This window comes from Juglans regia, chromosome 3, assembly GCF_001411555.2.
Source record: "Juglans regia cultivar Chandler chromosome 3, Walnut 2.0, whole genome shotgun sequence".
Taxonomy (NCBI): domain Eukaryota; kingdom Viridiplantae; phylum Streptophyta; class Magnoliopsida; order Fagales; family Juglandaceae; genus Juglans; species Juglans regia.
Genome location: NC_049903.1, coordinates 3,105,996 through 3,234,085, shown reverse-complemented (window position 1 = coordinate 3,234,085; position 128,090 = coordinate 3,105,996). Strand labels below are relative to the sequence as shown.

Here is a 128,090-nt window from a genome sequence, read left to right as displayed (position 1 = left end):
GTCGAAAAAAATCTACATCACACAACGGCATCAGCATCAGCATCGACATCAAATGTTGACATGAAAGACATAATTAAGCTTGATGATCTTGCTGGTTTTCTTAAATCATTACAGCCAATGACGGTACATTTCTAACTTTATCTTAAGACTACATATTATTTACAACCATTAAAAATATATATCTGTTGCAAAATTAATGCAGAAAGCAAAATTTTGGATTAAAGCAACTATTTGTGTGGTTGATCTCCATCAAATATTCTTCTACATGTTCTGCATTGGATGTAAAAAGGGGACTGGATATGAGCAAAATGAAAAATTTCAATGTTATCATTGCAAATACATGAGTAATGCACAACCACGGTATACATCTTATATTCATATTTTACGTCGTAAATGTTCCTTTAATCAATTTTATATTATATTTAAATTATTGCTTAATCATTCAGACTAAAAAATATAGTTTGTTTATATAGCTGTCGAGCTTACATCGAAGTTGACGATGGTAATGGACGACTAGGAGCTGTCATGTTCGGTAAAATCGCAGAAGAAGCTCTAGGTTGCACAGCAATCGAACTAATGGAACATACAGGAGAGGTAACCAACTTATTCAAATTCCAATTTATATTTTAAAAACATTTAATTTTAGATATTCAAATAGGAAGTTATTAAAAATATATTTTACATTAAATTTATTCACCATACAGGAACATTTACCGTATATCCAAAATATTGCAAAATTATGTTCAACAAAAAAATGGATCATACAATTGGGTGCAAATTTAGATCAACTCCAAAAACAACGTCACAAAAACTTCAACGTTCTCTCCATAAATGCTGCGAATGAGGAGAACAATGCTGTGAATGAGGAGAACACACCACTTTGAATCCATTATGTAATATTCAGTTGTTTCAGACTTTACTTTTAGTACCAAAAGAAACAATTATGTAATATTTAGTCGTTTCAGACTTTACTTTATGTAATATTTAGTTGTTTCAGACTTTACTTTTAGTACCAAAAAAACAATTATGTAATATTCACTTTCCTGACTTGCTTAAACATATAGTCTATCTAAATCTATTATCAGAGACTTTAAACAATTATAATTTGCTTAAACAATTAATTATGTTATCTTCATAGACCTTATCATTAATTTCTCTTCTTCTACACTAGATGTTTATATTTTAGAATAATCTAACACAGGGCAAACGTGCATCGCACGTAGATCCACTGCTAGTATACATATATATATATGTATTAATTATGAAGTATTAATCATGCATAGTCCTCCTGGATCGACTGGAAGGTCAGAAAGAAAGTTACAGAAAAATATAAGACGAAGAGCAGTACTCTACAAAAATTATAATAATAATAATTAATTAGACGTTGGAATGGTTCCTAGCTTTGTAAGATCATGATTTTAATTAATAATTGACTCAGTCTGTACACAAGATGGAGGTCCCACACGCCTATCTAGAACGCAATTAAAGATGTTCGACAAGGCGGACGATATTTTCAATTCATAATATATATTTAACGCATGCAGCTAGCTAGTATTTCTTAAAATTACAGATATCATCAGTTGAAAACACAGGTATTTTCTTCCAATTAAAATGTTGGATCTTTGTGAGTCATTTGTAATTTAAACGATCGAGGTACTCATGCATCAATTAATTGCCCATATATACAAAACTTTATATATATATGAGATCAATATGTTGGCATCGATCGATGTCTTTATCGTGTCTTGACTGGCACCTTCCAACATTTTACGCAATCCCAATTGGATTATTGTTTCCCAGCACTGCTCTTGACTTTTGAGCTTCTTCCACATGTCTCGGACTCTCGAGGACTTAATGATCTAGAAGAGGCTTAATATCCCCCCAGGACCTATCGAGCGACCCACAGGCCTGAACTACAGCTCAGTCTAATAACCTAATCCAATCGATCGAGAGCTGTACATCTCAAATACCATTGGTTTATTTGGGTAAGAGAAGCTATGGGTTTATTCGTAACAGATGAGATAGTTATCTACTGACAACAAAAACATCATGGACTCTAATATTTATATCATCAAAGTATGACAATGGAACCCATCTAATTCATTAGCTAGAAATAGATAGATTCTTAATTTGTTGTTATCACTGACTTAGACATTGTGGCTTTCCCTCAAATTCCCAAGCCACACACCTCTTTGATTGCAGATGATCATGTGTGAAAAGTTATGAAACGCAATCTTAACATGATCCTAGCCGGACCTTGTAATGCTTGCCCACTCTAAGCATGAGCTCTTTTTTACATTTTAGTTCTCGAAAGACTAGATTCTAATTGATCGTAAATTTATGAGTGAACCCAATATGTAAAATATTTAATTAAATATAATAAAATATAAAATTGGAATTCGAACTCATAATCTCTACTTTAATAATATGTAAAATCACCAATTATCTCATAATTAATAAAATGGAAAGTGCAAGCAAATGATGATCTGCGCGACTTAATACTATATTAAGGGAGATTTTTAGGATGCAAAGAAAAGAGAACATCAAGATATATAAATATATATATATATATATATATATTTATATATGGTGGGGTTCTTCAAGGACGCTAGCTAGGACAGCAGATCATCCGGTGGCCGGGTATTCTACGTACGTATATTGTTTTCTTCGCAAGCTTAGGATTTTTGCATCTTTGAATTCTTAACGGAACGACTGATGATTGCGCATCAACCAGCTCATCCAGCTTGACCAGTAATTTACTCGATGCATGCAGTCTAATTCCAGGCTATAATCCAACGGGGCACGTATCAAGAATCCCTGAAGAATGAGAAAAATATATGGATTATAATTAAATGCAATAAGAATTTATTTAAAAATAAATCTTTATTAACTCATGGTACTATGATTAAAAATGATAAGTTCAGAACAACAAAAAAAATCCTCTTAAAAACTAATTTTTAGTAATTCAGGATAGGTGGTAGTATTCAATTTCTAGATATAAAATTTAATTATATAATTTTATGCAGATAATATAAATTATAAACATATATCATATATGTCTCTTTTACTATATATATATATATATTTGAAAAATAACAAAAAAATAATTCGCTTCCAGTTCAAACTTCAATCTAATCCACGGAATCTACCAATTACTCAATTAGTGGGTCTTTCAATCGACCAAGATGGCCAGGCCCACTCCGAGGTTAATGTCGGGTCAAAAACACATTGGGCCAGGTCCACTCCGAGGTTAATGTCTATATGGGTATTGCATGCGGGCCATAGGTTTTATTTTACTCGTGCTAAGTTCCCCGGTGTCCTTTGCGTTATTAAGGCCTCGGTTATATATAGAAGGTAGATTTGAGTTAAATAAAATATTATTATAATATAATTTTTATTTTAAAATTTTAAAAAATTAAATTATTTTTTATATTTTATTTAAAAATTTAAGAAAATTGTAATGATTATTAATCTAGAAAAAAAACAAATGGGTCTCATTTTTTGTTGATAGTTGTGTATACATATATGTGAGATAGAGACCAATATATAGTATATACTTATGAGTTCTATTATATATAGTCATTTTTATGTATTTTTTACGTACTCTACCGATATGATTGATCAAATCTGTTATTTTATATTAAAATAAAATTATGCAGCCAATCACACATTAATAAAGTGCGAAAGAAATATGCAAAAGTAAATGCATATAAAGTTTTTGTATAGTTATAGGTAGTAGGTACAATAGATTTCTAACGAAAAAAAAAACACACACACACAAATATAAATCGTACTTCACGTCGTCCATTAATTTACAGTAAAATTAGAACTAATGAGAATTAGCACCCGCGGTTTTGTCCCATAATTCTCTGCGATGATTTTGGTGGCAAATAATCAACGTGGAACAATTGAGATCAAACAAGCAATATTATTGCTTTTCCCTTGCAACGCTTTGGTGAGTGATCATGTAATGTTATCATCAAAAGGGAAACAAAGAAAATAGCGAATTAGATAGTCATGTCGTCTACTCACACACACACACACACACACATATATATATATATATATATATATATATTAATAGATGGCATGCTAAAATAAAAATAAACTTTCATCTTCCCGTCCATGTGAAATTAAGTGGTAGATTACTCCCCCACAAAGTAATTAATAACGCTACTGATCAAAGTGACGTTAATTTGGTTGAAGTTGAAAATAGGAGTTGAGAGAGACAGAGATCGATCAGAGAATGCAACAACCCTAAAAGGGAAAAAAGAAAACGAAGAGAGACAAAAAAGAGAGAGAAAAAGAAAACGAAAAAGAAGAAATATAAAGTTTAATTAACAGCGACATATATATATATATATATATATATATATGAGGAAGAGTCTTGATTCATAATTAATTAATTTGCTTCGACAAAAAAATAGATAGCAGGTATATATATATATATAGATAGATAGCTAGGCGTACGGGGGATATCTTTGAATATCTTGTTTCTTGGCCTTACCCTTTCACCACTTTAATTAAGACATTGAAACCTAATTTGTAGCATTAATGGGACACATGCATCATTAATATTATATATTCATCATGTGTCCCATGCATGCATGCATGCATTAATGGGACACAACTACTAAACCTAGAGTCCATCGAGTCACGTCGACTGTCCGTCCTTCCAATATTATATATATTTTTCTTTCCTGGAATATATAAAAGGTGCATGTGAAAGTAGCTAGTCATGACTCATGATTTATATATATGCATCTAATTACTGTGTTTTTATACGAGACTTTTGGTTTTCTTCGGCTATTTTGTCAAACGGGTGAAAACAAAATGCATGCATGCTTCCCGCGATCGACCTTTTTTTTAAAAAAAAAAAAAAAATTGATAAGTAATTAGGTAGCTAGACACTTTTGATGGCAAGCTTTCGGCGATTTATTTTGTCTTTATTTGAAGCATTATGGATCATATATTATATCTTAATTTCCATCATTCCATGTCAATATTGGCATATTTAATTCCAGGCCAGACTCATTGATGCCCACTTCCTGAAATATTTTATATATATATATATATATATATGAGTGAAGTTATTTATCATTATTTTTTTATTATCTTCTCATCATCTCATAATCATGTGTCATTAGATAATTATAGATTAATTGTGAACCTCTCATTAATAATATTATTCATTATTCTTTTTTTATTATCCTCTCATTATCTCATAATATGATATTAGATGATGAATAGATTTTTTGTGTATATATATTGAATTTAATTTCAGACACATGTAACAAGAAAATTATTCATTTATGATCAGATATTTTCTATCAAAATGAATCTATTTTTATTATAAATAATCATTATCGTCATAAATAATTCGTCATAATTTTTTTTTTCCTTGTAGGGAGAGTTGGTGATCACTGCAATACTTTGGATTTGAAATAATATAATATAGTAATAAAAATCTCGATCAGGTGATGAAAAGCAAGATTTTGATTCCGCCATTATTTACGGAATGCATTAAGGAATTTTTTTATTAAACATTATTCCTATCCACTACAAAATGATGCATGCATTCGGCCTGCTTAAAGAATATGTTCCTAACTTTCTCGGTCCGATTGTTAAAAGTGATTTCACTTCATTTCAAATCAATAATTATTGATAGGATCGGACTTATTATTATTTTAACTTTTTATAAAAAAAATTAAATTTATTTTAATTAAATTTATTTTATATATTCAAACATATATATATTAACTTATTTATATTTAAATATATCTTAATAAAATTTATAAAATATTATTATTTACAAATTAATTCAAATCATTTGATAGCACCTCAATATCTAAACAAAGTCTCATATAACTACCATGCTAATTACATCCACTTATAATATAAGTTTAACCACGAATAAAGACACACTTACAATTTTAACTTTTTAAAATATCTATACGCGCATTATATAACTTTTTAAAAACTCGGGTACGTAAGAATATATAGCAACTCCGACGACGGAAACACATGCGATTCCTCGTTGCCGTATGTGCTTAGCAAACATACGTACAGGCCAGGATTGGAAAACATATGAACAAATATATAATATATATATATATATATATAAGTACGTAGCAAAAGACCATTCAGAATTTCAGACTGTAGTGGATGTATCATAGATGCAAACCGGAAAGTTCTTGGGCTCAGAGTCTTATAAGAGACATATCTATCATATATGAAAAATACTATTCTTATTATTTATTTCTACCGCTCTATTCTATCACTATAATTTTTTATTTTTTATTTTTACTTAGTGATTAAAAAAATATTTTTTAATAATATTATGATTTTTTTATTTTTTTTAAAAATATTTAAAAGTGTTAAAAAATACATATAAACAAAAAATAGCGAAGCGGTAGCTCCCAGCAGGAGCTGGGAGCGGTGGACGTAGCAGCTCTCATCATATATATATATATATATACTAGCAGTGGATTTACGTGCGATGCACGTTTGCCCTGTATTAGATTATTTTAAAATATAAACATCTAGTGTAGAAGAAGAGAATTTAATGATAAGGTCTATGAAGATAATATAACTAATTATTTAAGCAAACTATAATTGTTTAAGGTTTCTAATAATAGATTTAAACAAACTATACATTTAAGTAAGTCTGGAAAGTGAATATTACATAATTGTTTTTTTCGTTACTGAAAGTAAAGTCTAAAACGACTAAATATTACATAATTGTTTCTTTCGTTACTGAAAGTAAAGTCTGAAAGAACTAAATATTACATAAGTGTTTCTTTTGTTACTGAAAGTAAAGTGTCCGGGTTATGGATTCAAAGTGATGTGTTCTCCTCATTCACAGCATTTATGGAGAGAACATTGAATAGATCCAAACTATGCGGCCAGTTGTGTTATCAAGCTATGTTATTGTCGGTTCCAATATAGACAAAGTAAAATGTTGGGCAGTCCATATGTTATCTGTTGGGCTTATAAATCACCGTCTCCAGCATTTCTATTACTACATGGCTATCACGGGCTTAGGTCAAAACAGGTGTGGAAGGATGGGGACTGACTGTGGCTCAGAAGATTTGGTATTGTGTCGCCCCCGTTGGTGGTCAATACGTTTGGGCACGTTGGATGGTGATACAACGTATAGAAGGATTATACAAAGCTGCCTCATTTGGCAACCTGCTCATATTTCTTTTTACCGGAAGGTATGCTTTAAATTGAATCTTACCGTTTTATTAATTTTACCTATAAAAAAAAAAAAATTGAATCAAGTATACAGAAAGTGTTGAAAATTTTGGAATGGTATTATGTAGTTGAAGTAAAATAACTGTACAGGGCAAATGAAATCATTGAGTGGAACATGTTATGCAATAAGAATAAATTATGAGGTTTTTAATTTAAATATAAATAAGAAAAGAAAAAAAAAATTATTTAGTAGTAAAATAGTAGTAAAAAAGGTATAATTACTGAATTATAATTTAAAAATATTTTAATTTTATAATATTTTTTATTCAACTGTTATGTCTTATTTTTTAAAATTTAATAATTATTTAATCCAAAATTACATTTCTATTATTTACAAACTTTCTTATTAATATTCACAAAATTTTTATTTCATTTTATTTTTCAAGCATCTTTTAGAGTATAAGTTTATATATAATATTATTTTTATTGATTATGTACTCTATTTTATCAAATTATTTAATTCAATTTTCAATTTTTAAAATTTTCAATATTTCAATAAATGATTACGTATAATTATATAACTAAACTGTAAATATTGATGTAGTTTTTCAAATGGTAAATGTATTTTGTTTATTTTGGAATTATAAAAGAAACAAACTTATAATTTAGAGTGAATTAAGACAGGTGGAATTAATTAAATAAAATATTGTTAGTGAATGTTTTAAGCAATTTTATTTTATTAAATAAAATATAGTATTATTTTTATATGATTTATCTTAGAATATGTTTAGATGTAAATGTGAGATGAGATAATTTTTTTTTTTAAAGATAAATGTAGTAGATTCTCTTTTATATAAAAGTTGCTATATTTCTAAAAGACTTTAAATAATCTACAGTGCAAGATTTCAGGAAAAGTCTTCTTAAAATGTAGTATTATTTTTAAATTAATTCGAAATTATAAATTAAAACAGCTCAAAGTTCATGCAAAATAATTATTGAATAAATGACTTAAAAGGTGCTAAAATCAGAGAAGCAAAAAATATTATTTGAGTTATTAATTCACAATATAGAACTAAAAAGTTAAAAAATTCATACTTTCAACACTTTTATACGTAGCTAGTTGTTGGAATATCTTGTTTCGACTTTCAACTTCACGGAGCTCAACCTATGTAAAAAATTCATCAATGTAATATTCTAGTAAAGATAAAAGCAAAGCTGTAAAAAAAAAAAAAAAGAATTTACTAATATTTAATTTTTTTCAGATCAGAAATTGTAAATTACAGGAACATATATATATATTTTTAAGTAAATTTGTAGGAAAAAAATATTTTTTGCTAATTTTTCTCTCTCTTCTAGCCGATTCTCCCGCACGGCCATTTCCCCTCCAGCGCAGCCCGGCGCCGCCGAGCCCCGGCCATGATCACCGCCACCACCGGCGTGTTCCCCTTACGCCGACGAGCATCGCTGCCACCTCCATCGTTCCCCACGCGCAGCCATGGTTCTCCCCCGCGGAAAGAGAACCGAAATGGGTTTCTCCCATTTATGTAATCTCGCGCCGCCGTGCGCGGCCACGGAAGCTCACGACCGCCATCGAGGAGTCCCCCTGAAGGCGGCGACCAACCCAGCCACCGTTGAAGTCCCCCACGCGCAGCCCTCCCTCTCCCCTACGGAAATGGAACCGAAATGGGTTTCGACCCATTTGTGCCATCTTACGCCGCCGTACGTGGCCACCGAAGCTCACGACCGCCACCGAGGAGTCCCCCTCAAGGCGGCGACCAACCCAGCCGCCGTGGAAGTCCCCCACGCGCAGCCCTTCCTCTCCCCCACGGAAAATGAACCGAAATAGGTTTCATCCATTTGTTTCACCGAATCTGCGGCCGTAGGCAGCCACCGCAGCTCCACCAGTTGACACCAACGACAACCTCTAGGAGACCCAGCCACCACGAGGTTTCGTTTCCCTCTCCGTCGCACACTGATTTCCACCCAGAAACCCATTTGAGGTGTACAAAGAAAAAAAACATGCGAGAAACAGGAAAAAAAAAAAGATGCAGAAGGTAGAGATGAGTTTGTAAATCTGAAGAGAATTGCGTACCAACGGCGAGAACAAATCTGAAGAGCACGGGAAATTTTTTTTCTTCCTTGAGTTGAGTTTGTAAATTGTTCTGTAAATGTGAATCTGGAAATGATGAAATCCATCTGTTGTATGTAAAGGTGAGATATTTTATGTGTTGAACGAGGAAATGCTAACTAAACGGAGAAGTGTAAAAATTGAATTGAGAATAAAGGAATTTCACAGAAGGCAACGAGAAGAAGCAAGGAGAAGAAAAGAAAGTGCTGGACGGTACTATTCACTACTGTTCATCTTATACACGCTTTTAAGTATTAGGAAGATATATATAATATGGCAATTAATAAGCACCAACTATCAATATATAGCTGCCATGAAAAACAAGCAACATTACTGTACATGCAAGCTGACCCATAAGGGTTTTTCACCTCCATCACTAACAAGCCCTTCCCAGAATTCTTACACCATCTCGAAACACTCAAAAAAACAAATTGAGGAAATTAAAACACCCAAGATCAGTTTATGTATCTTTTCTTGTCGGTGCCACACCAGTACTGCCTCATCTCATATACACATATATAAGCTAGGGTACCCTAGTTCGAAAGGCAAAGGGGCCCTAATAATTGTACGTGAAGTAATATTTATCGTGTCGATGCACATATATAAAAATATTCCTTCTTCCTTTTTTTTTTTCCTTGATCAATTTTTTGGTTTGTTCGGATATATAGGGAAGGGCATGCTCTGTAGGGCTCAGAAGAAGGACCGTTTAACAGGAGCTCTTCCAACAGCTCTCATTAAGTTGGCTACTTCAAGAACCCTGGCCACTTTTGTTCCTCTCCTAGCCTCAGCCGATGCCCTTCTCTCTTCTGCTTTTCTGCGCGCTTTCGCCACAGCATTCTGCATCTTTTCCAGAGCTCTTGCTCTTTTTTCCTCTAGTTTCCTCTGCACAATGTGAAGATTATTGTTGATAACGTAAAGAAATTGAAGTTATGCATTGCTGCTTTAAAAAGGAAAAATGATCAACTCATCATGGTTCCAGCTAGCTAGCTAGCTTGTGGGCACGCGGGATCTTGTTATATACATAACGTAAGAAGTCGATCGACCGACTTGAAAATGATACAAACAACAACTAAGTTCAATTATTAGATCAGGAAACAAATTCTTGAATCCCTGTAAGAAAGTGATCCATTAATTAATGCTATAAAGCTACTTGGCGATTGGAACTTGGAAGTGCCGAATATGCTCATCGATCGAAATTTTTTGGCTTCCAACAATAAGAAATATAAATGTTCTTCTTTTCTGTAGTGCATGCTTTAAGGCATACAGAAATATTTGACGAAGTCAAGAGGAAGCTGAGCCAACAACTTTAGAGTATGCTTTATGAGGCCATGAAACCAAGGCCGGTGAGCCGGAAGAACTCAAGGCCGGTTATCGGATATATTTCAAAAAATTTCTCAAGACGCATTTTTTTAAAACAGTTTGCTTTTGGGGGAACAAAACTATATAAGCATTCGGCTTCAAAGAGTAGGTAGCCAAAAAAAAAAAATCAATCTTATAATCTTATTAAAATTCCTGCGACAAACTGACTTTATTATTAGTCATGCGGACCATCTGGCAGAGATCGGTCACTTTTGGTATAAAGTTATTGCGAGGTGAAAAATATTTCAACCCAATGCTCAATGATCAGGCCGACTTGAAGATGCATGAAATTAACATGGACGATCTTTTCATCTAGTCCTAGAACGTACGCATCATGATCATCTGAAAACACTTTCATTGGGGAAAAAAAGAACAGTTTGACGAGGAAAATAAGCGTCTGCTATTAAACCCAAAAAAGGGCATGATTTTAGTGAACAAATCAACGTGCACAAGAGTGATATTTTACGTACGTACCTCAACTTTCTTCATCCACGATGATGCTTTTGAAACCTGCTCACCTTCCCACCCGTTAATAATCGCATCCTCCCTCTTAAACCTATTATTAATCTTTGCAACCTTTCCGTTCTGCCATGCCAATATCTTCGACTCCACCTCCTCTCTCTTCACTCTCAGCACTGAAACCTCACTCTGACCACCACTAGTAGCTACTGTAGATGCGCCAGGATGAGGCTGATCTCTTCTAGGAGACGGAACCGGGTCAAATGGGTTATTATCTGCAACAATAGCCAATGGATTCGTCTCCTCCTCCAGCCTCTGATCTTCCTCTCCAATCCTAGCCAAATTGTTGTTCCCATTAATAGTGTTTGTGCCTTCATTAATATCGTAATTGCTATTGTTATCAATAGACGACCCTGCAAGCACCAAGGCACTGAATTCCCTACTCATGCTTGTGAAGTTTTGATCAGTACTTAAATTAGCACCTTCACTTGCCATATTGGACAAAGACAATGATCTATCTTCCCAAGCCTCTCTTTGACGGCCACGGTTTCCCGGCGGCGGAGGGTGAGGTGGAGTCAGAGCGTGGATGTCCCGGATTTGTTCGTCTTCCCGATTGACTTGATCTCCATGGCTGGTGATCATATGATCCCTCAGAGCATTCATCATAGCAAAATCTTTTAGTAGTAGTACTGTATATGGTTACTTGTGTTCGAGATTATTGGAATATGACGGCGCGGAAGCTGAATTGGTGGAAGAGAAGTACTAAAGAGCTTGAGCATATATAGTATATATGGCAATTTCTGGCCTCAAGAGTTGAAGTAAAGTCCTAAAACGTAAAGTTCATGGAAAAAAATCATGATGGTCATAAGCAATGAGATCAAAATGATTTTTTTATTTTTTGAGCATATCATGAAAAGAATAAACTTTAGATTTTCATTATCTTCTAATTTCTAAAAGATTGTACAAGTGTCGGCCAAGAGATTTTGGGGATAGCCCGCTGATATTAATGAGGTAGTGGAGGCGGACCAGCGGCCACTTCATCAGTTCACACGCATTGTACCGTAGCAATCAACATCCAGTCGATGAACAACACGTGGCATAAATCTGCCCGCTAATGGCCCCATCAGGAAAGCTAATGGATGTTGCTTCCAGGTAAGTGCTGACATATTATCATGGCCACGTGTACAGTGTCCGAATTAAGACATCTATCATCTCTAACTACAAATATTTTGCTAGGTTTTCGAGATGTCTAGCTACGACGTCTCACGCGATATCATGTTAATATAATAATATGCACCATAATAATCTACTATTATCTCTTTATGATCAGAGACATTTAGGAAAATATTAAATAAATGGTAATTACGTACTGTGATGTTCTGTACTGGCTTTTAATTAATAGCCCAAAGTAGCTTTTTATAATTTAATTTAATTTAATTTCTTGATGGGGTTTTGAAGTCCAATCAAACAGTGGCATTTGCAGTGTTGCTTATCTGGAGCTATTTTTAATGATGTAATAGAGTTAAGTACTGTGAGGTGGATGTGAAGGTGGAACATGTTAAGTGGCACCAACTTTAAGTGACAAAGTCGGAACAGGCGTGTGCGAAATCGGAACTTGGTTGGGTGATGATGACTTGTTGATGGGTTTGGTTGGAGATGATATAACATTAATCACAATGACATCTTAATTGGTTTCTTTCAGTAATATATATTCATTCAATCAGCCACATGAGCTTGCTGTAGACAAAACAAAGAATCAACATGCATGAGAACAGTACTGTTGACCACTAGGTCATAATGTATTATTATAAGATGGATTCAGCTTCCCTCTTATTTCATACTAGATTAGAAAGTTTTGTTATTCATCATTCTATATATTACATATATCTTTTTTTGTTAAATTAATTAAATTCTTCTACTGATCATTCATACATTATATATTTAGTAAATAAAAAAATCATAAGAAATAAAAAAAAAAAAATCATATGTGATGTGTAGTGTAGGGATGATGAGTAGATTTTTTCTATTTGAAAATTAAGAGTAATTAATTATGAATTGTGTTACACAGAAACTTCACACTCTGCACACCACTTAAAAAATATATGATTTTACTTTTTTAAGTGGTGTGAGGAATGTGTAACTTATGTTTAGAATTTTTCATTAATTATATCAGTAGCCTTTTACGGGGTTACACACGAAAAAGGTCAAAAATTTTGTTGTTCATTACACTGTTTAAATTAATTAGTATCTTTTGTATTTGTTCATGGGACACACATCCCTCGTCTAATAGGTCCAATTCCAATAAGAATATAACCCAAGCATTACCTCTACATATTCCAAACCCTTCAAAGTTTTAGCTCATGAGTATGTTGAGTTACTGAGTACATACACATAATAAACAAATATGTGCCTTATATCAATTGGTATAACATAATTAGGCCATGAATATATATTTTTAGTTCTAGATCAATCATTTTGGTTGGTCGATCCCACAATTCAAAGTTAAAAAAAAAGAGAAATATTTTAGTCATTAAAAAATCACACAAAAATAAATTCATAAACTTATATGACTTGATATAATACGTTAGATTATAAAATTATTTTTATTATAAAATAAATCTAACGTATCATATCAAATCAATGCAATTTATAGATTTATTTTTATGTGATCTTTTTATAGATGTAATACTTCTCTTAAAAAAATATGCGTGGCGTGTATATATATATATATGCGCATGTAAAGATGATTGATAAATTCATGAATGATATGGTTGCTTTTCTTTTTATAATTCAACGTACAATCGTTAGATTGTAGCACTATTGTTGCAACATTGGAACTTTCCATTCAACGAGAGACCATGTACTTTTGACTGGTCATGACAACGAATTCGAAACACAAATGCTGCATATAGCATATATATTGGATCAGATAGCTAATCGTTGTTGGATAAAGAAAGCGTAGTGATGTCAGAGTAAAACCCAATATATTGTAAGCCCGAAGATGGGCCTTTCTTTTGGAATGATTTAGGAGTCCAAACTGTAGTCGGGCTTACTTGCACTCGTGTTGAAATATGATCTGTACTACTCATAACTGAGCCCAATGGGCTGCTCGTCGTGACTCGTGAGAATATGAGCGAGAGATTTGCTCAACCTCAAACCCCCTACATCAATCAAGATCTTCTCTAACCAAAACTATCATTAAATGTATTTGTTGTTTATGAATTCATTTGTTTTTGATTCCTAAGTGACCCATGCATGTGCAAGAAAGCTCCCATTTTTTCTCAGAATTTTCATATATTATTTGTCGAATCTACCAATTTCTTAATAATATATTCAAGTTCGTTAATAACAAAAAAATTAAATTTGTTGACTTATTTTATTTCTTTCTTTCCTTTAAGCAAAACTTTTTATTATATGCCTGTTTGGATAAAGAAACGGTTTCATTTTATCTAATCTCATCATTATAATTTTTTCAACTTTTTACAAAAAATATAATAAATAATTTAATTTTTTAAAATCTCAAAATAATAATAATATTAAAAAATAACATTATAATAATATTACAAAAGTTGTAACAATTTAAAGGGAGGAAAATGGCCTTTTTGGGCTGAAATTTAATACTAATCAGCAATATTTGGTGCCTTTTGCATTGTTTTGTTTCTAAAGTTATGTAATTTAGTAAGAAGGCATGGATGATGGACCCTCTCAGTTGGGGTGTGCACGGCACTCATAGTCAAAGTTGATCCAAAAGTGCAAGATGTGGCCTATCCTTCAAGCAAGTGGCCTTATGTCCTATTCTATTTATATATTAAAATGAGATGAGATAAATTAATTTTAAATAAAAATTAAATAAAATATTATTTTAAATATTATTATTATTTTAAAATTTTAACAAAATTAAATTATTTATTATATTTTATATAAAAATTTTAAAAAATTATAATGATGATATGAGTTTAGATAATATGAAATGAAATATTTTTACTATCTAAACAGAATCAAATAAAGTTCGGTCAAAAATTGTGGGAATTTAGTGTAATGCATTCAAGTTTGTCTAATTAAATTAGCAATGTCACCATCATTAATAAGACAACAATAAATAAAATATTACGAATTAAAGTGCATTTGGTATCTTCTCATCGAATCGACAAAACCTCTCATAGATCTTAATCCAATTGCGATCTACTTTTAATACATGTTTTTATTTTTAATTCAGTCTTATTCAAGTCACAGTTAATAACGTGCAAATTGTCAAAGAAAGTTCGGTCTAATAATATTTGCTTATTTGACACAATAGAATATTCTTTAATCAAGTCTACGTATTCCTTACGCTTGTCCATAGATTCAAATAAAAACAAAGAAGTGATATTTGTAATTTTAGAATACGTAAATTTTGTATATTTTTTTTTAAAGAAAATATTAATTTGTAATCTATATTAAAAAATTATTATTTTTTATAATAGACTTTATTTTTTTTAAAGACAGTACATTAAATCCAATATATAAAACGACTTGCACAAGAAAGTGTCATTCATTTGCCGACACATGGAGTGTGCAATGGGTTTGGGAATGCCATTTTCTCAGGGACAAGATTTATACATTACATGTGAGATTCGATTCTATAAAAGTCAAAAAGGCAAAAGCCAGGGAAGAAAATATTTATGTGCCTAGATTCTCTGCTAAGCATAGCCAAGTAAATTTAGGACATATTATTGTGTGTTATTATATTATTTGAGTAGTTAGAGTACTCGATGATTCTTAAAAGATATTTTATAAAATAAATTTATAAATTGATTTATGTGATACATTATAATATAAATCTATTTTTATTATAAAGTATTTAATATTTTATATAAAATTATATTAATTTATGAATTTATTTATGACTACAGTACTTTTCCATGAATTCCGTAGGTTTAGGCAATTCTTCCTTTGTCGACATCTTAAACACAGTTTGAATTTGTGAAAGAGTAATTTTATGCATCAGCTTACATTCTTCACATACTATGCATTTAATTTTTTTTTCTTTTTTTTAACTCAATACACTAAATGTGTTGAGTGTGTGATAAATAATAGACTGATACAAATATTTTTTCTTTGTGAAATCATGGCCTCAAGAGTACATACCCCCCGACAAGGAATATTCCAAGGTATCTTACCATATAAAAAGTAATCAACTATATAATCAAGTCTGACCATGGGCTGGTTTGTATAGATGAGATAATAAAATTTTAAATGACAAATACAAGTTGAGAAAAAATATTATTTTTTAATATTATTATTGTTTTAGATTTTAAAAAATTAAATTATTTATTTTATTTTGTATAAAAATTAGAAAAAAATATAATGATAAGATGAAATATTTTTTAAATCTGAGTAGGTCCAAATCTTCCGTTCTTATAAAATTCATACATTTTATAAATAGTTTTATTATAAAATAAAATTGACGTATTATACATAATTATATTATTTTGTAAACTTATTTTTAATGATTTTTTTAAGAATTAAAATATTTTATAATAAATAATTATTGAAGCACTAACTTAATTATAAATTACAAAACTTATTAAAGTATTATCTCGTTTGTTTTTAGAGATTAGATGAGATAAGTTAAAATTAAAGTTAAAAAATTAAATAAAATTTTTTTAAAATGTATTTTTTAATATTATACTTATTTTTGAGATTTAAAAAAAATTAATTATTTATTTTATTTTGTATATAAATTTAAAAAAATTATAATAATACAATAAAAAATTTTTAAAAGAAATTTTAATCTTAAAACCAACCAGGCCGAGTCGGGCAGCTTCCATTGCATTTCGAGAGTTGATTAAGTCATAGGTAGTGTGAATGCTTGAAAGTCAAAATCCACGGAGAGACTTGGTCAATCGGATGAACTTTGGGACACGAGAGGCCCACCAACACAACCCCACAAATATTATATTTGAATTATGCTAATTGCTACCAATAAAACAATCAGGTTGTACCTTAAATTGACTAATATTAAAGGGTGGATTTTGTAAATATCATATAATTTTTTTTGAAAAAGAATTAAATTTATTATTAAAAGGTTTTTTTTTTTTTTTATGGATCTTATATTTAATTATTTTTATCAATGTTTTGAATATCGTATTCGATATTATACCGGTCAAGGTACTGAAATGAAATATTTCAATAGCAGTATCATTTCGTGTACCGTTTCGGAATATATAAATAAATTATATATATAAATTATATTTCAAAATATTAGTTTATATATGAATAAATTATATAAAGATATATATAAATTATAAATAGTAGAATCTGAATTGAGAGTCGCTAAATGAGCTTGTAGTTTAAAAAAATGAAAAAAATTAAAGGCCAAAATATCGACTGGTACGGCCTAAAATACAGGCCGATACAAGTCGAAATATAGGTCGATACGGCCGGTATTTGAGTCGGTATGAAATATATACAATACCTGTACTAGACCAGTGGCCGGTATGGTAAATACCGACTGTACTGACCGATATGGTACAACATTTGAAACACTGATTTTTATGTCGTATTTATCTATTCTATAATTGTAAATATTTCATCAAACTTAAAATGGTTTTGAAATCACTCTTTTGTAACAAAAACTAAAATTAAGCGGTCTCTATTTTTTGGTTAGATGTTCCAAATCTAGCCAAGTTCCCTTCTATATATAGAATCCTAGCCTCTAGGATCTACCTCCACCCAATGAAAAAATAAAAGGAAAAAAAGTAAAAACCCTTTTATTTTTACGTTTTGGGACGGGCAAAGGGCTGATGAACTTTTCATCAGACGTGTCAGCTCCCTATCATGCTTGAACACACGTGTAGTTCTTCCACGAAATTTTCGTAATTCTAATTTACCAATTTAATTGATTTAGGATAACCAATATTGGGTTAAGCCTAAAGAAAAAGCAAAAGAAAAAGAAGAATTTGTAGAGCCCAAGTTGAATAGGGGGAAAGAAATCGGATAGTAACCAGTCTGGTTGAATTTGATTTTGGACATATTTTAAAATTGAATCAATATATATATATATATTTTAAGATTTAAAAAATTGACATCGATTTTACTTTTAAATCGGTATTTTCAATTTTATCAATTTTGATTTGATTAGGTCTAATTTTTTCGATATATTATATAGTATATAATAATATAATAATAATATATATTATAATTTGTATTATAGATTATAGTAATATATTATAATATATAATATAGTAATATATTATAGTATATTATAATATATAGTGATATAATATTAATATAACTACTAATACAATAAACTATAGTGGTAATATATAATTATTTATATAGGATTTTAAAATTTATTATTATATTAATAAATAATTTATCATATAATATAAAATTATTTTATATATAATTATATATAATATAAAAAAAATTTAAAATATATGAATAGGTCTGATCCTGTATTAGAAAAAAGAAAATTAAAATCAGATCAATTTTAAGTGATTTTGAAAAAAATAAAACTGATATCGGACCAAACTCACCTATTAGGTCCGATCCGATTTACTGATTCCCTAGTTGTTTTTTACTTCGAAATAAAAATAAAAATAAAAATAAAAGGAAGAAACTTCGTAAGAACCTTACACGAAAACGAAAGCAGGTCCTCTGTCTTCGTGAATTGAATGCAACCAAAGAGCCACCTCCTCTGTCTTTTTTTGTTTTTTTATCCTCGCTGGACTCTCTCTCCCCTACAAATAGGGGAATGCCTTCACTACTTTTCTTGCGACTTCCTTAACCGCTCTTTTATTTTTTTCCTTCTCAAAGTTGGTTCTGATTTGATTTTTTTAAACCTCAGAGAAACTTGAGGTTGAAAAAGCGCACACACGGACATAGAAAAGGTCGGCTTTCATTGATCCTTTCTCATACAGCTCAAGAGAGAAAAACCTTCGATCTTTTGCCAGAAAGCTTTCTGCTTATTCAGAGGTAAATGAGTCTCAATCTGACTTATTTCAGTTTATTTTTCCCCAGTGCATTATTCACTGCGTTTGGCTACAATCAATTGTTTGATTTATATATTTTTGCTAGATTGATCTCTCTCTCCGCAATTGTCTTTTATTTCAGATAAAACTAACATGGGTGTATTTCAATGGTATTGGACTTTTGTAAATTTTTGTATTTTTGAATTTTGCATTCGAAAGATTAATGGGAATCCAGGTTTTGATTTCTTGAGTATTTTTCGGTGTTATGCGCTTCAAGTTTGGATTTTTCACCAGCCCATTGCAGACGTCTCAAGTCTTTTGACTTGGTGTCAAGTGGACCTCCCGAATACTCTCTTCTCAGAAATGATTTTTCCTATAAAAAAAAAGAGTTTGGATTTTTTGCTTTTATTTTGTTGACATGTCTCATGCTGTTTGATTGCTTCAATGGAGTTTCTGCCCTTATATGCACCTTCAAGCTAGAATTTTACATATGTTGCTAGATCGAGAAAGATTGGTGTATTCTTATATCTTTCCGCGTATATTGATCAGGGGGAATCTAGAATTGGAGGCATAGAGTTCTCCATGGTGAGCTTTTAATAATATTTTTGAGCTCTCTTATTTTGGATTAAATTTTAGTGAAAATATGCGTACTTTCTCTCGGAATGCAATTAGACAATGATGTCAATTGTGGATCAAAGAGATTGATTTCTCGTAGTTTTGATCTGTATTTTCTTCTGGTCACCAGGGTGAAGCGCCAGCTTTCATTATTGATGATCTGCAGACGGGATTTCTAAATGGGTTTGATTTAAAATCCCAGGGCTGTGCAACAGCCACTGTCATCGGCAATAAAGCAGTATGATGATCCAATTCTTATATGATATCCCTATGCTTCGTGCTTTAGTGATTCTTCAGATGTAGCATCTTCCCAATTGATTTTTTTTAACAGTATCTGATTGGTGGAGTCAACGATGAACCAACATTATCACTTGGAGTTCATATTTTTGACCAAACAAGAGGCGAATTGTGAGTTTGTAGTTTGTAGTTTTATCCTTAAGGTTGCTTCATTCAGTCGTGGTTACTAATTTCTGGAAGGATTTGCAGGGTGAGTCCTCTTGTGCTGGGAACAAAACCCACACCATGCAAAGGCCATTCAGCTGTGCTTTTAAATGAGGACCGAATATTGATGATTAAGAGAGGTTCTGTCCCAGATGATTGCATATGGTTTCTTGAGGTTGGTATCCTGCATATTTGGGTTTATATAGGAGCAAATTTGGAGACCATAAAATTGAAGTCATTTTGTCTGGCTTTCTCATAGCACTGAAGTCACGGACCATATGGTAAAGTTGAGATGGCATATGAGATAACAGGGTCAGCACCAAGATGATCATTAAAATCCAGAAAGGTTTCTTAAAAAAAAAATTTAAATAGACTCATTTCTGATGTCACTGAAAACAAAATGAAGTTGTTCAAATACTATGGAAACTGAAATGGAAGCATTCATTTTCTTATTCTATTTAAACCAACACCCCTCTCCCAAAAGAAAACCCCTAAACGGGACGTTGTAAACATCATCTAATTGCCTAATAAGTTCTGTACTGTACCTCAGAGTTCAATTTTTTTGAATACTTGGTAGGTGGACACCCAATTTGTTAGGGAACAGAGAAAAATATTGGGGACTGAAGTTGTTGCTTGGAGTAAGGGTGTGAGGGGCAACGCTGACAAGCCAGTTGTTATTAGTGGTCCTTCTGGAGTAGGTAAGGGTACGCTGATATCTATGCTCATGAAGGAATTCCCATCTATGTTTGGATTCTCTGTGAGCCACACAACCCGGGCTCCAAGGGGCATGGAGAAGGATGGAGTTCATTACCATTTCACTGAACGAAGTGCTATGGAGAGAGAGATAGAAGATGGCAAGTTTCTTGAGTTTGCTGCTGTTCATGGGAATCTCTATGGAACTAGTGTTGAAGCTGTTGAAGTGGTAGCAGATGCAGGAAAGGTACATATCTGACTATTTTTGTTTTCTTAAAGCTGGGTTTTAGATTTGATTTTTCATGTAAATAATAATTTCCCTTTTTGTTGGTTATAAATGGGAGTTTACATATAAATTTATGACTTGGAAGTTAAAGAAATGCCTTTAACTTATAGTTTGTTGATCTGTTATCTGGAAGAAACCATTAACCATTCTGGTACTTAATAATGATTATTTTAACCAAGTTGATATATTGATTGCAACAAACACAAAAGTTGAGATCTCTCTTTTTCAATATGTTATTTCTATTGGCAATAGCTATTGTTTTTAATTGGCTTGATTTTCATGATTTCCTTGTATCTATTTCTTCTTCCTCACTAGGTGTTTCCTCTTGTATACATCCTATGAACTTTGGCTATGCCTACTCTTCTATTAGCATTAATAAAACTTTTTACTCAAAAAAAGAAGTTGATTTCTTGAAATTTCTATATATTAGATGTTATTCATTTAAGTAATATCAATTCTGAGAGGGCTTGTCCTAGTTGAAATCAGATGCAAGATCGTCTGATTTGGCCTTGCCATGGGATGATGTTAATATTTGATTTTTTGTATTGGATGATTGTAGGAACCTTGTAGATTGCACTCTCAAGCGACCTTCACTTTCCCTAGTTAAATTAAAATGAGTTTCTCTCTACAAACTTGAAATGTTTTTGTCTGGTTTCAATGTAGAGATGCATTCTTGACATTGATGTTCAAGGGGCAAGGTCTGTGAAGGCTAGTTCTCTTGATGCTATGTTCATCTTTGTCTGTCCACCATCGATGGAGGAACTTGAGAAGCGCCTCCGTGCAAGGTGAGTCAGAGTTGTCCATTTTGGTATTTTTCCTTGAATCCCATCATCTTGATTCTGATTTGATTACTGAAAACAGGGGAACTGAGACAGAGGAACAGGTCCAGAAGCGACTCAGAAATGCTCAGACAGAGATTGAGCAAGGGAAATCATCAGGCATCTTTGATCATATCTTGTATAATGATAATCTTGAAGAGTGTTATGAGAGTCTTAAGGTAATTGTCTGATAATCTGCTGTGCACCCACGTTTTTCTGGATGCCATGTTTATACTTTTGTTCGTCTGTGGCCAGTGAATAATTTCTCTTCGACTTACTTGTTCTGACAACAACTTTCATCTGGTGTAGAAACTCTTGGGACTTGATGGAAATATCACCACTTCCCCAAAAGCATGTAAGAAGTCTCCCAATTACATCACATAAAACTGGTGTTCCATTTCTTCTTGTACATTCTATATTCCATTGAAATTAAATTTGATTGTGTAAAATGTCAATCCAGCACCCAAAGGAGTTGAGTTTCCTATGGACCTAGCAATATCAAAAATTGATCAGAAAATCATCATCAAGTGTGGAAGTCCGGACCTAAAAACAACTTCAAACTTGTAAGTTTCTTGCTCATTGTTTTTAGATTTGGTGAGTTTTAAAATTTATTTGCATCGTATATGTGGGCTTCAGCAGGATTGTGTTGGATTTATCCTCACTCAAAGGAGGTGCACCTGGACGGACAAGAGGGCTAGATTTTTATGCCATTGAGTCATTTTCAAATGGCTTAAATGGATTCAACCAGCTGAGCTAACACTACCTTCCATGGCAATGGCAATACTAACTTGGGATCTCATTTTAAGAAGTTTTCTTTAGTGTGTTATCACTTCAAAGGGGAAAACGTGAGAAAGCTCTTGATATTGTTATGTGAGATCATCACATGATTTTATTTTTTTCCTGTCTCCTATTCTTTGCTTGTTTTTTGAATACGTGAACAATTACTATTCCTCCCCGTGAGCAATGAGAAATGATTTATGATTTCTGCGGCAATTAAGTCATTTTGCAGCTACCTCGCTCGAAAAGATTTTCCATCTTAAGCTATGATATTCTACTGTGGATGAACGTAATAGAAGGTTAGGTTCATGAACTTGGTGTGACCAATGGTACTGGAGATTTTTACACCCACCAACATCATCTGTTATAAACATTGAGAAAATAGATAATATTAAAATAAAATTGTACAGAATTTCTCAAAATCACAGAAAAATTAATGCTTGCACTCAATAACTAACGGACAGCCTCTGAAGTCTTATCTCAGTTTATTTTTACAGTTTATCTTAACTCAATTCAATTCATCTTATCTAATTATTTCAATTTGAAAATTCATTTCAAATCTCAATTTAACTTTTTCAAATCTCAAAACAAAAATAATATTGAAAAAAATATATTTTAACATATTTTATTAAATTTTCATCTCAATTCATTTTATCTTATATAAAAAAAACAAACGATAAAACTCCTATTTAAAAGCATATCCGTTAATAAAAATCTTGTCATGTTTAGTAGCTTTTAAAAGTGGCCATTGGCCAAGACCTACCTCAAAAAAATCATGTAACGAACCTTATTACGAGAAAATATCACGTGAAGACAGTGATTCAAACAAAGAAAGAAAGAAAAAGGAGAGAGATTAGACAAAAAGAGGATAAAATGTTGCCAGAATCGACAATTGAGAGGATTTGCCTACTTGGGGAGAGTGGCATCATCACCAAAAGCTAAAAATTCCTTCCGGATCTGAGAATATCTCACTCCATTTGCCAAACGTATGTGTATATATATTCATGGAATAGTCATTTACAAGACCTACTGCCACAAATTCCCCACTACATGATGTGAGAAAAAAGGGGTTGAAACAGAAACTTCTATCATTAAATAAAGAGTAATATGATCATGTCACCATTGACAGCATAGCTAATGGGAGGCAGCAATGAATGTAAAGATGATTAGGGCGAATAGTTGTGAATATATAAAGCGAGCTAACAATTTTGGATTTTTTTTTTACACCCGAAGTGAGGCTTTCTTTCTGGTATAACCCGGGAAGGTTAATACGGTCAATATATATATATATAAGATAGCTTGTTATAAATGACTACAGAGAGGTAACCATCAGATTTTTAGCTTTTTCTACAAGAAATGGAAGAACGGCCGTTAATGCAGTTTTCAGTTGTGAACGCATGACTAGCCACCAGGAAAGACCCTTTCAAAGTGTGGCCTCTTTAGCTGGCACGCTGAATGTCGGGCCCCATGTCGTGGCAGCCTACACTTTTTCTGCAATGGTCATGGTCTTGTTGTCAGCTTTAAATCAAGTTGAGCCAAACTAGCCAATGCCTTACTGTGTTGGTGTATCCATCCAAGTTGGGGGCAAAAAGTATATATGTTATGATATAAGGTTTGTGCTGAGTACGTAAGGCTTGTGTTTTCCCACCTTTGGCTGCAGTAGGAAAGGCATATCTGTGATCTCCGAGGGGGGTGTCCCTGTGGTCTTGAAATGAGCGGTATAAAAAGGCATTCGCTCCAATGCAAGTTGGGAATGTGGGGTCAAAAGTTGTCATGAGTGAGTGAGGCCACGCCACAGCAGGAGGAAGTGGGGGCGATGTCATTTTCCTTTTTCCCTTTCGTAAGGGTTCCATCAACCTCACATCACATGCACAGCTTTTGCCTCTTTTGCGTTTCGTTTGGTCTGGTCTGTTCTAGTCTAATTCCCCCTCACATGCCTTGCAGTGTCGGTTTTGGATTGCGGTGATGCCCTGCCTGCATACAACTGATACAAGGACTTTAGCATCGAATGAGAAGGGAATTTTGTAAATAGCAGAAAGAGAATTTATAAATAATAATTAGATAGTTTAAGTTGAATATTTTTTAAATTTTAGAAAAGTAGAGAGTAAAATTTGAATAAAAAATATTATAAAATTAAAATATTGTTAGAATATAATTTTATAATATAATTTTTATTTGATAATTTGAAAAAATTGAATAATTTTTTATTTAAAAGTTTTGGAAAGTTGTAATGATTAATTTGAAAATTTTGTATTCAAATTATGCTTGGAAATGAGAAGAGAATTCTAGGATGAGATATATTTCCAAACAAGCTAGCTAAGTGTTTTATACTTCATATTCAAAATTTTCTGCCTTCTTTTGTCAAATTTCTGGAACATGTATTTGCAACGGAGAAATTAAAAAATAAATAGATACATGAGCATAAGTTGTATATAGTAACAAAAGAAATATGGAAAGAATATACAATTCCTAAAATCATGGCTAATTCCTAGAATCATGGCTAATTCCTAAAAACATGGTGTTGCTAATTTTGTTGCTGATTTGGTGCCAAGTATCCTGTCAATATTCCTACTTAAGTTGGCGCATAGGGATCCGTAATACCCAACTTGCAGCAAAAAATGATAAAAGAGTTCTCATCCTAATGCTTTGGTAAAGATAGGCAACTTTCTGATGGGAAGAAGTATGAACAATTGTAAGGAGGCCTGACCGGATCTCGTCATGAATGATGTGACAGTCAATCACAATATATTTGGTGTGTTCATGAAACATAGGGGTTGTGAGTGATGTGGAGAGCAGATTGATTGTCACCTTGTAAGCTTATGGGTTAAGAATGAGGAACACCAAGATCATGGAAGAGCTGTTTCAACCAGGTGAGTTCTCAAGTGATGACGGCCATGACGCGGTACTTAGCTTCAACAGAAGATCGTGCTACTATCGTTTGTATTTTTGTACGCTAGGAAATGGGGCTCGTGTCTAACTGAATAAAATATCTTGTGATGGAGCGACGGATGGTGGGGCAGCTAGCCCAATCTAAATCGGTGCAGGCAGTAACATGTAAACTGCTGGAAGAGGGGAAAAAATACCTTGTCCCGAACTACCTTTGATGTAATGAAGAACACAAGTGACATCTTGCATGTGAGGAACATGAGGACACTGAAGAGCATGCATGAACTGACTGAAAATATTCATTGCAAATACAATATCAAGGCAAGTGATAGTCAGGTAGATGTGGGTTCGGGTAATGGAAGAGTGTCATTAACAAAACTAAGTTTGTTCTTGGCATTAAGGCCTTGTTTGTTTTCCAAAAACATCTCATCTCATCTCATCTCATCTCATCTCACTTCATCATTACAACTTTCCCAAATCCCCACACAAAATAAAATAAACAATTCAACTTTTTCAAATCCCAAAACAACAATAATATTAAAAAATATATTTTAACAATATTTTATTCAACTTTTTAACTTTAATCTCAACTCATCTCATCTCATCTCTGAAAACAAATGGGCCCTAAGAGCACGGGTCATAGCTTTCTACCATTTTGAAAAATTATCCTCGATAAGTAGTCCAGAAACAAGAATAAAACTAAGAGAATCAGAGAGATGGAAGATGTATGGGGAGGAAGAGGGTTGGAAGAGGAGGCCATGTAGGTAGTAGAGAAAGGATCGTCGTTAGGCTAATACTATGTCAAATTTATGAAATATGAATTCTTTTCATTTTTGGAACATTTCTTTACAATGGAGAAATTCACAAATAAATAGATACATGAACATAAGCTGTATATAGCAACAAATAAAATATGGAAAGAATATACAATTTCTAGAAACATGGCTAATTCCTAAAAATATGGTATTATTGATTTTGTTGCTAATTTGATGTCAATATCTTTTGTTAAGGAAACTAAGATTAACTATAGGATAAAATATTTTGTGGATTTTTTTTTTTTTTGGGCTTAATACTTGTTTGGATTGATGATGGAATTAAACATTTTTTTTTTCTAACATACTTTTCGACTGCCAAAGAAATAATATCGTGCATAGATTGGGCCCATATCTCTTCAATATCTAGGCCTGAGGTGTCACTGCAATGGCCCTTATCTCTTTTATAGTTAGTGTAGCATAAGGAAAAGTCGAAACTGAAATATCAGTATCTTGTCAGCCTTTTCTGTTTGCCAATTCGGCCTTCACGTCAGTGCTGCTGTCCACATTTACAGTCCAAATTTTCCATGGGCTTCAAATGGGCTAGATGCAACTAAACAGGCCCAATAAAGCCTATTTTATACGGATCAATATCCAATATACTCAAGTTTAAATCATTTTCTTTTATATATTACAAGTATAGACAAGTGACAAAATTAACAACGTACGTACCTGCTTACTCTTGAAACAAAATTACCACAGCATGCATCCAGAATTTTGATAAGATATAAAATAAATAATAAAATATATCTTCTCATCAAAATTTAAATTTGTGGGATAAATGATAGTTTCACATGATATTAGACATTATATTAGAATAGAAGTCCTGAGTTCGAATCTAAACTCTATACTCTATTCCATTTAATTAAACTCATTAAGATATAAAAATAAATAATAAATTTTATTTCTTCTCATTAGTTTAAACAACAACAATATATATAGACACATATACATATATATATATATATATATATGTATATATATATTGATGTATGTGTCTCTATATAGGCAATAGCTAGCAGACTAGAAGCTGGACCGAGAAGAAACCCCATTTCTTGCCGCATTTAGATTCTCATGCATGCACCGTCCCCCCAATAGGCAATAACATGAAAATACGAGCCAAGCCAAGAATGATTTGCCTAAATAGAACCAGCCTTGCTGCCTCTCCAGACGACCATCTCCAAGTATATTAGAATTTAGTGTAAAATGGGCTCTGGGTTGAGAGATAGAGATAATGAATATATATTCTGTAGCTTCTGAGGAATATTTGGAAGACCCAAAAGCTAGCTAAAGTGCTGGGCTAGCTTTGTGTTATAATTCATAACATGGAATTAATATGGTTCATTTGATGGTTGAGGTTCTATATATTATAAGTAATGTTAGATACAATCGTGAAATATACAAATGTCGTGTAATTATTTTGAAAAAAAGTAAGATCTTCATCCATTATTAAAAATTTAGATTTTTTTCATGTAGGTTCTGTATGTACTTTTTTGTTTCAAAGTAACTGTACGACACTTGTACACTCACGATTGTAAATATGATTTCTTTATATAAAATCATGTTGATTTGTAAGTTTACTTTTATGAAATCTTCTTATTATGTCTGTAGCACTTTTTATAAGAAATAACTTTTTTTTATTTCTCGTTCAAGCTGTAACCTAGTTTAGATAATGAGATGATATAAGATGATTTGTAAATAGTAGTAAAATAATTTGTAAATAGTAATAAAATAATTTAAATTGAAATATTTTACGAAATTTTGAAAAAAAAAAAGAGATAAAATTAAATAAAAATATTATCAAATAAAAATATTGAAGTGTAACATCTCACTTTATTCATCGAGTAATCATGATGACAGTCTCGTACTGAAGGAACTATATATTAACTAACTTTGTTGCTAACAGTGGTACTACCTTAAACAGACACCAGCTGCAACTTAGGCATAGTTTGTTTTAGGAAAATATCTCATCTTATCTAATCATTACAATTTTTCTAACTTCCAATACAAAATAAAATAAACAATTCAACTTTTTTAAATCCTAAAATAAAAATAATATTAAAAAATATATTTTAACAATATTTTATTTAACTTTTTAACTTTAATTTCATCTCATCTCATCTCATTTCTAAAAACAAACGAGGCCTTAAATAAGCACCATAACATGATGGCCTTGCAAATGCAGCCAGTCATCATGTACCAACGGAACAAATTAAATTATCTCTTGAATTTCACGAAAAACTCATGGATATAAATCTCTATATATATATATCCCTTTGCGTGTGTATCAAACCACTGAAACGATCACCACCCGCACGAGAGCTCCTTTATTGGATGCTGTTTATAAAATATCCATGCATAATGCATCATGATGATGAGTTCCTCTTCCTTGCAGTTCTCTGTCTCATGAATTAATATATATAATTTAAATATTTTTTAATTGTTAGGATATTTTAATTTTTTTTTTATATTTTTAAAAAATAAAAAATATACTAATATATTAAAATTTATTTTTTTAATTATTAAGTAAAAATTTAAAAAAAATACTAACGATCAAAATAAATAGACAAAATGAAAATTACTAATTAAAAATACCCTGACACCCATCCATCCATCCATCATGATATACCCCACAATACCAAAACTGCTGGGGTACTACTACTGCTTAGTGCTTATCTTACCCCCTTTCTCATTTTTTCATATCATTATTGATGACATAGCTCTCAGTTTCTTGTCATCATTCATGTGTATATCCACCCAATGGGATACGGGAAAGGCTGCAAACTAATTCAACATAATTAGCATGCATGGGCCGGGGCTATATATCGGTTGAACAAATATATATATATATATATATATTTATTTATATTTGTAAACAAATAATATTCTGATGTTCTAACTCATGAAATATTTTGTGTAATTTGCTAGAAAAATAATGAATCTAACCTAAATATGGTAAGTACAAAAATTTCACTTGTATTTGAAAAATGTACAATTAGATAAATCAATAGTTTGAATTTTTAAAACTAAGTTTGATTAAACTGGGTTGCATTTTGTGTTTACAATTATTAAAATGTGAAAATTATCTTATAATAAGATAAAATTTTTGAATGATAAGTTTAATATCCTGAGTTAGAAACCTGTTCTCCGCTCACCAAGTAAAGAAAGCAAGAAGAATCCAAGGCAATTCTTCTAAGTTTATATTCAAATATTTGAAATTTGTAGATCACACTAATTAATCTTTGAGTAATGCTACTATACTCCTAATTTATACCACTCACTTTCCCCTTTGATTCCTTCTATCTTTTTATTTTTATGTTTTTAATTTATTTTAATAAGTCACGTGCCACCACACATCAAGAGAGCAAAATAAACAGTATAAATTAGGAGCATAGTAACATTTAGTATTGTAATCGAGCCGAGCCGGTCTTTGACTTGCCGAGTTCGGCCCGACTCAAAAAACTCGAACTCGAGCTCGTCGAATTGTTTATTTTTTATTTTTTTAATTTTTTGAATAAGATTTAATAATTAATAAATTAGATAAATAAAAAATATAATATTGAATTTGTACAACTAACAAGTAGAACCTCTATTGAATTATAAGAATTTAAAATTTATAAATAATTAATATGTAGCTAGTTGATATTCATTTATAATAACAATATATTATATGCCTACATAAATTATTAATGCATACACTTAATATGATAGCATATATCTATTTTATATATGGTTTCCACATATTAATATATAAAATTATTAAATCTTATCAATTAATTATTGTATAAATTATAAAATATAGTTATAAAGCATATTTAATATATAGGCATAAATAATTAGGTTACATATTATATATTTAATTATAAAAGTGATATACTTATATTATTAGCTAATAGATATATATGTATATATACATAGGTGTATGTATATATTTATCAATATATGAATGAGTTTTAATCGAGTCGAGCTAATAAATCTATTCAGACATAAATGAGTAGATTTTAACGAGCCTTAGTCGAGTCGAGTTTAGTCCGATATATTATAGCATTTACTAATTGAGCGAGTATCTACTTTCACAGTTGAGTTTTTTTTTTTTTTTTTCACGAGTCGAGTTTAACAGAGCGAGTACTGAGTGGGCTATCAAACAGATTGATTCATTTACAGCCCTAATAGCATTTCTCTTAATCTTCACACATAATCTTAAAATCATGATTTCTTTGTTCATTTCCATAACTCATTGAATCCATAATTGAATTTTACTTGATGGGTCATATTTTACTTTACAAACACAATAGCGTGGCCTGAAAAATCATGGGAAATTTCACGTCGAGGTTAGAAGGCACTGTCAGTGACTCGGTGGCGAAAAGGTTGGCTGGAAAGCGCAAAATTAAGAAGAATATTCAATCAACATGAGATCGCGTTCGAAATCAACTTTTTCTCAACTATTTTCTTTTTATTTCAATTTTCATTAGGTCCACCCAAAGAGAGAATTTGTTTTTCCAACCAACACGAGAAATAAGATACCAAGAGAATGGCATTAAGGTGGGATTTGGATAGTAAGATGAGATGATATGAGATGGTTTTAGATAAAAGTCAAAAGTTAAATAAAATATTGTTAGAATATTTTTTTAATATTATTATTATTTTAGAATTTGAAAAAGTTGAATAATTTATTATATTTTATGTGAAAATTTATAAAAATTAAAATGATAAAATGAAATGAAATAATGGATTGAGATGGTTTTGATATCGAAATTGAGTTATACTGAACCTATAAATTTATTCTTGATATATTAAGCTACATTTGAGATATCCGAGGTCAAAGTTTTCAAAATAAAATATTAGATTTATGATGTAACAACGCTCTAAGGGAGACCCAAATCACATATTCACCTATATTTTAAAAAAAATTATATTTGCAGTTATGGAGTGAGTAAACAATTATTTTGAAAAAGTAAGTAAACACAAGATTTATATGAAAAAAAATTATTTTTTTTAATAGTAAATCTCACTCTTTTTTAAAATGATTATACGGTGCTTGCGTACTTTATAATTGTACGTAACATTACTCTATTTAAAAAGAATTAGTTGATTGATACAATTGGAATTCCAATATTAGATCTATTATAAACAACAAGAACTTTTCATTGTCAATGTTAAAGCTCATACACAACTAGTCTTATTGCCAAGTATGGAATATGACACATGATGCAGAAAATGCATAAAACAAACACATAAAAACTGAAGTAAGTACTCTCGAAAAAAACTCCAACGAAGCATGGGCATGCATACAGATCAAACACATATAATTTTAGTAAGGAAACAAAAGATCATAGAGCTAATTAAAAACTGCATGCATTTGCCATTAATAATTCAAAAGATGAGCATCTTTCTGAACACTGAGGCCGTACGTTGCAATATTAAGTTCTAGATCATCATGATGAGTCACCTCTAAAGTCATAACGTCCAATATCGATTGTCAGATTTTCTGCAGTGCAACTCCCGCCGGGATGTTCTGAAATGCTAAGAAGAAGAAAAGCTCTATATCGGGAGGAGCATAAAATGCTATAGGAGATCTATTTGAAACGTAGCTTGAAGTTACTCTTCTCTTCTTTGGAGCAGGTGGACATGACGATGAGGAGATATCGGGTATTCTGAATCTTCGAGCCTTTGGTGTGGAGCAGCCATTAATAGCCACTATATCTTGATCACTATTCTCATCCTGCTCATGGCTGTTGATCATCATGTTCCATGATTCTTTGGAGCTTGAAGCAGGAGTACTAGTACTAGTACTCATGCAAGCACAAGGCAAGGCCGCCATGGATGTACTTTCTTGGCCTTTTGATATGGTCTCCTCGCACTTGAACAAGGCCGGAGTGCAGCTGCTTGAGGCAGATAGCCGTGCCATTTGAAGTGCTGGATATATGAAACTGGTGCTTTAGATTTATCAGAAGAAAAGTCGAAAAGTACAACCTACTATGCTAAAGTTGATATAGAAAATGGCCCCTTTTTTGGATTCTACTAAAACTCAACTAGTGCAAGCACAGACACCACCAAGTCACTAACACTTGAAAGCTGACGGAATCAGCAACAAAAAAAACTTCCAAAACACCCATTTAACTATTTCAGATCTTCCATGGAAAGCAATAGGAGGGATTCAAAAGTAGTTTCTGCCATCTATAAAATAAAGTAAATGCATGCAAATATATAGTACTAGCTATACGCGAGCTGATCGATCATAACTACAACTACTACCACTAGAAGATAAATTTTATTCAAAAGCTCTACCAAATCCTGATAAGATTGAAAGCGTTTTGGACACAGAAATAACGGAAATTATACACATCGTAAATCAAACCACCCCTCATCCTATTCCTTGGAAGTTTATATGATTGCATGCACTGTATAGAGGGGGCAGAGAGAGAGAGAGAGAGAGACTTGCCATTTAAATATATTTTCGTTATCTTGATAGGGTTAGATATATGTAAGTTTCATGTCTCCTCTCTCCTATAGACTTGATAGCACCCACCGCCCACATGCCATTTGGTCTACCTGTTATGGATAATCTACTCGATCCGGTCTTAAAAGGTGCTGCTGGGTGCGTATTCTGTGATCAAGATTTTTTGGAGTTTTTATTCAAATTAATTAAGCCTCAAATAAGAAAGATACATGCTCATTATAAATATGATAAAATTCATTTTAAATGTATATCTCTCTTATTTAATATCTTTTTTGGTATTTCACCTAATTATATATATGATCCTTAGCTGCATAAATCATGTGAATTTATGAATAACCAATCAAAAGAGGGTGGAATCTGCCAAAAGCAAAAGTAAATCTGCTAATTAACATACATAAAAGAGTCCTGCTATAGCCGGTAGCTTTTTCCCAATCTTTATGTAAAATAGACGTAGGAGGTGTTCAACTTTGGAAGGCACAATGATGATCGGCGATTTAAAAAAAAAAAACAAAATACTGCAGAGCCCACTGGGAGGAATATAGTACCACAAGCCCGTGAAGCAGCCCCTCTCTCTCTTGCTACTTGTCATTTTTACATATCATATTTATTTTTAATATTTTTTAATTATATTATTCATAAATTAATTAATTTTTTTTATACATCACCCATATATCACGTAAAAAAAATTAAAAATTAAAAATTATGTTTAATATAGTACGAAGATGATGAGTAGAATTATATATATATATATAAATATAATATCAGTTTTACACTCAATTGCAAGAATATTCATTTATTAAAAGCTATATTTTGGCATAAACTTGTTTAATATTTTTCATTCTACCCTGTTTCGGTGGATAACTTTTTACATTTAAAAAAAAAAAAGAGTGTGTTTTCTGGAATAATCATGAAAGCATATTGGAAGAATCGCAGATATGCTTATTTTTATATGGTGAAATCATTTTGGGTTCACCAAATGACTTTCATGATCTCCATGAAATTATGTAATATTACTCTCTTTTATTGCTTTATTTTTAATGATTTGGTTTGGAATGAATGGTTATAAAAAAAAAACACCTTTTTGAATTTAATGACCAGAGTTGCTAATATTCCTAATTTCCCATCATAGCAGACATTGAATTGAAGTTGCATGTATGTATCCCACGTTCCAACCAAAATATTGGTTTGAATTCACATATAAAATAAGATGAGATGATTTTAGATGATAGTTAAAAAATATTATTAAAATATTCTTTTTTAATATTATTATTATTTTGAGAGTTAAAAAAATTAAATTTAAATTTGAAAAAATAATGAATTGTTTATTATATTTTATGTAAAAATTTAAAAAAATTATAATAATAAAATAAGATGAAACACTTTTCGAATCCAAAAAGTTCCAAGAATGGCATTGTTTTCCTAGACACCAAAAGTTCCATGAATGGCAACAAAGGGAATCGCCCCTAATGTCGTTCCATTTAATACATTTAGAGCGCATATATACTTTCCAGAAGCCATCTTCAAAGTTCGTCAGAAGCCATATATACAGTCGTAGGTTAACTGCAGCTAGTTTCTGCTTCTTAAAAGCTTAAGATTACCTCTGGATAATCTCCCACCAAACAGAGCCATATTAGACATAAACCCCAGAAAATAAAAAACTAAGAAAGAACTCTACCTTGAATATCCAACCGATTTGCATGAAGAAAAATCATGTAAAAGATATTGCAAAGTCATGAAAGGGTGCTCAAAGATCTCATTAAGTACATTCTTTTCTTAGCAATATCTTAAAGCCTCACATCAGTTGGGACGAAGGGGAGGGGGGACTAGGCATGCCTGTCTCAAACAGATTGTCATCATCCTGCATTGTTAGTCCTACTGTACATGGTAAATGAAAGGAAAAAAAGAACACAACAAACAATCCACTAAAGTCAACTGAAATTCTTTTTATTCCAAGCATTACTCTGATGAATCTTCTTCTACTTCGACTGGCCTCCGAAAAAAAGGAGGTGGTGGAGGATCAACTGTCAATGTGCCTTCTAATACCTTAACCACCTCTCCCATAGATGGTCTCATAAATTCGTTGCTTTGAAGACACCAAAATGCAACTCTCAATGCACGTTCCAGCTCCTCCAAATTTGCCCCACTATCAATAGCTTTATCTACTACATTCCCTGCCTGTCCCTCCATCCATTCCTTATAGGCCCATTCACCAAGGTTCTCAACTTCTCGACACCCACTGACCAATCTCAATACCATCTCACCAAAATCCTTCACATCCTTTACTGCAGAAAAATCATGGTCTGATGCCTCACCATTTACTCTCCAAAGACCAAATTCAGTCACCTTAGCCTCTAGATTTTCATCTAAGAGAACGTTTTCACACTTCAAATTCCCATGGCTTACAAACTCCCTACACCCTGCGTGCAAATAACAAACAGCCCTTGCCACACTTAAGCATATGTCAATCCTCTTTCTCCAATCCAGCCTCTTACTCAATTTAGAATCTTCAATGTATCTCTCCACAGAACCATTCTTTACATACTCATAAACCAAAAGTCTGTGACTTAATTCACAACAATAGCCCTCCAACTTCACAAGATTTTTGTGGTGAATATTTGCAATTTTTGATACTACACTACGGAACTTTCTTTCTTCTATGTTACCTTTCAGGTCTTTGATTGCAACAGGTTGGTTGTTCGGTAGCATGCCTTTGAACATCTTCGGTCCCATTTGGCACTTGAAATTCCCTGTAAGGTCCTTGAGTTCAGAGAAGGATAACACAATTAACCCCTTTGAGTTATGGCCTGTGTAAGCTAATAATACTCTCTTCCGAATTGCAGTTCTTCTTTTGTAGATGAAGAAACCAAATACAAACTGAAATACAAAAAACACAGCCAATGTGCCTGACGACACTCCAATTAGACAAGGAATGCAATGCTTATAAGACTGTATGGGTGGAGAATGAGCAGGGGAGACTACGTTGAGATTGGGATTAACAGCTAAAGGATCTGAACATCTCTTGACAAAAGATATTGAGCGTACAGAGGGGCCCGAATAACCAGTGACATACTGAGTTCTCTTCAGTCGGCATTCTCCTGATCCATCATTTGTGAATGTTGCAACTGTACAGTGTGGATCATTAACGCACAAGTTTTCACATTGCTGTAAACTAGTTAGGATAACTGAATCTTCTGGTGGGTATATCCCATATAGATTGGTGTGCTTATACACGATCATATTGGAATTTGATTGGCACTGCTGATATGGAACTAAACATTTTGAGTTAGAGTCTGTTGTAACTTTAAATGGACATTTACAGTCAGAGGACCCCGTTGAAGTGAGGGCACAGATACCACGCTGTCCACATGTTGCAAATACGTTGCACTGGTTCTCAACAGCTTGCCAGACCGATCTCCAAGCATGTGATGCTTCTGCCCAAGAGTATAACCGGAGATTACCATCAACATCCAACCGAAGAAACCGGTATTTTACAGAGTCATTGTGATCTTGTCCAAACACTGACCAAACAAGTTTCAGTCTATGGTCGCGGAGTTGCAGGGCTCCGCTAGAGGTCAGGGAAGCAGTGACATTTGAACTAATGGGGCTTCCACCTGTCCAGTAGACAACATGACTTTCCCACCTTAATTGTAGCTGGCCAGAAGCATTTACATAAAGACTGAAGTAACTAGACGTTGAATTTCTGCTTGCAGCTCGAAGTGTTTGAAAAACAGATAATGTCTGTCCTGGAAGAAGAGTGTCGGATGGAGTATCGAAACTCTGCCAGCGGACATCTTTCTCGCTGTTCAACAGAACAAGATTTCCATCATCACGAAGAACAGCTGAAACAACTGATAACATGCTTGTTTGGCTGGTCCAAACAGCCATTCCCTTAACTGAATCAAACAAAACCAGTTCCCCATTCTGGCTAAGCTGAAAATAAGACTTGTTACCGACTGTGACATCAACGCCAGCAACCCAGATAACCTTCCTTTCTGCAACCGGAATAGAATCCGACTTGAAACAGATCCCTATGCTGTATTGATTAGGTTGATCCGGGAGGTCAAAGAATCCAAGCGCAAAATCACCGTTGGATGAGACCCAAAAGTTATTCTCAGCTACAGAAAGGTTTGAACCCAAGGGAATTTGCCCAACCACAACAGTAAGTAGCGAAAGCCCAATAGAGAAACATAGCAGGAAAGGCGAGTCGAGTGGAAACATGTCCCGTCTAAGCATATCTGAATATGCTTAAGAGATGCAGAAAATAAACAGAACGATCAGTTTAACTGCTCCTCATAGTTCATTTAGACTATGTTACAGCTAATTGAACCTAATTTCAAAATAAGCACAAAGTAGGAAGAGCTCAGATTTCCGACACAGAGCATCATGCAGACTATGAGGGAACAAGAGTTCAAGATAACCACCACTTCTAGCATAAATTATGGGTACAAAATCAAACACGTTGAACCACATTTCAACATTTATTAGGTACGACGAGGTGGCAGTTTTTCCAAGTTTCAGTCTCAGACAAACAACACTCAGGATGAACCAAACTGCTGATTCAACAGGAAACTAAAAATATTCAGAGTTTGGTACCTGAAAAGATAGTCAAAGTCCCAGAAATTCAAAAGGGCCGCCGGGAAATGCCACCACCATGACCCTCGCAAACGGCAAAACTATCCAAAGCTCTCACCTTTGGGCCCATAGCATTATATTTGACATGCGAAACCAATAAGCGATGATTTGAATAGCATATAACCTACTCAAGTGAGGACTCGGGTTACATAGAGTAAAAATTGGGCTGTGAAGGAAGGAACAAGGAAAATGGTGTATTTTTTTTTTTTCCTCTCTAAAGAAAAGTGGGGATGGGATTGAAAATAATGGGTCTGGGATTGAAGTCGAAGAACTTCGATGTACACATGGGACCCAGAAATTAGGCCAATGGGATGCACACTCAGGCAATGCAATCACTTTCAAGGCTCAAAAGGGTACGGGCCTTTTCAGTGATATTGCAGGCATACCAGCTGTGAGAGACAGAGGAGAGGAGTCGCCGGGTAGGTTGGAGTTACAGTACAGGACGTATGGGCACTGTGTCGAGGCAAGCAAATCTTGGGTCACAGAAAAAAGAAGGGATTTTTATTCTTGAAACGGTCTTTTGCTTGCTTCATCTTTAGATTTTCAAAATTTTTTTCCATCAGGTGACATTATTAATTGAAAGTTTACACTGAGATAAGCTTCTAGACAAGAGACCGCCTCGAATTTCGAGACCGTCGGGCGAAGGAACATGGACTCCGGCTCCACCAAAAGGTCCAAAACACCTTTACCTACAGTTTCCCATGCTTTTGCCAATTAAAAACAAAAAACATTAAAATTAAAAATTCCTACACACCTTATAGAAAGTAAAGCTTTCCTGTACAATGGTATTTCCTGAAATATAGATTCCTCAAGCGATAGAAACTAATAATGAGAGATATAATAATTAGTACTTGATTAATGGGTTACATACACAGTGTTCCGACCAAACACATCCACACCACATGACTGCTGAAACAGATTACTGGAGAAATCCCTGCTGTCTTCGAAAGAAATATTTGAAAAGCATGGTTATTATTAAAATGAAGTAATATTTACGAAACGAGAAGATAATTTCTCAAAGGTATCATCATCAATTAAAGTGGGAGGGGGAAGATAGATTCTCTCCTCTCTCTTTTTTGAAAGGCACATAAATTAAACTATGCAAAAGGCATGTTGCGGTGCATGCAACGCAAGAAAGTAGCTTTTCCTGCTCTCGAGTTCTCAATTGCAGTGGACCCTACGCCTACTTGCTAATTCATACCCATGCGGACGATGAAACAAAAGCTGAAATATGTATTAAAGCTGATTCATAAACAATTTCTTTTTCAACTGCTCCCTTATAATATCAATATATATATATTTAAATAAGAATTATTATTAAAAAATGTTATTTCTTATAAAAATCTTTACAAAAGATTTATACATCTTAAAACTGTAAAAAATTGTTTAGATTAAAAAATACTCTCAATCAATCTCATTTGATCTTATCATTATAATTTTCTTAAATTTTAACATAAAATATAAAAAATAATATAACTTTTAAAAATTAAAAAATTATAATAATATTAAAAAATAATATTCTAACAATATTTTACTAAAATCATTTCACAATCCAAACAGTTCCTAAATATAATTTTTCATGAAAAATTCTATATATCATACTATTATCTTATTTTCATCTTACTAAATAATATGTAATATATTTATCATTATTGAATGATTATTTATTGTATATTTTTTTATTATTTATTAATTATAAATGTGTTATATATTATTCGATATAATCAAAATAAAAAGAAAGTGTGATGTATAGCATTATTAAAAAATAATAAGCATTATTTTGTTTCTAATTGGAAATGAAATGTTATACATTTTTGGGCTACTAAAATATTTTACTTAATTTGGGAAAATTTTGAAGGAAAGAAATGGCAAAGTTGGTAATCAGGGAAACGAAGAACGTCTTATTGGGTCCTACGTACGGCTTTCTAGTAATAGACAACAACTCTTATTGTGTATTATATTGATGAATGCCACAAAAAATTGTGATTATTTGAGGTGGAGGTCAGCTCACTGCGTCTCATGTGAACTATATATCTGTCATCCATTAGTACCGTAATAATTATTTCGTCTTCTTTAGCTTTTCCACCATCGACACCTCCTTACTAACCTTTGGATTCCATTTATCGAAATGTACTAGGTCACAATGTTTTGAATATCTTATGGAAAGTCGTATCGGTTAAAATATTAAAATAAAATATTTTGATATTAATATTATTTTATATATTATTTTGAGATAGTCAATATATGAATAAATTATATATAAATTATAAATAACTTAATCTGAATAGAAGGTCAAAAAATAAACTTGTAATTTGAAAAAAAAAATGGCAGGCTGAAATATCGGCTAGTACCGGCCAAAATATAGGCCAGTACAGGCCGAAATTGAGGTCGATATTTGGACCGGTACAAAACATATGGAGTACCTAAAAAATTTCAACTATACCGGTCGGTACGGTACGAAATTTAAAACTTTGCTAGGTCAGTCACTTTCAATTTATTTGTAGATAAAATATAAGATTCATGTGAAAAAAGAAATAATTATTTAATAATAAATTACACGATATTTATGCACTTCACGATTGTATGTAAAATTATTGAATACTTTATAAAAAAAAAGATACTACTAATAAATAATATTTTTTATTTTTTAAAGACAGATCTATTTTTTTTATAAAGACTTATATGTAATTTATCTATTTAAACTTTGTATAAATCATTTCTTTATTATTTTATCCGAACAGCATTGATAATTATTCTTACAGTTGGGCTTACTCTTTTATAAGTGAGTGTAGACTGTAGTTGGTCTGATTCTTGGATTTAATGATATAGTTGGGCTTTAGGTACTTCAATTTCGTTTATAATTGGTTAAAGATCACTACGTGTATAAATAGTGCATTTTTATTTTGTAAAAAGGCTTTTGAATAATTTTATTACAGAAGGTTATATGACTTTTGTTATTGAAAATATCTATAACTTACAATGAGACAGAAATAAATACATTGAGTATATTTTATAATGTTAATTAAATATTTATTATTATTTACAAAATTCACTTGAGTACCCCTATTTCTCTCTAAATTAAAGTTCGATAAAAACAAAAATTCTAAAGGATCAAGTCCTAAATCTAATGATATTTTCTCTATCTTCTTCCAAGCATGGTCCTTAAATTTGACTTTTTGTTATTTCTCATTTTCCCTCAACTCTTTCTACATAATAACAATTCCTCATAGGTTTTTTTTTTTTTTTTTTAAACGAGAGATTTCGAATCCAAAACTTCTATTTTGGAGGCTCGAGGTTTATAAATAATCACCCGTCCATTTTTTTTAGATAAAAAAGGCTAAGATACTATCTCCCATAAATTTCTGAAAATTTTTAGACTTTTATCTTAAAAAATATTCTATCCAAAACCTTGCCCTTGTTTGTTTTTTTCTTTGTCACTAAAGTTAAATTAGATTTTTTTTAATCATGATTTGCATCAAAATAAATAGAAAATGAAAAAAATTTTGCTTAAATAAAAGTTCTATTATAATAAATATTAAAAAATAAAATAAAAAGGTAGCAAAAGTGAAATCACGTCAAATGTCCATATCTGTGTTGAAAACACACACTTGTCAGGCAAGGGAAGTAAATGTTGAAAAACAGGAGTCTCGGATTATCCCATTTTCTCTACTTTCCAACAGTCCTCACTCGATCTCGTTTTGTTACACATGTGATGAGATAAGAATTAAGGTACAAAATTTATAAATAATGGTGAGGTAATTCGAAAATAATAATAAAAAATTTTGAATTAAATTTAATGTTAAATTATTTTTTATATTTTATTTAAAAATTTAAAAAAATTATAATAATTTAGTAATAATTATATGAAAATTTAAAATTAAAAAATATTTATATTTGAATGGTATTTAAATGTTAAGATAATGAGATGATTTTAGATGGTCTCATTTCATCATATATCAACATTTAAACACCACTCAAATATATATTTTTTAATTTTAAATTTTAAATTTTTTTATTTAATCATTAAAATTTTTTCAAATTTTAAAATAAAACACAAAAACAATTCAAATTTTGTTTAATATCAAAATAAAAATAATATTAAAAAATAATACTCTAACAATATTTTTATTTTATAATATTTTTATTCAAAATATTCTCTCATTTTTTAAAACTCTACAAAATATCATAACTTAAATTATTTTACTATTATTTATAAATTATTTATTTTTATATCATCTCATTCTCTAAACAAATATTATCATCGCTCAGGCCCAAGTCTCCTGTCCGAGTATAACACACAAATACCTGAATATTTAAGTACAATATATTCCCTTTCACTTTATGTTTCAGTCAACTGGGGCGGCTGCAAAAGGTTTTTTCTTTCCAATTTTTGTTTTCTTTTTCTGCATATTTGATTTTATTTTAATAAATAAAGTTCAAGGTTTTAACTTTTATTTAAAGTTATAATAAATACTGCTATCTCATCTTATATTATATTAATATAAATAGAATAACGATATATTTTAATTATTTTTTACAATTTTTATGTAATTATATTTTATATTAAAAATATAATATTTTTTATTTTTATTTTTCTTATCATCTTCTTATCTTTTTATAATATATTATCTTCTAAAAAAATAATATTCATCAGATGGTTTTTTAATGTGATTTGACGCCACAATTAACTAGAATTGAATCTTGTCTCAGGCCCGCTCTTGTGCAATTAAGGTATAATTTGAATTCGAAAATGAATTGAGATAATTATAAATAATAATAAAATAAATTATAAATAATAGTAAGATTTATGAGTTAAAATTGTTAAATAATAAATAATAATAAAATAAATTGAGATGGATTATAAATATAAATAAAGTGAAAATATATATTATTTTAAAATTATCATTTTATTTCATTTTATTTTATATTTTTTAAATATAATTTAGAAATAAATATTTTGAATTCTAAACTTGTATTTCGAATGATATTTTTTTTAAGAAAATATTTTTTATTAATATTGTAAATTTTTTATTTTTTTAAATATTTATGATGATTAAAAAAATTACATAAAAAAAGATGAAAAAAATTAAAAAAACGGTAGATTCTCAAACTATATCTCTCAAGAAATATAACAGTACTTTAATTTAAATATAAAATTTTTAAATCAACCATTATATATATTTTAAATTTTTAATTAAAAAATAATTTAATTTGTTTAAATTTTAAATAAAAAATAATATTTAAATTTTATAATATTTTGCATTTAATTTTTTTCTTTATTTTTAAAAATATTTAATTATAATTTATAAAATTTTAATCTTATCTTATTCTAGAACAAGCAGCTCCGATGTCTCTGATTGGTGGACGCCAGCATCTTCTTCCAATCCAGTCTATTCGACCACGCAGACGAGCGCATTCTCACCGGCTCGGCCCGGTCACTTCAACCCGATCATTAGCTTTACCAGGAAGTCATCCCCGTACCTTTCACCTCCCCATCCAGTTTCCCAGGGACACTTCCAAAGTGCGTTTACGCTGGGTAGATTAATTTCACCTGCTGAGCAGAACAACGCGCTTCATCAACGTGTAGACGATCTATTGGTTTTAGCGAGCAGTGAGTTGCGATGGATTGAAGCCAGGGGCATTAGGTTACATTTTGGATTTGTGAGGAGGATGCACTAGATTTCTATCTCTCGGAATTTAACATTCTTTAGGTTGAATTTCCACAGAATTTGACCCCGAAGACTGGGTTAAATTATTACAAATGCGTCCTATTCGTCTACTTTCTTTCTACTGCTCGAGCACCAATCGATCAACGAATATTTGCCACGTCCGCACACTGTGGCGTGTCTATCCAAAAAACTGATGTCGGAATGACTTTTCTGCCATCATCGTATTGCGTGGCACGATGCCATTGATGAGTGTAAAAGCACAAGGTGCAGCACGAGAATATTCAAATCCGTGCTCAGTGCGTTTTGCCTTTTTTTGAATTTTGAAGTTTATTTTCTATCGCTCTTATAGGATAGGCGATTATTTCAAAACACCCGATATATTTATATATATATTTAACAAAAAAAAAATAATTAAAAATTTAAAGCCGTGGATTTATTAATTAATATATATATTTATATTTTCCATGAGAAAGCAGAACATAGTAAATGGAGATGGAAGAAGGAGAACAAGCATCTATCTCTGTCCCTCTTTCGCTTTTCTTTACAACTTTGTCGCTCAGATAAGTTTTCCCACAGATTTTCTCGGAGTCCAGTCACTCTTGCTGCAAAGCGTTTAGATCTGCCTCACGACTCAACTGCATGGTGCTTGCTTCGCTTCCTTAACTGGAAGAAAAAATCTGGTAAGATTCGGTCTTAGCACAGTGCCTCTCCACTCTCAAATTGATTGTTGACTTGTCTTGGTATTATTTGTGCTTGATCTCTCTCTCTCCGTCCGAACCCATGTGGTATGTTCGAGTGTGTGATCACGTGGAGGAAGATAGTCTTCACGAGTAGTTTCTAGTTTTGGTGTTTGCAAGCTTTCAAATTCCTAGCTAAAAATAGGTAAATGTTTGGTTTGAATCAGAGTTCATTTGTCTCTGATCCGTGCTACGGTCCTTGGAAGTCTGTGTGATTATATTGGCTGCTATGATTGTGGTCGTTGTTTCTTACATGCTTTTAATTATTGTTAATTTTACTTTCTTTTTTTTCAAGAAATATTTCTCCTTTTAATAAACATTTTGCCGGACATAATGACTCTTAGATTTCTTGAAAGATCATCCCTTCAATTGTTTCTTTGATCTCTCCGTCTGATGAATTGTTTTGTTTTTTCAGTTTCAGACTTGAAAGATTGAGTCTTTTGATTTTCTTTAACCTCTGTTTGGACGTGCAAATTAATCTTTGTCTTACGTTGTTTGGGTTGCTTAGTTTAGTAACAAGGAACAGTGTTCTTCGTCTTGGGTCCTTGACAGTGAAAAACGCCAAGTATTATTCATCCCAATAAAAAATAATTTCTTTACTTTTCTTACAATTCTTGGAAGCCGAAAAGATAATATGTTTCGTCTTTATTTTTTTCCCTCAAATTCTTTCTTTTGGACTCATGGACAGAACAATAATTCCAGGTCGGCTGCACCGAAGAAATTAAGTTTGTGTACTATTTGTCACCGGTTGGAGAATCTAGATCAAATAGAAATATAAAATCCAGAACCGGGATTCATATGTTTAACTCACAAATTGCTTATGTTGCCTATTAGTTAAATTTTTTTTCATTGTCCTGTACTCAATCCTAATCTATGCCTGATTTTAATATTTAAAATCCATTTCTGCTTGTCGTCCGTTCTTGTACACCCTCAGAAGCTATTACAGTCCAACCATTTGCCTTTGTTGGTTTCTTGTGATTCTGATTCAGTTTTTTTATACCTTTTCTAGATATTGTTTGTAAGGGGTTTGTGCTGGCAATTTCGTGGAGGGATATTTATATTATGTTTCTAAGCTTTTTGGATTGAATTAATACTGATTGCAAGTCTTGAACCTTACTGTTGTTATTTGGTTCAGACGTCCAGCAAATGAAAGTATGTGCTGTGTTTCAGAGTGGTTAAAATTCAGTTTGTCCCCAACATTAGCTTCTATTTCCATTGACGAAAGTAGACCCTCCAACATAGACATGATGAACCACTTGACTGTTGAAACGGAAGATGCTTTTGCTAGTTTGCTTGAACTTGCTGCTAACAATGACATTGAAGGCTTCAAAAGATCGATTGAGTGCGATCCTTCTGGTATTGATGAGATTGGTCTGTGGTATGGTCGTAAGAAGGGCTCAAAGCAGATGGTTTATGAGCATAGAACACCTCTGATGGTTGCTGCTACATATGGAAGCATTGATGTCATGAAGCTGATCCTTTCTCTGTCCGAAGCTGATATAAATCGATCCTGTGGACTTGATAAAAGTACTGCCCTTCACTGTGCTGCCTCAGGTGGGGCTGTAAATGCTGTTGATGCTGTGAAACTGCTTTTAGCATCAGGAGCTGATCCAAATTTGATAGATGCCAATGGCCACTGTCCAATTGATGTTATTGTTGTTCCACCAAAGCTCCAAGATGTCAAATTGACTCTTGTAGAACTCCTTAAAACTGACGGCTCTAATGTTGAGCACAAGCTGACAATAGTAACAGGCACTTTGAGTTCGAGTTCGCCCCCGCTTTCTTCATCCCCTGAGAATGGATCCCCGTCCACTGCAGATTTTACTTCTTCACCAACAAAGGTCAATTTTAGTGATCTCCCTGTATCTTCTGTGTCAGAGAAGAAAGAATACCCTGTTGACCCATCTCTCCCTGATATCAAGAACAGCATCTATTCGACTGATGAATTCCGAATGTATTCATTCAAGGTGCGGCCTTGTTCGCGTGCCTACTCTCATGATTGGACCGAGTGCCCGTTTGTTCATCCAGGGGAAAATGCTCGAAGAAGGGATCCAAGGAAGTTCCATTACAGCTGCGTCCCTTGTCCTGATTTCCGAAAGGGGGCTTGCAGGCGTGGGGATATGTGTGAATATGCTCATGGTGTTTTCGAGTGTTGGCTGCACCCTGCTCAATATCGAACCCGGATTTGCAAGGATGGTACCAATTGTGCAAGGAGAGTCTGCTTTTTTGCCCACACTGCCGAGGAACTCCGGCCACTATATGTATCTACTGGTTCTGCTGTTCCCTCTCCACGATCAAGTACTTCTGGTGCCACAGCCATGGACTTTGCTGCAGCCATGAACCTCCTACCTGGCTCCCCTTCACCATTCACTCCACCCATGTCTCCATCTGCTAATGGCATGTCACACTCTGCCTGGCCCCAACCAAATGTCCCAGCCTTGCATCTACCAGGAAGCAATGTTCAGTCCAGTCGCCTGAGATCTTCCCTCAATGCAAGAGACATTCCTGCAGAGGACTTTGATATGTTTCCAGATTTTGATTTGCAGCAACAGCAGCTCTTAAATGAGTTTTCTTGCTTCTCTCAACCATCTATGAGTTCTAATTCTCTGAACCGTTCTGGTCGGTTTAAGACACTAACCCCTTCAAATCTTGATGATCTATTTTCTGCCGAGAGTTCATCTCCTCGGTATACGGATCAAGCATTGGCTTCAGCTGTTTTCTCCCCAACACACAAATCAGCAGTTCTTAATCAATTTCAGCAGCAGAGCATGTTGTCCCCGATCAATACAAACTACTCCCCGAAAAATGTTGATCATCATTTATTGCAGTCATCCTTTGCCGTTCCGACATCAGGGAGGATGTCTCCCCGAAGTGTGGAACCTATATCACCAATGAGCTCTCGGGTGTCCATGTTAGCTCAACGTGAGAAGCAGCAACAGTTTCGCAGCCTCAGCTCACGAGAACTTGGCTCGAACTCTGCTTCCATTGTTGGATCCCCTGTAAATTCTTGGTCTAAGTGGGGATCCTCAAATGGTAAGCTGGATTGGGCTGTTAGTACAGACGAATTAGGTAAGCTCCGCAGGTCATCTTCATTTGAGTTTGGGAACAATGGAGAGGAGCCGGATCTATCATGGGTTCAATCGCTTGTCAAAGAATCTCCAACTGATATCAAAGAAAAGCTTGCAACGCCTGTCTCAGATGTTGCTGCTACTGCGTCGGCTGGTGAGGGTCCAACTATGACCTCGCAAATTGAATCGGTTGATCATGCTGTTTTGGGAGCATGGCTCGAACAAATGAAGCTTGATCATCTTGTGGCTCAGCAAAATTGAAGTCATTCTAACCGAGCCTCGAGGTAGTTAACAACAGATTTTAGTAAAAATAACAAGTGCCTGTTCCAGATTTTGTTGGCGGTTGAGTGTGAGAAGAAGGTAACGGCAAACAAAGGAAGAAAGCAAGGGAGAAGTTCGAAAAAAAGGGGGAAAAAAGATTCATTTACGCCATTTATTTCAACAGAAATTAGATAGGGTGAGAAACCGTCTGGGTTACATTCAGAAGAATGAACCAAGAATGAGTGTTTCTTTTTGGCTTCCAAATTTTAGGCAGCATATATTTCTGTCATTTTTTTTTGTTTCCCATCAAGAGAACCGTATTCGATTGGAATGAAAACCAGATTCTATGTTCCATCTTTTTTCCTTTTTGAATAGAATAATGCTAAAGCCAAGGGAGTTGTGCACAAGAATAAAAAAAGGGGAGGCATTTTGGGTACTGTTCAAGAGGGTCCTTCCGTAGAGTTTGAAATGTTTTGGGGTACCGTCCTTTCGAATCACCTCTAGGAAAATGCAAGAGGGTCCGTCCTCCTGTAGTGCGTAAAATGTGATTTGTCTGTGGGGGATGAATGCAGAGCATGTTGTTTCTGATGTGATTTGGGAACAATGATGTGGGTTCGGCTGAGTGGGAACAGATAGGCTTATGGAGAAAGTTATGATTCTATAATGATGTGACATTTAGTTAAAGCTGAACTGACATTGTTACTCCATTATTTTAGCCTTTCTTTCTCCTTTTATTTATTCATTGGGTTCTTTCTTTTGGTGCTAATCCTCTTGTTCTATCTAAATTGGAAGTGGTTTGTGATGATGAGTGGGTTTATCAGGATGGCCTGCCTCGGACCTCACCCTCTGGCGGATTCCAAATCCCAGTAGTGGAGTGGGGGTTGGAGACTCTGTGGAATGTGGATGGTGATTGTCGATGGGAAAAATGCCATTTAGTAATTTAATATTAGATCATATTCTTGGGTAAAGCATTTTTAGGATCTTGTGAAAAACATTACTTCTTTTACCGCAAGCGCCTAAGTTTGTTGCTTCGTTTATGTACTTTTTTATTTTTATTTAATAATTAAGAAAATAATTTTTATTGTATTGATATATTATTTTTTATTTTTTAAATATATTAAAAATATATAAAAATTAGAAAAAATAAATTTATAAATTAACATAATTTTACATGACTAGTTAGATTTATTTTATAATAAAAATAAATTTACAATATAATATACCATATCAATTTTTTTTATGAGATTTTTTTTTTTTTTTTTGTAATTAAAGCATTTTTCTTTAAGATAAATATCTTAAAAACCATATCATCACACATCTTTCTAGATTTTCTTTTTATTTATATAGTTTTAACGATAATATTCTCTTAGAAATGGACTCGAGAGAAATTTTAGGCCATGAAAGGAAATTATAAAGAAAACTATTTTATAAACTTATGATTTTTTCAGTTGTAAATTTGTTTTTAATATTTTAATAATTCTATTTGTCATGACTAGACATTTCTGTTTATAAAGATTTTTCTAATAGTGATATAATTAGTTGTTTTCATTAGATGCCGTGGCTACATAACGTAAGGTTCCATTCCACATCTTTGATGGATTGAAATAATTTTTTATGAATTTCTATAGCCTTTTTTATTATTAATATTTTGAAGTGCGACAATGACCCTATGGAAGATTGTGGAAAATTCTCGTTAATAATATTTTTATAATCTCTAATATTAGAATAAGAAGAAGAAAAAAAAAAGACAATCAAAATAGGAAGAATGAGAAAAGTGGAAAAGACGACACTGGATGGTGGGTTCCTTGTTGCAACGATTTTGATGGGTGCTTTTTCATTGTATATTCTGTTGAAAGATCATACGAAAATGATGAAATTTGTGTCTTTTTCTCTTGTTGCAGTGTCTGTTAATAAATAGAAAAAGTAAAGTTCTATAAACTTTGAATTTGTTTATATTTTGCTCTTTTTAACACTTAAAAGTAATGAATGAAATAAGATGAATGCTATGCATCAATTATTATTTATTCTCACGCTTCATATTTATAATTTTTTTATACTGTGTAGGGTGTTGAATAATGACTAATAAAAAATTTTCACGGAACAATAGCGATCATGTATAATATTATAACTTTTTTTTTTTTTTTTTCTGAATCTTATCAGTTTCAGTTAAATCAGTTAACGTTATTTTTAATTAATTTAATAAAATTTAAATAAAAATTCATTTAGATTGTGACACTTCAACTGATATAATTAAATATGATAAAGTATAAATATAAAGCAGGTTCATGCAAATAGGAGAAAAATAAAAAGAGTGAAACTTGCTTGCTAAGTTCTAACCTCTTCCTCGCTCTCACACTTTCGTTTCGTGTCTTCTTCAAAATTTCACTAACGAAATCCTTGAAAATAACTTTGAGGAAAAGTAACAAGAAAAGAGTTACCATGAAAATGGTTCTTGGCAAGTTGCTTTTAGGCAAAGTTGTAAAAAGAGAAAATAAAAAAAGCAGAGGGATTCTGCATGCATGCTGACTTGTGGATTGGTGTCATCTTCTGCATCATTTCATCGCTGAGCTGAAGATGATTGATTTGGACCATTATAAAGGAAAATTTAAAGGTTGGATACATATTTCCCTTTTACTTTTTTTTTTTTAATCGTAAAGGGGTTGTGCCAATGCATTATTTAGCGTTAACTTCGTGTAAAGTTTTGTTTGTTTGTACGATATTGATCATACAAATCAGAGTGCAATGCGTGTGCCAATTTACACGTTGAATATATATATATATATATATATATCATGTTGGCCTTTTCCAATATACTGAACTTGTAGAAGGAATTGAGTAAAAGAGGATTAGACTAATGGAATAATTTTAAAAGAGTCTTATTATACAGAAATTTCACATTTTGTACATTATTTAAAAATACGTGACTTTATTTTTTTATCTTTATATTTCAGAAATATAAAGGTAAATGATAAAATTATATATTTTTAAGTACTTATGTTTAGAATTTTTTATTTTAAAATATCAATACTATTCTTTAATCTTATTTTCTATTATCTTATTTTTTTAAAATTTTTTATTATTGGTAACTCAAGACAAAGCGCCAATTATATTGATGTCACGTCCACGGAACCGGGTCTATTGTCATTTAATGACGGGTATTCGAATGACTTTATATCTCAACCACTTCATGTCCATGAGAGACTTAAAATAGGGCATATTTCAAAATGTATGATTCTTCTTGAAACCATTTGAACACATTTTGTGCAATGAAAGGCAAGAGTAGTCTGTGGTGGACATTTTGGTATGACAGATATGTTGGATTCTGGAGCTCAAACTCATACCATTTTAGTTTGTTGTTTTTCATTTCGCGAGCTCTCTCTCACTTTCTAGGCATTTTGAGGGATGTTGCCATCTGGGTTACCTTTCTGAGTGGGAACAGCTACCATGCAAGCCTTTGCTCAAAGTATAGCAAAAGTGAAACAAAGTTATTTTTGGGTACCATTTGCACTAAATACTCTCTAAAAATTGAACTGAAACTTCCTAAAACATAGAGGAGGGGTATAGAAAGTAGGTGTGGTGGTTAAAACATAGACACCAAACAAGGATATACCCTATCATAACCTTAGGTTTCGTGAACCAAAATAAATAACTCTGTCCGAGGAAAATTGCACACCCCATTGTTTTAATTTTTAATTTTTTTTACGAGGAAACACCAAATTTTCAGTTAAAGAAATGGGAAGCAAATACCATTATATTTTAGTTGGAAACATGAATCATCCTATTACAGCATGAAGGCCTTGATTACCTGAATTCAGGAAAAAAAAAAAAAAAAATCTATGTACAGAACATCCCATAGGCAGCTATAATTCCCTGAGAAATCTCCATGGTCCTGTACCAGTCCCTATCCTGCAAAGTTATAAGCGTGAACGTTAAGTTCAACTGAATTCTCCTCAATACTTGCATATAATTCCTGTTAGAAACCATATTATAGCAAATAAGAAAAGAAAGGAAGAAAGATGAAAGCATGCATTTCTTTCCAACTTGACAAAAGATGCAAGAGATTAAATGATTGATATGATAGTCTTCTTGCAGAAGTAGTTACCTCCAAAAGCCAGCCAATGCGCGCAAACTCATATAGATAGACAAAGCAATCCAGATTCCAATAAAGCCATGACTTGATGATTGTATAAATAAGCACGTTATGCTCACTAATGCCACCAAAACCTGGGGACAAAGTGCAAACAGAGATTATATGAGAGAGTGCTATGGATAAATTTATTTCTAAAGGAAAGTACTGAGGGTAGAATCTTCCAACCTCAATGGTGGCTTAAAGATTCAGTAAGAAATCAAACTAAACTTGGCGGGAAAAAGAAAAATGGAAAGAAAAAATCACATGGAGCAAACAAGGGATTTGAGGACTTGCCATTGAGTAAGCAGAATATGCAAAATCGGAAGCACCATAGTTGATTCCATCAAAAACAAATGCTAAAGCATTGATAGGTTGAGTCACCGCAACAAACTAGCAAAATAAAATAAAATGGTCACAACTAAAAATTATAGGAATCATGTGAACTGGAAAAAGAACATTAATGTGGTTCGAGAGAGAGAGGGATTACCGGAATGCTTAGACCTATAAGTTGCAGAACATTGATGTCCTGTGTAAATATTCTGGGGGCAAATTGTAATACACCTACAACGATGACCGAGAGTGATAGCCCCAAAACCAAGCCCAACTGCATTATAGAACCATAAGCAATGCAGAATGTGAGAAGCCATATTAATAATAATCAAAAAAACCAGCATACCTGCAAAACACGAGAAGCAGTGGTTGCAGCCTTGTTGTAATCCTTCTTTGCGAATGCACCTGCAAGAATTGCCTGAGAAAAGGTGTCACCACAGTCTGTCATGGAGACAATTCAGAAAAGGGCATGCTTCTGGATAGTTTGGTATGAATCAAGGTAACGATGATAAAAAACGAATTCACACACAGCCAAGCTAGACACGTCTAGATTCATGCTTTAGAGACAGTTCAATTTGTATGATATTATAACCAAGCTCAAAAAGAAAAAAAAAAATGGAAATGAAGTGAGATGTACATGATTCTTAAAAAGTCAGATTAAGCATTTTCCAATAACTAAAAACAGTCTGAGCCACAGAAACCTTTTTCTGGCTATTTATAAATGATGATATTGAGTGAAAGTAAAGGAAGAAAAGGGGGGTGGGGCACCTCGCTCGAAAAAATATAATATTCCAAGTTTTTATGTATTCTTTTGGGTATAAGCTTATGTATTGTATGAAGTTCAATGTATTTTGTCTGTAAAATTATCTCATACAAGTTTCTGTCCCTTGGCAAGTTGAGCATAGGTCTTTGTATACATATGTGTGAAGGTAATGATGGTAGTTGGATCCTTGCATTTGATCGAAAAGTATTATGAATCTTACTTGTCCGGCAACAGCCAACCCATCAGCAAGCAAAGAGGTTGCCAGCCATATCTGTAGGCAAACCTGAAAGGCAGCCATTGCTGTTGATCCCTGCCTTGCAGCCAATGAGGCTGCCAGGGTCACACAGCATGTCACAGCTATGACCCTCACCAACAACATAAATCCTGAATTCAAGAAAACAAAAGGTGCACCCTGATCAACAGGATAGTGTACTACAATAATTTCTTGTATTTGATTATAACTTGCACAGACGTGTGCTTTAAGGATAAGGTTGTGAGGGAAGTTGTAGGTTTTGTAAACGTCCAATACAATTTTGTATCCTTTTATAAATATTATGAAACACAGTGCCAGATCCAAGAATGAATTCTTATAATACTTGTTCGCCCACAGAAAGCAACATTGAATATAACAACATGCATTTATATACGTACGTTGTACAATTCTAGAGTTAATGCAAGCAGAATGGTAGCTGCTTCTTTTCATCATCTATTGACAAGTTCATGTAATCAAGTTTCAGGCTATAACGATTTCGTTAATTCTCCATATAACATAAAACTTATTTCCTCAAAGTCCTAAAATTCATGAAATAAAAAGTACATGCAGCACTTGAATGATAATGGTAGCTGGTTCTTTTCATCATCTATTGACAAGTTCATGTAATCAAGTTTCTGGCTATAATGATTTCGTTAACTCCCCATATAACATAAAACTTATTTCCTCAAGTCCTAAAATTCATGAAATAAAAAGTATATGCAGCACTGACATTCGAATTTGTAGGAAAAAAATAATTTGGGGAATACTAAAATAAGAAAGGCATGGATTCTTTTCCAAGTCATGGAAGAAAATTTAAAGACACTCACCATTGCTAAGAAAACGGCCAAATTGAAGATCGTTTATACTTGGAGCTAAGAGATCAACTTCTTTCAGTAATCGCCACAAGAGAATCAGGGAGATTAGGTACCTATAAAGATCAGATGTCAAATGACAAATAGATGTGAGAGACCTAAACTATTAACACATCCTAGCCCAGAGTCAGAAACAAGATGATGGTAATTAATTAGCACAAATGTGATACTTACTGCGAAATAACATGAGCAAGGGCCGCTCCACTAACCCCCATACGAAGTATGAACATAAATATCGGGTCTAGAATGATATTTGCTGCATCTCCCACCACTATATCAAATTTAACAAACTATTTGATAAGATTTATCTGCGACCGAAAATGCCAAACATGGAAGATTTTTTTTTTCTTTGAAGTGAATTAAACAACAATTAATACATAGAAGTTTATTTATCCTAGACATAAATACTTATATTATATATATATATATATTTTTCGTGGCAATTACATTACATACATGCGACAGGTTGCACATTAAAGTCTCCATTTTTTATAAATCTAGCGCTTACCACCTAACTTTGCAACTATTTAAACATTCTTCTGCAAATTTAAATTTTCATAATCCTTAGGCACAAATTCTCAAAACAATCTTCTGTGTGGAACAAAGGCTGACACTTTTTTAAATTAAAGGGATACTTTTTCAAATCCTAAACCACAACAAAGTGTCTTCATTAGATTATCTCCATATGACATTCGAATGCAGAGTAAGTTCTGTTAATTTGTTAATACTGCATCAATGATGATGGAAATGCAAAAGAACCCAAGATGAAAAAACTTACTGGTAGCATATAACGGAGTTTTTGTGTCTTTAAATCCTCTAAAAACCCCTTGCATGGCCAGAGAGAGAAGAACCGCTGGAGCACCAAGAGACCTCAGTGTCAAGTATTGTTGGGCCGGCTTTAACATGGGAGAATTCTACAGGAACAGAATTGTGATGTAGTCATTGTATGCAGATTACAATAACTTGAATATTGGAATAACAAATGAAGCTAGATTGATTGGGAGCCTATGGGTGGGGGAACATGAGAGCCTTATGTGCTTCTCCAATGCAATACTACAACTTCGAAGGTATGACTCGCAAATTTTCTCCAACCATTTTTAGCAAGCAAATTATATACAACGGAACTCCAACGAAAGTGAAGTGATACCTAGCACTTCTAAAAGAAAACTTACAGAATCTACACCCATATAGTTCAATATTGGCTTAGCAGAAAAAATGAGGAATAAAGCTTGTATGAGCCCTAGCAGGCTACCAACAACCAATGCTGATGAAGCTGATGGAATATGCCTTCTATCATCTGTTCTCCTGTAACTTTTGGTAAGGGTTGATGACTTGCACGAAGACTCTGTTTTTAAAATAAACCAAGATCCATAACATGTTAATAGACGAGACTAATTCACAAAACTTTACAGGGGAAGAATAAGAAAAAAACTTGAAGGATATTGGAATTTCCATAAGATGGCAAATACTCCTAACAATAATACTAACATGTACTTTAACAAATACAGGAGGGGGGAGAAGAGAAAAGGCACACCAACTTGAGGTATCAACTCTTTCATTTCCATCTCCAGATCGACAGCATAACCCTTTTTGAGTACTTCACTGTCATCTGCTTCCATACTCAATCTTTCATTAGCATCTTCCTCAGCTACAAAAGATGTTGTAACACTGACAAGTGGAATTATTGCTATCTTTGATACTTGATTGAAAACAGCAATAGAAACTCCTACAGCAGCAAGCTCCACAGCACCTATATGAATAGTAGCCTGGTGATCAAGACCAGAACCAAACAGTGATATAATGCGGCAACCTAAAATAGCCCAATGTTGATCTAGGGAAAAAGTTCTCAGTTTAGAAACATGTCACGGGTTGAATAAGAATTAACAATACCATGCTCATATAAGGAGAAATGAGTGTCATAATACAGTAATGCGATAAGATAGATGCATATTTACACATATATCAGTTCTCTAGACATTAAGGAAATATTTTCTATAACACCATATTATGAACCAGTATAATAGATATACTTCAAAATCTGGTGGAGTCCTTACTACTAATTTTCGTATATGTATCTGTTGTTCCCTTTGGAACACCATAAATAGAGGTCTACTTCTAGGATGCATAGCATCGCCTTTTGCACAAGATTCAACAACTTGAACACAAGTCAAAAGGGTAACAAACACCATGCAGGAGGTTTGTGAAGTAGCAACTAAATAAAAAGGAACATTAAGAACTAACCTATGCGTCCAATGAATATAGTGTCTATTATAGAAGCAATAGGGTCGGTTGCTAAAGCCAGAGCGGTTGGGAGTGCGATCTGCATTATTTCCTTGCCTATATCATCGCTTCTGAAAACATTCCTGGCAACATTGTAAAGTTGCAAGTTTAACGTTTAAATCAATTAGTCGGGCAAAAGAAAGAAAACATTCGAATCAATTCACTATTTCAATCAAAGATGAATAATAAATAGAGGTTTTAGGGCGCAACTTAATCATGAGAAACAGAAGGAAAAAAGACCATAGTTCATTCATATTAGGTTGAAAACAACAACTGCCACAAAAATAACAACACAAATGGCAGTACGATGACAAAGAGCAAAAAAACTTGAAAAACTCCGAACGTTAAAGATATTCAGTCATTGTATAGCACCTTGTGTCTTTGAAGAGTAGAAAGAGGGGCATCTTGCCAATGCTTTTCCACAGCCACGAAACCGCATCTAAAGTCATGACTGGAATGGCGTTTCCACCTTCAGCAGAGGGAATCAAATTCGAGTGTTTCAAAAAGAGAGATTGATTTACAAATGGAAGACGCACAAGAACTAAGAACAGAAATTCGTAAATGAACGAAAGATACTTAACTGGGAAGTAGATGCGTATAGGTATTCCATTTCAAAGAGAAAGGTGTGATCCGGAATAATAGTCTTACCCCAGATAACGAGACACTACGTCGACCTACCCAAGTTCTGAACACCCGGCAAAACTATACATGCATACAAAAATAATTCAGCTTCGAATGGTGACATGCCTGAAAATGACACGGGCTCTTCCTTTACGGGGGGGTGCATTGACCAAGTCACATTCTGGTTTTTAAAATTTAGAAAAAACCTACTATGCCGCCTAATAGTTACCGTTCTATTTGACCGCTCAGTAAATTTGTTTTTTGTTATTTTACTTAACGATGAAGGCAGTAATTTTAAGAGTATTGTATATTTTTTATTTTTTAAAATATTAAAATATATTAAAAAAATGTAAATAAAAATAAAAAATAAAAAATTATAAAAATAACTAGAAATAACAATAAGGACATCAAGCAGTAGAGTAGCGATAACAATGACCTACATATGAACTATTTAAGACATTTTTTCGAATTTCACCCGTTGGGCAAAAAATGATTTTGGGTAGCATAAATTATGAGAGCTCTCTTAAATTAAAAGAAAAGAAACAGAGAAAAAATGTCTTTTAGACACTATAATAGATTAGAAAGTATAATCAAAGAATGATTAAAAGTGTTAATTCTCGTTGAATATAAATAAGAAGAAAAATGATTTATACAAATTTTAAATAGACAAATCTCATACAAATCTTATAAAAAAGTAAATCTCACCTAAAAAAAAAATTATTCTTTATTAGTGAGATTCAATTTTTTACAAAAAAACTTATTTGAAACTTGTCTATTTGAAGTTTGTATCTAGCATTACTCTTTTATTTTTTATTTTATAAGCAAGAGGCATCATATCATCAATAGAGACAATACACCATAAGATCTTTATTTAATCAACAACTGTTTTGGACGTGATCTTAGGCATAATTAAAAAAGATTAAATTACAGCAACAGTTAAAAATTTAGGTTACTCTTGGGACATTCACGTTGTCTTCAAGAGGAAGATAAAACAAGCTTAAAACGTGTAATCTAATAAAAATGAAAATGCCAAATAACTATGTGATGGTCATAACCGTCCGTACACTCAACCAAGGCTGCTTTAACGCTATTTAATTTTAATTACGTGGAATTTAAACGTTGGACCGTGATGGTGCATAACCTTCCTCAACTATTTTTCACTTTCAACTCCATGAACCTTTCTCGCTTAAGTGTGTGTTTGGATGTTGAAGTGAGTTGAGTTGAATTGAGTTGAGTTAAGATGATAAAATATTGTTAAAATATTATTTTTTAATATTATTATTATTTTGAGATTTGAAAAAGTTGAATTGTTTATTATATTTTGTATTGGAATTTGAAAAAATTGTAATGATGAATTGAGATGAGTTTGACAACCATTCCACAAACCTATTGGAGCATGTTTATTTTCGATTGGTAACAGAATCTTGAGGCTCTGATACTGAATCCTCTACTTTGACCGAAAGTCAGGGAAAAAAATCTTTTAAGAATTTCATGGAAGAAGCTCTCCTGGAATCTGGATGGTTACAGTCAAGTTGAGTTCTCCACCGCATGGGTTTGTTTTGGAGACCAAACGTAGATCAAGATGGTTGTTGGTTTCGTGAATATCCAGGTCTAGCTGGGGCACGTAGATCTGGTGCGTTGACACGGCAATAATTTAATATGATAGCAGACCAGACATGGATTGAAAAATAAAATACCTAATGGATGTATGGATCCGAGCAGATGAACCTTTTTTTTCTTGACGAACCTCTTAGTTCAGATTTGAACAAAATCCAATCTGAAAATATTCCAAAGCCGCTGAATGCATTATACAATTAGACAGAAATTAAATACTGGAGTAAAGTTTCAATTGTGAAAAAAAAAAAATGAAACAAAATTCTTCTTTTCCAGTAATTGTTTGCCTGCATATGTATTTGGTCAATGTGAATGAAAACTTCCAATATCAATCACCAATAATCTCCACAAGTGCATCTACCATCCTCAAATCTATGGAACCGGTTGTTATCCCTCACAATGATCACCCTTCCAGTGCACTTGGACATAAACTTGATTGCAGTGTGACAATCACCACAAACACGCAAGTTCTTCATCACCCTGATTGGCCTTTCAGGTGGAAAGGTAACGAGCCCAAATGCAATGGCTAGTCTTTCACTGTGATACCTAATTGCCTGATTTTTCTCCTCACCATCCACTCCTTTAAGCACAAAACTTGTGTCTGCCACATATCCAGCACTCTCCATTTCCTCCATTAATTCTTCCAACTTCTGATAGATCTCCCGAGTTTTTACATTATACCTATCCCCAGAAACAAATGTGTGAACTCTATTTCCTTCCTCAACCCAGCTCAAGCCCGTTTCCTTCTTCATCCCGTGGTCCCTTAACATCTTCCTGGCTTTGGCTGCTTCCTCCCATCTTCCAGCAGCAGCATAAGCATTAGACAGTAGCACGTGTATGCCCGGGCTCACAGGGCCCAACTGAAAGACTTTATCAGCAGCAAAGGCTGCCAATTCAGTATCCCCATGAATTCTACATCCAGTCAATAAAGCTCCCCACACAGACTCTGTTGGTTCCATAGGCATTTCTTTAATAATCGAAACTGCATCCTGCAATTTTCCTGCACGGCCAAGCAAGTCCACCATGGAAGCATAATGCTGACCCCCTGGCTCAATTCCATATTCCTTCATTAGCTGAAAGTAATATCGCCCCTTTTCAACTAACCCTGCATGACTACAAGCATACAGAACACACAAAAATGTGATGAAATTTGGCTTCATCCCAGCAGCTTCCATATCTTTAAATAGAGAAAAAGCTCTTTCCGTATGGGTATGCTGAGCACAAGCTATCAGCATTGCATTCCACGTACCAAGATTCTTAATTGGTAACTCCGCAAAAACCTGATAAGCTCCCTCGATAACTCCGCACTTAGAATACAAAGAAATCAAAGAACTACCCACAAAGCTCGACGAATCATAGCTCGTCTTAAAGCAAAACCCATGTATTTGCTTCCCCAATTCTAGTAGCGTTGAATAGCCACAAACCCGTATCACACTTGAAAATGTAAAATCATTAACATCCAAATTCTCGAACAAAGCTTGCTTGAACAGTCTTAAAGCCTCCTCATCATCACCCAACTGAGCATATCCATATATCATCCCACTCCAGGAAACCACATTCTTCCCAGGCATCTCATCAAACACTTTCCGAGCATATCTGATTTCCCCACATTTGGCGTACATGTCAACTATTGAGCTCCCCACAAACACATCAAATTCAAACCCAGTCTTCACAGAGAGGCAATGTATAGACTGCCCAATATCACACCTGGACAAAATCGCGCACGACTTCGTCGCGCTCGGGAGTATATGGTCGTCGGGTCGAACCCCAGTACGGAACATTCGACGAAAGAACTCGAGGGCAATCGAGGGAAGCTCATTCTGGGAAAAGGAGGAGATCACGGAGCTCCAAGTGGTGGACGACTTACGTGGGGCCTCGTCGAAAATTTGGCCGGAAAGGAGGGGCAATTGGGACTTGGAGTAGAAGTTTATGAGGTGATGGGAAATGAGGGGGATGGTTTGGAGGCCTGATTTGATGATGAGTGCGTGGATTTGAAGGCCCTTTGGGAGGGATCTGGAGTGGGTTAGGGAGAGGAGGAGGTTGCAGACGTGCCTGTAACTTTGTTCAAAGCTATGTTGATTAAGAGGGTTTTGTAACTGTGGGGGTTTAAGGAGAACGGGAGTTGGAGTGGTTGGGAGTGTGGGATGGGGTGTCCTCTGGGGCAGTGGGTGAAGCATCAGGTGTTGTGTTACACTGTTGGTTATGTTACCTATGGAATGGAAGGTTTCAGAATAAACATGGACCAAATCACTTCATAAGGTATTTATTGTTGGAATGCTTGGATATTGAGAAGGTTATAGTTACAAAATGACAGTGAAATAGTCGGTTGGTAATTTTTTTTCCTAAATAATCAGTTATTTTGTTATCAAGTCTGTATATAGAACACACAATTTACATAACTTAAATAATAAGATTTGATTTGTAAAATTTAAAATTTAAAATTTATCTTTCAAAATAAATTATACCACATAATAGTATGCAATGTGAATGCATTATAATAAAAGTACTCGTATTTGATATTGAGTTCACGTGCTATGTCTATGTTTTTCTGAATTGTAAAAATAATTTAGATAAAAAAAATGAAGGAAATTTAAATCTTCGACCAATGCTCTTCATAGTACTTACGCTTGTAATTATTCCATTTCAAATAACTTATGCCAACGAAACGAGTAAAATTGCACCTTATGTTTTAAATTAGGGGATAAAGTGAAAAGTTTCGTAGTTTGATAATCAAGATTATAAAGTAAAATGTTAGTTTAAAGGAAAATAATGTGTATATATATATTCTAAAAAATAATTTAAAATTTACTTTTATCCTAAAACTATAGGAAAGAGTTTGGATTGAAAATGGAAATAAATTTATTCTCGTATAATAAAATAAATGAATGAAAAATTTGGAGAGCAACCACTATTTATTCTTGTATAATAAAATGTTTATATAATTTAATTTAATTAAAAAATAAATTTTAAAATTTAAATGGTTAAAAAAGAAATGAGACGTGTCAAACGACATAAATAAATGAAAAAATTTGGAGAACATCCACTATTTGACAGCAACCGGATCACACCCTACGTGGTCTAGTAAAATAACTAATTTGTCTCTGTAACAAAAAGCATGTTCCCTCTCTAGATTTCACCCATTTGAAATGCTTAGTAGAGCTCTCCCCCATCCCTACCTGCGCGTTCTGTCTGCACCCCCCTCCCATCCCCACTCCCGCATTGTGCATCTAGGCCAAATGGAAGGCATGACTAAGCATGGAGGGCTGATGGAAGTGTGGTGGAGCTGGTGGCATGGTGGCTAGAGGGCGGCGGATCTAGGCCAAATGGGTGGAGAAACCCATGGAAGAGTGAGGATGCGTGAGGGACATATTGAGACTATGGGTGGCTAGGATAGGTCGATGGTAGCCTGGGGAGGCTTGAGGTGGCAGCTGAAAACCATGGGTGGCGTGACGAGCTAAGATCGAGAACTCGTGTTTGGGTGAAACCCATTTCAAGAAAGAGAGGGAGAGGGCTGTCATGCTATGGAAGCTCGATGGTAGTTAAGGGAGGTTAAGCGCTCAATGATGCTCAACGGTGGGGTTGGAGGTTGACGACGACAATAGTAGTTGCTGCGAGAGGGATAAACTGTGTAGAAGAACCCATTTTGGATTAAGAGAGGGAGTTGCCGTGGAGGCTTGAAGGTGGTTTGAGGTGACCAGCATAAGGGGAAGTCGAGGGTGGTGGCCGGTGGCACACGACAGGGTTGGGTGAGCTAAGAGAGAGAATCGGGTAGGAGGAGGGGGTGCTGCCCACGTCAGTGTGATCTAGGTAGACAAACGTTTTGTTTATATATATATATAATGACACGTAATGTGTGCTATAAATAAGCTGTGAAGAGGGATTGATCTGAAAAAAAACTCTAAACGAATAGCCGACGGCAGGAGAATACAGCAAGCTAGGCTACGACGTCGTTTTTATACAAGAAGTTATTTTATAACGGCAGGCAGTAGCATCTAGCATCAAGTTGAACTTTCGTCCAGAAATTCTCGAACATTTCCTGGACTGGACTGGACTGGACTGGAATTCGCAGAATAAACAAATGCCCTAATTCGCTAGCAGGACCTTTTTATAGACAGCTCAAAAACCAACCGACTAACAGCTTCAATCGATGGAGGAAGATCACCGATTGATATGGGAGTCATCGCAACCGGAATCCATGGTCTCCGCAACTGTTGGCCGGGTCATGAGCACTCTGCTCGGCGCTCGCCCCAAAAAACTCTACGACGCCGTTTCTCGCCTTTCTTCGGGCCCTAATAGAGCCTCACCCGGTACATCTGAGCTACACATATACACGGACTTCCGCATGACTCTCTCTCTCTCTCTCTCTCTCTCTCTCTCTATCTGGTATTTGAAGCTTGTGTGTGTGCTTGTTATCCTAACTGCGAACTTTCGCAGGTTCGTTGGAGGACTCTCTCTGGTTTTTGCACAAGTACGTAAAAGACGCCGCTGAGGACAAGGAAGCATTGGATCATATTCTTGTTCCTATGATTGAACACGTAGATTAAATTACCACATGCATTTCCTCATTTTATTTATTTCAAGTTTTGCTCCCTTACATCATAATTTAAACATGGAGTATATGATTTTTTCAATTATTTTTTTTGAAGTCATTGAGGTGCAAGGAGTCGAAGAATGGAGGCCAGGTTCTAATACTTATTAACTGGCTCTTTCAAGATGAACTTCTTTTCCAAGCTCTGGCGACGAGTCTTGCTAACGTGTTCATGAGAAAAGAAGACCGTTATATCGCTCTCGGCTGGTGCATTCTTGTCCGCAATCTTCTCCAGTATGAGAGCTCCAGTTCTCAATATTCAATGATTGGTAAACGCACATTTCTCTTAGAGAAATTGACCACATGCTCTCATTATCCATTTATTGATTGTTTTATGTCAATGAACTTATGAGGATTTTAAAGAAAGGGTAGAACCTTAGTATTGCAGTAGTTTGCTGGGGGCTCTTTAGGGAATAGGAAACCCATTTTATAATCCAAGGTTTTGGTCCCTGGTGTTGACGATTGATGGACTAGCTATTCTTTTTGTATGGCAGGAATAAGGGAGAGGTTCACTGATCTGTTGAAGATACTTTGTTCGAGTATGTCACATCTGTTAAGTATTGTATGTAAAGGAAGGTATGGATCACATTTGAAGACCGTATATGACAATTTTTATGTTCACTTAAGAATCATATCTGGAAATCCCGTTCCATGTTTTGTTTATACGTTTGTTTGACCACTTCTTTCTGTAGCACTTTGCAGGGTGGATTTGAGTTACCATCTCGTCTTGCAGTATCCGCTGCTGATTGTCTTTTAGCTCTTACTGAAGCATTGACAAAAAAAGTTCCAAGTAACAGAATGACATCAAATTCAAGTGCTCTGAAGAATCGGCCAATTTCTTTAGTGCCGTCATCTACTCACAAGAAAGCACAAGCAGTCTCAAAGTCTTCAGAAGTCTCAAACATGGACATGGAATATTTATTTTGGGATCATTTACAGGAACTCATAAATTTAACGCAGAGACTCCTTGCTGTATGTTCTATACTTCTGTTCACTTTATGAACAACATGGAATTACTCATTATTGGTATAAATCCCTTTATTTTATGTAATTGGGCAATATTGAGTTAGCGATACATGTGCTTTTACCGTGTGAGCCATATTGTAGATGTCAAGTTTGTTAGAGCAACAGACAAATATCATAGCTTATATGCTTTACCATGTTCTGCAGTGGAGTAGGAAAAGTCGGCCTTTACATGCTAAAGGGTTGGAGAAAGTGATCAAGTGGTTGCAAGAGATAAAAGGTCATTATGGCTGCTTTCAAGATGAGGCAGGTCCAATACACAATGCACGCTTCTCAGTATATCATATATTCAGCATGTCTAGTTTCTTTTTTGAATAAGTCGGTATGGATTATTTCTTATACGCTGTTGTTTCTTTTTTCCGCAACATGACACACAGGCTCAAAGATTCTCAAGACTGGAGTAATGTTACTCTCTTCTTGTTGGAAGCATTATGGCTTGCTATTGCACTTGGAAGACCCAAAATTTTCTCAGCATTACAAAAACTTGTTGGACCAGTACTTATCTGGCATCCAGGTCTTATATCCCATAGCATCTCGTGTCTGTTCATTTTGAGTAGAATGCCATTTTTTATTATTATTTTTTTCAATAATTGTCTCATTTTATCTATAAGAAAGGATTTCTGTTTACATGATCTGGTAAGAGGATCTAGACATAGCATCAAATTACTTATTTGCTGGATGCTTAGAAGATTGAATAATGTTATTCGTGAAACTCCATCCAAAATGACTGGCTGTCATTTTTTTCTTTGATGTTGTGATCTTGATGGCTCATATATCCATTCTCCATTTATTTAATGGAGTTATTAAGTTGTTGATACTTGGAAGCATATGCAGTACTATACAGACAACCATACCGGAGGGCACACTGATGATAAGGATGGTGGTGCAGAGACCAGGAAATTTTTTCTGAATTGTTTATGCCTTCTACTGGGTCGTTTAGATAGCAAGAAATTTGAAGCCACGACTGTGGAATATGGGATGCAGATATCAGACGTTCTTTTACCACAGGTAGTCATGCTTGGGGTCATGAAGAGCCAAATTACAGTTATTTTCTAACAAGAGCTATATGCAATTTATAGTTAGGCAAATCAAGACTGGTTTCTCTTTTAAGTTAATGAATGTATTATTTCATTGAATGCTCTAGCGGTCCTCATCTTAAGCAATAGTAAAATCCTGGGCGTCCCAATGCAAGCATGTGGGTTTGAGTCTTTAGATTGGCCATTCCATGTAAAAAATACTGAAGGTTGTGAACATATCCAAGACACCCACCCAGGATTCTACATGGACCAGTTATGGATAATAACCCTTCCTGATATCTAAGGGTTCGTTGGTGTTGCTTCTAGGATATTGACCAATTCTGACATGTATTGGACATGTTGCTGGCGTGGATTTGACATGATTTTGGAAATTTAGATGTTGTATATTGTTTGAGCATGGCAATACCAAATATACACATCATCTCTGTCAAAACTTGGTCATATTATCAGGATCGCTTACCTCTAGGTTATACAACAGTCTCAAAAGTACTCCGAGTCTGTTTTAGACCTTCAGCTATTAAGTTTTGAACAGGCAAAGATGGCACCCTCACGCGTCTCTTGAGTAATTCTGAGAGATAAGTTGACTGCATTCAATCTTGGACCCCTAGGCACACATACAATTGATATTGGGTACTCATACTATATCATTGAATCATTGTTTCTTACATTTAGTTGTAGATTTATGTTAAGAACACCCAATTCAGTTATTGCACTCCATGAAAACATAGGGGATCATCCCTGGACTTAAGGAAGGCAAAACACAGGGCCATTCTTAGATTAGGTTTGGATAATGAGTTGAGATGAGATGGGTTGAGATGAAAGTTGAAAGTTGAATAAAATATTGTTAGTATATTATTTTTTGATATTATTATTATTTTGGGATTTGAAAAAGTTGACTTGTTTATTATATTTTTAAAAGTTGTAATGATGAGATGAAATGAAATGAGATGGATTGAAAGCCCCTCTCAATCCAAACGGAACCTTACTCTTTTTTTTTTTGGCTTTTGAAGCTTCATTGTGCTGATGAAGATTTGATAGACGGAGTTGTTTGCATATATAAGGCAGTCATTTTCAAGTGCTCTTCACCTGGAAGCAGTGTCACTGACACTAGACTGATGGATTCTGTGCTACCACTGCTGCTTCGCTTTCTAGATGAGCAGGATGGCACATCTAGAGCTGTTGTTATGCTCATAGCAGAATACTGCTCAGTGTATATTTTCTATTCTTTTTGTATTCTAATACTTTGTGGCAGAAACAAATTTATAGTCTGTTTGGTTTAAAACCTCACTGTATTAATGATTTACCAGGAGCAGAGATAGTCAGTGCGTTCAAAAAGTTCTTAAGCGAATTGCTTCTGGGAATGTTCTGCAGCGAAGAAATGCTGTTGATGTTTTGTCCGAACTTGTTCATATATCATCTGATTCAATGAATAAACTTTCTCATTTGGCATGGTATAAGTCTACTGTAGCCATTGTTACTTACTATAAAAATAAAAATAAATACTGTAGCTGTTGTTATTTTCCAATATCCAAGGATTTCACTTTTTCATTTTTTTGTAAGTTGTCTTCTCTTTCACTGCGTATGGCAGGCAGGATATAGGAAACAAATTGCTAGAATGCCTAGGAGATGAGGAAAGTATTATTCGTGAGCAGGCATCTAGTTTGCTTCCAATGATAGGTTAGTATAGCTATCTGCCTTGGGCAATGTGATCTTGCATGAAACTTATTTGCTGCTATATTTGTTAGTGGTGGTTTAATTTAGTACTTTGCATTACTGAATTGTATAATTCTTGCAGACCCGTCATTAGTTTTTCCAGGACTTGTTCATCTTGTTTATTCTTCAGACGAAAGAGTCCATTCATCTGCTAGTGATGCCTTCATTAGGGTGCTCAAATATCATAATCAGAAATTTGAAGTTATCTGTATGCTGCTTGACTCTCTGAGGTATGTTCCTTCACCAACCGTTTCAATTCCTAAACCAGAAGTTATTTGGTTTATATCTAATCTCTTGTAGCTTCTAATTCTGAATAATATCATATTGGACTGAGTTTTCACCTATTTTCACCCATTTTCTCTCACAGCAACCTAAATGCTAGCCTAGATTTTCAGCAAACTACAGGAGACATAGGGGAAGGTTTGTCTCTCTTTTTGTGATGACGCTATTTGCCAAATGATGCATGATTCTCTTTTATTCTTATTTTTACTTTGAAATTTCTCCGTTTGATTGTATGACCACATTCTCGGTATGATCTATATGGTCTCTTTTACCTTCTTAAATCACCAAAACATAACTTTTGGATTGAATGTCTCAATGCTTGTCCCAAATATGAAGGAGCTGTGGATCTATTATGTATATACCCTACATTGACCAATTTCCCATTGGATTGTCAAAATGAACAAAATTTCTGATGTTGGCAGCAAGAAGCTTTTTTAACATTAACTTAGTTTTATTTAATTTGAGTAGTCAAGGTTATTTATGTAATTGTGATATTTCTGGAGTTGGTTGTACTTTTGGTCTATTAGGTTGTACTTTGGGTTGCATTATGATATTGGATTGTTATATGTGCTTAAAATAGTTACTGATAAAAAAAAAAGGCTCTTATAATAGTTATATATACTATAAACTTAGTAGTCAAAATTCATTAAACCCAAGTTATGCTCTTGAGGATTGTGTAATGTAGTCCTTCGAGTTGTGATGCCAAGGAAATCTTAGATGTAAGGCTTAGATCAATCTTCTTTTTCTGATTCTCCTTTAGTTTTTGAGCAATTTCTAGCCATTTCCAGCAAAACCATACCTGGATTTTCCTAAACCCCTAAATTATCCATCAATCCATCCATCAGGTTTGGCTTAGAGCCCTTCATCTCCTACGAAATTTTCTATCTTATTTTGCTTTTTCTGTTGTTTTTTTGAATTTGAAACGGATAAAAATGTTTGAGATCTTGTAAAATCTGTTGGGTTCTAAGTCATTATGAAATTCTGGATTTTCTTCTCATATGCTCCATCTTCCTAGTGATAGTTAAATTCAGAATCAGGTACTCATTGTTAAGTGTGCTGATTATCAACAAGTTCTGCGACTCCCTGCAGAGTAAAGAAGGACATTTAATTTATGATCTTCCTTTTATTACTGTGGCAGGATCAAAGTTTGATAGTGATCAAGTGCTTGGGCTAATCCCAGAGTGGACAAAAAGTGTAAGATGGTGCTACTATAATTTGATTATATTATTCTTCATGTTTTTCTTCCCTTTTAGTGATGCATTGAATTATAGCTTAGGCTTCCCTTGCTGTGTAAAGTGTTTTCTTTGTACATTTTAGGTATGCACATGCAGCCATGTTTTTATTTGTCTTGGTTTCTATGCTTTCCAAGATCATTGGCAATCCAATAATAAAAAAGTGCATCTCTTTCCTTTTCTCTCTCTCTCCAACATATGTTGTGATCATTTTTTATCAATCCACAATGTTGTGTACTCGGGCCGCGCCTTTTGTATTTTTAATAAATCTTCAACTCCTGAAAAAAAATCCCGACATTTTTTGTTTTTGTGGGGATGCAAATAGTTGAAAGACATATTATAGGAGTTTCTCTCTTTGTGCACATCCATTTTTAGCTTTTACAGTTGTTCCTAGTCTCTTTCTCTGTGAAACAAACTGGATCAATTGGATGTAGCTCAAATTGAAACTTTTGTTTTGTTGCTCAAAAAAAAAAAAAATCTCAGCTTTTTTTGAAATATTGCAGGTTCAAGACTGGAACTGTTTGATTGGACCATTGATTGACAAGATGTTTGCAGAGCCGTCAAATCCAACTATTGTTAGGTTTCTGAGTTATATAAGTGATCACCTAGGAGAAGCTGGTGATTTAGTCATCCATCGCATTTTATTACATGTGAAAGGACAGCGAGAGTGAGTTAATCAATTCAATAGTATGCAGATTTTATTTCTTGTTTCTTGTTTAATTCTTGTTTTGGATCTTAGATGTTCACTTTAAATTGATTAAGTTTTTCAGTATCTACTGCTTGTGAACTTCACCATTGCAAGATAAGTAGCACAAACACTTCTAAAAAGGAGCTTCATCTGAATGCTGGATCTGTTGTTACATCATTTATATAGCATTTAGAATGTTGAGATCCTATCAAAGTGACTGTCTTCTTGTCTTTGACCCATTCTTCCCATTTCCTTTACCAGGATTGATGAAAGCTTATTAGCCAGACCAGAGAGCAGAAACTATGCCAATCATGATTCTGTGCAAATGCAGCAATACTTGTTTGAGCGCCTTTGCCCATTACTCATAATTAGGATGCTTCCCGTGAGAATCTTTGATGATCTTAATTCAGCCATTATGTACGATAAACTTCTAATTCAAGGCATTATGCATGGTATGCTTGTCTCTCTTATATAAGCTCCTTTTTCCCCTCTTCCCTTACAATACTAAGCTCCCTTAAATTTATTGCATTGTTCTATCACAGCGTCAACTTTAAAACTATGTGCATTGTTTTTTTCATTGGAGAATAGAGTTATTAATACGCCGTCTTGAATATTTTTACCATCTTTTTTTATGCATGTAAATTTTGTAAATGTTTCATAACTGCTCAACCCGATAGATTTTACATTTTATAACAAAAGCATTTATGCTTTCCTTTGATTTCTTTATGCAGTCATTTGTAACCGTAAAGCAATTTGGAAATAAGTTTGTCTAAATGTTTACTTATCAAACTTAAGTTTGTCTACAAGTTTATGTTTCCTTGCATGTGAACATGATATTAGCGGGCACTTTTAAGACTGTACTTGAACCTTATCGTGAATCTCAAATCTTGACCTGGATGCATGTCTGAGTTTTCTCTAAATCCCAAGTGAAGCTTCTTATTTTACAAATGTTTTAGTTACAGTTCACTTGTAAAATCTTTGCTTGTTATTTGGGAAAATTCCAGGGGATGAAGATATCAACAATCATGAGAGTGCTGCTGCTCTCCTTCTAAACAGGTTGATTCACATGCATAACCTTAGTTGCTTCAGTATACGGAATGAGATGTACTTATTTCTTCTGTTCTTTATTTTAGGGCATTTCGTAAGTTTGAATTTGACAATGTACGAAAACTTGCTGCTGAGCTTTGTGGTCGCATTCACCCTCAAGTATGAACAACTGTGCCCAACCTTGTTATTAGTGCGTCTTATTTGGCTTATGCTAGTTGAGACTGTTTGATCATTTGATTATGCATTTTTCTTTTTTCTTTTTTTGAAGTTTCCAAATTGATGTAATTATTAGTGTTGGTTTTACTTTCTGGAAGCAATTATTTGTTGGGGTACAGCTTTACATGTTGATTGGGGATTCAGTTCTCCATAAACAAAGGAGTTGGGAGAATTTCTTCCCTTCTTGTTTCTTCTCTGTTGCATAATAACATGTACAGATTATCAAACAAAAGTTTATTCTTTATATGTCATATAAAAACGGGCACAGATTATTTTGGCACAGATATTGCTTTCTCATTTCTGCTTGTGGTTTTAATTGAGCATCTTCTCATTTTCATGTTCAACTGCTTTTGACTCTCTGCCTTTTGATTTATTAGGTTCTATTTCCAATTCTTTGCACCGAGTTAGAGCATGCAGCAGCTTCTCAGGATATACTGAAGATAAAAGCTTGTTTGTTTTCAGTCTGCACTTCCCTTATGGTAATTATCTTATGATATCAATATATTTTAGTGCGATCATGAAGTACTGCTTTTCTTGATTGCTTTGACCCAAAGTGTCATCAATAATAATTATGCCACAGCTAATGTAAAGGTTTCTTCTGCATTGTAGATCAGAGGCAGGGATTCAGTTACGCATCCTTTCATGTTCAAAATTAGGAAGACGCTAGAAACCATGCTCCTATGGCCTTCACTGAATGGGGATGAAAGTACATGCCTGATTACTTTTCTTTTCCATATTTTTCTACTGGTTACTCTTATCTCTATGCAAGTAATGGCTGTAAGTGTTTTCTCCCCTCAGTTTCCAAAGCACAACATGGATGCATTGATTGTCTAGCAATGATGATATGTGCTGAATTCAAAAGTCCAGAATCGTTTGACTCCACCTCAGAGAAGATTACCTTTCCAGGAAAGAAAGGTGGTATCAGTTAGTTTCATATCCTTATTATGAACATAAATATTGTTGATTAGGGCACATTTGATATTTTTGGGTCAAATTGCAGGGGATGGTGCCTCAAAAAACTCTACGCTTACTTATGTGATCCATCAATTTGTACACAATAAGGACGAAGATGTTTCAACCTCCGATTTGAGTAATGAAATCAGTGCAATTGAAGCAACAGTCCAACTCCCTTTTCGTTTGTGCATGGCTAATGTTCTCATCAGTGCTTGCCAGAAGATATCAGACTCTGGGAAGAAACCCTTCGCTCGGAAGGCTCTTCCATCTCTCATCCGTTCTGCTGAGGTATTTCAGTTATTGATCTTATAACATGTAGATCGTTATTGATTGATTTGAGTGTGTGTGTGTGTGTTTCTCTTGGTCACTTTTTCTCCTGCTTGCTTCTTACGAGTGCTATCGGATATTGCAGGTGATAATGCAGCCAGAGATTAGAGCTGCATGCATCCAGGTTCTCTTTTCAGCTGTCTATCATCTGAAGTCTGCAGTTCTTCCTTATTCACCGGATCTGCTTAAACTCTCACTAAAAGCTCTCAGAAAAGAATCAGAAAAGGTAATTAACTCCTCTGTTGCACGGGCTGAACAAGTATTTTGAGTTCTTGCTGGTGCTTTAGTTACCTTCTTTTGTTTATCAGGAAAGGATGGCAGGTGCAAAGTTAGTGGCATCTCTCATGGGAAGTGATGATGTGATTTTGGAGAGTATATCGGGAGCACTATTAGAAGCAAGATCTGTACTTTCAAGTGTATCGTTGACGGATGCCTCCTTTGAGCTACGACAAGTATGCAAAAAGTTGCTGATATGCATGACTTCATAGAAGATAGAACGAGCTATTTGGTTTGTGATTAATTTAACAAATACTATGTGGTTGTACAGTTAATCCTCTTGTCCCAAAAAAATTGGGAACCCCTTTTTTCTCTTTTTCCACGTTCAAGTTCTTCTATTGGAGGTTGGTAGGAGAAGAAATAACGGATCATCATGTCTGCTCTAATATAATGTGAAATCACAATTTATCTTAAAAATTTAAACTTATAGAAAGTAGAATTTTATTATTTATTTTTATATCTTAACACTTTCCCTCATGTGTGGACTAGACTATCTCTCAATAGGTGACTTAACACGTGAAATGTTTAATTAAATGAAATAGAGTGTAGAGTCAATGTTTGAATTCAGAATTTTTGTTCTGATATTATGTGAAATTATTACTTATCTTAAAAACTTAAGTCAAGAGTTAGATTTTTATTATTTATTTATATATCTTAACATGCAGCAATGCTCACGAGTAGAGTTCACTGAATATCAAAAGAATTTTACTTACAGATTCGGTGGTGATGCTTTTCAGAATATTAGGGATCTAGAATTAAAAAGATATCCTGGATAGTATGAAATGCTTAATAGATGTTATTGGGTTTTTGTTACGTGTCTTTTCTTCTACTTCAAGTCCTAAAGAATCTTGTTCGGCTGAATGAACGAATGTGGGGGATGTGCGACGGAACTTGCTTCTCCTTTGAATTTGCCATTATTTAAGATGAGGCAAGAATTCCATAGTAGACAGTGGGGTCGTCTAAAGAGATCTGAATTCAGCCTTGGATCATGTGAGGGAGTGTTTAATCAACTTTAGGTTTGGATTAGGACGATCAATAAGAACTTGAGGCTAAGGATTATCCATCTGTCGAAATTTGTCTCACTTGAAACTGATCTGACCAGGATAAATGGTATTTATTGATAGAGGATCTATTAAGATATCCACAATAATTGTTGTTAATCTGATAGAGAAGTGACAAAGCATTAAATGCTTTTAGGAAGTACCGAAATTTTATAGATGGACATGGTGGGTGGGTTGGTGGGTGGACCAATATTGTTGAGGGAATATGTTAAATAAGGCAACCAGGCGATATATATGTATATTTTATTTTTGCATAAACAGGTACAGAAAATGATTTAGGAGCTGTTTAGACGGTGAAATACATTTTTTTTTTTTTGCATAAACAGGTACATTTAGCAGCTGTTTGAATAGTGAAATAAGATGAAATAATTTTAAATAAAAATTAAAAATTAAATAAAATATTATTAAAATATTATTTTTTAATATTATTATTATTTTGAGATTTAAAAAATTGAATTGTTTATTATATTTTGTGTGAAAATTTATAAAAATTGTAATGATGAGATGAGATGAGTTGAGAATATTTCTCAATCCAAGCGACTACTTAATAAACTCTTCTAGGAGTGGGCAAAATTTCCGATACTCTGACATAGTCGGAGTTAGAGTTTTCAAAATTTGAAATAATTCCAACTCAACTAGTCGGAGTTTGGAGTCGAAGCTCATGTGGACTCCGAACTCCGACTATTAATACCTTATATATTATATATCGTAATATAAACATTATATAGCCAAGTGGCTTCATGGTTGAGACATGGTTTTAGTTTTCACTTCTTAGAGAACCTGCAATCAAGTCCCTCAGGCGTTGTGTTTTGCAATTTTTTTTCAAGAAAACCTAAAACGACGTCCTTTTTAATAGGTATATATTCATCTATTTCACAAATCAAAACCTAACCACATTCGGCATTTCCTCTCTTCTCTATTCCCTCTCCAAGCTCCAACACCTCCATGAGTAACGCCACCCCATCATCTAACAGGATGTTCCTATCTTTTTGGTATGATCGTGTTCTTCGCACCATAGTGAAGATATTCTAGCTCATAGGGGGCATCGATGCAAATTTGGAGGCGCTGCTTCCATGGAAGAGGTGGGGCTTTTGTTTTGTGAAGATGCACGCAGAGGTGCCACTCCCATGATCGTGTTCTACAAGCCATGAAATCGTAGAGAGTAGTAGACCCATTACAATTTCTCTGTAGCTTGATTTTTATTTTTTGCATATAATTTCTTGATATGGGTGATTTTTGCAATTTGATTTGGTTTGGTTTTTGCTTCTGCGAGTATTTTAATTTTTGTTAGGTTCCAGTTCGAGACATCATCTTCACTTCACTTCGTAGGATCTGATTTTCATTTCACCTCTATCTTATTTCTCATGTCTCTATGACTTCTGTCGCCACTTCATCTCTAATTTTTTTTTTCGTGGGTATTTTGGCAATCACCTCCGACTTCTCGACTCTAACTTTGAGAACTTTGATCGGAGTCGAACTCCGATTCCAATCGGTGTCGGAGGTCGGAGGTGAGCATTTTGACTCCATCGGAGTCAGAGCCCTCTCCTAAACTCTTCTATGATCAGACATTCTCACCTATAAATTATAACGAAGAACATATATATATTAAAAAGAAAATATATTTGTAATTGTGAATTGTGTAACCGTCGCATAATCACTCGATGTTTATGTACTTTACGGTTATATGTAAAATTACTCTATATTTATATTGCATTGCATGGGTTTACTGTTTGCACGTTCTAGAGCACGTGTTCCACCTTACAGCGTTGTCCCAACCAATGATCTTTCATCCTAATTTTACTATGGCTCAATATGTTATTGATTTAAATGACATCAAGTAAGCTCAACCTAAGAATACCGTTGAGTATCCTGCTTCGATTGTCCAGTTTTAAGGTTAATTTTTCTCTTTTTGTTTTGTAGTTATTAATTCGCCATAGTCTTTAACAAGATGCTCTGAACACACACGCCTCCTTTCTCCATCGCCACTACCCAAATGGACAATGGATGCAATCATTTTCCTCTCTCTTTTTTCCAACTTCTACTTTCTTTTCTTTTTGATTTTTTTTTTTTTTGCATCATTAAATGACAGTATTGGCCTATGCAGCAGCCGAGGTCGGGCCTTCACGATTGATGCTTTCAATTTTATTTTATATGTCAAGTTTGGACTTTCAATTTTATTTTATATGTCAAGTTTGGAGTGAGATGAGATATAAAATTATTATCTTATTATTATATATATTTTTAAATTTTTATATAAAATATAAAAAATAAATTAATTTTTTTAAATTTTAATTAATTTTTTTAAATATTAATATAATAATAATATTTAAATATAATATTTTAAATTTTCAAATAAAACGTAAAATTCTCATTCCATAATCTATCTTCCTTTAAACAGCAAGCATAAGAACTGCCTTATCCTAACAAACAAAGAATAAGAAATTAACGTTATATTACTTACTTATTTATGGCTTTAATAACTGACGCGTCTCCTATTCTATTTATGCAACATACAACGAGGTAGTTTTGGCATTTAAAACGAGAGAGGGAGAGAGAAAGTGAATTTTAAAATATTTATTTAAGTTCAAGCGTATTATTATATCAACTCAAAATTATAAACTGCATGCCAAAGACCAGTGGCTTAGGGTGAGTTTGGTTACCAAACTCATCTCAACTCATCATTACAACTTTTTCAAATCTCAATACAAAATATAATAAACAATTCAACTTTTTCAAATTCCAAAATAATAATAATATTAAAAAATAATATTCTAACAATATTTTATCATCTCAACTCAACTCAACTCAACTCACTTCAACATCCAAACACAACCTTAATCCGCATAACTTCAGTCTCTAAAATAGATATCTGGAACTCGAAACTCCCATCTCCTAAATGTATAAAAAATTATAAAAAGATATATTTTATTTTTATTTAAAATTCTCAAATTCAAAAAAAAAAAAAAAACAAGTCAAAGAATTCACACACCCAATTTCTAGAAAGAAAAAAAATGTGCATCAGCCGGAAGCTTCAGCACATTCAACGCATTAAGTGAAAAAAAAAAAAAAATCTGTGAGGTGTGCTGTGGCTTCCGGCTGATGCGCAGCATACCTCTTCTAGAAATGTCAAAACAAAAGAATCCAGATTCACTATTCACACATTGACCAATTACTGACCATTAAGGGCAAGTTTGGAGGGTAAGATGAGAATTTTATGTTTTGTTTTGAAGTTTAAAATATTATGTTTTAATATTATTATTGTTTTGAGATTTGAAAATTGTGTATTGAAATTTGAAAAGTTAAATTATTTATTATATTTTATATAAAAATTTAAAAAAAGTGATGAGATGAGATGATAATTTTATATTTTATTTTGATTACCAAACCTGCCATTTCTCAATGTAGGAAGGAGTAGTCTTCTTTCTTCCAATGGGTAAATACTACCCTTTTCCAAATCGGCCAAAACAACACAGCTGAGCACCTCCCCATCACTTGCCACAAGTTTTAAGTCCTTCCAATCTTATTAATTTTCTATTCCTCGTTCAATTTATTTCTCTTATTTTATTTGACGTTCACATTCCAAATCCAAACACCAACGCCCACCGATCGTTTATAAGACAGAAACCCACCCACATCTGCGTACAGAAAACCACCCACATCTGCGTACAGAAAACCACCATAAACACAGAGAGAGAGAGAGAGCTCTATTACCTCGTAATAAAACCACCTTCATACATCATATTGCCATTTTATACCAAAGACAAAAAACACAGACATCATCACCGACAAACATCAGCGTCATCATCGAATTATTTTCACGTTTTGGAGTTCTTTCGCGATGCTGCAATTATTCTTCGCGGTGGCCTTCTCGGCGGTGCCTTTGACCCTGTACGTGCCGCCGATCCGGAGCCTAAATCTGTTCCTGGAGACCGTTGAGGACCTTCTCCGCCAGACGACCGTCCTCACCCTCAGAGCCTACCCTCGCATACGCCTCGCCTTCTCTCGCATCCTCAACTCCTTCATCCATCCAACCAGGAGGTAGACTATTTATCATTCAACGTCCAATCAAACCCACCAAAATGCAACCACAAAAATTGTCTCTTTTATTTGTCTAGTTTATGGTGTTGGTTCTGTTTTTGTAATGACGAGTTGTGGGGTTAAATCGTTTATTTAGGGATTTAATCTTCGGCATGACTCATGATCTGCTTTGATGTACATGGATGTGTTTCTTCACATGACCCTTAATTGTATGAATTGGGTTTTCTCTGAGAGTTGAAAAAGTTTTTACCTTTCTTTTTGGTTTTTCTTTTTAACATTATTATTCGCCTTGCCGGTGTTGTTAGTTTCTGGGATTGGATCAGTTCCATGATGTTATTAGGGTTTGATGTACACGAACTGTTATAGTTATTACAAATTAGACATGATTATTGTATTTGGATATTTTGAGATTTGAGTTCCTCGAGTGATTCTTGAGATAGTTTTGGAATGATCGATCATAGTTTGGGCAATGTTCCTGGGGAAAAAAATCTCATGGCAAGAGGATAATTTGATTCTAATCCTGCATCGAATTATGGGGTATTGCCTAGATTATCAAAATTTTAGCCTAATGGTACTCTTTCCCAATCCTGAGAGGTGATTCTTTTTCTGGGTTCATCTTTGGGGAGAAAGCAGATGGCAACCATTTCTTTCGTTTTTTAATCTTGATCCGGTCCACCACAATTATCCATGAAAATAAAATATTAACCCAGTAAAATTATAGTCTTTAATCGTAAAGTTCTACACTTCTACTACTTTTTTTGAAAAGAGAAATTCAATTTCTTGTTTTCAAATAGAGTCGGTATGTGTAAATCTTTCATTTATTATTATAATTTTGAAAAAATTTAAAGATAAAATTAATTAAATTTGTAATACAGTTCCTATCTAGAGAAATACAGTTCCTATCTAGAGATTGTAGGTAACATTTATAGAGATTATACGTCACATTACTTTTCATGATGATTGATAAAAGGAGAGGAATTTGGTTTGGAAAGCAGAGGGAATTTCACACAATATTTTGACAGAAAAAAAAAAAAAAAAAAAAAAGCCTTCAAAATTTTCAGGGTGGTGCAATTCTTCCACATGCTTGGCTATCCTAATGGTTGATTTAACGATCGAATCTAAAGTGTTTCATTTTAATTCATTATTTTAATATTTTTAAATTCATATATAAAATATAAAATAATTTAAATTTTTCAAATTTTAAAATAATAATAATATTAAAAAATAATATTTTAATAATATTTTTTTTAACTTTTATCTTTCATTTAAAATTATCCTATTTTTTGAATTCAAATCAGTACCATTGATTAGATTATGGTTTGAAAATATTTTGGATTGGATGTCTATCGATTTCGAGCTTGTACGTCAAATTTTGAATTTTTTTATTAAAAAAATAAAATATTAATAAATGCTCGCAAAAGTTTGGATAGTTTGCCTAAGTTCTTCATCCTAAACATGGAAAAACAAGTATCAACCCATAATAATCTCTCTTTTTTTATATTTATAAAGTTGCAATATAAATAACGTTATAATATATATATATATATATTTATATATATATATATTTTAAAGAGGATTGAGATATCAGGATGCCAAACACTCCTTAGAAAAGGGAAGCAAATATGCCATCAAGCCGACAGTGGTATTACTAATATTATATATTAGTCTCTATTTTGACATTATTTATTTATTTATTTTTTGGATGCATTAATATATCAGAAGACAGTTGACTATTCATTTCAGTGAATTTAGTTCATGCGCCATACCAATTCTTACAAATTAAATTTTGAGTAATTTTATTTAAAAATTTTTACACCACATATTATTTTTAAAAATTAATTATCTATCAGACACTTCTTAATAGAGGGAAAACTTCATGGATACAATCCTACGGATATTGATGGTGTGAAATTGACACAATTAATTACGAGTTAATTATTAAAAGAAAATGTTGCATACGACATCGTTATATAATTTTTGCATATAACCGGGGGTTGGCAACCGTACGATGCGAGGGAAAAGGGTAACAACGATCTTTTGAACAGAAAGGTTCTGCAGTTATGTTTTGTTCCGTTGGTTCAATATTTTCATCTAGAGCCTTGGCGGCTTTTGTTTCGACCCTTCTATCCCTGTACCCTTCTCAGATCCCATTTTTCCCAATTTTAAATCTTTAGCTTCGATATATTTTAATCTGGGTGAGAACTCAGAGCACGTTCAAGTCAATTGGGAATCTCTCTCTGTCCGACTCTCTCTCTCTCTCTCTCGCTGAAATCTCAATATTTCATCGATTTCTTTTCCAGATTCGTGGGCTTCTCTTTCATCGATTTCACGTTTTGGGTCCTTCAATTTCGGAATTCTTCATATGACAAAAGGGTTAGTCAATGCTCCCTGTTACCAGAAGTCAGTCAAAGTCAGTCAGTTTTTTGGTTCAATTATCATGTTTTATTGGTTTTCTTTACTTATTCCTCGCTGCTAATCGATCCTTTTCAGTTCCTTCTTTGGAAATATACTCACGTCTAACGTCTTGGTTTGAAATTTCTTCATACATTGACGTGCTGCACATTAAAGAATATCAAGTTGCGACTTTAGCTCATCTCTAGTGTGAATCAATCTATTTCATGACCTGGGGTAGTGGGTTTGGTCAATGACCTTACGTAGAGATTGGGTTTGATGTGAAGCATCAACATCTTGATGGTTATCTAGCATTCAATATTTGGCAGAAAGGTTGATTTGTGGGTGACTGTGTATGTGCATATTTTTGTTTGTCTTAGGGCAAATTAATTTCTTTTTTCAGGTGCTTATATAGGGATTAAAGTGAAGAAGAAGGATTGCTTTGTGTAAAATTTGGACAGATAAATCTGGCTGGGTTTATCACGGAATAGATGTTTATGGATATGTTCTCTGTTCAGAAGTGGAAATGCTCATGGTCTTTGATAGCAGCAATTGCTTCTATTGTGGCATTAGTTTCCGTAGTTCATCTATTCCTGTTTCCTTTGGGGCCTTCTTTTGATTACTTCAAGCAAGCTCAAAACGCTTGTGTCCCGGTTAATGGATCATCCGAGGCAACAACCAACCATGTTAGGGAAGATCTACAGCCGACAGCTGATTTAGATCAAAGGTTTCCAGCTGACTTGCATAAGGGGGTTGTCTACCGTGGTGCACCATGGAAGGCTGAGATTGGACAGTGGCTTTCTGGTTGTGATTCAGTTACCAAAGAAGTCAGCATTGCTGAGGTGATTATAAATGTTTTTCTGTAAGAGGGTAAGAGGGCGTTGCTGTTTTTTTGTGTTGAAGTGCCAACTTTGTATGCAACACTTACTCCATAAAATGCTCATCTGTAGGTAGTGCGTGTGGGTGTTTATGCAGCCATTTTAAGATTTATAGGCTTAAGGGTGACACCACTTGACTTCCACTTTGGAAGAATGTTGCTTCATGACTAATTATTCTGTTATCAGATAATATGTGGCAGTATCTGTGAAAAAGACTGTAGCGGTCATGGGGTCTGTAATCGTGAATTGGGACAATGCCGGTGCTTTCATGGATATAGTGGTCAGTATCAATTTTTCCCTTCTTTCACTCTATTAAGTCGATTATGAATTGATGGAGAAACAGCAAATAGATGAGTGCTATTCCAATTTATTATCTTCATAGTCAGAAAGTATATTTTGGTGGACATTTATTGATATAATTTTTGAACTGTCATAATGATATCCAGTTCAATAACTCGTATTGTCTAGTTTCTGTGTTTTCATATTCAATTTAACCCTGAATCAAAATTAATGTTCCTATGGGATCAATCATATTGCTATCAGCTACATAATATCTGCTGCTGCGACAGGAGAAGAATGCTCCAAAAGACAACAGTTGAAATGCAACTACCCACAATCACCAGAACAACCATATGGGCGATGGGTTGTCTCAATATGCCCCACTTATTGTGACCCTACACGAGCAATGTGCTTCTGTGGAGAAGGCTCAAAATACCCAAATCGTCCAGTGCCTGAGGCCTGTGGGTTTAACATAAAGTAAGTGTAATAAATTCCTAAGCTAGGCTTTTGTTAGAGTATTTCATTAGTTGGAAGATATTAAGTGGCTTACAATTTCCTAACATCTGTTTCAGCTTACCTTCTGAACCTGGTGCTCCCAAACTGACTGATTGGACAAAAGCTGACCTTGATAATATTTTTACGACCAATGGTAGCAAACCAGGATGGTGTAATGTGGACCCATCTGAAGCATATGCTAACAAGGTGCAATTCAAAGAGGAATGTGACTGCAAATATGATGGTCTCTGGGGGCGATTCTGTGAAGTTCCTGTTCTATGTACTTGTATTAATCAATGCTCTGGACATGGGCATTGCCGTGGTGGATTTTGTCAAGTAATGGTTTCATTTATTTTCTGTTTCTAATTTCATCAATCTTTGGTGTCTAATATGCTTTAGAGATGATAAAGTTTGGCAAAAATGCTTTTAAGTCAACCATGTTTTTGCATATATATAGGCTGAAGTAGTGAACAAAATGATAAGTTGGTCAGGTGTTATTCATGATACTCCTGATTTCTGTACATTTTGCGAACTGTCCGTATGTTCATAAACTATAGAAAAATAACATATGCAACAAAAAGTTATATAATTCGATTTTCATTTAAGTTTAATAAAGGTCCACTGTTTATGACCATGTAAGTTCTCATATTTGAGTTAGCTCATATTCCATTGTTGCTGTGTGCTTTGCTTTTCTTTGATATGTCGCTATCTTCTGCCTAAGATAAATCTAGAACTGTATATCTCAGTGCGACAATGGATGGTATGGAATAGATTGCAGCATTCCATCTGTTGTGTCTTCTATCAGAGAGTGGCCTCAATGGCTTCGACCAGCTCAGTTTAATGTTCCTGATCATGCACACCTCACAGCGAAGATTGTCAATCTCAATGCCCTGGTGAAAAAGAAAAGGCCCCTTATTTATGTTTATGACTTGCCCCCAAGTTTCAACAGCCTTCTTCTTGAGGTCAGGATCAACTGTAAAAAGTGATTTCTTGATCGATGCCAGCATCAAGCTTTTCACTTTTTTTTATTTGTTGGATGTTGTAGGGTCGCCATTTTAAGTTCGAGTGTGTAAACAGAATATATGATGACAAGAATGCAACATTGTGGACAGATCAGCTGTATGGTGCCCAGGTATATTTAAACCTAGATTGACATTTGACTCTAGTCAACTTATAATGTTAACAAATCCTTATAATTTTTTTCTATGCAGATGGCACTGTATGAAAGCATCTTAGCGAGTCCACATAGAACACTGAATGGTGAAGAAGCAGATTTTTTCTTTGTTCCTGTGCTTGATGCATGCATAATAACTCGTGCTGATGATGCTCCTCACTTGAGCATGGAGGTATACTTATGTGGCTGTTGCATGTGTTGCAGACACTCATGTCTTCATTTTCTCTCTATTTTTACATGCATGTGACTTTGATTCTCTCTCTCTCTCTCTCTCTCTCTCTCTCTCTATGTGAGCATGTGTGTGCGTGTGTACATTCCTGCGTTTTGCACATGCATTGTGCTTTGGTAGACCTTTTGACACAGATGTTTGTCAGTGATGGACATTACATACTTTCCAACCCCGGTATTTTTCTGATTTCAAAATGAATTTTGACACTGCCTCATGCTTGTAAACGGTAATGTGACCAAAGCATAAGATTAGGAATTTTATTTTACTTCATTTTTACCTGCTAGAGACATCAATTGATCCTTAAACAAGAAAGGTAAGGTGTATGAGTGCGTATGTATGAGATTCCACTTTCAATTTGCATCCCTTGGTTTTGTTTGCTTGCATGTATGATTCCCATTGTTATGCGAATATGACTGAATTTTTCAGGAGCATATGGGCTTGAGGAGTTCTCTCACTCTGGAATTTTATAAGAATGCCTACGATCACATTGTCGAGAAATATCCTTACTGGAATCGCTCATCAGGAAGAGACCATATTTGGGTATGCTGTAAATACAAAAATCATGTATTGCCAGTGTGAAGAAAATTAAAGAAAGTGAATGCATTTGTACCTTGCTTGTGATAGAGTATTATACAGTGTGCACACTAATGAAGTCACTTTTATATCTGATGGCAGTTCTTTTCCTGGGATGAAGGTGCTTGCTATGCCCCTAAGGAGATATGGAGTAGCATGATGTTGGTCCACTGGGGTAACACAAACTCAAAGCATAACCATTCAACAACAGCCTATTGGGCTGATAACTGGGATAGAATTCCTTCCAGTCGAAGAGGCAACCACCCATGCTTTGAACCTGAGAAAGATCTTGTGCTGCCTGCTTGGAAACGTCCGGATGGTTTTGCATTAGGCTCAAAATTTTGGGCGAGGTACACATTTCAATTAATGTAGTCTCATCTTTCTTGCCTCATTTGTTTGACTTGATTTCACAATGCACAGCTTCTTCAAAGTTTCCATACATGAAAGTTAAAATGAGCACTTCAATGATTCGTTTTCAGGCCCCGAGATAAGCGAAAGACACTGTTCTATTTCAATGGAAATCTAGGACCAGCTTACCTAAATGGAAGGCCGGAAGCTTCGTAAGTTTACTGATGACCTGTTTTGAATGTTTTCAAACGGCAAAACAAATGGCAGTTGTTTTTCCATTTCTTTTTTCCGTTCCAGATCGTTCTCTACCCCACCAAGAACAAGAAAAAAGAACTGCATCATTCCAGCCTATCAACCCTTGCAGGGTTGTTATGTGGCTCGTGCCTTATGCAGACAGGCATTGAGGTTTCGGTTGTCACTCATGTAATTGCGAGTTGAAAATCTACTGTGATTTGATCTTCTTGTAGGGTTCTTAACACTGAGACTGAAATTACAATGCCCAATTCATTAAAAACAAAAAAACAAAATTGATGCCCAGAGAATGCCCTGCCTTTCTTAGCGGGACCAATTCAATTGGAATTTATGTTTTCCTGAATTAGGAGAGCAACCAATCTCTCTCTGCCCCTGCCACTTTCTGCTCCATCTTCAATAAGCATGCTTTGAGTGGTACATATGGTCATTGTCTTCGGCTGGTTGAGTTTCTAGTTCTGAAAACAGTTTTCGGTATTATAGAGAGACTGGTCATTGCTTCGAGTGGTATTTGGAAGATAACAAATAGTCTGGTGGTATATATGCAGGTATAGTATGGGTATTAGACAAAAAATAGCAGAAGAGTTTGGATCAAGCCCTAACAAGGAAGGCAAACTTGGGAAACAGCATGCAGAAGATGTGATTGTAACACCACTACGTTCTGAAAATTATCACGAGGATTTAGCCAGCTCTGTTTTCTGTGGGGTATTTCCTGGAGATGGTTGGAGCGGTCGAATAGAAGATAGTATTCTGCAAGGGTGCATTCCTGTGGTCATTCAGGTATTGTAGTTCTGCACCCTGTTTCTCCACCAATTCAGAATTCATGTAACATCTCAACTCCTAATAATGGGTTTGTTCTAGTTTGTCACTGATTGCCAGCGCCGGTTTCTTCTAGCAAACCAGCTTAAAGATTGCTGCTCTCTAAATCTGGCTAGTTAGTTGATTGCACAAGCACTCCAGAGTTGATTAGAGCTTTTAAGTTTATTATTCACAGAGCACACTCATTACAGTCTTTGCACATCAAAGCTTTGGAGAACCCAGGATTGGCTTAATATGAGGCCACAATTCAGCCACTTCTGTATTGCAACCTTGAGGTGCACCCTGGGTAAAGACCAATGATATAGTGATGATTGTGAAAACTTCCCTGTGGAATAAAAGCTCTACATCCAGGACTGATCAACACCCGTGGACCTAATTGGACTTGGTTTCAATATTTTAAAATTCTTAGTAAGACAGTATTGTTCATGGCATCACTGTAAGAAGGTGGATGTGAAAAGTTTTGGTCACTTGTCTGCCCCAATATGTTACTTGTTGGTTGGTTGCTCTCCCAATCCAAGTCTTGTGCAACTGCAGCTACTAGACTGTCCCGTGTTGCTTACAACTATCATGTCATAGTCCTCTTGTTACTTGAATGTGCCCAGACATGCATTCACAAAAGAATTTTGTAGTTTGAGTTCCTGAAAGCTCAAACCAAATTATAGAATATGGGGTAGTTGGCCTTAGTGAAATAGTATTTGTTTGCTTTTACGTGTAGGATGGGATTTTCCTGCCATACGAGAATGTGCTCAACTATGAAAGCTTTGCTGTTCGGATACACGAAGATGAAATTCCAAATTTGATAAAGATTCTCCGGGTATTTTCTTTTTTTTAGCATTAAGATATTGAGATTGAGATGAAGAAACGTTAAGATGGAAGTTGCTTATTAGCTTGACTGGTGGGTTCCTTTGCTTCCTCTAGGGATTCAACGAGACAGAAATAGAATATAAGCTGGCCAATGTACGGAAAATCTGGCAGAGGTTCTTGTATCGTGATTCTATTATGCTTGAAGCTGAGAGGCAAAAAACAGCTTTTGGCCATGTTGAGGACTGGGCAGTTGATTTCTTGCAATTAATTGAAGACGATGTCTTTGCCACATTTATACAGGTATGCTACTACATCCAATGACAGATACAAAGATCATTTTTATGTAATTTAGGACATTTGGAAACTTTGAGATTTAAAAAATAATCAGATTACTTTCTAGTTGAGCATATAGCTGTTAAGTGTAAGCAGCTGTACACATTTATTTTTGTATGTTTGCTCGTCTCTATCCGAATCTGCTGACCTATTGTTCTTGTCTTAAAAAGGCTTTGCATTACAAGTTACATAATGACCCATGGAGACGACATGTACATGTACATCTAGAAAAAGAGTTTGGGTTACCTAGAGAATGTTTGATAGGAACCAACTGAGAGACTGCTGCTGCTGAAGGGCTCACAAGTTGAAAGCATGAAGACATGACCACTCTCATTGGGAGTTCAGATTCATAGAAAGTACCTCAAAGCCTGTACAGATGGTAGCAGCCAGTTAAAAGAGTGCCTGAAAACCATTTCTCCGATTGGTATTTCATTCAGAAACCATTTTTCTGACAAGAGTTGGACTCATACAGAATTTCTTCTTCTTCCAGCATACATGTGAGATACATATTTGCATCTTGTTTCGGCTCATTATATTCAGGAAAGTACTAATAAGAAAATTCAATAAAATCTTTGCTCATTTCTTGTTTACATGAAAATATATGGAATAATATGTCTATTTTGATGTTTGTGATAATAATATGGCAAAATTATCCTATCCCTTCTGGATTTTTTTTTTTTTTACTGGAATTTTCTATCAAAGAAGAACACGTGGGAATTTTAAAGGTTACTTGTGAACTCATTAGGCCTGCATGATGAGAGACACATTAATCAAGTAGAACTGTTACATTGCTTGTGAGGAAACGAATTAGCACTTATTATTACATGAAGTAGAGAGGAATGATGCATATTCTATAGATCTAATTGTCATGGATAATGCAAAACATAAGGCTCATTCTATAGATAACCCATATGCTAAATATGAAGATTGCTTCCCTTGATAAACTTTTTTGACCTGGCCTCCACAATGTCTCTTGCCATATATCATTAAAATTACCTAGTCCAGAAAATCTTATTCTCTAAATTAAGCCAATTAAAATATTTTTATAACTACAAATGTCTCATTAGAGATATCATATAATTTTATGCCTAATTAGGATTATAACATAAAATCGAGACGAATGAAGTCGAGATCTAATTAAAAATAAGAGAAATGTAGTCTTTAATATGTTACCATGAGATTGTAAGACCTTGTTAAAATGACTTTTAATGTATTGATGTATTTTTTTATTTTTTAAAATATTTAAACATATTAAAAAATATAAAAAGATAAATTTATACTAAACGGCACGTCCAACTGACCTTACTAAGCCACAGCCTAGCACTACTCATAATAATAATCCAGATGCTGCCGAGTAGATAAATAAATAATATTTTGGCCGAATTCATTAAAATTATCTGTATTTCTTTATAAACTTTCTGCAATTTAAAATTTGATGTATATACATGTTATTTATTAGTATCCAAAACAGTTATAATAAAAGTTTAAAATAAAAATATTTGTATAATAGTTTTATTTTTTGATTTTCCAGACAATACTTAAGATTGGTTTTGTTACAAAAAAATCAAACTATCTTTTATAATCATTACAATTTTTTTAAATTTTTACATAAAATATAATAAATAATTTAATTTTTTTAAAATCACAAAATAAAAATTATATTATAATAATATTCTATCCAACTTTTAATAAAATATCCTATCTTATTTCATCTCATATGATGTATTTTTTTAATCATTAAATACATTAATACATTAATATATTTAATGATTAAAAGTCATTTTTTAATTATTAAATAACATAAAATAAAAATAAAATAAAATATATAAATAATTAAAATGACGGAACAAATTCAGCGCATCTCTCTATTATTAAAAGTGAGAGCAAAATCTCGGAATCAAAAGCAGTCAATTACCCAGATTCAAAGTTCCCTCTGCAGTCTTCGGTCTTCCAACTGCTGCCGTTTACCCAGATTCACTGCGTCAACGTGAACGTGAAACCAACGCAATCCCTCTATATACCCCTGGTCACTTCACCCGCAGGTGACCCAATCCCCACTCTCTCCGAAACCCTCTCATATATTTTCGCTCCCACTGCCTTCTCTCTCCTGCTCTTACTCGCTCCCTTCCTCTCTTACTTTCCCTCTGTACTATTTCATCATGAAACTCTCGTCACTCGCACTCGACACCAACCCCATCACGGGCCCACGGACGGCGTTCGTGGGGTTGCACCACAGGCCCATTACCCCTCGCCGCCCAACCGTTGTCGTATGCTCCTCCGTAAAGCCCGTCGTGGCCTCAGCTTCTCTCAGCGTGGCCGAATCTGCCACCGCCGCCCAGGGACATCCGAGTCGGATTGGGTCGCTGAGTCAGGTATCGGGCGTCCTGGGCTCCCAGTGGGGCGACGAAGGCAAAGGCAAGCTCGTCGATATCTTGGCCCAGCACTTCGACATCGTTGCTCGTTGTCAGGTACACTCGCTCTTAAAAACAGATGCATATGCATGTGCACATATCTATGCTTTTAGTATGGATTTTTATATTGGGTGTGTGAATAATGACTGAAACACACCCAATTGTCGTTGCTTTATATTAAAAGAAAATGTTTGGGACTGTTCAGCGTAAAAATTCAATTTTTTTTTTAAAAAAAAGACCCCAATTTTATTAATAGCTCTCGAGAAATAGGATGTGCGTGGGCGTAAAGATTCAAACTTCACCGTTTCCTCATAGCGGAGTCTTTCAGCATAGTTAGGAATCAAAGAGATACAAGATCCTTTGAGTGGTGGCTAATTGGTTAAAAAAGCACGTTTCTAATGAGTTGTAATTGGCTGGACACATTTGGTGGTTGCAGCTAGTTTATTTTGTAATTGCAATTACTTTTTGCTTGAAACCCGGAACAATTTTTGATGTCAGGGTGGAGCCAATGCAGGACATACTATCTACAATGCGGAGGGAAAGAAATTTGCCCTTCACCTGATTCCTTCTGGCATCCTTAATGAGGATACTCTGTGTGTTATCGGGAATGGAGTTGTAGTGCATCTACCGGGACTGTTTCAAGAAATTGATGGCCTAGAATCCAATGGGGTTTCCTGCAAAGGAAGGATACTGGTTTCTGACCGTGCTCATTTGTTATTTGACTTCCATCAAGTGGTGGATGGGCTTAGAGAGTCTGAGCTTGCCAAATCTTTTATTGGCACAACTAAGAGAGGCATTGGGCCATGTTACTCAAGCAAGGTTATTCGGAATGGCATTAGAGTAAATGACCTAAGGCACATGGATACTTTCCCTGAAAAGCTGGATCTTTTATTGTCAGATGCAGCTTCAAGATTCCAAGGTTTTAACTATGGACCAGAAATGCTTAGGGAAGAAGTTGAAAGATACAAGAGGTTTGCCGAGAGATTGGAGCCCTTCATTGCTGATACCGTGCATGTCATGAATGAATCCATCTCAGAGAAGAAGAAGATTTTGGTTGAAGGTGGTCAGGCGACCATGCTAGATATTGACTTTGGAACTTATCCTTTTGTTACTTCTTCTAGCCCATCTGCTGGTGGGATTTGCACCGGTCTTGGCATTGCTCCAAGAGTAATAGGTGATCTAATTGGAGTGGTGAGTGGTTAATTTTTTCTCTCCTACTTGAGATTGTTAAGCAGTGCATCTAGATTTTTTTTTTTTTTTTTGGGGGGGGGGGGGGGTTCTTAAATGTCGAATGCTAGGTTTTTAAAAAGAAAAATTCTTCTCATCAGCTATTATCACCATCCCACACCCTATGAAAAACACGTCCACATCATATGAAAAGCTATAGGTGTGCAGTGTGTGATGTGAACAGTTGCTGATTTGTAGCTAAACTCTTTTAAAAATATGTGGTGTTTTCAACTACGGGTTTTCATATGTATCTGGTAGAAAACATCTTATGGTACCACATACTCTTTGTTAGATTTAGCACTGCACTTGAAATAAATTAAGAACATTTGACATGGCTAGTTGAGATTCTTAACTTGAGCTTTCCTTGTTTAGGTAAAAGCCTACACTACAAGAGTCGGTTCTGGTCCTTTCCCTACAGAAATCTTGGGTCAGGGGGGTGATCTACTCAGGTTTGCTGGTCAGGAGTTTGGCACTACTACAGGTCGTCCTCGTCGTTGTGGTTGGCTTGATATAGTAGCGCTGAAATACTGTTGTCAGATCAATGGCTTTTCGTCACTAAATCTTACCAAACTGGACGTGTTGTCGGAGCTTCCTGAAATTCAGTTGGGGGTTGCGTATAAGCACATCGATGGTACACCAATTAAATCATTCCCTGGAGATCTTCATCTTCTTGAGCAATTGAAGGCAAGTTCCCCAACCTCAGCCTCCTTTCCGAAGTTTAATATTGGGGATATGTTCATTTATTAACAAAAACCATTAGCTTCCTTTTGGTTACTGCATTAGCAGTGCTTGGCTGCTGGTCATTTACGTCATGTTAGAAGCATTGTAAGGGATACTAGGCCTTGTGAGGACAGTTCCTTTTTAGACCATCCAGACCAGCCTACCCTCGCCTCCTCAATAGCCTAAAAGCTTTGTTTATGACAAACCAAAAAGGGGTGGAGCTTTGTATGCTACTTCTCAAATTGTCCTAACTGATCTTTGATTTCCTGACTTGCCTAAAATGATTCACACCCTCTTGATTGATTTAGGATTTCTGGGAATTCTTCTTGATTTATGTGTTCTTTCTGTGTAGGTGGAATATGAGGTATTGCCTGGATGGAAGAGTGATATTTCTTCTATCAGAAACTATGCCGACCTTCCATTGGCTGCACGTACGTATGTAGAAAGGATAGAAGAACTTGTTGGTGTACCCATCCATTATATTGGTATTGGACCTGGACGTGATGCCCTCATAATAAAATAAATTGATAATTGTTCCATCTCGGATGCTCGAGAGGATTCTCGTGCTCTTTAAGAGGTAAGAAAGATGCAAAGGAAATTAGATTTATCTTGGAGAGATGTAAGGCAGGTTATATGCGTTTGATGCAACAGTTATGCACCCCTTCCCTTCAGTGGAAGGGCATTTCCAATCTCTATGTATTGGGTTTAGCAATTTGGAGAATTTCTGGTTCAGTATTTTTCAAGTTTTCACTGTTGATGATGTGCTAAGTTTTTGTCTGATACGTTGGCATCAAGTAGTGATTTTATCTCTGTTATTATTTATTTCCTTGCTCAATAACTACTTGTCTCTTCCGAGTCAATCGTTTGCTCTTCCCCTCTCAACCCTTTCACTTGGTCCTTTTTCCGTGAGAAAAAAATTTGACCATCTTACTAAAATGAACTGGTTTAACTAAAGATGTTACATTTATTTTATAATAAATAGAATTTTATAATATGATGTTTTATATTAAGTCACTGTTTGTAAGTTTAATTCTAACAAAATATAGTCAAAGTCATTCGAACTAGATGATGTAAGGCCTAGTCTCCAAATGGGAGAATCAGATTCGAATCCTCCCCTGAATAAAATAAAAAGAAATAATCTTAGAAAAAGTCACTGTTTGGGAGCAACCACTTTACACACCATGTGGCATCGTTCCAATCATTCATCTGAAGAAAATAAATTAATAGATTGTAGTGTGTGCATTGTGTGCACTACTACAATGGATGTTATATAGCACTATTCAAATAAAAAATCTAAAAAAATGCGGAGCAAGAACATATTAAAATAAAACAAGAATTAACTCTTTGTTCCCTGAAATTACAATTTCTTTTATAATTATGGTTTTACCTTCAAACAAATTAGGGGTGACAATTCTTGTTTTCAAGTTGTGTTCGTGTCGTATTAAGTCATAGACATTCGATTAAATAGGTCAATATGAACTTGACTTGTTTAGTTAAATATGTCAAACTTTCAAACCTCAATTCAATCTATTTAGATAACATGTGGTGTTATGTCATCCGTTTTAATCTGTTTAATAATTAACTATAAATAAATCAATATGTTATATGACACGATTCATTGGACTAACATGTATAACTCATTTGATCTAATTAATATAATTTCACATAAAAGTTAAAATCTATATTTATTAGTAACCACGATATCTTTAAAAAAAATAGACTACATACTAACAAGAAATGTCAATATTTTTCAAATTTTAACATATAATAAAACTCCTATTACAAACCCTATACTAACAAATATGAGCATAGGTCTAAAATTACAATCTCAACAATAAAAATATAAGCATACTGAGAAATACTAATATTACAACTCAATAATAATAAAATTATGATTTTGAAATAAAATCTAAATGGGTCAAGATGGATTGGTTTTGGTTAAACGGGTTGATCTATTTATAAATTGTCTTAATGGGTCAACCTGTTTTGACCTAAACTCTTTAACATCAAATCTGAACTCGTTAATTTCATGTTATATTCATGTCGAATTCACAAGTCATGTCACATATTGTCACCTTTAAAACTAGTCCACTACTGTCAATTTGCTCATCTTTTTAATAAAGTAATAAAAAAAAATATATAGTATAAACTCATATATTAACCATTATCTCATAAAATATTTGTTTTTGTGTTGGAAGAATAGAAATTCTGTTTGCAAATGATAAGTAGGAGTGTAGTTGGTCCGGTTTGGTCCAATTTTGTATAGTTTTTAGAATCGAAATGGTATATATTGGTTTTGAAAATTTAAGAACGATATCAGACCGATTTACTATCAAAATTGAAACTTTCAATTTTCTAGTTTCGATCTTATCCGTTCCCATTTTTCCAATTTTACAAATTATCTATGTTATTAATAATATGATGTTTATATATATCAAACTATTAGTCTATTTATATTATAGTATAAATATATTATTTTATAATAATTAACACATAATAGTATAATATTAAATTTAATTATAATCTATATATAAGTTCTAGACTTTTTATACAAGTATATATGATCAAATATTTTATTATGCCAAAAATATATTTATCGTTGATATATATATATATCAAATTAAGTTTATATTAATAACTTAATATTAGTATTTATGTTTAAGATCAAAATCTTATGTAATATTAATTTTGTATTATAAGATTAAAATTTATATATTATATCAAATGTTATATTAAAAATTATAAGTTTACTTTTATGTTATAAGATTAATATATTTAAATAATACAATTAGAATTTAATATTATATTAATTATTAATTTAACATAATAATATATATTATAAAAAATTATAAATATATATATTAGTCCGCTTAAACTGATTTTTAAGATATAAAAACGATACGGCATAGTTTAAAATCGGTTTTGATTATTAACAACCCGTACCACCAGATTGCTTACAAACCGGTCCGGTTTAAGCGGTTTTCGATTCTTTTTTTTTAACACCCAGGAAACGGAGAGAAACCGATAATCGTTCTGCTGCGGCGCTGCGCTGCTCCTGAGTCTCCCTCTCCCTTTCTAAAGAAGCGAAGTGGCGGACAGCAACGATAGCCATGGAGGGAGGGAAGACGAAGAAGATCTCATCTCCTCTCTCTCTCCAGCAATTCATCTCTATCACAGTCCCTCTCCTCGATTTGGAGAAGGTTCTGTATCTCTCTGTTTAAGTGTATATGTGCGTGACTTTATGTCATATGGATATTGAAGTTTTTCATTTCTAATAAAATGGTTTAGGACGCTGAGATATCGGCATCAATCAGCACAGGCGCGTCTAGAAACTTAGAGACTGCTCAAAAGAGGGGCTCCACTATTCTCAATCTGAAGTGTGTAGACGCTCAGGTTTTTTTCTATTCTAATGGTTTCCGTGAAAATGGAAGTATATAAAAAGGGAAAATACAAGATTATGTTTGTAATTTCTTTTTTCATTTTTTTAAATTTTTTTCCCTGAAGTGGTCGTCTTTGGATTGCTATTAGAGCTGGTTGAGAAAAAAATCTTGACTTTCTTTCGTTTGGAGTAGGCGATGGAAGGAGGATCCGATTCTGGCGTGATGTGTGGTGTGTGTAACGAACTTTATTTCCGATGGCTGTCAATAAAGATGCATCTCTATTCTTCTGTTTGGACACTAGGGGATGATGGAACTCATTTCTGGAGTCGATTTTTTCGATCTTTTCATGTTTGGGGGTTCGAATTGGTTGATTCTCTCCTGGATTTATTGTACTCTGATATGTCAGTTGCCAGTGGTAGTCCTTGGAGGTGCATTGTGGCGAAGTCTTCCAAAGTTTGTTTTGTCGCCTGGACAACTGCCATGCCTAAGATTTTACCTGTGCATAATCTAATGCGTAATAAAATTCTTGTCAAATCTCGTTGTTTACATAAGTGTAGGCTGTGTAGCAGCCAATTGGTTGATCATCTATTGTCAGATCGTACCTTTGTGAGAGATTCGTGGTCTTTCATATTTTCTGTTTTTGGAATTAATTTGGGTGATGCCAAAGAAGGTGATAGACGTCTACTTCAGCTGGAAAGGCTGTTTGGTTGGCATAAAATAGTCCGATATGGAATGCAGCTCCTCTTTGCCTTGTGTTGACGATTTGCAGAGAGGGGAATAACTGTACTTTTTTATGCTGTTAAAAGTCTTCTGTTAAGTCCCACCCGTTTTATTGTGTTTTTTGTATGAATAGAGCCTCGTTATGGATGGGGTTTCTTGTGATTCATTTGATTTTTGTGGATCTCTTAAACCTTGGATTGTAATTCTCAAGGCGATTCTCTTGTGCATAAGCTTCTTCTTTTATTAATAAATTTCTTACTACTTGTCCCGAAAAAATACAAAAATGCACTATTTTAGTTCCTTTTTATTTTTACTGCATTTTTTTGGCAACCAAGAGCATTGCACTATCTAGGTTTTCTGTAATCTTCTTAAACTTTTTTGTGGCCATAGACAGGGCTAATGGGGAAAACGCTTCTTGAGTTTCAATCTACTAAAGGGGACGTTCTTCCTGCTCACAAGGTGAAGGTTCCACAATCCTCATTGATTGCTTGTTAAATTCAATTTACTTATTCAATTTACTTACTACTTGTAATGAAGCAAGTGCGGTGTTTTTAAGATATTGAAATCATATCCTAGCTTTGGCTTCTAGTTTCACATTTTAATTTTTTTTTCCTTTTATTTCTTTCTGGTTGTAGTTTGGCACACATGATGTGGTTGTTTTAAGACCTAATAAGGCTGATTTGGGGTCTCCTGAACTTGGACAAGGTGTGGTTTACCGGTTAAAGGTAATTTTGAGAAACAGAATGTTGGGTGATTACTTAATGCCATGCTTTCTTTACGAAACTGATGATCATTTTCATGACTACTTGTGCTGGTGGTTTGCTGTGTATTGAACAGGACTCTTCAATCACTGTTGCTTTTGATGACATCCCAGAAGACGGTTTGAATAGTCCCCTTCGTCTTGAGAAAGTGGCCAATGAGGTATTGTTCAGAGCTTCCCAGTTAATGAAGATTTCGAGTTGGCTTGAATTGTTATGTAATTTATATTTATTTGAGGGAGATTAGACTTCTATGGTGCTCTAGGGATCATTTACAGGGGTACATAGTAGATATTGTACATATAAGTTCCCCAAAATGTAAACTGGCTACAGGAAATACTGTACATCAAGTTTGGCTATACTGCAAAACATGAACCGGTATGATTTTTTTGGATATCCAACTGTAGCAGGCCATGTACAGTTACTAACATTACATGACTTTGGAACTTATAAAAAAAAAAAAAATTACAAGTTTGTAAGCAGTTCAAACTGTAAGATATTGAAAACTGTATATTGACTCAGCTTTCTTACATGGATCATACCTGTCATTCATTCGTAAATGAACTGTACAATTTAATTTCTAGTTTCTATAAGTTGCAAAGTCCTCAAAAAAGGATGTGGTATAAAAATTTTGGCACCTCCTGTTCTATGCTGAGATCATTTCAATCGTTATACTATGTGTTATAGATATTTGTTGGAAAAATAAATGCTGAATTAGTGATTATCTTTGCAGGTGACATACCGAAGGATGAAGGATGCCTTGGTACAATTGAGTAAAGGTGTGCAGAAGGGGCCTGCAGCTGATCTCATTCCTGTTTTATTCGGAGAGAGCCCACCGACAGTGACCAAGAAGGATGTCAAATTCACCCCCTTCAACTCCAACCTTGATAACTCTCAAGTTTGTAAACATATTCTCTTGCATTTCCTTACACTCAAGCATAATTTTTTGGTTTTTGAAACAGTTTGTTACTAAAGAAACTCAAAACGAAAAGATTATGGTATTGAGATTCACGTAATCATGAAAAAAGAGTCATACAGCCATATTAAGAGAATTCTAGCAAAATCCAGTTGGTTTCTCTTTTAGTATTGAGACTATGTCATTGAATTGAAATTTTTTCTCAACATCAATCTCAATTAGATTGTTTATGCTCTATACATTCAGTTTTCAAAATTTGGAATATAAAGCTCACCTATCGTAAAAATCAACACTGCCAGTTGCTCAAAACTTTAAGGGTAAACACTAAACAATAATTGGAACTGAAACATAAGTGAATAGAAAGAGTTGCAGAATAACCATAAATGAAGTTTAGGAAATTGTGAAGCTGGATTCTCTATGCATATTCTCCTGCGTACCACCTTTGTACTAAGATTTCAGCTGTCATTTGTGCTCTATTTTAGATTGTCATTTGCAACCTATCAATGGATGAGCTTAGAATGTTTTTTCTTAATACTTTATTCTATTGGTCGATTGTAATATACTTTGATGGCATGAGCATTCATGATTTCCCTGTATCTTTAGACAATCACGTATAGGTATTGCTCTTGTATGGACGATATTAGAACTTTATTTTTTCATACTCTACTCTATTGGTCGATTGTAATAGACTTTAACGGCATGGACGTACATGATTTCCTTGTATCTTTAGACACTTATGCATAGGTGTCGCTCTTGTATATGTCCCGTGTACTTGGCTTCGCCTATTTTAATAAAATTCTTATTTACTGATAAAAAAAGGTATTGCTCTTGTTTATGTCCCGTGTACTTGGGCTATGTCTATTCTCATTAATAAAGTTTCTTTTTTACTGATAAAAAAATTATTGTTATTTAGAAAAAAAGTGTGATTTTAAACATTTTCACCCATGCTTGCTTGATTTATGCATGTATATGTTCACTCTTTATGCATACTCCATTTCTCACAAACTAATGCACCTAGTCTCTACCCTTTTTTTCCTCCAAAGAAAGATGCCATTTCAAAAGCCCTGTCATCAAAGAATATATTCTTGCTGCATGGCCCTCCTGGAACTGGAAAAACCACAACTGTGGTGGAGATTATCTTACAAGAAGTGAAACGTGGATCAAAGATTCTTGCATGTGCTGCTTCAAATATTGCTGTAGACAACATTGTTGAGCGACTTGTTCCTCACAGGTAAAATACAGCGAACATGTACTAGAATAAGTATGTATTTCTATAATTCCACAGGTTTTCTTATTCATTTTCACTGAAGCTATCCTATCACGTTATTGTGGCAAGTCTGGGTTCTATACATACATATGTCTTGTGAACGGTTTCTGAAGAATGTGATCAGTGAGAAATTCTTATAGCTATTGATCTTCTCACTTGTGTATGGTGCTGTTGCATTCAATTGAATGTAGCTGCCAATGGGCTCAAACATTTTCCTAGCATTGCTTTTTAGGATTCATATAGCTCATTGCAAGTAGGAATTGTTGTGGTTGGTTTAATATCAGGTGTCACCCCTTATTGCGTTCAATTCTGTGGAGTAAAAGGGAAGGTTTAGGCTTTGAAAATCTCAGCTTTCTATATTGAGGATTCTCTTTGTTATAAAATGGTTTGAATTTTCAAGTGTGTCAATATCAAATCTAACAATGTCTTTATCTATTTCCACATCTTCTCTCAGAGTAAATTTGGTGAGATTGGGGCATCCTGCACGTTTACTGCCTCAAGTATTGGAGAGTGCGCTGGATGCTCAGGTTTATAAAACCTCAAATTTAGGGAAAAAAGCTTGATGCCTGGAATGCTTGCTGTCATCACAGTGGATTTTGTTTAATTCCATCTCATCCCATGATTTATATGTTTTTTGTGTCACCGTAGTGTGCACCATGACTTTTCTCTTGTTTTGCATGGGAGCATGTCACGGCTACTTGTATGAGCACATATTGACAGTCCTTTTCACTTTATAATTATTTTTGGCTAAAGAAACTGAAAGTTCACTCCTTTTGTTATATTGTTTTATGTACCTAATTACATGTGTTTTCATTCATAAATCCATTGATTCTTCCTTTGATGTCTTCTAGTCTCTGGTTATGGTACTGTGGACAAGACATTTCCTCCTTTCTCTGACATATCATAAAGCAGATGTTTTTTTCTTTTGTGTGGTGTTGTTTTAATATACTTTCTAATCTTTGATAAAATTGATGTTGTCCTTTCATGTATGTTTTCTGCTTTTTAGGTTTTACGGGGAGATAATAGTGCTCTGGCTAGTGACATTCGGAAGGAAATGAAGGTAGAGGTTTGAAGTAAATTTGAAGCAAACTTGGTGCACAACGTTTTCCCATATATGCAGTTAAAATTATTGAAAAATAATGCTTAATGATAAGCTTTGCCGTTTTATAATTTTATCGGATGAAGTTTTCTAACCAAAATAATGGTATTTAGTTTTTGGGAGAAAGTTGATATATCCTTGGGCGTGGTTGGCTGTTGCATGTTATATAATTTATTCTCTAAACTTAAAACATTACTCCATAGTTTCTGGTTCATCCCGCCAGAAGGCTTTCTTTCTGGAAGTTTCTTTTTGGTACCAGAACCTTTTTTTCGTAAGTTTTTTTTTTATAAGTGGTGCCAGAACCTACTTCATGCTTCTGTGATCTGATAACTTTCTTATATCTTAATGCTTCAACTTGTCCTCACTGCATTTCTTCAGGTCTTAAATGGGAAACTGTTGAAAACCAAAGACAAAAACACAAGGAGAGACATCCAGAAGGAGCTTAGAACTCTTTCTAAAGAAGAGCGTAAAAGGCAGCAACTTGCTGTTAAAGATGTAATTAAAAGAGCAGATGTGGTGTTGACAACCTTGACTGGAGCATCTTCCCACAAGTTGGATAACACTTCATTTGACTTGGTGATTATTGATGAAGCTGCTCAGGCACTTGAGATAGCATGCTGGATAGCTCTACTAAAGGTAGTATTGCACACATAATAACACCAAAAAACATATGCACTTCCCTTAAAAATGTAGCCATGCCCCATGTGTGTTAAATTTGGGGATGCCATAATTATCACTCTCGTTTTTAATGGTCACTCATTTTTAATGCTTATTACCCTGGTCTTTGGATACACTTCTTTACCATACCATCTATCAGGAGTAAAAATGTCTTTAAATATATGTAATGCAGAATGATTCTCCACATTTTAGGTTGCTCGAAGACAAAAAAATTTCAGCCAAGGATGCTTTGAATTTTGAGAAGCATCTTCTATAGTGAACAAATTGTGTCGGTCATTGCTTTTAATGGTTTAAAAAAAAACCGATGGTTTCTATAGGTTATCAGAGTTGGTTTAATGTGTATATCAAAAGATTGAAGGTAATTGCGTAAAAATGAAATATGGTAATGATACATGTAGAACATCTACTAGCACTCACAGCACCAGTTAACAATCTGAGTTTATTTGTTTCAGGGTTCAAGATGTATACTTTCTGGTGACCATCTTCAGCTTCCCCCTACGATTCAAAGTGTTGAAGCTGAGAGGAAAGGTTTGGGAAGAACCCTATTTGAACGCCTTGCAGACATGTATGGAAATGAAGTCATGTCTATGCTCACCATACAGTACCGCATGCATGAGCTAATTATGAATTGGTCATCTAAAGAGCTTTACAGCAGTAAGGTGTGTTATGGATGTTGGTTTAGATATAACATATCAGTAATGGGTTGCGAAAAACTTTATGTCTGTAATATCAATAAGAAATGGGAAAGGAAATTGTGCGATTTTGTATGGTTATATCTTCTTACAGATAAAAGCCCATCCAAGTGTTGCTGCACATATGCTTTTTGATTTTGAGGACGTGAAGAGAACCACTTCGACCGAACCCGCCATTCTTCTCATAGACACAGCTGGGTATGCTACATTGTTGCCATATGCTGAATTATAATGGTTTTCACAATAATTGCTTAGGGTTTCTCCATGCCTGTTTGGAACTGCATTGAATGGTTTCATTCTCACTGTCCTTAAATTTTGAAGTCACACCAAAATTCTAAACTGGTCCACCAAAATTAGAAGACAAAATGTGTCAAAAAAGACTTTTTTGATGATTGTCATACTTAGTTCATATTGATCTGATTCAGGTGTGATATGGACGAAAAGAAGGATGAAGAAGATAGCACATTGAATGAGGGCGAAGCGGAAGTTGCTATTGCCCATGCAAAGAGACTTGTTCAAAGTGGAGTCCAGGCTTCTGATATTGGTATTATTACCCCATATGCTGCACAGGTATAGGTCTTTCTTTTGTGAGCTTTGATTGCTGAAATTTATCTGCAATCTAGACCTAGTAAACCAGGTCATGTACACCATTCAATAGAAAGTTAGACGCATCGACTTTCTAATTAAGAGTAGGAAAACACATCACACTTGATTAAATCTAGTAAAAAAGATTAAAATTTTTCCACCCCATTTGGCCCCCCTGGCACTGGGGTGGCGAGATCCACCCAGGGTGGGGTGGTTTGCCACCATAGAGGCTGGCCGGACCACCCCTCGGGTGGTTCTAATTTCTCCTTTTTTTCTTAATTTTTATTATAAATCATCTATTATATAAATAATCCAGTGCACATGAGTGTATTCAGAATGCCATGGAATCCTTGCATGTCATTGTATTATTGGTCTTATTTTACACCAAACCATGAGCTTCATAATTATGTAATTATGGAAATCGATCAAAATAGCTGCTGGATGAAATGAAAAGTTATTTTTGTGCACATAGTACGACACTATATATATTTTTTCATTGCTGATATTGTATCTAGTAATGCAGGTTGTGTTACTAAAGATATTGAGAAGCAATGAAGAGAAACTAAAACACGTCGAAATCTCAACAGTTGATGGCTTCCAGGGACGAGAAAAGGAAGCTATTATTATTTCCATGGTTCGATCGAACTCAAAGAAAGAGGTACGTTATTCATCTTCATTACTATTGTTAATTTATTTCTTCAGAAGAAATAAGATAGTTAAAATTTCAATTACCGTGAATATTGTAGAATAGAAAAAATTAATCTTGATTTTTTTTTTTCAAAACATTTCAGGTGGGGTTTCTGAGTGACCGCAGGCGAATGAATGTGGCTGTGACACGGGCTAGAAGGCAATGCTGTCTTGTCTGTGACACCGAAACAGTGAGTAGTGATGGGTTCTTAAAACGATTAATTGAATATTTTGAGGAGCATGGTGAGTATCTAAGTGCCTCAGAGTATCAAAATGAATAACTAAAGAAAACTCAAGGAAGATAATTTTATAGTTCTTCTGGATGAAAAGTTGTTTCAACTTGCTTGCACTTATCAAAAAAAAAAAAGTTGTTTCAACTTGCTATTTTTGACATGCAAAGTTGTCTGGAAACTAGGCTGTTGGACCCATCTTATTCATCTCTACCGTGCATTGTGTTCATTGTGTCAAAAGTAAAAGACCAGTTATCTTTGCACTTTCATAGTAATGCTTAAACTTCCTCATCAAGGTTCAACTCCATTCTTCTTTTCTGGGGAATTGTCAAAAACTCAATGGGAATGTTTAACTAATGTTTCACATTTTGAATATGACGTATTTGAGCTTTTTCATAAAGGCCAAGAATGTATACATCTGGTTTTTTTTTTTTTTGTTCAAAGTTTTTGCCTTCGTGAGTCATCTTCATTGCCCACTGTTTTTTGCTACTATTTAATACTTAGAACAGATCCAAGCATAGATTTATATCCTGAATATTCATTCATCTGGAAACTACTGTGGCAATCATGGCTTCTATGCGTAAGCCTCACTTTTTCCATTTCCTTTTTCATACAACTGCTTTGTTTAATCTATCTTTATGCCCAAATTTCTTCCAATTATAATCTAAGATGTTGAAAGCCCCCACTTCTAAGATTTTCCCTGTAAGTTCCCTCAGTTGGGTAGGACCCGAGCAAAAACATGCGTTGTTGCAAAGATGGCCATTATAGTGATCGGAAAAATGATCAAAGTGTTGATCAGTTCACCTTAACCATTGGTTAAAACCAAGGCCAATTTTAGTTTCGCAGCCACAAGAAGTAGAACAACAAATTTCTCGCAGCCTTTAAAAATCTAACTAAGCCCTCTCTCTCTCCCTCATCTCTCACACACACAGAAAAAGTGAAAGTGAACTGATGTCTACTAGGAGATTGAAATGCTACGTACGTGAGAGTGATGAAACTGGTAGTAGATTTCAAGCCGAAGTAATTTCCAACTCCACCAAAGCTAAATACTATTTCTTCCCGAAAGCAGCTGATCCTCTCAGAAATTCCAGATGGAAGTAGAGAAACTGATCTCTTCATTAAAGTCACAAACTTGGAGGTTACCGGCTTCTGCTCCTTGATCTGTAATCCCATGCATCTCGATCACTGAATCCCAGTTAAAACTCTTGTTGGCAAAGGTTCCAGGTCCAAGTTCGTCATCACATTCTTTCAATGCCGCATCTGGCACTGCAAAGCTTAGTGTGGCATCGGTTGATTCTGACTGTCTCTCGTCTTTCAGTATACCCAACTGCTGAAGAAACTCATTGAGATCAATCTGTGGTTTCTCATCACAAGCTCCCAGCATCTTGTCTGATGAAATTTCTGCATCTTTCCTCTTAACTGTTGGGTTTTCTATTTGGTCACTCATGGTCTGGATTTTAGCTTTTGAATCGCATGAAGATGAACTGGTAGAGGGTGTTAGGCTTTGAACCGCATTTTGCTTAAGTTCTTGGAGCCTCTGATGAATGACATGAACGCTAGGCTGGGCATTTATATTAAGCAACGCGCAAGAAGGAAACATGGAAATGAAATTCTTGGAAGGAAACCATTTGAACTTTTGGGACTTGATTAGAGGGTTGGGGTTGGGGTTGGGTTGAAGATGAGGAAGATTGAGGTAAGCATCTGGTCCATACAATCTCCTTGCAGCCTCATCATAAGCCATGGCAGCCTCTTCGGCGGTGGCAAAAGAACCTAACCAGAGTCTAGTCCTCTTCTTAGGCTCTCTAATTTCGGCAACCCATTTGCCCCATGTTCTTTGTCGAACACCTCGGTACTTGCACGAGGCATTCAGAGGGCCACCTTTGCCTCTAGTGGGGCCTTTCTTCCATGGCTTTAACGAGGATCTTTTGCAATTCTCCATGGCTTGTTTCAGGTTGGGTCTGAGGAAGATGAGTGAGTAGGGGAGGAGTGTCAATAAGAGTTGAGACTGCCAAAAATGGGTTGACAGGCGCGGGATATGTAGGAGTAAAGAGTGCAGCTTGGTTTCAATGTGTTCACGTTGAGGGGGAAGTTTTCAAGCCCATGTGACCGTTAATATGTGTATAGTGGATCTGTGCATGTTCTTATCCATGATCGATGCGTAATTTCACTCGTGATATTTTTTTCAAACTTCATTTGAAAGTTTTATTCTTCAACAAAATAATTAAAGCAACTAATATAAGAGTAAGCACTCCCAAGTTTTTATAATCGAACTCCTTTTTCCTGATCCCATACGTAACTAACACTGTATCTCAGAAGCTTCCAAGAGTACTACCATGAATTTTGATGCTAATTCCAATCTCCTTGAATTATAGGCAAGCTTTGTCCTCCATTTTATATTAAAAATGATTGATTTTTTTTTTTTTCATTTAAAAAGACACTTCGAAATATGGGAATGCTGTGGAAATAGAATGATGGCCAGCAGATCGTGCTAGGAGGTTTAGGTTCAACTGGTACAAACGAGTGGTCTTTTATTTTATTTTATTTACTGGAAAGATAGCATTAAATGTTGAGGTGGTGAGTGGAATATTTTTGCAAAATATTATAAAGAAAGAGAGTACTTTGAATGAAGCCTGACTATCTATCTCTTCCTTGGATTCTATTGGCGTTGGTTGTCCATAAATATAATTGAGTTGAATTTTTACTCAAGAGAGTTTGGATTTCAAGAATACTCACCTCACTGCATTTTTCATTTTCACGAGCTCTATTTCACATGTTTTCCTGTCATTCTCAACTTGATTCCCGGGACTCCCTTCACCTTTATCCCATGCTATGCTTTCCCCCCTCCTCCTCTCTCTCTCTACCCAAATGTGTATTTTTTTTTTATAAATGATATTTATAGTTATGAGTGTGCAAGTCGTGTAATTGTTTTAAAAAAAATGAATAAATATAAAATTTATATAAAAAGAAATTAATTTTTTAATAGTAGATTTCATTCTTTTTCAAAGCGACTGTACTATATTTGTGCATTTCACGACTGTATGTAGCATTACTTTTTTTTTTTACTTCATTTTAAATATCAGACTCTAACCAAAGGTATATATATATATTGAAATATATCGGTAGTTTAGAGTGCAAGTTATAACGTCTAGTAATTTAAGGTAATCACCGCAAAATAAATTGTAATTTTGTACGAATCCCCTCCAAAACAAAGCTTTGAAAAATATTAAAGAATACTAATCATAATTCATGATGGAAGGCACATGACTAGATAGCGTGACGGTGGCCTTCCCTCCATAGAAGTCCAAGAAAACTGTTATGGAAAACAAATATTTTTCCTGGTTCGAGGATGATGACATGAGATAATACTCCATAGTGAATTTACGATCATCTTTATTGAAGAAAACACTTGAACGCATCACTACTTATTATCGGTGTATTTATGAGAACGACAACTTTTAGACCAAGAAAAACACTCAAGCATACGTTCCAGCAAAATAGTAATCACCAGAAACAACAAAAGAAAAATTTTAAAGCCATTTGAACATTTTAATCCTCCATATGCAATTTCATGGTAAGAATACTCGAGCTTAAAATATTATTGGTGTATTTCAAGATAGGATTGAATTTGTAAACAGCGGTCAAAGACTCACAAGTTAGTGTGTACATATTGTCTATACATGTATGTATATCAGAAGACGGAGGGGGGATGGATACAAACAGGATCAGATTGCCAAGAACTAGAAGAGTTCTCACAACCGGGGAGCTGCCTGATCCGAGGAGCCATTCAAAAAACATAGACTCCACCTGGGACAACCAAAGCCTCTTTTCCCTTTCATCTCATAAAACCGGTTGTATAAGAGAGGATTGCTCATTGCTTATAAACATGCCCAAGACCTTGTCCACAGTCAATGTGAGATTATTCCTCAACACCCTCCCTCACGTGCAGGCCAGTATTTTTTCTGGTCCTTGTCACTGGGTAAGTAGTGTAGGCCCACATTCGTCCTATGGCAGGCTCTGATACCATGATGAAATTTATGGGCCTAACTCATCTCATAAAACCGGTTGTATAAGAGAGGATTGCTCATTGCTTATAAACATGCCCAAGACCTTGTCCACAGTCAATGTGGGATTATTCCTCAACACCGCGCTCCTTAACTTCCTTCCACTCTTCCTCGGAATTGGGCACCGGCTTGCTAGACTGAATCAAAGCCTGTGCACCCTAGTCCGAGCATGAAGACTTTGCACATAGAACAACCAGTCATTCTCACAATGGGAGTCAAAAGTGTAAAAACAAGAAAACATGCTAGGAAGAAAAATCTTTAAGAACAAATACAGAATAGGAAACGTTGAGAATGTACCTGCGGAAGACATGGTTGAAGAATGCAGACTGATCTTCCCCTCCTTGCTCCTCACAAAATATCAGCTTTCAATAGGGTAAGCCAATGGATGTATGGAGAGGAGAGGAGAGGAGACCAAGCCTCTTATAAATTGAAAACTTATGGAGTCCTCTCATTAAGGAGTCAAATTCCAATGGATCTAGAAAAATTCTAAAATAAGATCCTTAAGCTTCCAGGCCTACATACGTAATTTACCACATTTTAAATAGGATATAATCCTATATTACTAAGGTGCAATAAATTCCAAATGATCACTCAACTTAATGGGTTAAACCAAAGTACCATTGTGAGCTATATATATATCTAACACGTTTTATAAAACATGCAATCAAATGAAGCCCATATTTAAAATTATTCTAACATTCTCCTACTTGGGCAAACATTGATTGTTATAAAATAAAAACTTAATTTGAAAATGACTCTCGAGTTAGACTACATAGGTGGCCACACAAATATATAGTTCAAATCATAGCACCTTAGGAAACACAATCTGGTTCAACAAGAATATCAACATCGAACATGGAAGTCGTTACACCACTTAAACGATGTAAAACCACTCCACAGTTACAAATACTAATATCCTTATCGACATGGATCTCCATCCTCCGACCAATGTGGTAGTATGTAGTATGAACTTAGCACCAATGTGATCAAAAGTTGTGCTAATTCATCAAAAGCTGTGCTAATTCATATCAGTCCTCATAATGCTTCAAAATGAAGCCACATGTCTCTAAAAGAGACTCATCTTATGTCTTTTATCCATATATCTCAAGATCATAATGATATCATAATAAAAGACAAAAGCCAAATGCATGCTCAAAAACATAGTTAATGAATAGGAGAGATTTATTTTTATTGGAAAGGGACTGCACCCTAAAACAAATGAGTTGCCTACGTATCCAGTAAAGGGATCAAGCCAAAATGTAGTTCTTTTTACATAAGAAACTCCCACTAACCAAAAATATCAAAAGTTTCCACAATACCCATATTAGTAACATGTGTTTTAAAAACTTTGGGAGCGAGTCCCTTAGTCGAAGGATCTGTAATTATCGCCTCTATATTTATATGCTTTATCTTTGTCTACCCTTCCTTAACTCTATCTCTGACCACCAAATACTTAATGTCAATGTGTTTAGATCCACTAGAACTTTTATTATTCTTTGAAAAGAACACCGTTGCACTATTATCACAATAAATAGTAATTGGCATCGAGATGGAATCAACAACTTTCAATTCAGAAATAAAGTTCTTTAACCAAACAGTTTGGATAGTAGCTCCATAACACGCCACAAATTCAGCTTGCATAGTAGAAGATGCCACCAGAGTTTGCTTAACACTCTTCCAAGAAATAGCACCCCTAGCTAGCATAAAAACATAACCTGAGGTCGATTTCAAATCATCTAGACATTCAGCAAAATCAGAATCTGAGTAGCCTACCACCTTGAGGTGATTTGAACGCTGGAAAGTGAGCATGTAACCTTCAGTTTTCTTCAAGTATCTCATAACTTTCTTAGCTGATTTCCAATGTTCTTGCCCTGGATTAGATTGAAACCTACTAAGAACACTAACTGCATAAACAATATCTGGTCTAGTGCAAACTTGAGCATACATCAAACTCCCCACAATACTAGCATATGGTATGTTCTTTACAGATTCCCTTTCGAGTTCATTCCTAGGATATTGAGTTTTGTTAAACTTATCCCCTTTTATGATGGGTACATGTACCACCAGGTACACAGTTTTGCATTTCAAACCTTTGTAATACACGCCGTATATAAGCTTTTTGAGAAAGTCCCAGCAAACCACGAGCTCTATCACGACATATTTCAATGTCAAGCACAAAAGAAGCTTCTCCTAGATCTTTCATTTCAAAATTAGCAGATAACATTTTCTTTGTTTCATGAAATAATCCTAAGTCATTGCTGGCAAACAAAATGTCATCTACATACAGAATAAGAAAAATAAAATTTCTCCTACTAGTCTTGCGATATATACACTGATCAATTGCATTTTCAACAAAACCAAGTAAAGTTACAACCTCATTAAACTTCAAATACCACTGTTGAGACGCTTGCTTCAGGCCATATAAAGATTTATTTAACTTACATACCAAATTTTCTTTTCCCTTCACAATAAAACCTTCAGGTTGTCTCATATAAACCTTTTCATAAAGATCTCCATTCAAAAATGTTGTTTTTACATCCATCTGATGAAACTCCAAATCATAGTGTGCCACGAGTACCATGGTAATTCTAAAAGAATCCTTAGACGAAACTGGTGAAAAGATTTCATTATAGTCAATGTCTTCTCGCTGAGTGAACCCTTTTGCAATTAATCTTACCTTCTTTCATTCAACATTCCCTTTTGAGTCTAATTTACTTTTGAAAATCTATTTGTTGTCTATAGCCTTAGCATCTGGAGGAAATTCAACAAGTTCACAGACTCTATTCTTTTCCATAGAATTCATTTAATCTTCTATAACATTTAACCATTTATCTGACTCAAGACATGTCAAGGCTTGCTTAAAAGTAACAGGATCAACAATATGCCCAGTATTAAAATTATTCTCTAACAAATCGACAATGTAATCATTAGGCAATGCAAACCTTCTTTCCCTTTGAGATCTTTTGACTTGTGGCTCAGAAACTGACTCAATCACTGTTGGAATTTCTTCTTGTTGTCCAGGTTCTTCACTAACAATTTCAATTGGCAGAGAAACTACTATTTCCTGTACAACAGGAACTAGAACAACAACTGGATTAGGTTCAACAAAAAATTCCTTCAACACAGAACTCTCACTAACACCAACATCATTCTCCAAAAAATCTTGTAGTAATGGACTCAACAATTTTGGTGCCACGATTAGCACAATAGAACTTATATCCTTTTTATCTATCCGGGTACCCAATAAAATAATCAGGAGTAGATTTTGGGTCTAGCTTCTTTTCAAGAGGATTATAAATCCTAACCTCAGTTGGACATCCCCAAACTCTGAAATGAGTCAAACTTGGCTTACAGCCTGTCCACAATTCAAAAGGAGTTTTTGAAACAGCTTTACTGGGAACCTTGTTTAAAATGTACATAACAGTTTTCAAAACTTCACCTCATAGATATTCTGGCAAATTTGTTCTGCTCATCATACTCCTAACTATATTCTTTAGAGTTCGATTTCGTCTTTCAAAAACACCATTCTGCTCGGGTGTCCCTGACATGGTGGATTGAGGCACTATTCCACACCCTTGTAAAAATTTTGCAAAATCGCCCATGTTTTGACCAGACTCATCATACTTCCCATAATACTCACCACCATGATCAGACCTTACAACTTTAATACTTTTCCCACATTGATTTTCTACTTCCATTTTGAATATCTTAAATTTCTGAAGAGCTAGGGATTTATCATTAATCAGGTAAACATATACATAGCGTGAGAAATCATGAACAAAAGTTATGAAGTACTTATTTCCACATATGGTAGAAGGTAAAGGTTTACTAATGTCAGTATGTAGTAAGTCCAAAATACCGTCGCTCCTAGTAGAACCCTTTCTTGTGAATTTAGTCAGCTTTCCTCTTATACAATCCACACGTGTTAAAATCTGAAAAATCTAGATAGGGAAGTATCTCAACTTTTACCAATCTCTCCATTCTTTCCTTTGAAACGTGTCATAACCTCTTGTACCACAACATAGAAGATGATTCACAGATTAAAGAACTTTTCTTCGTTACATTGGAAACACGAGATTTCACCAAAAGAAGCCAAAGACATTCTATATAAATCATCACATAAAAAACCATTTCCAACCAAACAAGAATCATAAAACAATTCAACTTTTCCACTACCAAAATTAAAAGAAAAACCAGAATTATCAAGTTTTGATATAGAAATCAAATTTCGTCTCATTGTCGGTACAAAAACTATGTTTTCCAAAACAAGAAAAAAAACCAGACTCCAAAGTTAACTTTACTACTCCTATAAACTCGACCTTCACTTGAACTCTATTCTCAACGCACAAGCTCACTTCATTCTCACTTGGCCTCTGTTTGGTTATGAACCCTTGCAAGGAATTCACAATATGAATACTTGCACCTGAGTCCATCCACCAAGAATTTAAAGGCGCATCTACTAAAGAAGACTCAAAACAAACTAAGGCCAAAGAGGTACCTGCAGAGTTCTTCTTCTTCTCTCCAACCAAGCTTTAAGCTTAAAACAATCATTTGCCAATGACCCTTCCTTTTACAAAACTTACATTGATCATTTTTCTTTATAGTTTCTTTAGGACCACCAGAAGTTTGACCTTCAAACCTTTTACTGTGCTGATTTCGGTGTGAGTTATTGCCCTTATGGAACTTAGACTTATGATTATGAAAAGACCCCTTGTTCTGTTGTGGCTTAAAAGCCAATTGCATAGTTTCTACAGTCTCACGACGCATCCTATACTCCTCTTGGGCACATGCTACTATTAAATCATTTAAATCTCATTTATTCCACTGAGTATTATAAGCAACATTTAGCTGATTAAACTAGCTAGGAAGACTGTTAAGAACATGATAAACCAGAAAATGCGCAACAATGAGAATTTTGAGAGCTTTTAGCTTAGAGGATATATGTATCATTTTCATAATGTACTCCTTAACTCCACTCGAACCATCATATTTCATACCCATCAGTCTATCCATCAGGTCTCAAGTTTCAACTTTATCGGATTCAACAAAACTTGACCTATGGCATCCAAAATTTTTTTTAGCATTGTCATTGTCCGGAATAGCTCTTATAATTGAATCCGATATAGAACATTTGATGATCTTTAAACAAAGCCTATTTGCCCTATCTTGATATTCAGCCACATATTCAACAGTGCTCTTATCAGTAGGTTTTGAAGGTTGCTCCTCCAGAGCAAAATCCAATCCCAAAAGACCAAGAACAATTTCTACGTCTCGTTTCCATCTCACATAATTATTCTCAGTCAATGTTTCAATATCATATAATTGACTTGAAATATAGGAGGCACTCAAAACTGTGGAAACATGAAATAATACACTTTATTCAATTATCATCCAATCATAATGCATGCAGTCAATAGATGATAACAAATCTTTTCTAATTAATATGGGCTATTAATTAGATAGTCCATAATTAAGCTCAGAACCATATGAGATTCATTACGGTAAGAGCCTTGGTGCACCATTGTAAAGTCACCTTTGGGCTGACTAAACAACATGCTATAAGGTACTCTTAAAACATATCATAAAACTAATTAATAAAATCACATCAGTTTTGAAATACCATCACTTTAAAGCAGAAATAAATTTCTAGACTAACGCAATCTCATTAACTAGTTCACACCATTTTCTAAAATATCACACACAATGACACATTTGTGCAAGATATTATGTGCAATAAATTAGAAAACAAAGATATCATTTTCCTTTTCTTTTCTTTTCTTTTTATAAATAAATATCAATGAGTGCCACTTTGGCGGCTACCATCCACTAATATTTCAAAAATTTCACTTAATGGAAAAATAAGGATAATCTGAATGCCCATGAATTACAATCACAAAATGATAATAATAATCATCAACTTGACACAATCAAAGTCAGAGTTCAAATGTGATTGTGAGACAAAAACAGTGTGAATAGATCAAGTATATAAGACAACAGATATGCCTAAAATTAAATAAGAACTTGAAAAGCATATATATACAAAAAATGCTTATAACAAGTTTCAAAATTAATATGTATCCAAAACATGCTAAGAGAGAGAGTACATATATGCATAGATCATATAAGAAACAGACAATTCACCAGAAAATTTATCACAATATTCAGTACATTGTAGCCCTTAGAAAAAGGTGTAATTAATATTCAAAATTATAAAACAGTGTCTTATGATGGTACTAAAATTTTTCAAAATATATATAAAGAATTAATAGGGCGAGTAAATAAATACTGAAAAAAGAAAATAACAAAAAACACTGTTCATGTGGCTACACGGACCGCACGCCCACGTGATGCACGTGGGCAACGTTCTGGCAGGAGGAGAATTCATCTTCAACCTCCAGCCAGGTCTGAAAGCGGGTCGCGGGTCTGCAATTCGGATCAACGGGTTTTCAAATGGATTTTTCTCAATTTCTTGCAATTCTTGAGTCAAAAAACAAAATTAATATAGGAGAAACATTATTGAGTACCCGAAAAATACATATATGATGCTTTAAAACAATGGGTATCCATATTTAGTGTAGATTAATCAAACTTTGAAATGGGTATGAACCCTAATTTTGTAAAAACTCAAAACCGAAACAAAGCAATGAATTAAAGACATCTAAAACAAGTAAACAAAATTCCAGAAAACGATTTTGATATGAATTTGATCAATTGTTTATGTAATACGATTTTCTTTTCAAAAAATGGTTCCAAAAAATAATAAAACAAAATATTAAAAGAAACCATAATCATAAGGCCCAATTAAAAAACAAAAGAATAAGGAGATTAAGAGGAATAAAAACCCAAAAGATTTGAAGATTTACAATAAGTAAATACAACAAATTTGATTTTGAGTGATCGGTTTGTATAGAGAAAAATCGAAAACAGAACATCATTTTATTCTTACGAAAGATTCTAATCCTAGCATGGTGGCTCTGATACCAAATGTAAAAACAAGAAAACATGCTAGGAAGAAAGATCTTTAAGAACAAATACAGGATACGAAACATTGAGAATGTACCTGCAGAAGACATGGTTGAAGAATGCAGACTGATCTTCCCCTTCTTGCTCCTCACAAAATATAAGCTTTCAATGGGGCAAGCCAATGGACGTATGGAGAGGAGAGGGGACCAAGCCTCTTATAAGTTGAAAACTTATGGAGTCCTCCCATTAAGGACTCAAATTCCAATGGGTCTAGAAAATTTTAACACAATTTAAATAGAATATAATCCTATATTACTAAGATGCAATAAACCCCAAATGATCACTCAACTTAATGGGTTAAACCAAAGTACCTTTGTGAGCTATATCTAACCCGTTATATAAAACATGCAATCAAATGAAACCCATATTTGAAATTATTCTAACAAAAAGTGCTCAACAAAATGAACCACACATCAATCTCAGTACAGATCCTAGCACAGCTAATTCCACTCTTAGATTGTGTGTTTTTGTTCTTTTTTGGGTTTCCATATCCCCTGACAGGACTTCATTTTCACCTCGGGCCCACTTTGCACAAGTTCCTCCATTTATCCTTCAAGTCTACTGTTGTCCGAATGTGCAGAACATCGCCACCAAATTCTAAAATCTTCTTCCATGGAATATTTCTGTCATTGGTGTTTGAAAATTTCTGCACTCCTTCCTACATTACAACAAAATTATAATTAATTATATAACTAAAAATGGTACAAACCTTTCAATTATATAACTATACGCCATAGGTCAGAAATCGAAGCCACACGAATAACCATACTTTTGAAACACTGCTGGGATCATAAATGTATTAATGTGATTACCTATATAATGTCAAGTTAATCGATACAGTTATACAAGTTTCCATCATGAAGCAATGTAAGCATACAACAAAATAAGTACCTTCAGTATCTCTTCCTCCTCAGCTGTCCACGGAACTTTCTTTCGCCTTAGCTGAGGACTTGCTGGGTAAGTACTGCAAATTAAAGCAAGGTTCGGTATCAATGAAGAATAACCAATATATAGAATGCTAAACTGCTACGTTTGTTTTTTTTTTTAAATAAGTAGAATGTTAAACTGCTACTGATAACCAAGAAGTGTGCGTAGGGGTAGAAGGGGAGAAGAACATGAGTCCCAGATTTTTTTTATCAGCAGGATAACATGAGTCCAAGATGAAACTGGTGTACCATAGAACATAATACATTTTCAAGGCAGCTCCTGAATATGGAGGTAGAAGTACTAGACATCCAGAATTACATGAAGGAAAGATGATAAATGTACAGAAACAACTAGGCATATAAGCAACTTACTCATGCCTCTCTTGCTTTGGGACTCTTTTAGAATAATTAGAAATGATAGACTTCTCATTTTCCTCTTCAGAAATATCCTCTGCATAAGCATCAAGTGCGCAAACAGGTTCCTCTGTTGGCTCAGCGATCTGTTGCTCTGAAACTTCCTGCTGGATTTGTTCCTTTGAGTGTCTCTGAATGCCAGGAATAACGCCTGTGTTTCTACAGGATAAATTCTCACCATCTGCATGAGTATCATGTACACAAACAGGTTCATCTGGTGGGTAGGCAATCTGCTGCTCTAAAACTTCCTGCTGGAGTTCTTCCTCCACGTGACTTTGATTGACAGGAACAACATCTGTGTTTCTACAGGATGAATTATGACCATCATGCTCAGCTGCTTCTCGGTTGTCTCCTTCAACCACTCTTACAACTTGGATAGAATTTACTTGCCCTTCTTTCTCTTCAGTTAATACATTTAGTGTCCTGGTAATTTCAGCTGGCTCTTCCTCTCTAAGTACTGAATTGACATTATCACATAATGCAGAAGGTTCTGCTTGTTGCTTATCATCTACACTTCTTCTACAATGAAAATTATTGACTTCATCTGCATGTTCCCCGTCGTGACCAGTCTGACCATTTACTCTCTCTTCCAAGTAACCATTTTCACGACTTTTGACGAGAAGATCCTCATCTCTATGCAATGTCTTAGTAAGTTCCTCTGGCTTTTGGTCCAAACCCATACCCAAAAACAAAGTTAATTCTTTCCTTGCCAAGGAGGCCTTTTTCTTAGCTACAAGGTACTCAGAAATAGAAAGGGAATATGCACAGAAGGGGCAGTAAAATTTACCATTGTTGTCAAAGCTGGGTGAGGAACCCAAACAGTTCTCATGAACCATCACCGGGCAATTACTTGTGCTACATACCAACAGCTGACCACCTTCATTACACTTCATACAAAGATTTTGGAACGTCCAACTAGTTGATGGATCATAACTGTTTGTTGCCTGAGAGCTCAAGAACTCATTTTTCTCAAAGAAGACATCAATATTACCGTAGTGATACCCCTCACTATCACTTGATGTCCCCGCTTCACAACAACGGTCCATATTCTCTTCAGCTTCATGTGCGATGATCTTCTGCTTGCATCCATTGAGAGATGCAGAGCATGGTGCTTTTAGTTGAAACTGGTGTTCATAGTCACATTGGGATTCATTTCCTCGAGTCTTGACCAGGAGAGGACCACTTGAAGTTCTAAGTTCAGCACATTGTTCCCTATCATCTCCGACTTCATCAACAGAGATCTTTTGATGAGGTTCATCTCCAAATGTATCCAGAGGCATAGTAGTACTGACATCAGGAATATCTGATTCAATATGGTTGAATTCATCATCAGCAATATGCCCACATCTCATGGAGGCAGTATGCTCATCATGATTATCCCCTAGAACCCTGACTTCTTCCAGGCTTCCTCTCTGATCCTTAGCCAAGCCACAACTTTCTGTTCCAGCAACCAGCATAACTCTTTCAGATGGAAACTCTAAGCTTTCTGTTCCATTTAGAGGAACTGGGTTCACTTCTCTGGACTGAACTGAGGATGAGGCAAATTGCTTCTGCCTCTTGGCATTTATATTAGGATCATCACAAGCATCTAACCTATTTCGGTTTTCATGGAAGTCTTCATCCATATTTTCAGTAGCCAGTGTATTCCTTTTCCTCTTGGAGTCTAGTAAAATCCCAGTACACAGATTGTTTTCCAGTAGCTTTTTCCTACCCTCAACAATTCTAGGCATCACGTTCCCTTTCGGTCCCATATGCTGTGTGTCAAGACAGCTCTTATTAACTCTCTGTGTGAGTGCACTGTGCTTAACATTATACACAGGTACTATTTCACCTGCATTTGCCAATCCACTCCTTACCTTCAAGGTATCAACATAAGGATGACTACCATCAAGAAGTGAATCTTTCAGCTGTGCACAAAGAAACACACAAACCAAATATTGAATGAAGAATGAGATTGGATGAAATGGGGAATACATGATAGTAGAGAGAGAACTTTGAAAAATCTCCAATACCTGTTGTAAGGCAAGTTTAGGCATACAGGCTCTTTTATGGATTATAAAGGGGTGAGCATTGCAATTTGACAGCTCTAGTCCAGCCATTTTAAGATCTGATAACGAAGTCTGACAAAATATATTTATGTTCACTTCAAAATAGGAAATCCAAGCTTAGAAATTTTGAAGGAGATAATCAACTATGTGAAACTAGGTTGATTCAAATACCATGTTTTTAAAAACCATGATTGATTTAATTATTACCAAAGATTAGATAAAATACTACCTCCTGCACTATGTGCTCGAGAACATCTTCACAGCTTTTTGACATATCAAACCCAACTTTTGAAGCTAAGGATGAACAACCATCTTTTGTGATCCCATTACTAGGACCAAATAAAACCTCCAAACATCTCAAAGCCAGCATTTCCCTCATGTTTTTCCCCAAATTATCAGGTAATTCTGGAACCATTTCGATCAAATCTGAAACAAGAAACCATGAGTCACCCAAACATTCACTCAAGTATAGATTAAAAAAATTATTCACAGAAAAATATATTTGAATTCACAGTACCATGTAAAATAGAAACATCAACTTCCTTGAAGCTTGCAAGAGCTTCAATGACCCAAATCCATGCAAGGCTTGAAGCGCAACCAGATGCCTCATCCATGGGAGACCAAAAATTCAAGAAGTTCCACAAACCAAAAATCTATAGGCCCCCCGTGCACGTCTTTTGTCACGCCCCGTACCCGGCAGTGAACCCTTCTAACCTAAAATCCACAAAATATAATACTTAGATACGATAATTCTCCAAAATCAAATACCTCAAAAATATTTCCAAATGAAGTAAACTCAACACTACTACAAATTTTCCAAAATCTCACAAATCCATCATGCCACTTGCTAGTTGGCACTCATCTCACCTTTCTCTTATATTCCAACTATCACAGCTCTCAAGCCATTTGTAAAAATAAATGGTGGCGATAAACTAGTGTATAAACATAAGCCAATTACAGAATGCAAAACAAAAAAAAATTTAAAAAGCAACAGAGCGATATTTTAGAAATATTTATTTACAATAATAATATAGACAAAAGACCTTTGATATAAGCATAACTAAAACAGCATTAGAACGGGATAGAAGCCATGTTTAACCCTCGTGGTAGGATTGTGCTATCTCATGTGGCCAAATTGGGCAGAAATAGGAGTGAGATATTCCCCTTTTAAACTCGGTGCGCCGAGTGTGCACACAAGAAAGACCACGCAAAAAATCACTTTGTCTCCAAAGTAGGTGCACTCAGAAATAAAGATATTGGTACTAACATAATAATAGAGGCCATGATTTTACACCCATGGTAAGGTTAAAACAAAAGCAAAAAATAGAACGTCATGCTAGAGGGTTTTCATATGTGATATCATATCAAAACAGAGTATTGTGTAGATAAATATCATATAATCATATAAAAATTTCAAATTTCAAATTTTAAATTTAATAATCGCCCTTTTTTATGAGAGAACAGAGTACCAAAAATGCTTATGTACAATTTCTATTAAGAGTGGGAATACGCATTTTCTTTGTACAATCTCTCTATTCTCATGCTTGTCAATAATCTCACCTTCGAGGCCTCTCGCAGGAGCTAACTCCCTTATCCCACGACGCTTCTCGTCAGGAACTCTTTTACCTTTTGTTACTAGTCTTTCTTTTAGTGTTAATAAGATGGCGGGTGATAGGCAATTTACGATGGAAGCAAAAACCTTTGTTCTTTCGGAAGTGGGTGGCAATAGCATTCATATCACCGAGAGAAGCAGTAGAATGGTTACGTTTATTGTCATAAGTAGGACGTTGGCTTCATGGCTAGTACAGATGGTAGAGGAAGGTCTAGACTCTCGTCGGCATGAAGGCTTCTTCAGAAAAATGAGGTGGGTAATGGAGTTCTCACCATTCAAAGTCATGTTAACTCTAGGGGATGCTTCTTGCATTTGGCAGAGCTCGGGAATGACAAGAAGAGGGGCTCTGTTATTGTCCCTGAAGGTTCGAAGGGCAGGGGAAGATTTTGCTTACCATCTTGAGAAGGTTACTGGCTTCTATGACTTTGTTGATGCCCAATACAAGTAGGGTGCAAACAAAGGGTGGCTTTTGAAGGGGAGAGGAGACTGGTAGTGGGATGGAGGCAGGGAGGTTTCTCCCCCTCAAAAGGCGCCACCTACACTTTAGTCCTGAGGTTACCAACGTGTACTCAGACAAGGAGCAACTTTGCTATGGTGGCTGACAGGAGTTGGTTGAAGGGTAAAGGGATTGGCAGCATAGGAGATCACGATTGCAGGCCTGTCCCACCTGCGGCTACCCGTCTTTTTCCACAGACTGACATGGGAGGTGAGGGGTCCTCTGTCGATAGTACGAAGATGGGGGAAGTAAAAGGTATCCTGTGGGCTGTCAGAGCACAACTGTCAGGGATATAAGATGAAATTAACGTGTTGAAGAGGAAAGTGGACTTGGGCTTAAGTTTGGTTATGGGTCAGGGTAGTGGACTCATGAAGAATGGAGAGCCTGCGATGAGTTCTGATAAGGCTGGGTTGGGCTTGAGCAGAAGGGGGCCCGCAAATGATGTTGTAAGGACTATAGGGGTTAGGCCCGTGAAGGTTGGAGAGACGTCACTTAGGCCCGTCTCTGAGTGGCGGGCTAAGGAAGCATCTCGGGCCCGAGATTCATCCATATCAAGCCTGAGAATCCCAAATCCTCCGGCGGTTGCGCCAGCCACCTCGCCGCCAAAGACACAGAAAGACCCGCCGGCTGCCGTCGACCCTACAAGCCCAAGTAGGGTCCAGTTACAGGCCACGACAAGGAAGAATAGAAGCACAGAGGTGACGACAATTGCTAGGTTAGTTCAAAATGAAGCTGCCGCCTGTTCTCAAGCCACCGGGAGCTCATTGACGACACAGATAGAGCCGCCGACCACCACTATCCCTACAATACACAACTTGAAACAATTCCCGACCTCTGAGGGGATGAATGGCTGCAATGAGGTGGTGGCCTCAACTGGGTTGCCTCAATTCGAAGTTTCCACTAGTCCACATCCTCCACAACCTCTGGAGGCTTCTTTCAGGGCTTAGTGCCCTCTCTCAATGACCCAGGAAGACTCTGATGTCAAGGGGTCATTTATGGTGGTAGCTGCTAAGACCCCATCAAGGGTTTTGTGCACATTGGAAGAAGAGGATGAGACTACTCCCAAAAATGAGGCACTCTTGGATGACAGGTCATCAATTGGGTCTATTTTACAATTAGTTTGCAAGGAGTCCAGAGAGATTGCTACCTTTAATGAACTGGGGGATTCGAGGGACAAACCCAATCCTATTTGCTCACTGCCTCCAGCGCGACCCAGGAAGACTCTGATGTCAAGGGGTCATTTATGGTGGTAGCTGCTAAGACCCCATCAAGGGTTTTGTGCACATTGGAAGAAGAGGATGAGACTACTCCCAAAAATGAGGCACTCTTGGATGACAGGTCATCAATTGGGTCTATTTTACAATTAGTTTGCAAGGAGTCCAGAGAGATTGCTACCTTTAATGAACTGGGGGATTCGAGGGACAAACCCAATCCTATTTGCTCACTGCCTCCAGCGCCTCTATGGATTAGCTCACAATCAGATTGGGTCTTGAAGAAGGTAGATGAAGTTCGCCATTGCATAGGGATCTCCTGCGAGGGTTTTGAGGATCAATTTAAAGCACTCCTTACAACCATCAAAGCAAGACAACCCCTTATAGACAAAACTGCCTCTAAAAAAGAAAGGGAGCTCAAGAGGCTTTCTTGTTCTATAAATTATGATGCAAGGGAAATAAGTGTCAATAGGGGGAGGCACAATGACAGGGTGAACCTCAATGTCCCATGAAGCCCAAGATCCTTTTAGGGACTAAATGACCCGAGCAAACGCCTTAGAGCAAAGAACTTAATAAGGGAATGGAAGGTTGACGTTATTTGTTTACAGGAGACTAAACTGAAGTTTATTGATAGAAACGTAATAAGTAACTTGGGGAACTTCTCTTATAAGGGTTGGACCAGCCTTGCTTCTAAAGGCACTTCAGGGGGCATCATAGTGATGTGGGACAAGAGAGTAGTAAATTTGGTGGAGTATATCAGAGAATTTTCAGTAGCTTGTTCTTTCATGAATGTGGAAAATGGTTTCGAGTGGGGGTTCGTAGGAGTATACGGGCCCAATGATGACAGCTATAGAAAGCTTTTTTGGGATGAGATCGCTGGTTTGTGCAATTGGTGGGATGGCCCATGGTGTATCGGATGTGATTTCAACACTACTTGATTTTCGAGTGAAAGGTCAAGGGACTCTAGCTCAGGTTCAGCCATGGCTGATTTTTCAGCTTTAATTTTCAAGCTGGATTTGGTTGATCTACCTTTGGCTGGGGATTATACCTGGTCTATCGGGAGTGCTTGGTCTAGGCTGGACAGATTCATTGTCTCTCCCTCTTGGGAGGTCCACTTTCCCAACCTATGCCAAAAATGACTCTCTAGGCTCTGCTCTAATTATTTTCCTCTCTAATTGGATTGTGGGGATCTCCACGAAGGACCAAGATATTTTAAATTCAAGAACATGTGGCTGATGGTAGATGGGTTTACGGACAAGATTAGAACATAGTGGTCCTCATATCAATTCTCGGGCACTCCCAGCTTTGTTTTAGTCGGGAAAATTAAAGCCTTGAAAAATTATCTAAGAAAATGAAACATGGAAGTATTTGAAAACATTAATAACCAACGGAATATCTATTTTATGAGCTGCATAGTCTTGATGAAAAAGAAGTGGATGGGGTCCTCTTGGATGATGACAAGGCAAGGAAAATGGTTGTAGTAGCTGAGCTGGAAAAAATACACTTATGGAGGAGAATTCCTGGAGGCAAAAATCTCGGGCCCTTTGGTTGAAGGAAGGGGGCAAGAACACAAATTTTTTCCACAAAGTAGCTAATTCCAATCGAATAAACAACGCCATCAAGGTTCTTCATTTGGAAGGGAGGGTTCTTTCAGACAGAGTCGCTATCAAGGATCACATTGTCCACTTTTATGATAAGCTTCTGAAGGAGCAACATCATTGGAGACCCAAGGTAGATGGGCTAGTTTTTTATTCTATTGATCAATCGAGTGGGGCTTTTGAAGAGGAAGAGGTACTTAGTGTACTAAAAGGGATGGATAAAGACAAAGCCCCTGGGCCAGATGGTTTCCCAATGGCTTTCTTCCAAGCTAGTTGAGACATTGTCAAGGAGGACATTATGAAGGTCTTTCTCGAATTTCACTCTTTTATGAAATTTAAGAAAAGCCTTAATGCCACATTTATCGCCCTTATTCCTAAAAGGGCAAGGTTGGTGGAGGTGCAAGATTTTCATCCTATAAGTTTGGTGAGTGGGGTTTACAAGATCATCTCTAAAGTTCTAGCCCAGCGGTTGAGCGAAGTCATGGGGAAGATCATCTTGAAGTCCCAAAACGCTTTTGTAAAAGGAAGGCAAATACTAGACTCGGTCCTCATCGCTACTGAATGCTTGGAGAGTAGAGTCAAAGCCGACATTCCAGGTATCTTATGTAAATTGGATATGGAGAAAGCCTTTGACCATATAAATTAGGATTTCTTGGTGTATATACTTGGTAGGTACGGATTTGGATAAAGGTGGATGAAACATTGTATCACAACAGTCAGATTCTCTATTTTGGTTAATGACACTCACGAAGGCTCTTTAATAGCTCTCGGGGCTTGAAACAAGGGGACCCTTTATCCCTCTTCTTTTCATTTTAGTAATGGATGTTCTGAGTAGAATGTTGAAAGGGATGACGGATAGGGGCTTCATCTCGGGTTTCTCAGTGGGTGGTTCCTCACATGGTAGTCTATCAATCTCTCACTTACTTTTAGCCGATGACACACTGATTTACTATGAGTCAGACCCCGATCAGAATTGTTCCTTGAGAGCTCTCCTGCTTTGTTTCGAAGTTATCTCCGGTCTTGAGTTGAATCTATCAAAATCTGAAATAATTCCAGTTGGTTCGGTTAATAATTTTAGTGACTTGGCTGCCATCATGGGCTGCAAGGTGTCATCCTTGCTCATGAAGTACCTTGGACTTCCTTTGGGGGCTCCTCATAAATCCAAGGCTATGTGGGATGGAATTGTTGAGAAGATCGAATGCAAATTGGCGGGTTGGCAGAGAATTTACTTATCTAAAGGTGGTAGAATCACATTAATTAAGAGCACATTATCCAATCTCCCAACATACTTTCTATCTTTATTTCCTTTGCCTACAGGAGTGGCAAACAGATTGGAGAAGATTTTTTGTGATTTCTTGTGGGGCGGTTTAGAGGACACGAAAAAATTTCATTTGATTAAGTGGGACAAAATCTGCACACCTTTGTCCTACGGCGGATTGGGGGTTAGAAAATTGAGAACCTTCAATAAGGCCCTTTTAGGAAAATGGTTATGGCGGTATCATCGGAAAGGAGATGCTCTTTGGAGGAACATTATCGATATTAAGTATGGGAGCATATGGGGAGGTTGGTGCTCTTAACAAAGTAAGAGGGGCTTATGGCGTGGGTGTTTGGAAATTTATTCGTAATGGTAGGGATGACTTGTTAATTGTAGATTCGAGGTGGGTAGGGGCACTCAAATAAGATTTTGGCACGACATTTAATGTGGCGATACTACTTTGAAGAACGCTTTCCCCTCTGTTTATTGGATTGCGTTAGATAAGGATACTTCAGTGGATGACAACATGGACATCTCTTCTGATTTCACTCATTGATCGGTGAGATTTATTAGAGTTGTATAGGATTTGGAGATGGGAGACATTGTTGACTTTTACAGCGTGTTATATGCGTTGAATTTACCTGCAGATGAGGAGGACAGATGCTTTGGACACCTTCGGGGAAGTCAAATCCTACTACAAGGTATTGTCGACCAAGTACCCGAATGCTTTTCATTGGAAGTGCATTTGGAGGAGTAATGCTCCCCTTAAGGTTGCTTTCTTTTACTGGCTGGCATCTCATGGGAAAATATTAACTATTGACAAGCTGAGAAAGCGTGACCTCCATATAATAGATTGGTGCTTCATGTGCAAACATGATAGTGAATCAACGAATCACCTCCTTCTTCATTGTGAAGAAGTAGTCGAGGCTTATGGGATGAAATATTCACAAGGCTTGGCATTGCATGAGTATTGCCTAGGAGGATGATAGATTTATTATCATGTTGGAGAGGTATTTGGGGCAACCGACAGATCGCGGCTGTTTGGAAGATGGTACCTCTATACTTAATGTAGTGCACATGGAATGAGAGGAATGGTCACTGTTTTGAGGATAGGGAGCGCTCACTGGAAGGGTTTAGGGACTTTTTCTTTCATACATTTCTACTTTTGGCATCATCTATTGTATTGAATGGAACAAATTTTAATGATTTTTATGCTGCTTTTCGCAACGCTTGGCTTGTAACTAGACTTTTCTTGTATATGTCTTGTGTACCTGGGTCTCGCCTAATTACGTGGATTAATAAAATCTCTTTCTTACTTATAAAAAAAATGCTCATGTTTATACCAGTTATGGCAAAAAAATATTTTATTTTTCAGATACAAAGGATAGTGCTGAAAATGACGAGGTTGTTTTCATAGCAAAAAGATGCAAGCTCTTCACAAAATAACCTCCATTGATTTTTGGCAAAGCATAGGAGTACTGCTTACCTGAACTTCGTAACATCTCTGAATTTCCTCACAACAATGCCAAGCGAATATTTTTTTTTTATAAGTTGTAATATTATATATATATATTAATAGGAGTAACCAAATACACTGGACGTATACAAGAAAAACACCTAGCCCATACAAGAAAGCCCATAATGACCCAAAAGCCCATGAAAACCTACCCAAAATACACCAAACCCGAATTGAAAAACTATCATTACACCTCCCCGACCCCATCCCTTAGATTCTGTAAAACTAATCTTCAACCTGAACAATGCCTAGTGAATATCAACCGTCACCTAAACACAATTTAACACAACTATATGTTAATAGAATCAAACCAGCACCTTTTATATAAAACGACACCAACTAAAAGACTCCATGACAAAAACCCCATATCTCAACCCACTCTCACAACCGAAGCACATTAGGATACCTAAGACGGCAAAACTTTTCATCTTCCGCCCATGCAAGGTGCTCTAAACATTCTATTTCAGTGATTAATCATTTGCCAAGTACCAGTCAGCATTTTGTACCGATTTCTAAAATAACAATAAACACTCGAACCCAACTCCACGAAATTAACCTCTAAATAGCAAGCAGCCACCAAAATAATTTGTTTTAAACAAACACAACCGTTGCCACTTTACAGATCAAATACTCCCACCATTCTCACGCTCGGCTGGTCCAATCGGCACCAAATCAACTGCCACAACTAAAACTCCAGCTAATCCAATCCAACCATTTTTTGTATAAGTAACCCAATTCAACCATTTTAATCCAAGTCAACCATCAATTCATTTCATCATAGAGTCTAGGAAATACCAATTGACCGGTGGTTGTCCGGTGGTGGCAGCTTCACACTAAGAAGGGTAGCAGTGTTGGACAGCAACTGTGGACGATGAAACCGAACTGAAACCGTTAGATAGAGAGGGACATAGAGAGCGGAAGATAACGAGACAGAGACAGGGCGGGGCAAGAGTAAGCTTACCAGCGCGGCGGATTGTTCACGGCAACGATGCGATGGGACTGCTACGTCAGCTTCGTTGGCGGCACTTCGAATGGGGGCTGTGCGATGCAGCGGCCAACGGCGGCCCGTTGCGTGTGTGGTGGGTGGCGCGGCTAAGAGGATGCAGAGATGAGAGAGCGAGCGACAGAGGGAGGAAACGATCTGAGAGACCTATAGAGGGCGAGAGAGTGACGGAGAGAGAGAGAGAGAGAGAGGGAGAACAGGCACAGACGGAGATTTACCTGTGGCGGGGCGCTGCAACAGACGACGGAGGGGACAGTGGAGGACGGGCTGGAGTGGCGTGAGGTGTGGCTTTGGTGTGGGCAAGGCTGAAGAGGGTTGTGTCGAGAGCGGCAGTGTGGCCGGCGTTGTTGGCGGTAGCCCAGTGGTGAGCGGCGGCTGAGAATTTCAGGGAGAGAGAGCGAGGTCGGCGGCAACGAGAGAGAGAAAGAGGCCGAGGGAGGGAGAGTGGTGGTCGGAGAGGCTTACCGACGTGGACTTGTGGTAGGACCTCGGGGAAACGGCGGGGGCAAGACGTTGAGCTTGGGCGGCAGAAACTCAAAGAGAATGAGAGATCAGGACGGACGGAGAGAGAGGGCGACTGAAAGAGAGAGAGATGAGCGGGAAGAGTAATAGAGGGAGAGGGAGACGCGTGGGTAATCGGCCGTTTTTATAAAGGGTAGTGATAGGCTTACTACCTATCTACTACCCATCTACTATTTGTAGTGTTTTTATTTTTTTATCATTTTATTTTAAGTATTTTTTTAACATCCTTAATCATTAAGAAAAAATTAAAAAAATATATAAATTTACTAATTATCACTTCCTTAACTATTAAGTAAAATAAAAAATTATAAAAAAAATCAAATATAAAAAAAGTAGTAAATGAGTAGTAAGAGGGTAGTAACCCTATCATTTTCCTTTTATAAAAACTAGCGGTGGCTAACGTGCAAAGCACGTTTGCCTGCCTAATTGAAAAAAAAAAAAAAAGATTTTTAATATTAAAATAATTTAATACATATAACTAAAATTATTATTTATTCATATTCATCATTTATTATAGAATTTAAATTATATTAAAAATTTAAATTATTTAGATAGTTTTTTTCTATTAAAAATATTCAGTAAAATTTCATCATTTATTTAATGATAAAAAAATAATATTTTATAAATTAAAGTTGATTTTAAGTATATGATATAATATTATTCTCTTAAAAATGTTCAGTAAAATTTTATTTTTTACTTAATGATGAAAAATTAGTATTTTATAAATTAAATTAAATTTTAAGTGTATGGTAGAATATTTATATTTTAATTATTTATTTTATATTAGTTTAAATCAATATTTAAATTTCAATCGTTAGATTAAATCTGAAGATTAAAGATAAATGGTTGAAATTTAAAACCTAAAAATTAACATTTTCTCCCACTTTTCCTTTCTCACTCTCTCTCCTTCCCCACGCACGTTTGCCTAATTTAGTTAATTAAAAATATTATCATATTTAAATTATGTTAAAACTCTAATTATTTATATGATTTTAATTTCTTAAAAATATTTAGTAAAATTTTATCATTTATTTAATGATGGAAGATTAGTATTTAATAAATTAAATTTGATAGTTTATATATAATATGATATTTATATGTTAATTATTTAAATTTTAAATTAGTTTAAATCAATGTTTAAATTTCTATTGTTAGATCAAAGCTAAAAATTTAAAATGAAGGGTTGAGATTAATTTTTTAAAAATATTTAATAAAATTTTATCGTTTATTTAATTTATTTCAATATTTTTAATTAAATTAATATTTATGTATATTTAAATCAGTATTTTAATATTTTATTGTTAAATCATTTTGAAGACCCCAAGATGAAGGAACTTAATAAACACCTATCACATTTTCCTTCTCCCTCACTTTTCCCTCCCCTATCTCTCTCTTCCCTCAGCTCACGCGTACGCGGTACCTGCCCCTCTCCCAGCCGAATCTTCCTCTGCCCAGCCCGACACCGCCGTGCGCCTGTGAGCCTCACCGCCCCTTCCACCGGCACCACCTCACTCCGGCGAGTTCTCCCACACCGATCTCCCTCTCTCACGCTCTCTCTTCCTCTCTCTCGGCTGTGCACAGCCCGAATGGGTTTGATGATGCTACGCCGCCGTGCGCCATCCTCCGGCGCCACCACCTCCACGGTAGCCTCCTTTCCCACCGGCCATCCCCCTCCAGCGAGCTAGGCCTCCATCTCCCTGCCGTTTGCTCTCACGAAATCCACCTCTTTCTTGCATGGGTTCTCCACACCCACGGCGGAGCTCCACCTCCTATGTCCACCGAACCACCACCGGGACCTCCTTTCGCCACCGACCACCTCTTGTAGCCGTCCTCACGCCCAGCCGAGCCACCATGCATGTTCACCTTCCCTCACGGACGCCCACTTTCCCTCAGGCCACCTCCACCACCGTAATTTGTGTGGTGATTTTTTTTATTTTATGGTATTTTTGTTGTGATTTTATAGTGATTTTGTTTGTGATTTTGTGGTTATTTTTTTAATTTGTGGTATTTTTGTGATAATTTTATGATGATTTTGTTGTGGTTTTGCTTCGAGGATGCAGAGAGGGACGCGTGGAGTCCAGTTGGTTTGATGGTGTTTGATATTATATTGATTCTACAACAGTTTTAGCATTGGTCTGTTTCTTTTGTGTCAAGAAAGTTTAACTGTGTTGCACATTGCCTTGCTAAGGATGCAGTAAAATTCTCTGAGGAGAGCATTGTTTTGGAGAGAGTCAATCCTTATATCCGTTCTCTATTGCAATTGGTATGAATAAAGTTATTTTATTCTTAAAAAAAAAAAATACAATGAGCCAATTATGGTGTAGAATGATTGAAATAAAACGATTAAACTCGGTTGATGCAAAGCTAAGCCGAATATTCTAATTTATCATACCCGTGAATTGAACTAAACCAAATGTTCAAAAGGATTGTTTAAGGTTGCGTTAGGAATCTTAATAAGTGTTTAAATAACTTTAACAATATTTTAATGATAAAATTAGTTTATTTGAGTGTTATATATTAAAATATTTTTTAAACTCATATAAGTTAAAAATTACATTTAAGAAAAAGTAAAAACACGATTTTGATATTTCTCATTATACGTACTTTAATATGTAACAATCTAATTTGATTATTAAATATTTTTTAAATCATTTAAATATTTTTTATGACTCCTAACGCAACTTTAAACAATCCCCATAACATTTTATTTAGTTCAATTGAAGGATATGACAAATCATAATATTTGGCTTAGCTTTGCATCAATCGAGTGTTATGGTTTTATTTCAATTGGCTCATTGTATTCTTATTTTCTATACAAAGCTTTCATTTTTTATGATTTTAGATTTAGACAGTGTTTATATTATATTTTAGGGTTTTTTTTATAACTAACGAAAATATCTCTAAAGCATGTTCATTTGGGGGGCATGATATTTAATATAGGCTTTTTTAGTGGGATGGTAGGATGATTTGGGTTTACTTATACATTCCAGCTTTAAGATCTCGTGTTAGAGACACAAATAAATAATATAGGCTTTTTTTTTTTTTATAAAAAGTGTTAGAGACATAAATAGATTACATAAAAATAAATTCATAAATTATTATAATTTCATATAATCTGTTAGACTTATTTTACGATAAATAATTTTATAATTTAATGTACTATATCAAAGTATATTAATTTTTTTAATTTATTTTTATATAATATTTTTATGAATAAAATATTTTTCTATTTTTATTTAAAACCGTTCCTCATCAACAAAAGCTGTTTCACATGGCAAATATTTTATGACTTGGGTGGTGCCAAAGCCACCGAGAGAAGGCACCGATATAAGGTTCAACAATGTAATTTATTTTTCTGCAATTTATTTATTTTTAAGCATCTTTTATATTTATGTTTAAAAGAACCAAATAATATAAAATATAAAATATAAAATTAATAAATAAATAAACACAAATACTTAAACAATAAAAATAATCGACACAAATGATAGGAAAAGTCTTATCATAAGTGAATTCGCGCATACCGATATTATTATGTAAGGCATCAATTTAATAAAACAGTACGAATTGAAAACGAAAATGATTGTCGTGAGATATGAGATCAATGTTTTGAAACCGTACCAGACGCCGTATCGGTCAAGGCCCTGAAACGAAATATTTCGGTATCGATACCATTTCGAGATAGCGTTTCGGAATAACATTTCGAGATAGTCGATATATAAATAAATTATATATAAAAATTATATTATAAAATAATAGTCTATATATAAATAAATTATATATAAATACATATATATATATATATAAATTATAAATAGTCTAGTCTGATTTGGAAGTTAAAAAATAAGTTTGTAATTTAAAAAAAT

General features: G+C 34.8%; 14 protein-coding genes across 22 annotated transcripts; 7 read left to right on the top strand and 7 right to left on the bottom strand.

Annotated features, from left to right (window-relative positions):
* Positions 1–9,611: 9,611 nt before the first annotated feature.
* On the bottom strand, positions 9,612–12,118 carry LOC109001553 (remorin 4.1-like). The gene is made up of 2 exons (XM_018978903.2): positions 11,159–12,118; positions 9,612–10,207 (listed from the first exon to the last, which is right to left on the bottom strand). Exons 1-2 carry the CDS (start codon positions 11,807–11,809, stop codon positions 10,016–10,018), a joined length of 843 nt encoding a protein of 280 aa, XP_018834448.2. The 5' UTR covers positions 11,810–12,118; the 3' UTR covers positions 9,612–10,015.
* Positions 12,119–18,895: 6,777 nt separating this feature from the next.
* On the top strand, positions 18,896–22,944 carry LOC108980397 (guanylate kinase 2-like). Of its 2 annotated transcripts, none has more exons than XM_018951306.2 (11): positions 18,896–19,102; positions 19,648–19,683; positions 19,844–19,951; positions 20,045–20,121; positions 20,200–20,329; positions 20,732–21,094; positions 21,797–21,918; positions 21,995–22,130; positions 22,261–22,306; positions 22,412–22,514; positions 22,591–22,944. In XM_018951306.2, exons 2-11 carry the CDS (start codon positions 19,681–19,683, stop codon positions 22,706–22,708), a joined length of 1,206 nt encoding a protein of 401 aa, XP_018806851.2. In that variant the 5' UTR covers positions 18,896–19,102; positions 19,648–19,680; the 3' UTR covers positions 22,709–22,944. The 2 variants fall into 2 exon arrangements, with proteins under 2 accessions (XP_018806851.2, XP_018806850.2); XM_018951305.2 differs by having other exon boundaries at positions 22,588–22,944.
* An 8,652-nt stretch (positions 22,945–31,596) lies between these two features.
* On the bottom strand, positions 31,597–32,708 carry LOC118348070 (cyclin-dependent protein kinase inhibitor SMR9-like). The gene has a single exon (XM_035689000.1). It carries the CDS (start codon positions 32,332–32,334, stop codon positions 31,906–31,908), a length of 429 nt encoding a protein of 142 aa, XP_035544893.1. The 5' UTR covers positions 32,335–32,708; the 3' UTR covers positions 31,597–31,905.
* A 1,836-nt stretch (positions 32,709–34,544) lies between these two features.
* On the bottom strand, positions 34,545–38,061 carry LOC108980398 (G-type lectin S-receptor-like serine/threonine-protein kinase SD3-1). 2 transcript variants are annotated; one of them, XM_018951307.2, is made up of 2 exons: positions 37,480–38,061; positions 34,545–37,130 (listed from the first exon to the last, which is right to left on the bottom strand). In XM_018951307.2, the coding sequence occupies exon 2, from the start codon at positions 37,117–37,119 to the stop codon at positions 34,843–34,845; it is 2,277 nt and encodes a 758-aa protein (XP_018806852.2). In that variant the 5' UTR covers positions 37,120–37,130; positions 37,480–38,061; the 3' UTR covers positions 34,545–34,842. The 2 variants fall into 2 exon arrangements, with proteins under 2 accessions (XP_018806852.2, XP_018806853.2); XM_018951308.2 differs by having other exon boundaries at positions 34,545–37,121.
* Positions 38,062–43,665: 5,604 nt separating this feature from the next.
* On the top strand, positions 43,666–47,989 carry LOC109007212 (zinc finger CCCH domain-containing protein 30-like). Its single transcript, XM_018986788.2, has 2 exons — positions 43,666–43,867; positions 45,060–47,989. Exon 2 carries the CDS (start codon positions 45,079–45,081, stop codon positions 47,251–47,253), a length of 2,175 nt encoding a protein of 724 aa, XP_018842333.1. The 5' UTR covers positions 43,666–43,867; positions 45,060–45,078; the 3' UTR covers positions 47,254–47,989.
* A 2,988-nt stretch (positions 47,990–50,977) lies between these two features.
* LOC109007215 (protein DETOXIFICATION 42-like) lies at positions 50,978–56,593 on the bottom strand. Of its 2 annotated transcripts, none has more exons than XM_035688813.1 (14): positions 56,462–56,593; positions 56,253–56,349; positions 55,842–55,963; positions 55,135–55,350; positions 54,773–54,945; positions 54,379–54,514; positions 53,775–53,871; positions 53,556–53,656; positions 52,696–52,859; positions 52,059–52,130; positions 51,870–51,986; positions 51,677–51,772; positions 51,356–51,477; positions 50,978–51,223 (listed from the first exon to the last, which is right to left on the bottom strand). In XM_035688813.1, the coding sequence occupies exons 2-14, from the start codon at positions 56,327–56,329 to the stop codon at positions 51,088–51,090; spliced, it is 1,629 nt and encodes a 542-aa protein (XP_035544706.1). In that variant the 5' UTR covers positions 56,330–56,349; positions 56,462–56,593; the 3' UTR covers positions 50,978–51,087. The 2 variants fall into 2 exon arrangements, with proteins under 2 accessions (XP_035544706.1, XP_018842337.1); XM_018986792.2 differs by having other exon boundaries at positions 50,978–51,159; positions 56,462–56,591.
* A 1,619-nt stretch (positions 56,594–58,212) lies between these two features.
* Positions 58,213–60,357, bottom strand: LOC109007214 (putative pentatricopeptide repeat-containing protein At5g52630). Its single transcript, XM_018986791.2, has one exon. The coding sequence runs from the start codon at positions 60,290–60,292 to the stop codon at positions 58,448–58,450; it is 1,845 nt and encodes a 614-aa protein (XP_018842336.2). The 5' UTR covers positions 60,293–60,357; the 3' UTR covers positions 58,213–58,447.
* Positions 60,358–62,033: 1,676 nt separating this feature from the next.
* On the top strand, positions 62,034–71,797 carry LOC109007218. Of its 2 annotated transcripts, none has more exons than XM_018986795.2 (24): positions 62,034–62,422; positions 62,550–62,650; positions 62,762–62,972; positions 63,198–63,279; positions 63,396–63,675; positions 63,874–63,976; positions 64,104–64,240; positions 64,561–64,734; positions 65,774–65,973; positions 66,077–66,214; positions 66,352–66,440; positions 66,559–66,706; positions 66,844–66,896; positions 67,897–67,952; positions 68,494–68,657; positions 68,940–69,130; positions 69,683–69,734; positions 69,812–69,884; positions 70,319–70,420; positions 70,551–70,647; positions 70,740–70,856; positions 70,942–71,183; positions 71,308–71,448; positions 71,531–71,797. In XM_018986795.2, the coding sequence occupies exons 1-24, from the start codon at positions 62,263–62,265 to the stop codon at positions 71,708–71,710; spliced, it is 3,291 nt and encodes a 1,096-aa protein (XP_018842340.2). In that variant the 5' UTR covers positions 62,034–62,262; the 3' UTR covers positions 71,711–71,797. The 2 variants fall into 2 exon arrangements, with proteins under 2 accessions (XP_018842340.2, XP_018842339.2); XM_018986794.2 differs by having other exon boundaries at positions 62,035–62,422; positions 66,071–66,214.
* A 6,909-nt stretch (positions 71,798–78,706) lies between these two features.
* On the top strand, positions 78,707–85,792 carry LOC109007219. The gene is made up of 15 exons (XM_035688015.1): positions 78,707–78,970; positions 79,392–79,830; positions 80,053–80,146; positions 80,436–80,622; positions 80,718–80,976; positions 81,387–81,602; positions 81,686–81,772; positions 81,852–81,986; positions 82,470–82,583; positions 82,719–82,966; positions 83,096–83,176; positions 83,762–83,993; positions 84,748–84,846; positions 84,951–85,136; positions 85,340–85,792. Exons 2-15 carry the CDS (start codon positions 79,480–79,482, stop codon positions 85,442–85,444), a joined length of 2,394 nt encoding a protein of 797 aa, XP_035543908.1. The 5' UTR covers positions 78,707–78,970; positions 79,392–79,479; the 3' UTR covers positions 85,445–85,792.
* A 1,278-nt stretch (positions 85,793–87,070) lies between these two features.
* LOC109007221 (adenylosuccinate synthetase 2, chloroplastic) lies at positions 87,071–90,349 on the top strand. The gene is made up of 4 exons (XM_018986799.2): positions 87,071–87,637; positions 88,079–88,771; positions 89,180–89,491; positions 89,880–90,349. The coding sequence occupies exons 1-4, from the start codon at positions 87,329–87,331 to the stop codon at positions 90,048–90,050; spliced, it is 1,485 nt and encodes a 494-aa protein (XP_018842344.2). The 5' UTR covers positions 87,071–87,328; the 3' UTR covers positions 90,051–90,349.
* Positions 90,350–92,490: 2,141 nt separating this feature from the next.
* Positions 92,491–100,841, top strand: LOC109007223 (DNA-binding protein SMUBP-2). The gene is made up of 15 exons (XM_018986811.2): positions 92,491–92,727; positions 92,816–92,920; positions 94,018–94,086; positions 94,263–94,352; positions 94,465–94,548; positions 95,119–95,283; positions 96,345–96,532; positions 97,023–97,095; positions 97,575–97,628; positions 98,046–98,303; positions 98,798–99,004; positions 99,132–99,235; positions 99,463–99,607; positions 100,146–100,280; positions 100,414–100,841. Exons 1-15 carry the CDS (start codon positions 92,638–92,640, stop codon positions 100,588–100,590), a joined length of 1,944 nt encoding a protein of 647 aa, XP_018842356.2. The 5' UTR covers positions 92,491–92,637; the 3' UTR covers positions 100,591–100,841.
* Positions 100,629–102,713, bottom strand: LOC109007224 (dehydration-responsive element-binding protein 2F). Its single transcript, XM_018986814.2, has one exon. The coding sequence runs from the start codon at positions 102,476–102,478 to the stop codon at positions 101,618–101,620; it is 861 nt and encodes a 286-aa protein (XP_018842359.2). The 5' UTR covers positions 102,479–102,713; the 3' UTR covers positions 100,629–101,617.
* Positions 102,714–111,889: 9,176 nt separating this feature from the next.
* LOC109007222 lies at positions 111,890–124,312 on the bottom strand. 5 transcript variants are annotated; one of them, XM_035688645.1, is made up of 9 exons: positions 123,921–124,309; positions 123,661–123,791; positions 123,495–123,561; positions 115,529–115,725; positions 115,241–115,437; positions 114,976–115,083; positions 112,922–114,870; positions 112,515–112,587; positions 111,890–112,281 (listed from the first exon to the last, which is right to left on the bottom strand). In XM_035688645.1, exons 4-9 carry the CDS (start codon positions 115,623–115,625, stop codon positions 112,135–112,137), a joined length of 2,571 nt encoding a protein of 856 aa, XP_035544538.1. In that variant the 5' UTR covers positions 115,626–115,725; positions 123,495–123,561; positions 123,661–123,791; positions 123,921–124,309; the 3' UTR covers positions 111,890–112,134. The 5 variants fall into 5 exon arrangements, with proteins under 5 accessions (XP_035544538.1, XP_018842354.2, XP_018842349.2 ...); XM_018986809.2 differs by having other exon boundaries at positions 112,922–114,717; positions 114,820–114,870; positions 123,661–124,295; XM_018986804.2 differs by having other exon boundaries at positions 123,661–123,849; positions 123,921–124,295.
* LOC109007211 lies at positions 119,837–121,739 on the top strand. Its single transcript, XM_018986787.2, has 5 exons — positions 119,837–120,121; positions 120,269–120,524; positions 120,745–121,140; positions 121,246–121,491; positions 121,684–121,739. Exons 1-5 carry the CDS (start codon positions 119,837–119,839, stop codon positions 121,737–121,739), a joined length of 1,239 nt encoding a protein of 412 aa, XP_018842332.2.
* Positions 124,313–128,090: the final 3,778 nt, after the last annotated feature.

Excerpts from the sequence above, each read along its gene's own strand:
- LOC108980398 (XM_018951307.2), bottom strand. The coding sequence starts at position 37,119 with ATGCTTAGACGGGACATGTTTCCACTCGACTCGCCTTTCCTGCTATGT.
- LOC109007214 (XM_018986791.2), bottom strand. The coding sequence starts at position 60,292 with ATGCTTCACCCACTGCCCCAGAGGACACCCCATCCCACACTCCCAACC.
- LOC109007219 (XM_035688015.1), top strand. The coding sequence starts at position 79,480 with ATGTTTATGGATATGTTCTCTGTTCAGAAGTGGAAATGCTCATGGTCT. Across the intron at positions 80,977-81,386 it reads GCCGTGGTGGATTTTGTCAA|TGCGACAATGGATGGTATGG; the intron begins GTAATGGTTTCA and ends TGTATATCTCAG. Across the intron at positions 85,137-85,339 it reads TCTTTGCCACATTTATACAG|GCTTTGCATTACAAGTTACA; the intron begins GTATGCTACTAC and ends TGTCTTAAAAAG.
- LOC109007212 (XM_018986788.2), top strand. The coding sequence starts at position 45,079 with ATGTGCTGTGTTTCAGAGTGGTTAAAATTCAGTTTGTCCCCAACATTA.
- LOC109007221 (XM_018986799.2), top strand. The coding sequence starts at position 87,329 with ATGAAACTCTCGTCACTCGCACTCGACACCAACCCCATCACGGGCCCA. Across the intron at positions 87,638-88,078 it reads ACATCGTTGCTCGTTGTCAG|GGTGGAGCCAATGCAGGACA; the intron begins GTACACTCGCTC and ends TTTTGATGTCAG. Across the intron at positions 89,492-89,879 it reads ATCTTCTTGAGCAATTGAAG|GTGGAATATGAGGTATTGCC; the intron begins GCAAGTTCCCCA and ends CTTTCTGTGTAG.
- LOC108980397 (XM_018951305.2), top strand. Across the intron at positions 20,122-20,199 it reads GACCAAACAAGAGGCGAATT|GGTGAGTCCTCTTGTGCTGG; the intron begins GTGAGTTTGTAG and ends AAGGATTTGCAG. Across the intron at positions 22,131-22,260 it reads AGTGTTATGAGAGTCTTAAG|AAACTCTTGGGACTTGATGG; the intron begins GTAATTGTCTGA and ends CATCTGGTGTAG.
- LOC109007224 (XM_018986814.2), bottom strand. The coding sequence starts at position 102,478 with ATGGAGAATTGCAAAAGATCCTCGTTAAAGCCATGGAAGAAAGGCCCC.
- LOC109007223 (XM_018986811.2), top strand. The coding sequence starts at position 92,638 with ATGGAGGGAGGGAAGACGAAGAAGATCTCATCTCCTCTCTCTCTCCAG. Across the intron at positions 97,096-97,574 it reads AGAGTGCGCTGGATGCTCAG|GTTTTACGGGGAGATAATAG; the intron begins GTTTATAAAACC and ends TCTGCTTTTTAG. Across the intron at positions 98,304-98,797 it reads GCTGGATAGCTCTACTAAAG|GGTTCAAGATGTATACTTTC; the intron begins GTAGTATTGCAC and ends TATTTGTTTCAG.
- LOC109007218 (XM_018986794.2), top strand. The coding sequence starts at position 62,263 with ATGGAGGAAGATCACCGATTGATATGGGAGTCATCGCAACCGGAATCC. Across the intron at positions 63,977-64,103 it reads CTGCTTTCAAGATGAGGCAG|GCTCAAAGATTCTCAAGACT; the intron begins GTCCAATACACA and ends CATGACACACAG. Across the intron at positions 65,974-66,070 it reads ATAGCAGAATACTGCTCAGT|GAGCAGAGATAGTCAGTGCG; the intron begins GTATATTTTCTA and ends ATGATTTACCAG.
- LOC109007211 (XM_018986787.2), top strand. The coding sequence starts at position 119,837 with ATGGAGGAGAATTCCTGGAGGCAAAAATCTCGGGCCCTTTGGTTGAAG. Across the intron at positions 120,525-120,744 it reads AGTCAAAGCCGACATTCCAG|TAATGGATGTTCTGAGTAGA; the intron begins GTATCTTATGTA and ends TTTTCATTTTAG. Across the intron at positions 121,141-121,245 it reads GATCGAATGCAAATTGGCGG|GAGTGGCAAACAGATTGGAG; the intron begins GTTGGCAGAGAA and ends CTTTGCCTACAG.
- LOC109007222 (XM_018986800.2), bottom strand. The coding sequence starts at position 115,625 with ATGGATGAGGCATCTGGTTGCGCTTCAAGCCTTGCATGGATTTGGGTC. Across the intron at positions 115,084-115,240 it reads TCGAGCACATAGTGCAGGAG|ACTTCGTTATCAGATCTTAA; the intron begins GTAGTATTTTAT and ends ATATTTTGTCAG. Across the intron at positions 112,588-112,921 it reads CCAAAGCAAGAGAGGCATGA|TACTTACCCAGCAAGTCCTC; the intron begins GTAAGTTGCTTA and ends TTTAATTTGCAG.
- LOC118348070 (XM_035689000.1), bottom strand. The coding sequence starts at position 32,334 with ATGGCACGGCTATCTGCCTCAAGCAGCTGCACTCCGGCCTTGTTCAAG.
- LOC109007215 (XM_035688813.1), bottom strand. The coding sequence starts at position 56,329 with ATGACTTTAGATGCGGTTTCGTGGCTGTGGAAAAGCATTGGCAAGATG. Across the intron at positions 54,515-54,772 it reads ACTATATGGGTGTAGATTCT|AATTCTCCCATGTTAAAGCC; the intron begins GTAAGTTTTCTT and ends CTGTTCCTGTAG. Across the intron at positions 52,131-52,695 it reads GGTTGGCTGTTGCCGGACAA|GCAATTCTTGCAGGTGCATT; the intron begins GTAAGATTCATA and ends ACCTTTTCTCAG.
- LOC109001553 (XM_018978903.2), bottom strand. The coding sequence starts at position 11,809 with ATGATGAATGCTCTGAGGGATCATATGATCACCAGCCATGGAGATCAA. Across the intron at positions 10,208-11,158 it reads CGTGGATGAAGAAAGTTGAG|AGGAAACTAGAGGAAAAAAG; the intron begins GTACGTACGTAA and ends CACATTGTGCAG.